At 40.0% G+C, this 144,179-nt stretch overlaps 1 protein-coding gene and 1 pseudogene across 6 annotated transcripts; both read right to left on the bottom strand.

The window, feature by feature from the left end:
- Positions 1-29,174: 29,174 nt before the first annotated feature.
- ZNF608 (zinc finger protein 608) lies at positions 29,175-132,427 on the bottom strand. 6 transcript variants are annotated; one of them, XM_016165104.2, is made up of 10 exons: positions 132,136-132,427; positions 127,676-128,775; positions 87,122-87,377; positions 40,143-40,230; positions 37,160-39,614; positions 35,070-35,487; positions 34,310-34,482; positions 32,739-32,892; positions 30,749-30,830; positions 29,175-30,171 (listed from the first exon to the last, which is right to left on the bottom strand). In XM_016165104.2, the coding sequence occupies exons 2-10, from the start codon at positions 128,582-128,584 to the stop codon at positions 30,165-30,167; spliced, it is 4,542 nt and encodes a 1,513-aa protein (XP_016020590.2). In that variant the 5' UTR covers positions 128,585-128,775; positions 132,136-132,427; the 3' UTR covers positions 29,175-30,164. The 6 variants fall into 6 exon arrangements, with proteins under 6 accessions (XP_016020590.2, XP_016020591.2, XP_016020594.2 ...); XM_016165105.2 differs by lacking the exon at positions 132,136-132,427 and adding an exon at positions 129,794-131,177; XM_016165108.2 differs by lacking the exon at positions 127,676-128,775.
- On the bottom strand, positions 72,516-72,634 carry LOC118607114 (annotated as a pseudogene).
- Positions 132,428-144,179: the final 11,752 nt, after the last annotated feature.

Genomic DNA, 144,179 nt, shown 5'->3' with positions numbered 1-144,179 from the left:
ATCACTGGCTGAAATAAATTTTTTAAAGCAACAACAAAAGTTTGAATATGGTTCAGAGTTGGAAGAAATTAAGGCGCTTGAGAAGAGAAGCATTCCAGGAGTCAGGGAAGATTGTGGGAAGGCATGATGACTTTAAATATCTTAAAATCTGAGTATCATTTGAACAGGAAGGTGAACCATGGTAGTAGCAGGACAGAGTGTAAGCAAGAACAGTGAAGACTATTTGAGGAACAGCAAGTATCACTGACCGACTGGCATGTAGAGAACCTGTAGGAGGAAATAAGGATAGAAGGAACTTTGGGACCAGGAAGGGAAGGCCTTGAAATGTCAGGATAAAGAATTCAGAATTTATTTTGTAAGTAATGCAGTCTAGAGGGGTTTTTGAGCAGAGGATGATATAATCAGCTGAGTTGGAGTCTGACACAAGCTTCCACACTTGAATAACTTTCCTATAAAAATATGACTTTATCAAAATATCTTTATGAATAAAATAGCGCATACCCATAAAACATGAATAAGCAACAGAAATATAATAAAGACTAAGAATTTAAATAACATAACATCCAGGCGTAATGTGGTCTCCAATTTACCTTATCAGAGAAAGATGTCAATTTTCTCTGCTAATAATCACTTGAAGCCGATTCCTACAACCAGTATTCTTTTCTTCACAGAGCATAGAACAGACAGGTAATATCTGTCTGGTTCTTTCCTGAGGCTGCAGGTTAAGTAGACATAGAGTGTAAGCGAAACTGCACTGCAACTGAAATTTTCATCCATAATTGCTTCAGTGTAAATTGGCTCAGCCCTTTTGGGGAGCAATTTGGCATGTGTTTTAAGAGCTCTGGAATGTTCATAACCGTTGACCCAGTATACCCACTTCTGGGTCTCTAGTATAAGAACATTTCTAAAAATAAAGAGAAAGTGGTGTGAATGAATATGATTATTAGCATTACTTACACTTGAGAAAGAAAATAAACAGAAACTAAAATTTTAAAAAACAGGAGGCATTCTTAAATAAAAGATGGACCGTCTACTTCTTGAAATATTATTTAGCTCTTTTAAGTCAAATTATGAAGACTGTGTAGGAACATGCAACAATGTTTCTGTTAATTGTTTTAAAAAAAAAAAAAAGACCCCAAACATACACCATGATTACAACTACGTAAAAAAAGTTCATATAAAAAGACCGAGTGACAATAGATTAAAAAAAGAGAGAGAGAGAGAGAGAGAAACAATAACACTGTTCGTATTGGGATAATTTTATCAAAGGAGATAGGTTTTTCTTCTCTTTTGTTTTCCATAGTGCTCATTTGTTGTTATAATTATTAAATAGTAAAGGAAAAAAGGGATTAAGAACAGATCTCTAAAAGGAAGCTAGCATTCCCTTTAAAAGACAGCATGTGAAGAAAGAAGCAAGTGGGCCTGAATGGTTTCTTTCCTGACCGATTTCATGGGGCCTCAGTGTGCTGTGGAGGTTCCCAGAAGACCTTAAGCTGCCAGTCACATAGCATAGAATGAAAAATGAGTTCCATGATGATATTGTCCTTTTTGGTTCCTGTATGATGGTGTAATAAAAAGAGCATAGAGCAGGGAAAGAAGGATGTATGTGTGGCACATCACTGAGTACAGTTCTAATATATAGGTCATCAAACAACGATCTCCATGTTCTATCCTCAAATGCTTTTATAAAGTACAGATTTCTTCTTTCCCCTTCCTTGGGAATGAGAAATAGGAAGTTCAGTAATAAAATACTATGGCTAAAATTGCTGCTCACACAGCTGATATTAGCACCAGACATTTAGAAACAGAGCTCTTTCATTCTCTGTTTAAGTAAACCCATAAAAACGTTTTCAGATCACAACTGAGACCATGATAAAGACCTTCTTCAATGTCTTGTGAAGTAGCATAATAGAATGTGTATTTAAATGTTGGCTACAAATAGTCAAAGCACTAGCTCTACATTTCTCAGAATAATCTGATCTACAGCATTCTTCATAGTTCTAAGACATGTACAGCAACTAAAGAATAGAAAAATAAAGCATCACTATATAAAATGCAGCAAATTAAATGATCACTTTGCAAGGATTTAAATATGATTCAATAATTAATGTGCTGCTTGGATTAATAAATGGTGGGACTGATTCAAAGGCAATTAGTGCTATTAAATATAAGTTTGGCTTTGGAGACTTTTATTATTTACAAGGTATTTTTGCCATTAATTTAAATTAGACAATGTTTAACTAGGTTGCTACCATGAAAGTTGTATGAGACAGAAACCAGCGTTTTTCTCCAAACCCCTTTTTATGTCAACTTTTTCCTATTGGAGGTGGCTGTTCAGACCTTGTTCTGTGTGCTGGAGTTATTTTCTGGGTGTACAAACATCTTTAACCCTGCTCTCCTTGACTATTGTGAGGAAGATATACAGAAAGAATGCAGAGTCTTGGCAGTATTTCGCACTTCATTCCAAGGAGGAGGCAAAGGTTAAGAATGAGGAAAATTAAGCAGACAACCATGTGTGGCCGAAAGAAAGGCTTGCTATTCCGCAGAGGCGGATTCCCCTGACACAAATAGAAGAGAGGTCCGTGAATGAGATCATGTCAACTTCCTCCGCTTACATAGTAATGCCGGCCTTCTTTCCTTTTGGCAAAAACAAGTCACCCGTGCACCAGAGTTCAGGGCTGCATTGTAAAATGTTTCCGAAGTCCCAGTGACAGCACACTGACACAGGTCCAAGGGACAGGCGCACATCGGCTTTTCCAGGCCTGGTCTAAAGGCCTTGCAAGAACACACAGAGCCCACTTTCTGCATGTCAATGAAATCTGAACCTCTCATTATCCACTAGTCAATGAACCTCTGGAAACATGTGTTAAATGAGTGGGCTTGATTTTGGAAGGAGAACACTTTTTTTTAAGAATCTCAAGATGGTGTTGGGCTGGCTTTGAGCTTAAGTGATAAATTTTTAAATGTTAAAGGGAAGTGATTCTAATATTTGGCATAGAGGACAAAACTCAGAAATATCATTTCCCAGATGAACACTAAGTCAGAAAGAGTTTTCTAAATTATATTTTAATCCATGGGTTAGTACACTCGATTTCTTTTATGATTTTTTTTCTCACTAAATTATTTTTGCTCTCCAGGAGTGATTCTAGTTAAGTAATATGACATCAATTCCCAGAGGAGGCATTAACTCATGGTAGATTGAAAGGCTCAAGATCATAATATTTTATATACGAACAAGGTTCCTATAATCTAAATCTGAACACTACCCAATTGTTTTATGGGCCAATCGGCCTCTAAGTTACTGAACATTAAACAATGAGCAGTATGTTGCTATGGAAATTCTATATCAAAATCAGATGTGTATAAATGTCTTCATTTTGATTTTTTTTTTTTTTTGGTAGTTGTTTTTATAAAATATCTGTGGGGGGGGGGGGGGAAACTTTTAAAAGACCCTGTAGCTGGATGTGAGACTCGTAGCCGCCACTACCAAGGCAGAAGTTTTTGGTGTGGTGTGGCTCCAACAGCACTCCCTCCCCTCAAAGTGCAGTTCCCATGGGATCAGGTATCTCCACAGGTTGTTAGTGGTATTCTTTAGAATTTCAGAAACAAAGATATCTCACTCCAGGTAATTTGACAATACAGTAGATGCTCTGTTAACTGACCCCATAGAGTCGAATCCCCAGACTAGCTAATCTTTCCCAGCCCTGATTCTTGGCCGCCACACACAGGTGGCTCATCTTGTCACTGATGGGTTCCTCTCTAGACAGAATATTTGAGCCCCACTGCTCCCATCAGTTGTAATACACACACACACACACACACACACACACACACATATACACACATATGTGTATATATACACACATACACACACATATATATTCACTCTAGTTAGGTAACATGACATCAATTCTTACCAAGAGTAAATTATGTTTGCTCCTAAACCTGTTTATATAAATCGTCTTTGTTTTTATGCTTATATAATTCATTTACAATTTAAAATAAACTGACAAAAGTGGTGAAAGAAAAAGATTTGTGCTTTCTGAGAGTCTTTTTAATGTCATCAAATTAACTATGGGTGAGAAAATTGTGATTGGCGGGATACCATAATAAATTAGGGTTTACTGCTTAGATTGCTTCAAAAAATTCTTTAATTTGCGTTCCACTTAAAAAAAAAAAGAAATTATGCAATTCAGATGCTCATGTAAGAAAGATGATGCAGAATGTGAATCAATGGCCCAAAAGGTATTAAGATTAATGTATATTTGGCCTTTGAGCCACGCTTCTCTTGCTCAGGCCCACTTCCACATATGAAAGTGTACTTTCCCTTCTAATAAAGCTTTTCTTTTCTTTTCTGTAAAAAAAAAAAAAAAAAAAAAAAAAAGATTAATGTATATGTATGTGCTTTAAGTTAAAAGAAAATGTTTATGGTATGTGTCTATCATCACTCACAATTCCCTGTAGGAGGATTTCTACTGAGTATATAGAGAAATACACTGTGGTATATATCTACTATAGTTTATAGATTTCCACTGTAGTATACAGAGCACCCTAGAGCAAGAGATCTAGGAAGCAAATATATGAGTCAGTAAGATATTTTAATAAAAACAAGAAAAAATGAGAACCTGAATTACGCTGATGAAAAGAAAGTAAGAGGTGTATTTAAAGGAATCACAGAGTAGAAGAAATAAAGTCCTGAACATTCAGGAAGAATTAACGAGACTCCAGGATTTGAGTGTAAGCATCTTGTAGCACTTTGGAAAGAGCCAGGAGTCTATGAAAAGGAATTGACTTAGAGGAAGGAAACGGGATTTGGGTTTCTGATTTATTAAAACTGACAAAGATATCCAGGTGGAGATACCTGGATGTCATTAGGAGATACCTAGAAACATAAGAGAGGGGTCATCAATAGGAATACAGGTTTGGAGGTGGTAACAGACATCAGCAGTTGAAGTGCTAAGGATGGAAGGAACCGGAAAGAAAGCCAAAAGAGAGATGTAGCCTAAAGAAAAATCTGTATTCAAGGACAAAGAGGGTGAAAAAAGCCACAAAGGAGGTAGAAGAGTTCAAAAACCAAAGATGGGAATTACAATTGGGCCAGGTCTCAGAAGCCAAGGGAGGAGAGATTTGGGGATGTGGCAGATGGTCAAGAATTTATGCTTCAGGGAACTGCCATTTAACCTGTCAATCACAAGGCTCTAGTGAAGGACTGGAAAGATGAGGAATACACCAGATTCCAAAATGTTAAAATTTCCTCTGGTGAGGGAGGAAGAGGCGAAGGCAACAGAAAGCTCAGAAGTGTGAAAGTGAAGAGAAAAGGAGACAGCATTATGCCTTAGTGGGTAAAATGATGGAGTAATTGAGTTTTTTTGTTTTTTTTTTTTTAGAATAATGAAGTCTTTTTTTTTTCATTTTACTTTTATTTTCTTTATTTTTCAATTACAGTTGGCATTCAATATTATATTAGTTTCCAGTAGGATAATGGAGTCATGTGCTGACCATATTTATGTGAGAAGGGGAGGCAGCATTAAAGAAGATAAATTTGGCAATATATACCAAAAGAGGCAGGAAGTTGAAGAGCAAGAGAGCAAGAATGGGCAAACCCGGCAAAAAGGAAAAGGATGTTCTTTCTTAAAGACAGAAATGAGGGAAGAGAGAGGGTAAAAAGAAGAAGACCACTGAAAGCGTTCGCCTCCACTAGGCTCCATTCCCCTATCAAAGTCTTCCACATAACAGTCAGATCAGTGGTCAGTGACGAGAAGTGTCTAAAGTCATCTGTTAAGTGCAATCGTGAAGGATAGAGCCGGGAATTGGAATTGATGCTTGACATGTCAGAGGCAAACTTACCACATGAGACAACTTATCAGTAAGTATGTTCAGTGAAATGATGCTGCATAAAGAAAATATGACAAAGATATTTTATGGTTTTTTTTTTTCAACTTAGGTAAACATTACATAGACAATCCCAGCATCTGGTATAACCAAGAAAAGACTGAGCCAACACTTTCTGAATTTCTCATCATGTTCTCCAGTCATGGCTGGATAGAGCAGGAACCTAAAGGCCTGTGATGGGGAACTGGCTCAGCCTCTCTGAGAATCCACTTTTCTGAATAATTTGTCTTTCTCACAGCATCAGCTTGAACTCTTCTGCACACAGATTTTCTATAGCTGTGGTTGGTATTTCCAAATGAAGCCCCGTCACTCCAATTGGGTATTTGCGTCTCGAAAAGCAAAGCTGTGTGTTGAGTTTAGACCATTTGCTGCTCTTGCATTATACCACTTATTGTTCTGGACAGGCTGACGATTTTGATATGCCAATTTATAAAATGTTAACGGTTACCTCCTCTCTTAGGATTACTTTCATCTTAAAGGTGACTAATAAAACTACAGTGGTGTCATAGGCAGGAATGAAATCAGGCTATCTGGGAACTGGGCAACCTCATGGTGGAGATATCTTGGGATGGTGACAATCCCCAGGTCTCCTGGTCAGAGAGGTTCACCTGGCGGGCCTGCCCTACATGTTCGCAGCCACTTGAAAAGGTGCCAGATTTAAACATGAAGCTGTTGGACTGGCTTTTTCTTTTTAGAAATATTAAATGGCTGAGGCATGGAGAAGTTCATGTGATAGCAATCAGCCTTAACTGGGTTTTTTTCAATTTTATGCTTAAGCATTCCTATCGCATTGAGTAATAATGTAAATTGAAAGAGACATTCCCTGTTTCTGGTGCCCATGAACACTTGTCCACCCAATTTTACCAACAGGCAGAAGGTAAAAACATTGTATGATTTGTAGAGGGTGCCTCCCAATGCCTCGCCATCCCAAGATATCTCCACCATAAGGTTGCCCAGATCCCAGATAGCCCCAGATTTCATTCTTGCCTATGAGACCAGTAGTTTTTCTGGTCTCCTTTAGGATGAAAATAATCCCAAGAGAGGTGATAATCATTAACATTTTATAAATTGTCATGTGAAAATCATCAGCCTGTCCAGAATAATAAATGGAAGAAAGGCAAGAGAGGCAAATGGTCTAGACTCTTGACAAGCCAAGGAAGAGAGCATGCCTGGACAGGAAGCCTTCCTAAGGAAGGAGGCTGAGCAGCCAGCCTGGTCTCTTGGAGAAAGCATAGAAATAATTACATAGGAAGATCAGGGGAATGCTTCTGTAACGTACTAAGGGATGCTGAAGGCCTGTAGATAAGGCCCATTCCAGAAGAAACATATTTAATAAGGTCACCTGGATTGTAACCCACCATTCTGCTGCACAGATGAAATTCCAGTCCAGTGGCATCCCCATCCCTCCCCCAGCCATCTGTTGTTCTTGGCTTTTGTTCAGACAGGACCAGTTATAAGATAAAGGGGATTAGGAAACTTGGTGGACAATTAGACCAGATGATACTTTAAAATCTCTTCCAACATTGAGATTCTGTAAAACACAGCTGAAAGTGTGTGGACTGAGACTTAGGATTTCAAAGGTGTTTGGTCAGATAAGAACGCTCTTGCAATAAAGATTCTGACTTTCTAAGTAATGAAATTATCCTACCTCAATTTTCCGTTTATTTCTTGACCGATTTTGAGTACAGAAAAGTCAGAAATTTGTAAATATATTTGATTTAGCAGTTGAGGGATCTTGGCTACCTCATGTACTTCATGTTATTTTGAGACAAGAAAAGAAATGGAAAAGAAAGAATAATGATTATGAAACAACTATTATGTACTTTGCAATTCATTAACTTATTTAATTCTCTGTAATACCTAATTTTAATACCCAATAAGGTGTTATCCTCACCTGTGGATGAGAGAATTGATACTCGTTAAGGTTAAATAACTTGTCCAGAGTCATAAAATCAAAGGGGACAAGTTCAGGGTCTAACCAGAGTGTTTCTCATTCCAAATCTCATGCGGCTTCTGCTAAACATTATGGCCTGTCTCATACTTCGAGTTATATTGTAGTAGATACCTTTTGATGAATTCCATCAAATCGCTCCACATTCAATGGTGAAAGCCACATGAGTTTTAAATGTAGCTATAACCCAAGGACATTCATAATCCAAGTACAGCCCTTGCTAATTAATCTTTTATCAAATAAGGAAATTTTTTTGCCCATTAAAATATTTCAATTGATTGAAGTGTGGTACATCACTAAAGCATTTTAAATACCAAATACTGAAACACGGTACTGTGCGCTTTATAATATATGTTAAAGCAAAGATTCACAAGCAAAAATGAAATGGGGTCCTTTAGAAAAGAATCTGATACTCTAAAATATGCCCAACCAACCAAATAGGATATGTACAACCAACCAAATAGGATGCTTGAAAAAATAATAACTCTAGAATAGTTCAAATTCCTATTCATGTTGCAGATCTTCTTTCACTCTGGTGTTTAATTTAAATGTTTACTAGAGTAATAAATAAGTTCCCTGAAAATATGGGGACAGACTTTCTAGCAATTGTATGACATTTTTTAAAAATCACATTCTCTGATACAGAGCAAACTAAGCAGACCACACCTATCCTTAACTTAGAGTGAGAGAAAAATAAAAGTAGATTGTACCTCCACATAATTTGAAATTATTTCTAAAATAGCTACAAAAATAAAATTGATCTTCATGACGCTATTTGACTATATTCTCCATGAGGTTTGAATCCTACAAGCATGCTTCTCTAAATGTATGGTTCTTCCTGGAAGAAAAATCAAGCAGAGATAAATTATGAGTTATTTGAAGTTTTAACTACTTCTCTGTAGAAATTGCTACGAATAACAAGGTTCTGACCTTGCTTTAGTTCTTGGATTGTGTCCGGCTCTAGAATCTCACACACCATCAATTCCTTAGATTGTGGTTGTGGCACTCAGACTAGACCACCTAAAGTGCCATGCTTGGGTTGTTCAGCTCTATGTAGCCTTTTATTAATAAGTTTAATATAGTGAATTTTTAGATTAAGAAAATGATGAAGCACAGAATTCATTGAGTTTTCCATTATCTGCTCCAAAATGTAAGGAACTGTACTACTTTGCATGCTAGACTATATCACCATTAACAACATGCATTATTATAATGTGGGTCCTTGGACTTTGTAAACATTTAGACCAGAGGAGAAGGAGAGTTTAGTTCTAAGATTTGTTGATCCTTTTTAGTTATTAACTAATGTTTTCTGCAAAGATAGGTTACAGATGAATCTTAAAGATGGGAAAATCATGTTAAACACTTCAAAATTTGGAACACACTTCAAAGTAACTGCTGCTGTCCTCTAACAATTTTTGACTTAGTATCTTGGAAATTTCTTTTCCATGGATATATATCTGATTTTATAATAGACATCGATAGGAAAATGGGATTTGCTTTGCAGAAATTCACTTTATAGCCAAATTTGCTAACATGCATCTAGTTCATAAACTGAGAGATGAATTTATTTATGTTCATATACATCATCTCCATATCTGCCTACCTCTCTGGGGTTTCCTTCATGAAGAATCTGACAGCAGAAAATTGAGTCAGAGGAGAATGTGGTTAATTCAACAAATATAATAGAACTTGGGGAGAGCTCAACATTTATAACCATCTTGCAGAACACTTTCTAATAGAATATATTATTTAATTGCCTTCCCACTCCCAACTTTCTTTACCTAAAAAAATAATACTACCTAACGAAGAAAGTATTATTCTCACTGTGTTATTCCCAGTCTTATTATACAGAGTAGGAGCCAAGAGGTTCAGAAACGTTATTTGATTTCCCAATAATCACTGAGCTAATAAATGTGGCATTAATCTGAAGGCAAAGATTCATTCTGCCTTTTAACTCCAAAGTCCCATTTTTCCACTAAACCATATTGTCTTACTTGCTCAGTCTGACAATATAGAGACCATTTTTCTTTCCTTTCTTATGCTTCTATCTTCTGTTCTTCCTATTGAATTTCTTTTTTCCCCTATTTACCCAACTGAACAAAAATAGTTTAATAAATTCCAAATCTTCAAATTCTAGGTATCTTTTCTTTAATTGTCTTTAAATTCTCCAATTAGAAATAAGATGCTGACCGAGCTTTATTTCAAGTCAGAGCAGTCGGTAAGCCAAGTTGGAAGACTAAGACTGTGTGTGTTGTGGGGAGGCGAGTAAGATGGGAACTGTCCAAATATCCAGGTGGAATCTTGAAGCAGGACTCAGAGTAACACCTCCTTCAGAGAGGCAGGAAGGAGAAGCGAAGCAGAGTCATTTATTTGAGCTTCAGATTATTCACTTTCCTAACTAATCAATAATTGTTATAATTAAAATTGATAGCTGCAAATAACATGACAGAGGGCTGCTGCCAGAATACTGATTGTGTCTTTGGCTTGGAAAGATAGGCAGCAGTGTGTAACACTTATTTTCCAATTTGCTTTTAGCTGTGTGCAAATTGCTTTAGCTGTATCCAGCTGATTTAGACCTTGCCTGAAGGTGCACTAGATTAATTGGGAGCCACACATTCATTGCTTACAGAATGGACTCTATAATTGGTGAAATTTGTTAGTGCCAGTTATAAAATAACTAGATAGTTCTGCTTTTAGCTGTCCTTTCATTACTCTTTCTGTGAGAGGGGAGGGGTAACAATTAGAACCCATCTGACGATTAAAATGGGTGTTTTTACATAAAGACCAAAAGGAACATATCTACAGTCAATATTTTATTCAAGCAAACATTAGTGTGAATATGGTATTGATTTTTTTCAAAAGCTGAAAAAGTACTTGAGCATACATAAAAATTTTTCCCTTTTTGTTGTAACTGAACCATAGATAAGAGAACCCACTTTGTTAGAACTATGAGCAAATTTTTCAAAATGATTCTTTGTTCTCCTAACTTCACTGAGTCAAACAGAACAAACATTCTTTCTTATGAAAGAAATAAGAAAAATCCTGAGGCGAGAGTTGGGTATCCTTCAGTTTGTATCATGTTTCCTTTACTCTCCTCTTCGGGTCCCAGGGTACCATACGGGCACCCATGCTGCTTAGCTGAAATATAAGATGAAGCTCAACGAACATGAGAGTCATTTTGGGCAGGAAGGCTTTTTTTTTTTAGAAGAAAAAGTTAGTAGGCCAAGAACAAAATATAAGTTATATTACATGTTAGAATAGCAAAGAGTTATTTGTCTTCTTAGCTTATTATGATAGATGAATACTAGAACTAGTGGGGTGATCACACTGTAAGATATAAAACTGTTGAATCACTATGTCATTCACCTAACATAATTAATATAATATTATATACCAACAATACTTAAATTTTTTAAAAAATGTATTTTATGTCAACAGAGTTAAATATGCAAAATATTGAATTACTTTCCTTAAACAATTCTTGGTATATTGCTATGCACCCCAAATTGTACAAAGACTATTCCCAGACATATTCAAAAACAATGTGTGTACATAGAGTAGAGATGTTCGTCAGTCCAGACTCTGGCACTCAAGTTGCAAATCCCAACTCAAACTTATTTAAGTAAACAAACAAGCAAAAGAGTGAGGGAGGAAGTGTTTATTGGTTCAGATACCTGAAAAGTACAGAAAGAGGCTACTTCAAACACCATTAGATTCAGGGCTCAGAAAGGTATCATGACTATCACCCTCTGTCTCTTGGCTCAACTTTATTTTTTGTTAGCTTCACTTTCAGGAAAGCCCTCACCACATGCAGGCCCCATCAGACCCAGATTTACATCCTAACTCTTCAGCAACTCCACTGAAAAGAAGGTGCTTCTTTCCTAGTAGGTGCAGCGAAATCTCAGACCTAAATTTCACAAGCCTGTAGTGAGCTACCTGGCTACTCCTGAAGCCATCACCGAGGCCAGGAGAGCAGCACATGCTGATCAACCACCCCAAACCCCTGAGCTCCACCTGCACTGAGAGTGAGGGGAGAGCCCCTAAAGGAACACTGAGGTCCAGTTACCAAAGAAGGGGACATGGGTGCCAGACAGGAATAACGAGTGACCACAACACTAAGAAACAAAGTTGTACTAAACTATTTGCATTCTTAGTAATACTTCTTCAACTTCATTCACTTACATCTTTGGGATCCAGTTAAAACTAAAGATCTTTTTCTCCAGAAAATGTATATGTGACCATGTCATACAAAATGTTGCCTGCTATGTCAGAAGAATTCATGCATCTCCAGAGCCTAGCTGATAATGTGGAAACTAGGAAATATTTCTGAAGTAAAGAACACCTTTAGAAGCCTCTGCACTGTATGTCTAAGAGCAACAAATTTAAGCTTCCCTTTTCTTTCATGTTTTTCTTTGTCCCCCAAGCATTTCTTTTTGTGAAGAATTCCTCTTACATAGCTATTTGTTATCCTGGTTGTGGATGAATGAACTCTGAAAATCCAAACTGTGCCAAATGACTACTTTGTCCAAATGATAGATCATCAAGGACCAACCTTTCAATTGGATGACTAACATACTGGCCACAAAAGTGATGTCTGTCCTTCTTTTTTGGCACAAGAAAATGACTGTTCTGGGCTAAAGCTGTGTAGTGAGTCTAATTTAGAGACTCAGCATGAAGGCATAGACTGCCAAAAATAAGAACTTCAATTTTCTTATTTCATGAAAGATAATATGTGACTAAGAAGGAAAAATTATACATAATAAAGCAAACTTTTTCATGGTATGATCAGAAAGATAAATTGTTTAAACATTAAAGTGACTGCCCAAAACATTTCATAAAGTTTACCTCAGAAATGTGAATTTGAATATTTAAATTAAAATCATTCTCACAATTTAAAAAGTTAACTTCACCTCAGGAGAAAAAAGGCCCTCAGCAAAAAAAAAAAAAAAAAAAAAAAGTATTGCTCTAGAACAATCTTCCCCAAAGAGTTTTTGTCCTGTGTTTTCAAGACAGCATCTCAGAATCTTCTAGGAATAAAAAAGAAAGACAGGGAGAGAAAGAGGAAAGGAAGCATAACTTCAGTTCTTACTTTCAGACTTTGTTAAAAAAAAAGAGTTTAAATAAAACATGAGATAAAAGGAATGAAAAACTCACTACTGTCATAACGTTCAAATTTCATTGAGCATTTTGTTCTTGAAGACCGAAGAAATGGCTGTATTTCTAGATCAATAACTTTATAACAGTTTATCAATAATTCCTGTACCTATAAAATAAAAATAAAGTAAATAGTAGGATGGCATAAGAAAACTAAAAGCAGAAAGAAAAAAAAACCCTGAGTATTAACAAAGGACAAGATTAAAGGTATGAATTTGAAAACATAAATTTCATATATATACATAGAAAAACATCCAGAAGGATACATACTAACCAATAAAAAATGGTTATTTTTTTAAGAGTTGAGACAGGAAATAAGGAATTTCTATTTCCTTTATTCTTATGTTTTTGCTTAAAATAATTCTCAACATAATCATTTAGTTATATATGATGTGTGTAATGAAAATAATATGTATATAATAGAAATAAAAATGTTTAAAATGTGAGAACAAGGATTTCTGGAATAAACAAAGTGACATTGGTTCCGAATTTCTCTTCTTTTTCTGGAGACTGCATTGAGCAAACAGGACGATGAAAAAAAAATTTTTTTGTAAAACTTGAATAACAGAAATATTACAAACATTATTATTATTAATGCTGCCTCAAATAGCTGAGATCAAGCAGAACCCCCAGAAGAAGCTATCTGGAGAAACAGCAAAGAGCAGCCCAGAAAGGGTTGGCAAGTTGGCAGCAGATTTCAACAAGTATAAGCTCCAGTATACATAGAATGAAAGGGATCCATTTAGAAGTGAAAGGCGAAAGAATCTTTTGTTCAGAGATGGTTAAGATTTGATAGAGCTAAGAACATGCTACTAGGTTCAGAGAGGAAAAGGAAGGGTGACTGTACAATTCAAGAGATACCATCACATTGAAGCAAAATGTCTCTAAGGCAGCAAAGGAAAGAACCTTGTGTTATAAAGCCTAGAATTTCATCTTGCTATACTTCCCACCACTAACAAAATATCCTCCAGGAAACTTACCCAAGTAATACTGTAAAATATAATTAGCACAAATTTTTAAAAAAAAAAAAAAAAAAAAAAAAAGCATCAAATTTAGCAACAGATTTTAAAAAACACTCAAAAAAAAATATTGCCCATATAGTAAATGAAATTTGTCATTACAAATTTTACCATGATATTCTTTAAAAATAATAAAACGATTATTTCCATAAAGGAAGACTACAAAATAAAAATATTTAAGAATACAGAGCAGAGAAGACTAAACACCTAAAAGAGGGTAAAATATGTGCTGGCGGAAATTAAGAAAGAAAACCAAAATACAATTAGAGAAATTAATTTTTTAATGAAAGAACAAAGGGAAAAATAGAAACTGTAGAAGAAGCAAAATGGAACCTTAAAGGTAGAAATGAAATAAGCTAATAAAAAGAGAAATAAAGAATTGAAAAGACAATAATCCTAAAATTCTAAGAGATAAAAGTCAAAGGCTAGCCAACATATATAAAATTGGAATCCTCAAGAAGGAAAAATCAAACAGAGCAAGTGTTTTTAAACAATCACTAATAGAACCACCCTGAAAAAAAATGAAGGATGGTGTCTACATATTCAAAAGGCATATCTTATATTAGGGAAATTTAAACTGGAACAACCAACATTGAGACATACTCTAATAATGCTGTGCGGATTTTAAGATAAAAAATAGTAGTAATAACCATCTGGATTGCTAGGCAAAATGATCAAGTCATTTACAATTTTTATAAGTATGGAAAATATTTTTATATAACATGGTTTTTAAAAATAATAAAATAAAAATAGAAAGAGGAGGTAGAAGGAAAATAGGTGGGGACAAAAGAATGTTATTTACTACAGATAAAACAAGTGGTGGAAGTGAAAACATAATTAGCACTTCGAAGGCGACAAAAAGAATATTCAAGTTGAAGAAGGGAGAGTGTAGGGAGAAAGGAGGATCATAAGCAAATGTTACCTCTGAGAGTAATTTGGTTTGCGATATAAAGTAGCCTTTGCACAGGGAAGTCTTGGTTTGAAGTAGCCTTTGTATGATGAAGCTATACCTTTACGTAATACAAGAGTTACATAAAATATACAAAAATACAAAATATTTGAACAAAAACAAAAATCTTCCCAAATTTTACAAGAATTACAATGGTCAAGTAAGCAAAAAGAAAAGGTAACTTCAAATAATAGAACTGAATTGAAACAAATATATCTTTCATAGCCATAAATAAAAACGAGCTAAGCTTAACTATTAAAAGAAATAGATTTTTGGATTGAATTTCATAGAGAAACTAATCTCTTTTCTGCATAAAAAAGATACATCGAAAACAAATAATTCAGAAAGCTTGAAGTGAAAGGATGGACAAAAACATTACAGGCAAATGCAAAATAGTAAAAACGAAGGCTTGCCAATATTGACAAAGAAATATATAGGAGTATATGAGATTAAAACACAACATTATTGTTTTACTTTAGGAGCTATTACAAGTACGTTTATAGCCCTTGGTCTCGTTGGTTACTGCCTGTTCCTAGATGCTAAGCAGGAAAACAATTTTTTTAAAGGAAGCCTTTCTGTTATTCTGGCCTTAACTAACCTTAATTCTTCCACACTAAAGTCATTCCTTGCTAAATATCTACCCTGTATGTCCTCTCTCTCCAAGGGTTTTACACTCCCTTTTTAAAAGGGCAGCCATAATGCAGATGAGTCCACTCCTAACTCCTAACTGCCCATCAGAACTGGGTTTCTTAAAACGATGACACTATTTCAAAACAAGATAAAATCTCTATTAAAAGAACTTTGTATAGACTTCTTCACAATTGATATGTTCTATTTTTAACTCTGAGTATTAAGTATGGTAGGAGGGTACTTAACCTATTATTAACAAATGCATTTATTCGTTTGCTGTTGCCTTTGAGCACTTCCCTCATTAAGTTCGTATGAGTATGCATGTGATGTTATGATTAAATAAAATACTATCCACAAATGGCCAAAAAGAAACTTTGTATAACAAGTTTTAAAGCAGTTAACATTACTGTGAAAAAGTCAATAACTAGCTAATAAACAGTCTCCCTTAATCTAATATATGTATTAATTTCATATAATATATAAAAATGAATTAGAGATAAATTAAGTGGAGATAGCGAAGAGATAGAAAGCAAAATAGAGATAAGATATCATGCCACATATTCTTAGTGAGAGAAATACAATTTCTTTTTAAAGTGGTTTGAGTTCATTACTTTTTAAAAATCAAACAGTTCACAATTTCATTAATTAAAAAATGGAAGTCCTTTCTCCTCTACGCCTTTTCTCTCTACTTCTCAATTTTCATAGGTAACCACTGTTAACAATCCAAGAGGCTTTCCAGTTTTTCGCTCCAAATAAAAATAGACTGCAAAACACACGTACACACTCACAAGTACAACACACACAGACACACACCTTTGTATATAAATATGTACTCATTTAATTGCAGATATGAGATTGTACTCCTATACTCTATACATAATATCCAGCAAATTCATTTTCTTAACTATATGTTGTGGCAGCAACATATAGTTAAGAATAGAATGCAAATACGAAAAGACCAATTTCATTCTTTTGGAGGCAGCTTGTTGTGGCTCTACCATTACTAGACCACAATGATGGATGTTTTAGTAGTTTTCAGTTGTTTAAAATGATTCAGTGAACATTTCAGTATACAGTGCCTTTGTGCAAATAAGTGAGAATGGCTGTAAGCTAAATTCCTTAAGAAAAAATTACTTTGTACATTTATAGTTTTGGCCAACAGTGTCAAATTTGCCTCTTAACATATTTCTCACTAACAGTGCAGGAACTTTGATTTAAATCATCACCAACATTTAACCTTTGTTGAACTAATACGTAAAAATAATCCAATGTCCTTTTATTTACCATAGGACCACCTTTTCATATTTCTATCGGTCATTGTGCTCCTTTTCTGCTAACGAGTTTACGTCTTTCGTCCATCTTTTCTATGAAGGCTGGCTCAACGCTTTTTAAAGATCGTTTGAATGAAAATTGGCGCCTTGCCTAAGGTATATTTTGAAAATATTTCCTCCAGTTTCTTGTTTTTTGACTTTATTTATGATGTTATTCCCTAAATACAACTTCGAGATTTTTTTAATGTGATCAAATTATCTTTTCCTTTATGGCTTCTGAATTTGGTGCTATGTACAGAAGCATCACTCCCACTCCAAGAATATAAATAATCAAAGTTTCCTTCTAGCACTATGATACTTTCGCTAAGTGTTTGACTCTTCTGGAAATTATTGTTTTTAAAGATTTATGTTGTGTTCCAGGTTATTATTTTTTCCATATGGTGTGTCAAGCAATATTTAAGGTATTAAAATACCATGTTTGCCAGTCAAGCAATGTTTCATTACAAATAGAGATGAAACTATTTTCATGTTTTCATGTATTAATTTTACTTTTCAGGCATATTAATAGTACACTACAGTAATTTCATAAATTGTATATTTTTTAAAGAAATATTCTGAAATTTAAAAATTAATACTAAGCAATGGCGAGTTCTGTCTTATGGGAACATGAGAAAGGAATAACCCCCAAATTCCTTTTAACAAGAGACTCCTCAAAAAGTGAAACCAATTATATTCCACAAAAACATTTAAATGGCTTTTTCAGTAGAGCTTAAATTAAAACATGAACTCACACAAACATACAACACATACCCTTTTGCTTTATGAATAAACTATAAGACTTTTATCAAAATAGCAAATATGTTAATATTCTGCCCTGGCTACCCCAAATCACAGAGATGGGCTAATTAAAGTATATAATAGTGTATCATTCAAATTCATTCAAACAGACAAAAGGAAATATATAAGGAATGAGTGTAATGGGATATTATAGGGAAGCAAGTCAAGTTTATCATAAAGATTAAATGATTTGTTAAAAGTAGCCATGCTCTCAATCTTAAGGATACTGCTTCATCTCCTCCTACTTTGTAAACTTCTCCCACTAAACTTCCTTGAAGAGCTGGCTGTATCTGTTCTCTAGGCTGACTCCTGTCTACTCTGTGCCCAGCCTCCCTCCACATTTGGGGCAGCTGCCTCATCCTATATGTTCTTGTCCCCTGGCCACCATGACAAAATTGAAATAGCAGGTAGGCAAACAAATGAAATTAATATTTATTATTCCCCTAATAACTCACATTCTCAGCACCTTTTAAACTACATCTCTCTATAAAGAATCTGCTGGCACCTTCTCCTATAATTTTTCCTACCTCCTGCCTTTCCTAAAATCTTCCATACATATGATGAAGTTTTAGGCTCATCTAAACAGACAGGTTTTTCATCCCCTTCAGAGTAAAAAGAAAGACCTAACAACAGTTTATAAGACCTTAATAATATGCCACCTCTCTATCTAAAAACACGCGTCTGTCTCTTGAACCTCGTGCAAAGTGCATTTGACACGTTGGGAATATTCAGTTCTACTACAGGAGACAAGAAAACAAATGAAATTGATGCAAATCATTAAATGTATTAAGCACAGATAATTATTTACCTGGGAGATATGGTAGACAGATAAAGCAAGTAGAGCATATATGTGTGAACCTAGATAGAAAGGAATGGAAGAACCAAGTAAATACTAAATATTCATGATCACTAAATATACATGAGACACATGAAGCACTGAATATTCATTATATACTAAATATACATTAGGACATGAAGCACTCACTATCCATGAGGTCTTATTTCAGTTACTCATTAGTGACACTCCTGCGAAGCCCCAACTGCCTGGACATGTAAATAAAGCTCATAGCTGTTCATCAGGCTAACACTACAGCTCTTAGCCAAGATCTCCAGTAGAGCAAGTGTAAGCTGGCACCAGGCACCTTCCATCTTCCTCATCCTCATCTCTGGCCCTCGTAACCACACCATCAGTGGAGAAGGCTGATGCAGCACAGAGAGAAACAAGACAGATAAACATATGTAACAGAGTTTAAGCGGTGTGGCCTTTCCACTTGCTTATACCCCAGTGTACATGTGTCAATCTACTCCGTTTCTTTCCACTGGCTTCTAACTCTATGCTTTAGTTTAAATTGCTTCCTTAAACCGTGTGATTTGTGCCTCTTAAATCCGTGAGTTTTCTGTGGGACAGCTTGCCTGGCTTGGAGGCTACCAGCCACTCTGTGTCCACGCACACTCATGATCTACCAGTCTACTCTTCACTTGTGCTCCGGCCACCCCATTCCCCTTGCTCTTCTTTAAATGCTTCACGTACACTCACACCTCAGGACCTCTGCACTTGCTCTTCCTTCTGCCTGAAACACTATTCTTCTAGACATCTACATGACCTGCTCTTTCATTTCATTTGAGTGTCTCTTCCCTGAACCTCTTATATAAAGTTACATAATTTTCCAACAATGATTCTCCAATTCTCCAACACCCATTGGGTGTCCTACAATTCCATTCCATTCTGACACTACCAGGAGTTAGTGCAGACCTCACAGGTTAAGGGCTCAGTCCCATGAAACTGCTCCCAGTTCAGATACTAGTCACATATGGGGTCCTCAGGTTACCTGCACTTCTTCTCAGATGACTACAAATCTGGGGGGTCCCACAATCCCCCTCAGACTTGATAATCTGCTAGAATGACTCATAGAACTTAGAAAAGCATTATACTTATGATTCTATTTTTATCCTAAAGATACAATTCAGGAAAAACCAAATGGAAGAGATTCATAGGGCACAGTCTGGGAGAGGAGGCGGTCCAGAGGATCCATCCCCTCTCCAGTCATGCCACGCTCCCCCCGACATCGATGTATTCGTCAACCCAGAAACTCCCCGAATCTTGCTGTTCGAGAGTTTTTATCAAAATTTCATTAGTCACGATTTGTAAAATCATTGGCCACTGGTGATTGAACTCAATCTCCAGTCCTTCTCCCCCTAAAAATTCTAACCCTCTAATTACATGGTTGAGTCCTCTGGTGACCAGCCCTCATCTTGAAAGGGCCTTCTAAGAGTCACCTCATTTGTATAAATCGGGTTTGATCAAAAGGGGCTTGTTATGAATAATGAAAGACACTCTTACCACTTAAGCAATTCCGCAGGTTTTAGGGGTTCTGTAACAGAAACCTGGACAAAGACCAAATATATATACCACAAATACAGAAATTTCCCCTTCTCTCTAGGTACTCTCTGTCTTCTCTGCTGCACTTAACTTATCTCTATATTGCTTGGAATGTTATATATTTGCTTGTGTATTTGTTTATGGTTATCTCCTCCCAGGAGAATATAAATTCCGTGAGGACAGGGTTTGATCTCTCTTCTGTATTGTCCTATGTCCAGTATCCAAAACAACCTGTTTTAGCCTAAAACAGGCACCGGATAAATATTTGTCAAATCACTGAGTGAATGTCATGTCAGGATACAGAGAAGATACCATTGGCTCACCTATTTTCTTTAAGAATCTGCCTAATCCACATCTCTAGGAAGGACAGACCTGGGTTCTATCTATCTGATTCTGCCTCACCTCTCTCAAGTCTGGCCAGCCATGTTTGATTATTACAGAGACAGAAATCCAGCACCCATGACATAGGAGTCTCGAGTGGGAACCAAAAGTCCGAATCAGTTAAATGATGGTGAAAAATGGGCCAGAGTGAGTTCCATAACAATCGCAAGCCACATACAATAACAAAGCACAGGGAAGCCATGAAGACATATGAAAAAATCAGTCTGTCAACAGAAGCAGGAGAATGGGACAGTTGTACCAGAAGAAGCAGGGGTAAGAGAATACATGACACTCAAGAGAGATGTAGGGGTTTTCTAAACGCTATCGGAATGAGCTGTCAATTCCCTTCCTATCCTTGGATATGAGACTGACTTATAAGCTTTCAATAACCCCTCTTTGTAACGAAGCTGGTTTTAATAGGCATCTGTTTCTGGCCATAGAATTTCCTTGGACACAAAGCTCAGATGGCAGTGATGTAGGGCTGGCCAAAGGAAGCCAACGCTAGGAGGCGACTTAGCAGTCTGTTTCCAACTCCCAACTCCAAATTTATTCTACACTGCAGTACCCTCCTGTCTCACTGGGCCACTCTGAACCTCTCTCCTGAGAATCTGGAATTAGAAATGCCAGCCAGTACTGCCAGTCAAGGCAGTCCATGTGTTTGGAGAATTAGAGAGAACTAGTGAGAAGAGAGAGGGAGACTGAGGCAAAAGAGGAGAGAGAGCGAAAAAAAAGAGGCCATGATGTGAGAGCATGAGAGGGAGGGCAGGAGGAGGAGGAGGAGGAGGAGGAGGAGGAGGAGGAGGAGAAAAGGGAGGAGTGGGGAGGGGAGGGGAGAGGGGCAGGAGGGAGGCTGCCAAGGAGCGTGGGAACCCACAGGTCCCAGTGCCAGCCCCCTTGAAGTGGGGTCACACTTCCCACCCACCTTGCTCTCACAAAGTCCTCTCAGCCCTGCATAAAACCTGCCTATTTTGCTTAAGTTAGTTTGAATAAGTTTCTGTTTTTACAACTGAGAACTCCTTGACTAAGCAAGAAATATATAGCTGAGCTTGCTAAGCATTCAGAGGAAGCCTCAGAGGCCCTTGGAGAGACAAGGCCAAGATATTTGACCAACTGGGAGGATATCACATTCATATTCAGCACCAATTCATCAGTTTCTACCACCTGATGTAAAATGAAAGTCTCTTTAGCTGAACTTGGGAATCTGTGTGCTCTCAGCATGCCTTGCTCACCAGTAAGTCACAGGAACATTCCTGAGCCCCCTAGACTGTCACATGGGGTTTCCAGAAGCAGCATTGCTCAGCGTGAGGACTCCCAAAATAGGAACCACTTACAGGCTGGCCACTAAGAGACCAGGCCCTGGGGCTTCTCTTCGCTGGTTGCTTTTTTTTTTTTTTTTTTCTTTTTGCCTCTGACTCTGCCACTCACTGACTAAGACGCCTGACAGGATCCGGTCAAAGGGGTAGAAATGAGTCACTGAATCTTTCGACCTCCGAGCACATCTGGCACTCCCCAGTGGCCTGTCATAGCCGAGCTCACAATGCCATGGTCGGAGGGCCTCACGGAGTTGCCTGCTGGGGACCTCGCCATGACCCAACCTGCTTCAACCCCAGCCTGGAGCAGCCTTGACCAGGAGATAGTCTGATCACTAAACCGTTGTCATAAAATCCATCTTTTATTGTCCTTCCTGTGTATCTTATCACTGAGGGGATGGCAGGGGCTTGGGAGCAGCCAACGCAGGGTACCTGGGGATTTCTGAGGCTAAGCATGTCAGGCCTGAAGGTTTCTGAGTTTTGGTCACAGAGACCCTAGAGTGAGTAATCGTCTGCACATTAGACCTTGCCAGTCAGCAGCAGCTCTGCAGGGTTCCGCTTTGCTCAGCTCTCCAGAAACATCTGGCCAAGCCACAGAGAGGCGGACTGGCCCACTCTGTCTAGAAGGGCTGTGAGTGTAGGGTCTGGGCACTCCGTCCCCAGGAAGCAGCTGGCCCTTAGTAGGCACTCAAGAAGAGTTTCCTGAATGAATTCAGCCTCTTTCGAAATTTCTTCTTCGGAATGAATTTAATCCCACCCTAAGTGATTCGATCACTAGATCTGCTAGGTGGAGCACTAACCCACCCCTTTCCAGGGCAGGCCCACCACAGGGGACCACTGCATCCTCCAGGCTACTGAGGTGTCTGTCCCGTGCACGCTGCAACCCAGACACAGTTGACACTGGGGTGGGAAATTGGGGCCTTTCCTTTATTATCTTCCTTATGTACTGCTCTGCTCTCTTGAAGAGGAGAAGGGGACAAAAACAGAGAATTGTACCCCCCACACCTTCTACCCCTGAACTACCTGGGAAATACCCCTCTACTCTTCTCCTTCCAGCAACAGCAAGACTGTTTTCAGAACCAGTCAAGGCTCTTCCTCAACGTAAAGCCTTCCATAACTGGGCTAAAACCTGGGCTCTCTTTCTCCTCAAGCACAGTGCCTCCCCACCCTAATTCTGTCCAAACTCCAGATTCTCTAGGGGAGAATCAGTTACTTTTGAGGGTCTCTCTGAGTTCTGCATAAGTACAAACAACCACCTGCCTCCTACCCCACACCCCAACCTGGAAACACTTATTCCTCGGGAGAACTGGGGAGCACGCTGGGAGAGTTTACCAAGTCCCACTGGCCTCGAGAAAGGACTTTTTCTTAGACAATAAAGCATTCATCTCTCCTTTCTTCTTGCCTAAGAGAATAGCACTTATGACTCATTCTAAGCCATGATACATTCCTCCCATGCATGATCCAGAGGCATATTCTCACCTTCCTTAGCCTGCAAAAGTCATGGCAATCTCATCCTCTTATGCACAATGGTTTAGGAGTAGGATGTGACCTGGTTCTGGGGTAAGGGGCTGAGGGGATGTTTGCCAGAGGTGTCCAAGAAAGATTTCTTCCCTCCTGAGAGAGACATAGACAAAGACTCAGTCCTGTCTTTGCTACACTGGGGATTGCACCCTGCTTCCCCTCACCTGCCAATCATTACCTGAGAAATAGATCCTGGAAAAATTGGGATCTGATTTAGGAGGATGGGGTGGGTGGGTGGACCACTTTCTCTGGAGAATGATGGAGAAATGGGACTACCTTCTCTTTCCAACCTACAGTTCTTTAATGACTGCTTGGGGCCCAGGATGTCCAGACTACTCCCTGCCACTGATATTAGGAAGAATTTTTTAAATCGAATAGCACACTCTGCTCCCAGTACATACCATCTGGAACAAAATCCTTTCAGAGGCCAAGAAAAATCTAGGCCATTCTTTTTTTTTTTTTTTTTTTTTTTTTTTTTGAGGTATCTGCCATATTAAAATTAAAAAGCAATTCTAATACAAGGTTTTAGACATTCGAGTATAGTTTAAATGTTTACATTTTGGAACTAAATATTTCATATATCCCCTCCCTCCATATCAGAGCACACAAAATGCACTCGAAGAAAATCTGGTTATGGGAGATGAGTTTAAGGTTGTGGTTTGAATATCTTTCTTTTCTAATCTTCTTATAAGTTCTCTGGTACAGTAAGTATAACTATTTAGAGATAATTAAAAGTCCAAATTTGAGACCCTTTACCAGAACAGAGAATGATCCTTTGACCAACTCCATGATAGTTTCTTCTAGAATCACCAAAGTGTCCGCTTTCCTTGTCAGTCTCTGACACCCAAGCACCAGTTCTTATATTCTGAGTTTCTAGTTATCAGATGTATGTGATAGAGTATGGCAAGGATCTCCAAGACAAACAAAAAATGTAAATCTTCCAGCGATTTCTGCCAGCAATGCAATAGGACCCTCCATGTTCCCAGCATCCTAGGTCTGCATTGATGCGCAGCTCCTGGAGAGTCTGTACAGGGATCTGTCTCGTGGAAAACTGGAGGCACATTGTATTTCTCTCATTTGCCCCTCTGAAAATAATATCATTTAGCAAAGGAAAGATGGGTAGGTCTTCTTTAATTACCTAGAGTTTATGATCCCTTTTCTGAAGCAGGATAGAATAGTGGTTATGAAGCCTGTCCCCCATCACTTACACAGTGGCATGAACTAAGGAAAACTACTTTCCCTCTGTGCCTCAGTTTTCTCAACTCTAAAATGGGAATAGTAATTGGATTATGAGAATTAAATGAGCTGGGATATGTGAAGTGCTCAAGAGCAGTGTCTAATGCATAGCATAGTAAATAATAATACAGATATGCTAGCATCATTATTATTATTATTATTATTACCACCCAGGAAGAAAGGAAATTGTGTTGGGTGATATAGTAGGCAGAATAACAACCCCTCAAAGATGTCCACTTCCCAATCCCTAGAACCTGTGACTATGTTAGGTTATATGGAAAGGGGAAATTAAGATTATAGATGGAATTAAGATCGCTAATAAAATGACCTTGAAATGAGGAGATCATCCTGGATTATCTGGGTGGATCCAAGTTAATCAAGGATCTTGAGAGGAAGGAGGCAGGGAAGTAAAAGGGACTGTATGAGGAAATAAAAATAAGGAAAAAAGAAAGAGAACACCTTCATAGATCTGTAAAAAGATGAGTCAATAAGTAACAATTCTGGTTCCCCAACTTTTCTGACTAAAGGAATAACAGTTGCTTTAAAGTGCTAAAGGTAATAAAAATAACTTGCAAACCTTCTAATAGTGAGGGAAGTATAATGCCATATTAAATCTACTGGCTTGAAAATGAGGGGATTCTGATGCCCTCAATAAATATAAGGTCGTAATCCTGGTCCTCAAGAACTCACTTTCTCACAGGGACGCCAAAGAGGCTTCACTCTGCATGTCAACTTGGGTCTATTTTCAGTAGCTGCCTGAAGAGCTGGGCTGGGAAGGTTGTGAGGTCTCGCCCATGCTTAGCTGTTGAGAGCTGTGATGATTAACCATTCCTGTTACAGGCTCCGATCAGGAGTTTTATCCCATCTGCACCTACCTGCCACTCCACATAGAGCAGGACGACGGCAGGTAGGCCAGGGCCCGGCCACAGCCTGATCCAACCATAAGCCTGGGCTCTGAACGTGCATTGCATTGTCAGTGCCTTGGTTCCTGATGGCCCTGGAAATCTTTATGTGCTCTGAATCTCCAAATTTTTTGTTTCCTTTCGTTTTATTTCCAAATATCTATATGAAAAACATTATATATATCTGAGAAGCTCCCAAGTTATTCCTGTACAAGATTGAATGATACCCCCTGTGGCAAAGAAATTTGAGTTCAATCTCAGCAGGTCACTTAAAAATGACTCCTTTTTCCAGGTTTTCCAACTTGAAAAGGCTTCATTCCAGGGAAAAATAACATGTATTTTAAGGAGCTAGTGTGAGGATTTTAAAACAACAAATATAAAGTGTATCTTGCTAATTGATACACGGCAAACTAAATTTAGCTCTCAGATGTGGTTTTTAGATTGAATTCATTTTCAAATCTACAAAATGTTATGTTAAAATCTGGACCATCCAATTTTCTTTAAAAAACTGGAAGATCTGATCCAACTATACCATGTTAGTCAAATGAGTATCCCCATTGTATTTTAAGGGGATCACAGGGCACCACCAACAAAGAACAAGAGAACGCAGTTTTTCTGTGGGACAGGGGCTGGGCAGGAGATATGAATTTCATATAATCAGTTGGTTGTCACAACTTGGGGTGGTGGCGGCAGTCACAAGTTGCTATTTCTGGTGGGTAGAGTCCAGCTAGACAACCTAGAATGCACAGGGAAGCCCCTCTCCTCTACCTGCAACGAAGAAGTATCTGGTCCAAAATGTCAGTAGTGCTGAGGTTGGGAACCTCTGCTTTTAGCGAGTGATTTTGTTAGGGTTTTTTTTTTTTTTTTTTTTTAATCCATGACAGAAGCACTGCTCACAGTGGGCTTCACTTTGTTTTCTCTCCTAACGTTAACTGAAATCAAATGACATTTATGACTCAGGCTGCTGTAGTAAGCAGGGAATGGATGACTGTGGTTAGTGACAAAACAGTAATAAATGGCATTGCCTGTCTTGTCTCTTTTTCAGAGTCGGGGAGGGAATGAAATGACCAGTAATTATCATTTAAACTGCTGTTTTATCCTGCATCAATCAGAGCTATTCATCCTGGTTACTCTCAGACTCTTAGGCTGAAAACACACTAAATCTGGGGCATAGCCAGTGTGAATGCATAAGGCCAGGCTTTTCACCCTGCAACTGTTAATGACCTGGGCTGAACATCGACGGCCAATTTCCAAGAAAAAGCCATCAGAGATCCTAATCTAAGAACAAATGGTTCTATATGGCGCCTATTGCCTTGTTTTTTTAATATTCTGTGTTCAATAGGACCACAGCTGTAAACAACTCTCCAGTCTCGTTTCACTAGGAAGTTAATTTGCACTGTGTCAGCACTGCAGGCTCTTTGCATATGTTCAGGACAAGCTGATATGAGCAGGCCTGGAATGAATAATGTTTAGTAAAATCAATAAACCCTATTATTAGTCGCTAAGGGGACTGATTTTATGTCTATAAAAGTAAAACAATTAGAACCGTATTAATGGCAGATTCATCATAGTAATATAATGGAGCCAAGCATGCTTGTCTTTTGGGAATCTTTAATTTACCATTCAGTACTGACTATGTACTCAGCTAGAGAAATGGCACACATAATATAAACAAGCTCTGGCCTTTGGCAATTCATGTTGTCATCAGCAAAAACAACACTATAACAGTAAGGGGAAGAAACAAAACTCCATTTAGTGATTAATGTAAACCAGTCATGGATAACGTTCCAGTAAAAGCCTGGGGGGAAGACGGCATTGTACTTTTGGTCATATATATCTCTCTCTATTTATCAGCATCCCCGTTTATTACAGTAGCAGGGTTAAGCATGGTCTGATGCACCTATTTATACCCTCTCTCTATTTGGGCACCTAACTAGAAGTGATTACAAGCTTGGTATATAATAAGCATATATCCGGTTATTTTGCAGCTGAAAGGCAAAGTTGGCTTCCACAAGATTTTTTAAAATACCAAAAGCGGAAAAATCGAGAATCCACAGTACTGCCTAGCCACCAACAGGAACACGCTAATTCAGCTGGTGAAGGTGTAATTGGATCTCAGTTCTGCTCCTGTGTTTCGAAAATTGAATTGTTCGGTCAATTCTAAAACTGGCACAGCATGTAGAAAACCGACATACTTTAGTTTCAACCAAATTCTAAACAGAAGAAACCTATTTGTTTAACTGGTATAGGATCAATTACATCAAGTGTTCAAGGATACATCTGGATATGATCTAAGAACTGAAAAAAAACTGATGACTTAAAAAATGATGAAAGTCTGTGAAATACTCTAATGTGTAGCAATAAACACTATAAAGATTTATACACACACACACACACACATAAATGACACAACACGGATGAAATTTGAAAACAAACACACACACACACACACACACACACACACACACTTGGGAAAAAGATCCTCCTACTGAAATCTATTAAGAACATGAACTAGATCTAAACCGTAAGGCACACAGCAAAGAGAACAAACACTTCATGGTGGGTTTTCCAAAAGCAGAGGAAACATTTCTTCTTGGTTGCAAAATTCTCTTCATTTGTGAAACATAGGCCTCAAAGTAGGAGAACGAAGCAAATTATACCAAGACAAATTTTGCCAACTTAAAAGAACTTTTTAGAAAACCAAGTGATAAAACTGTCAATAGCAATTATAGTGAAATCATAAAAACTTACAGCTGGAATGAAGCATTGAAATCAACCAGTCCAAACACAGGAAGGCTTTTGTTCTTTAAGGCTTTTGCTCTTGCTTTCCATCTCACCCCAACGCTTTGCCCCCAGATGTGTGTACGTGGACTGCTTCCTCAGCTCCTTCTGTGAGGCCTCCCTGATCACTCTATTTACAGTTACAAAGTCCCAGACGTGTTACTTAGGCCCACTCTCATGCTTTATTTTTCTCCACAGCATTTACCAACCATCGGATATACAGTAAGTCCTCACTTAATGTCGTTGTCAATAGATTCAGTGACTCTTAAGCGAAACAGTGTATACAGAAACCAATTTTACCACAGGCAACTGATTCAGTAAGGCTTAAATTCCTACGGCATCGATGATACAATGAAAAGTTGAATGAAGACGTTACTCAAGGACCTCCTGTACTCCGCATACTATTTATTTTATTATGTTTGCCCCCACCTCCTAGAAAATGCAAACTCTATGAGGACAGGAATTTTTGTCTGCTTTGCTCACTGCTGTACCCCAGGACCTTACAATGCCTGAGATAAAGTAGGTGCTCAGCAAGTATTTGTTGGAAGGAAGGGAGGGAGGGAGGGAGAAAATGAGGCAGCAGTCAATTCTGTACATTTGGCATAAAATAGTATAATAAAATAATTTAAATAAAGGCCTAGCTGACGGTCTTTTTACAGGGTTTATCTACTGTCCACATGTCACAAGATTTACACTTTTGGAATATCATCTACATGAAAGAAACCTGTATCTATCTATTTGCAGTGATATTATGCTCCATGTTTAGAATAACTACTCAGTAAATATGCATATATCCAATGAATTAAATATACTATTTGGTTGTTATCCTGTGTATTAGGAAAGTTAATATCTATATACTGTATCTTATGCATTGGATGTCCATACTATTAGGAAACCTTTCTTTGAAAAGGAGAATCACTATCAGTCAGCTGGAAATAACATGAGACAGACAAGAAGCCATTATAAAAAAAAAAAAACTTTTTAATTCTGATTGCCAAATTATTTAAGGCAGGTATAAAAAAGGAAAGCATTCAATATACATTTTACATAAAATAAACTAGATTACAGCATAAAACAAGTAACCAGGCAATGGCGTTAAAGTCTCTCTCTTCTAAAACTGGATAATTGTAAACATTAAAAAAAGAAAAAAAAAAAAAGGACTGCAGGACTATTCAAGTAATAGAACAATCACAGATGTCTCTGGTATGCAGGCTATTGGGTTTTTTTGCCATTCAAGATTATCAAAAAATGACACCTCATTATTCACAGATGCTCATTATTTCCCCATTTTAATCTTTACATTATGTACAACACAGTTTTTGTGGTACTGGCAACCCTATGCCTTCCAAAAGTATTTTTTTTCCACAATACACAAGTACAAACAGTGACTACAGGAACATTTTACACTGATGCATCTTTAACAGGAGCCACCAAATAGACATCTAAATTGTACCAAGTGTCATCATCACAGTTAGCCTTTCTGAGGGGCTTATGGGAAATATATGAAGGATATGCAAGGTTCAGGCACAATGATACATAACATTATTTATTTACAATTTAAAAGGAAAAGAATAAGAAAGTAAGCAGCCTTTTGTGGCTAACACTTTTCAACATGACAAATACATTTTTTTTTTTTATTTCCTTTTCTGAGTGGTTTGCAACTTGGCAGCAGACCCTGTGTGTGCGAGCCTGGTTACTGATACAAAAAGTAAAGAATATATATATATATATATGTATATATACATATATGTATACGTATATATATATAAAACAGAAGTTTAATTACAGCAACATTTGTTACTCTGTGATAAAATCTGTAATTTACAAAAATGAAATGACTGGTTTTTGCCTGCCATTAAGGCATTTCAAATTAACACCATGGAACTGATGTCTGTATAAAGCGCTTCCCCATGTGAGCCAGTCACATGACAACATACATTTCCAATCTTGTTATTCTCTGAAAAAGAAAAGAAAACCTTAGTATAGGATTCTAGCCACACTTCACACTGAAAATATGAAGACCCTAAGATTGACAGGCTTACTTTAATTCTATTCAATTTATGGAATTCGACTCCTCAGAACGTGAATGAACACAAGGGTAAAGATACACGTTGTGAAAAATGAATTCTTTTCCTTTTAAAAACAACCGGAAGGATAATTAAAAATGACAAAGAACAAACAATACTTGATGAAAATAAATTTCTCCATTCGCGACTTTATTCTTAAACACAATAACTCAAAGGGAGTCAGTGACTATTTTAATGGGGCTATGAGCATAGCCTAAGAAACTTTTCAACTGTTTAAATAACGGATCAGTTAATTACTAATCTACATTACAGCTACAGAAATGAGATTCAGGGACTAGAAGCTGCATGGGAAACACAGTACCAAAAAAGCAAATTCGTTATAATAATAAAAAACCCTGAGGGCTCATGTTTTTGGTCTAAAATGCCTGTATGTGCTTCCTTCCACCCATTAAGGTGTTTCTATCTAAAAAAAAAAAAAATTAATTAAAAAATGTGGTGGGTATTTACCTTCTTTGTGCAGGAAACATTCCTGATGCAGATGCCTGGGCGGCCACCTGCTGAGAGGCAACGAGGGCAGCAGAGGTCAAGCCTAATGGGGAAAAAAAATGTAGGGTTTCTGTGACATTCAGAAAGGTAAGAGTAGACACAGGCCCAGTGGTGAAGGGCTGCAGACCCAACAGCAGCAATTTCTCCTTTCCTGATCACGCACATGAAATGTTTAATGCAGCAAGAACAGAGTACAAACCACGTGGTGTAACCAGTATCTATCCCTTTATCGAATACTCGGCTGTTTTCTTAATAGCTATTCTGAAAGAATTCGGCATTCCATCTCTCTGGCTCTGCATGGGGCTAAATGGTTTGCACGCATTCCTGAATAGGAAGCTCAGCAGAAATAATAGGTACCAGGTAACAACAGGAATCAAAAGTCACAGCAAATTATAGAAGCGACATGCTATTTGCTTAAAATGCAATATTTTCATAGTAACTTGTATCACTTTATCATTTTCCCCAGAGATCGAACACAATGCATCTCATAAGGTACAAGGAATCGGTGAACCAAACTTTGAAACAGTCTTAACTTTTACTGTGCAAGAGAAAGGTAACTGTCAGAGGACGTAATAATCCAGATGGCATGAAGTTGCTAAAAGAATATTCTCTTTAATTCTATAGAAAACAATCTTGGAAAAAAACAGAAGAAACAAACGCAGACCTAGGAAAGATTACTCTCTCCTTCTACATCCTTTATGTTCTCTTTTAACACCACTAGTTGACACCATGTACCATGAGTTGAATAAACAAAAATGGCCATTTCACATCTGTATGGCACTTCCCACTTTTGGAAGAACTTTCAAACATACATTGTATCCACATAGCAGAGTACAAGGTAAGTGGCAGCTTGGCAAGTGCTGTGCACTGAACTATGTCCTTTCAAAATTCCTGTGTGAAAGTCATAACCCCATAATGTGACTTGCATTTGGAGACGGGACCTATGAGGAAGCAATTAAGATTAAATGAGGTCATAAGGGTGGGGCCCTGATCCAACAGGATTTGTGTCCTTTTAAGAAGAGACATCAGAGTAATTCTCTCGTCCTCCTTCCCCCATGTGCACACACACGAGGTCAGATGAGCAGATAGCAAGATGAAGGCTGCCCACAAGCCAGAAAGAGAACTTTCAACAGAAACTGACCCTATTGTCACTCTGATCTCAGACTCTCAGCCTTTGAAATGATGAGAAAATCAATTACTGTTGTTTAAGGCCCTAGAGACTGTGACTTTTTTCTTTTTTTTTTTTTTTTATGGAAATCTGACTTAAGATAGCAAGATCCTAGCAAGTCATCTGTTGGTGGTGACAGTGCCTCTGCCTACCTGCTGTGAGGTGACAGAGCTAGGACAAATGGCACATCTGCGCAACTAAAACACATAAACCGAAGGCTCCCTCATGTCAATTCTATGGCTTTTCAAAAGATGTTTCTCCATCTTCAGTGAAAGAGTCACAGCAGTGAAGGTCTGTGAAGAGTCCTTGAATTAGGTTATGAAAAGTGCTGAGCCTGATCGCATTGCCCCTGTTACCCCACAGGCAAAGAGCAACTTAAAGGCCCTGCAGGGACGAGGACAGGTAATGTCACCAAAGCCTCTCACCATGCCTCCCTTTCTTCACAATTTTCCTGAAGTAGCTATCTGATCTTCTGATTATTATATTCAGTGACCTCGACCCTGGACGCCATCCTTAGTCTGCAAGATAACAGTAAGCCTCTGATAACATCAACAGGTGACAATTATTAAGTGGTAGCCATTTCGTGTTTCACTAGAATACAAAGACTAGGAACAGCCTTAGTTGTGACACCAAGAAATACTAGGAAGTAAGTGTTAAAAATCCAGCACCAGAGCTAATGTTAACTCAAAGCTCAATATTTTTACTTTAAGACATAAGAACAGTTTTGGCAACTGTCTTCCAAAGCAGAAGGAACAAAGGCACAAGAACGACATTGCTGCTGACCTTGGAAAGGGTCGTATTGACCAGGGATTAGTGGGTACCCCATGCCGACGTGGGTGTGGTGATGTGTATGCAGGTGCCGCTGGCCGAAGGGGGAGTGGCGATCCCGTTCCCTTTCCGCTTCCCGTTCCCGCTCAGCTGTAGCCTTCTCCACGGGCTGCAACGGAAGAGAGAGAGAGAGGTCCCCACTTAATTCCCTGAAAAAGAACTAGTAGGAGCACTAAACCACCTTTGTCCCTTCAGCTACATGTTAATGATTTTTTTAAAAAGTAAACATGTAGATACTTAAAAATTCCTTATTAGATGAACATCATTTCGAAAAAAACAAACAAAAAACTTAAGTTTCAGCTGCGATTAAGTCAACACTATAAGAACTGGTCCTCCCCAAAGGAACATCAAAGTTTTCCTCAAATGTCTGAAATAAGAGGCCCTTTCTCTCTATTCACTCATAACTGCAGGTTTAGAATCTATCCAGTTTCTTCCCAGAAACAACTTGTACTTACAAATCGAGGAAAAGAAGTCATTGTAATGAGATTTAAGGTCAAGTTTTCTGATCACCCTTTTATTTAGTCTACATTTTGTGGGGGAGAACCTAGCTCATAATTTTGAACACCTTTATCTATTCTGTTCCATTGAGAACATATCCTAATATCACATGCCAGTTTCAAGTACGGAATATCACTGCTCTATGTCTCCAAAAGCATTACGGAATCTCTCCATTTTTGAACACTCAGCGGAGCTCTAGCTCTCCCTAATCATAATTTTGTTAAGGATCGTGTGTTTTTGATACATTTCTACCTACTAGGACTTAACCACCCCTTCCCTAAAGTTCTTTTTCTCACTTGAAAAAGATATTTGCACTAAAAGGAGTACTCACAGAAAAAGATTCATAAATCATCTTTTCTACTTTCTTTATATAGAGTCTGTGGTGGACTCATCCACATTAAAGACCCCATATTTTAATTTGTTCCAAACTCCTCTTTCTTGCCAAGAACAACCACAATCTTTCTTTTCTCCCTCTTCACAACAGTGTCTAGAACTAGTAGTGTCTTTGGGGGCAGGGGGCAGGGGGCAGGGGGCAGGGCAGGGGTTGGTGAGCGGTGGTAGAGCCATCTTTCACAAAGACACACACTTGCATTACTTTGGCAGAGTTACAAGGGACATAACAATGAGTCAAAAACAAAAAAAAAGGAGATGCAGCCACCACTCCTTAGCCAAGTGACTCACTCTGACTTATGAGTGCATCAGACTATGTTACATCAAAAACATTTCACACCAAAAGTCGGTTCCTATAAATTTAAATGTCCACCTCACAAGCATCCTCCTGGGTAGGCGAGGTATAGATTTTGCAACAGAAAAGCTTGTGACCACCGTACACACTTTACCAATTTTTCCCCCCATGTAGGAAACCATCTTACTTTTGAACATTCCATTCTTTATGTAAAAGGATAAAACAGCATCCGGAAATCACAGCTGGGTTCCAAAACCATTCATGTTTCAAGACTGTTCTCTAGTGTGTTCCCTTTTCTCCCCCAAAACACAGTACTTTTAAATCACAACAAAGGGAGGCTTACAGCAGGAGACTTGCTGCGGTACTGGTTGGCATGCTGCTGGAGCAAATCCAGTGCTTTAGATTCAGTGGTTGTTTTCGTGTTGATGCTAGGGCTGGTATTGACTTTCTCTGCCTCTTCTCTCCCTGACATCTTCCCATAAACAGGATAATGAAATCCTGGAGAGAGATAGGCCCCTGCAGACAAACAACAAATGCCACATCAAGTTAAGGCCTACGTCTCAAAAAAAAAGAAAAGAAAAGAAAAAAAATCATTTAGATTACATGAATTTGGGATAAGAGTCATAGATCTTAAAATAGGGGATTACATCAAGAATTGGCTACATCATCGTTAAACTGTATCTAGGTTCTCCAATTTTCTTCTCCCAGTTAATTCATTCTGATGAACGGTGGTTATAAACAGAATCAAGCTTACAGCCATTTCATACATTTATGTGTCCGCTTAAGTGAAAGGAATAGTAACTATAATGATTATGACAGTAAGCGCTTAGAATATTTTCATAGGCAATAAAGTATCTGTCAGTCTTAACAGCTATAGCAGCCCATCAGAGACTATGGAAACAATAGCTGAGGACTCTTAACATTTCATCTTAAAAAAAAAAAAATCTTTTATTAAATCACTTTCATCTTTGGGACTTTAAGTAGCATAAAAACAAGCAAAACGAGCGTCACTCCTGAAGTGTCAAATTTATCCTGAGTTTTTAATAGCTAAGATATGAACACGGCCTCTTCCCTCTAACATAGTTAGAACCCATAACACGTACCAGGGTAACTGTGCATGAGGACGGGAGAAACGGCCCGGTATGCAGGGTGGCTGGGCTCGTACATCTGTGGGTAAGGATAAGCATGCAAATACTGTATGTAGGACTGGTGCTGACTCATGGGCGAGGAGACAGCCACTCTTGTTCCTCGGGAGTCCTTCCAGTTCACAGGAGTCTTTCGATCATCATTTTTCAGCTTGTTCTCCTCCATGGACTGAGAGTCAGGACGCTTGGCCTCTTTGGGCTCCTCTTTAATGCTGGTTAATGATACAGGAAGGCTGGACACTCCACTCTCTTTATTGGGAGTTTTCCTGGGACTATCCTCTTTTAGTTTCTTTTCTCTATCAAGGTCTTCTGACTTTTGCTGATCCAGGTATTTGGGCTGGTATACGTAATGATGCCATGTCCTTGAATCTGGATCCTGATTTAAAAAAAAAAAATTGTTTTAAAATTTCACTTTTTAAGAAAGACTCATTAATCATCATGACAGAACTATTACCATTACTTCTACTACTAAGTTAACGTTTATTCATGTGCTAGCACTGGGCAAAGGCCTCTTTACCATCTCTCACCAAATAATGTCTGAGGCAGGCGTTATTACTGATCACTTTTACAGAAGACAAAACCAGAGGTTTTGAAGCTCCAGGTAACATCCAGGTCACACTGCTGCCCAGGTGTGGAGCTGGGCTCTAAACAGGTAGGTGCGCTGGGCATTAACAGCTGGGCCCTTAATTTCTCAACATCACATACTTAATCTCTCATTTTCCTTTAATACCTTGCATAGGTACAAAGAATGTTTAAAACTCCAACTCAAGCTAATAATAGTAAATTTAAGTGATTATTATAACAAGTAACATCATTTAGGGTGGAAAAACTCTTGGTTTCCTAATATGTTTTCTTCACCCACAGCTGCGGCTTAACATCAGCTCACATCTCATTATGTGCTAACATCTTATCAAAACAAAATTTCAAATTAATAGTGCACATTATGGCTTTTCTACTAGAAAACAAAGCCATCTATAACCACGTGCCTCCAAATTGTAGAGTTATAATACCGCCCTGTGAAGTCAGAGCCTGATTCAGGCCTCCAGAGGGGGAAATTCGGGTCCTAAATGGTCTTTGTGACTCCCCTCCCATTCATGATATAAACCCACTGGGTACTTTGGTCCTCAGTGAACATTTGGAGTTGGGCCTGAGGTCCAACTTTTGGGCAGAAATGAACATGAAGAAAGGATTCTATTGCTCTGATTCACCAGGGATATCTAAACATGGGGGTGGGGGTGCTGGGAAACACCAGAATTAACTCTCATGGGACTGCAGTGAATCAGGGTGCCCGAAAACGTGAAAGTGCTAGCGCAAGTGTGTGGTTTCATGGGGACCGACTTCCAGGTGTTTGCACGCGCGACCTCAGGCTGGGCTCCAGGATGACAGCTGGAGGCACATCCACCCAGACCTCTTCTCTCTCCTCACATTTTAGAAGCGCACGACAACTCCTCACAAGGGATCATCAGCACTGAGCCCCACTTTGGGGCAGTTAACACAGAGAGTAAAAGAGAAATCCAGGCATCTCAGACACCATGCATGGGAAAGACATTTGGCTCCCAAATTGTATTAAAAAGATGAGTGGGAAACGCGAGTTTATGGACCTGGTCTTAACATTCCTAAAAAACATCAAAAGAAACTTGGAAACATAGCAGAACAAATATTTCAGAGATCAGACTCAGAATCTCAGCGTTAACTCGGCGGGAAACTCAGCAGCCATGTGGCAGAATTCTCTCGCCTTGGACTCGGTAAGAAACTAAGGGACCACGTCAGATTCACAGTTTGTTAATGGCATCAGGGAACATGAAAAGCACATGTCCACAGCTCTTTTTACTACACAACGTGACAAGGAAATCATGGGCAATGTACATTTTAGATGCGCACGACAACTCCTGAGGGAACCTTTTAAGATATTTTTCAAGAGAAGAGGAGCCAACCCTAATGAACCCTCCTTGGTTTACTTCCTGTGGAGAAGTCTAACCAGATAAGCCCAGACATGTACACGTCTCAGACTGCTCTCTCCCTGTGGGGGCCACGCTCCACAATCTTACTTGTTTAAATCTCGAGGTTGGGTCTACACCTGTCTGCTTCATAGAGTCCATGACAGATTTCATTTCTACAGCCTCCTTAATAAGTTGGTGGTTTTCCATCTGCTTAGCTTTGAAGCTGTCGGCCTGAAGCTGCTGCTGGTGATTGGAGAGAAGCTGCGATTTACCTGTCTCCTCAGTTTTATTAGGCACTGACGGCCCTAGTTTAGAATGGTTTTTGTTTGGCTCCGGGGTAGAGGGAGCTTTTGAGATTGTGGCCGACGGCATGTTTTTCTGTTTACTGTCCTCCTTGCCCAGCTCTTTCAAGGGGAGCTCAGTTTTCCTTTCACAGTCTCCTCTCCCAGTTTGGGCCATTTTCTGCTCTGCCAGCCTCTGGTCCTCATAGTACTTCTCATACTGCTGTCTGTAGGCAGGGCTGGTGGCCATCAGAGACTTCTGGTCCATATAGAGCCCGTAGGCATACTGGCCATAATAAAGTGACTGAGCCAGGGCAGGGTGTCTCTGTGTGATCACCGACTGGTGCTGAGGCTGTAAGGAGGCGGGAGCATGGTCCACTCTCTTGGCATCTAGCTGCTCTGCCTTGTCTTTCTTTTCTGCATCTTCCTCAGACTCCTTCTTGATCTTCAGTCCCTGCATGCTCCCACCATTCCCAGCGGCAGGGGCGCCGACCTGCCCGGGGTGCATGTAACTTGGAGAATAATAAGGATCGTAGCCATGGTAATAGGGAGAGTGGGACTCTTTCATTTGAGATGATTGTGCTGTAGCTGAAGAATGCCCTTTTACAACACCGTCCTTACCGGACATGATATCTGACGGGGAACTGGCTTTGGACCTCATGCCCTCTGACCTGCTATCAGAACCACCATCATCGGCGGCATCAGATATGTCCGAATAGGCGGGGCTGCTCGTCTTGGCCGCAGAGCTCTCCGCTCCGTTTTGTGTCAACACATGCAGTGGGGCCATTGGCGCCTGCCCGTTCACCAACGTGTTGCATTCCATTCTCGAGGCGCTCCCTATGGACGGGCTGGGAGCATTGTCCGTGAATGTGTAAACCTTATCAGCCTCGGCTTTGATACTGGCCATTCGGCTCTCTTGAGACTCCGACAGTCCATTAGCCAGCCCTTCCGTCTTGTTGAGATGGTCCTTTAAAAAATGCCCAGATAAATCTTTCCCAGCCCCCTTGGCGTCATCCAGTTTGCCCAGCTTTGCATCCATTTTAGGGCTTCCTGTCTCTTTGCCTTCTTTGTCCTTTAGCTTTCGCTTCTCCTTTTTCTTTTTGTCTTTGAGTGACACAAGAGCTGGGTTCACGGTGATGGGCTCCCCCATAATTGTAGGCTTTGGTTGAATGGGTTTTAACGGAGGACTCTTTGGCGTGGCCTGAACAACAGTCGTCGTGAGGGAGGGCAGGCCGGGTATTGTCCCCGTGGTGGTGCTTGTAAAGGTGGCGGTGGGGATAGCGATTAGTTGCGGGGGAGTGGGGGCTGGGGCAGGAGCAATGGGCCGGGCAGTTTTCAGTTTGGAGAGGTTTTTGTCCATTTTGCAATTGTTGGCTTTTTTGCCCTTTTCTTTATCTCCCAAGTTTTTCTTGTCAATTAACCCTTCTGCTTCCAGTTTGGGCATTTCAGCAGCCAAACTGCCGTCTGCTGCTGAGCAACCGTCTAACGTGGCCGTCATGTTGGAGATGACTGGGAGATTGCTCAGTTCACTGTTAAGGCCCTTCTTTTTGCCAGAATTCTTCCCGGCTTTCGTTCCGATAACAGAACCTGGGCCATTGCTCATCAGCTCCCTCTTTCCCTTGGGCGTCCCAGGGGGGTTCCCCGAGCCAGGGGATGCCGGCGCCTTCACCTGGTCATAAGCTGATACACTTGTGCTTGGCTCGCTGCATTCAAGCGCCACGTTACTCAGTGCCTCCTCGCAGTCCGAGATCTTGTCTTCACTGTCAGGTTCAAACTCCAGCTTGTTTTCTGGGTCTAAGTGTGCATGAGCCTGGTGGTACCTCAGGCCATTAATGTGCTTGTACTTTTTGTTGCAGTTTGGGTGGGGACAATCTATTAATACTGGAGAGGAGCAGCCTTGGTCCAAAAAAGTAGTCTCTGGTTTCCCTTGAGGGGTGGTGGGAGTGCTTCTAGAATTTGTGCGGACACGTTTCCCAGGCTTATTGTCTTCGGAGCTGGAGTTCAGGTCTAGCTCCATTGGAGGCTTGTTTTTCCTTTTGTTGGTGGAGGAGGGGCTGGCTTTGATGTCCTCAGCGGCACAATTTGGGGGTGTCCTTCTCCCGCTGGCATTGAGGCTGCCCCGCCTCCCTTTCCCATTGGCCCCCCCTCTGTTCTTGCTCTGCGGCCCTCTGGACTCTGTGAAGCTGGCCTCCGAGCCTGGGGCGGCTGCGGCAGACCTCGCTCTCTTCCCCCGGCCCCGGCCTCCTCTCATCTCCAGGTCACTTGTTGGTGACTCGCAGAACCTAGGGAAGCAAGTAACAAATATTAAAATGAGTAGGTTTCAAAGGAGCCAGGCGAAATCACAAGGCACACAATGCAGAAAGCTGCGGTCAACACCCCAGCAGCTTGAGGGCCGGGCCCAGATAAGGAAAAGACACCTCATTTTTCCACTGACAGTTTCAACACCTGCAAAATAACAGGCTACCAGCAGCTTATATTCTTCCTCAGAAAACCAAAGAAAAACGACTCAGGTAGCCAGCTTCAAATCCCGCTCCAATTCCCATTTTGAGAAAAGAAGAAAACAAAGAAGACAGAAAAGGGGCAGGGAGTAGAGATCTCCTGGCAAAAAAAGAAATCCGGCATCTGCATTTTACTGTGTTCAACCCTGAATTGCTCATTTCCCTTATGCTTGGTTTCAATTACAGGCAGACTTTTATGTATTATTCATTTCTCTATATAGTTTCCTTGCAAAGGGAGGATGGGGGAAGGAGAGGGGAAAGAGAGGAAGGAGGAGAGAAAACAGAGCCTGAAATAAAAGGCCCGGTGCATACCTGGGAGGGGCCCAGTCGTGCTTGGTGCAGTCCAGTAGGGTCCCTACGTAAGTTTTGTTCCTCCACGTGACATTGACCACTAGGACACCTGCAGGAGTAGGGAATGAAAGAGGACCATGGTTAGCACCAATTACTCTATTTACAGTCCCTTTGTTATTATTATTATTATTAATTATTATTATTATTATTATTACTATTACTACCACTACTCCTAGTAGTAGTACTACTACTACTCCTACTATTATTATTATTATTATTTTTACGAGCAAAGTTCTATTCTCATTTGCTTTCAAAAGCTGTGGTTTACATTCTTCCTCTTTCTGGTTTCAGTGACCTCAAAAGAAAACCCACAGGAAAGTGTGTGTGTGTGTGTGTGTGTGTGTGTGTGTGTGTGTGTATACTGATGTGTGTGCAGTACAAAAGGGTAAGGCTTTGTGTGAGAGTGTAATCAAGATACTGCTGACAGAAGGAAATGGTTTTTGCCATGTCCTGCTGTAAAATAGCAACACTCACCTCTTAATTTTTCTATTATTACACATAATTGCTTTCGTTTGGCAAGCAGCCAACAAAAACTAAGCGCCAGTTACCAGTGCTTAAACCAGAAGGTGACTTAAAGCAATTGGTTTTGTTTGCAATTCAACAACATAAAATAACGGTGCTTTTTATTTAGAAAAAAATTATGTGGGTGCACAAAATAGGTATAGAGCAGGAACCAGGGCTTGGAATCCAGATAGCAAACAGACAATCAGCTATGATTTCTCTTTCTTAATCCTGCCCTCTCTAGCTTTGTGAGACAAGAATCAGCCTTGGTATGGTATCTGTTTCACTGTTTGTTCTTGTTCCATATTAAGACCTCCTAAAATAGTCCTCTTAAGAAAATAAATGTGCACAATAGGTTTGCTCTTGGGGTTATCTTTAGAATCAACTTTAGTAAGCATTTGCCACAGAGGGTTAGGAAAAAAAAAAAAAAAAACTCGAACCAGCACACTTGTTTCCTGCAAGCCATTCTGCTTTTTCCCAACTGCTTTGCAGACAATTTAATTTAGCACTGCATCTGTGAATTACTAAACTTAAGTGCACTTAGTATACCAAATGTCACAGGGAAACAAAATATAACATTCTCTTTATTTCACTAGAAGACAAGTGCCATATATTTCTTAAAATCACTCCTTTAAAGCATATATACAAGAACCTAAAATATTACGGTAAAAAATGAAATATTCGAGCGAGACTTTGTTTTGTTTTCTGTGGTCCATCCCCTCCACCCCCTGCCCCCCTTCCGCCACACACTCTCTTTCTTGGAAACACCAAGGGACATTACTCGAAGTCTATTTCTAGCTGGTTTGGTCGCTTGCTCAGTGCCATTTTGAATTTTACTGTAAACCTATATTGAACCCTTTTATGGTAAGGGACACCCCACAAGGTAAGACACATTTCCTTGGAAGGTTTTAACATCAGGTAAAATATCTGAATGGCTGGCAATCAAGTAGTGGGGAAGAAAGGATTTCTTTCAGAAGTCTCAAAAAGAGATTTAAAAATTGTTTCCCATATGGTCTATGTTGCTATTACTTAGGTGACAGCTGAATTTACTCACTGTAGCAATAGTCTAGCAGGGAAAGGAAAAGCTAGCAGGATACAAAGCAAGCATTTCCTCAGATCTGATTCTCTCAGGAAAAAAAAAAAAAATTATACCGTGGAGTATAAGAAATTCATATTGGGATGAGAATCAATGGTAATTAGGCATTTGGTCAAAATCTCCACAAGACAAAACAATTGGAGGAAAGGATTCTTTATGAGCACATCCCTTCAGGAAAAGGGAGGGGGTGGGAGAAGAGGGGAAGGGGAAGACAGAGCCGGTTTTCTCATCATCTGCTCTCTGGGGCACTGTGTGTGGTGTCAAAGACCTTTGCAGCTGCTTAAAATTCTTTAGCATGTCAGCTATATTTACAGTGCAGGAATATATCTGTATTGCCAGAAGGTTACTGCATTTTAGCTTTAGATGCAATAAGCCGAATCACTACGTTCCAGAGTCCCTGATGTAGCACAAATGTATAATTAAAATTGCTTGAAAGGAAACATGAAAGAAACAACAAACCCTCCATTCTAGCAGTAATAAAATTAAAAACAGGAAAAGTCTGCACAGACACTTAACATTTGTCTGCAGTGAAAGGCTTTTGTTATTGCTTTTCCCCTAAGGGTTTCGCGTTTCCAGCAAACGCGGGCCGCGGATTGGCCGGCGCCTGCTGGGAATGCTCGCGTCTGATTGGCGGGGCCGGTGGCGGCCGCCGGGAGCAGCGAGGCAGCGGCCGCGGATAGAGGAGCTTGGCGGTGGGAGGAGGCAGCGCCCGGGCGGCGGCGGCGGCGGCGGGCGAGGCGGGGACGCGCGCCGGTCGCCAGTCCCGGGTTCCCGCGGCCGGAGTGGGCCGCCGGCGCTGCCCGGCCCGTGCGATGACAGCTACGCCCGCGTGACCGTGCCGCTTTGCCACGGCGACCCACGCGGCAAGGTCCGCTGCGAGCCCGCAGAACCGATTCGTGGTCCGCTAACGGGACAGAGGGAAACCGGGATGCCAGCAAGAAGGAAGGGACCCCAAACGAGCCGATCCTTGGCTCTGTGGGGCTACCGCTGGAACCTGTCACAAAGGCGGAAGTCCAGTTGCAACTTGCACACTGTAGAACTATTCACATTGTCTGACGCTATTTCTAGAAGCCACACGAGTAGACAAGTGTTATTATCATCATTATTCTTACCATTTGGTGGGGGTGGGGGGAAAGCCCTGTAAAGTCCCTTTTCAGCTTCAGAAGGCCTTAATAAGTCAGTTTATTTATATATTTAAAAATGCTCAAAATAAGTGCTCTACTATCGGGGAGATTTTGAACAGTCTCCACACAGTATTAATTAAATACATGTGCTTGTGTCTATTTTTCTTTATTTGTACAAGCCGCTTCACAATGCCACCGAGTATTTATATCTGCCCGGAACTCACGTGCGACTACACACACGCACATGTTTACGCTGCCAAATCTGCCGCTCTATGCTGGAATGAAGGAATGCTTCTCATAAACTACAAAGTGTATTGTTTCTTTGTTAAGGAAGTCTGTGTTTAGATAACATCCTATTGTGAGGGGCCAAGCATAAAGGTGGCGTTTCAGCTCTAAAAGCTGTACATGGTTTATCAAGATGTTGAAGCCTCAACATCTTGAATACTTTGAAACCCATAGTCGTATAAAGTGGACTCTACTTTTACAGGCATAAATAACTAAAATAAAAATTAGTCTTTTAAAAGTACAACTCTGAATGTTATAAATTTGGGCAGTTATGTTTGTCGCTTAATTTTTACATAAATTGGAAATAAATGTACATTTATTCCAAAAAGTTTAATATTTCTTTTAATGTACATTTATTCTTTCAAAATTCTAGCCTTTAAGCTAGGTGCTGGAGACACTCTACAAGTCTTTTTCATCTTTATGTTCTCAAGTATCGGACCAGGTTTACTATCCTCTCATGGACTGGGCACAGTCTTTCCAAAATGCTAGTTAACTGCTTGCCCTGTAACATTTTACATTTGCAAAATATCTGAAGATCATCACCAATAAAAGTAAGACTATAGCTGAAAAGAGCAATGGATAGGTTTGAGTGTGCTGACCACATAGGGTTTTCTTCTTTGTATTAAGGCTTTTTCTTAGATACTGATACAGGATCAAAGATGCAGCCCCCATAAAGAATATTGCCTATAGGACACTTAATAAGAATGTGGTCTGTGTTCTACACAACCTGAGCCCCTTACCTGAACAAGCCAAAACAGCCCTGAGCTCTCATAAGGATTCCACAGTCTCAGTGTTCTTTTATTTTCTCTTGTCAATACAGTCAAGTGTTCCCAAAGACACAGATGGTCGGGCCCATTAAGTATTTATTGTGCATCTATAGTTTACACACTAGGTATCTACTTGGTGCTACGAAATCAATCATGTTTTGGCTGGAACTTCAACCAAACTCTGTACTTCAAGGGTCTGCAAACTTGTAACAGAACCAACACAGGCATACCCTGTAATCCAGACGTATAAGAATAGTTTACATATTACCCATACTTGGGGAGTAGGCCCCTTGATCCATGACATTAAACTGGACCCCAGGTTTGACTTCACAGTGCCTGCCCCACCCAGAGCCCCTGCTCAGAGGCTAACCTTAAGGGACTAGGCTCCTAGACTAATAATCTTAATCCTGTCCCCATCTGACTATTCCAGTAATGGGCACCAGAAGCAGAGGCAACCCATACAGGTTTTTACTTTGGGAATCTGAATTAGTGATATGGAAAGGAAAGTAGTAATGAGAGTAGATACCTAAAGGTCACAAGATACAAAAGGCTGAGAGGACTACGGTGGGCCAAAGCCCCAAGGATGCAATAGCTATGAGATGAGGAAGCCAGTGGGTGGTACAAGGCCCTCAATACTTGTGTGTATTCTTTTACCCCAACCCTGATAGGAGCTCTCACCAGCACCCATATTGTTAAAAGGTTGTTCCTCGTTGTTTCGAACTAAGATCTTTGAATACTGTAACCTTCGCTGTGCCTTCTGATACCTTGGAAGGACAGTCTACCCATCATCCACTTGACGGCCTTTCACCCAGTCAAGGACAATGACCATGTTGACGTTCTCTTCACCTCCAGTTCATGCTCTGTTTTTCCTTTCAGCTTAAGCAAGTTTTTAAACATTCTTCATGTCACACTTTCAACTCCCTTGAAAAAAAAAAAAACCTTACAACCAACTGTTATAGTCCAACTCCCCAAGGAAAGTTAAGGTTCCTAACGAATCAGGACAAAACAGAGACAAAGTCAAACGTCATCGCTTCTCTGAAACCTCCAGCCACACACAAACCACACAAACCACCAAAAGATGACCACTCCCTCCTGGGACCCCAGTGCGCTCCATACATACACCAATGAATCCATGTTTTCCCTCGGCTAGCCACTTCTCAGCCTCCTTACCAATAAGATGTGGCCCTGTGCCTCAGTGCCAAAAAAGGAAAATGAATCAACTGATAACGTGCCAATTCCAGGCCTGGCCCATAAGAATCTCCTGTTCTTCTAATCTCTTCCCCTGGATGATGGCTGGGATGGAAACTACAGCAACCACAAAGGCCATAAGAAGAAGGCAGATCTCCATCTAGGACCCTGAATGATAAGGAGAGAACCCTCACCCAAAAGAAATACCGAACTAGTCCATTAGGTGAGCGGCAAATAAACTCTCACGCAATATTTAAACAATATTGAGACTACTTGTCTTACCCTAATACCGTCCCTTTAACATTTTACACCACATACATACACAGTATGCCCATCTCTGCCAACTAGACTACACTTCTTTGAAAATAGGAGCAGTGTCTGTTCTGTACCTATCCTACCTGTGAGCACAGTGCCCAGCACCCAGAGAGAGTTCATCCAACGCTTAAGAACTACTAGAAGGAGACAGAAGAGAATCTCCATTTGAATCCTACGCAGTGACTGCTATTCACTGTTCCCATACTTTTTCAATAAGCATAATCTTCCACTAGCTTATAGATGATAGAAATTCTCAGCGGAGAGATTTCGCTCCAAAGATGTTATAAATATGGTTTATGAATTACTGTTTCTGGTATTTGTGAAGATGTTTCTTCAAGAACTGGGCAAATGGCTGATTTCCCAGTGGATCAGCATAACTCTGTTTGTATTACAGCTTAGACTGTTTCAGAGTCTTTCAAGTGCCTCAGCCCTGGGACAGAAGTTCTTTGCCAAGCACTGCAAATGCCGAATTTGGAATCAGACATAGTTTTTTTGAACTCTTATTCAGACTACCACATCTGGATGGACTTGGTGTGCACTCATGCAGAAAACAGAAACCTCACTCTAATAACAACAAAATGTAACCCATTTGTGCCGCAATCCTTTTTTTTATTATTATTAAGTTTACACATTTCTTTCCATTTACATTTTTTTTTCTGGTAGAAATATTAATGACAATAAAAGTACCACAATATTCTGGTTTCATGAGTACAAGATAAAGTTTATATATTTAGGATATCATATTACCCTGTGTTTTTATACAATGTGACCACTGTACAAGGTATGATTTATCATCATTCCTTTGTACTGAACTCTCTCCTAATATTTTATTGTGGTTTAGCTGTATCCACTACTGGTACTTTTTAAAAAGCTGTCTTACATAGCACTCTTGTTCATTTTTCTGGCTTCAGATATCTTTCTTCAAAGGACACAGCTAAGTTTATAATTATTTGTGGACATTTTAAATTTACAACTGAGGTTGCCAATGAAATACCTGACAGTCAAAAAGCAGAGGGACTTTCCTAGTACCTATGCCAAGTATCTATGTAAGAAGAGTGCTGTCACATGACCAGAAAATGCAATATTTTTTTTAAAGAGCCTTACTGCTGGGCTGAATGTTTGAAGAGTCACTTTAACCACATCCTGTAATCAAACCATCTGGAACACAGTGCTGCGATTAGTCACCCTGAACATTGGGCTTTATCTGAACAAACAGTGTATGGCAATGGAGCTTGGGAGATAGGGCAGCACTAACAAAGGGAAGTGTAATGAAACACTTTATGCCCTAGTGTGCCGCCACCCTAGCCATAAACCCCAGAGACGCACTGCTCTGGTGTTAATGTATTACTTTATGAAAGCACAGTGAGCTTAAGGATTAAAGGACTGAAGGGCTAAAAATTGCTGGTTTGGGTAGACGTTCTCTGTCAGTAGTTAGAATACATTGGCAATGCACTACCTACGTTAATTATAACCTCTCAGATGACAGTCCAGCTTTCTTATTGGGGTCTGGTGTTATTTTGCAGGACATTAGGCACAAGGTTCCTTTATAGGAGGATAGTTATGATTATTTGCCAGAGGTTGATCTTAACACCGAGACCTTTCTTTTTGGTTCATCTAAACCATATCTGTCAATAACAACAACAACAACAACAACACCTTAATCCAAATAAACACAGTAAACCAATACCAAAAAGCAATGGCAAAATGCTATTCTAATATGCATTTTTAGAGATGGTATTCTTTCTTACTTGACTGTGCTTATCTCTTTCAAAAGTACATTTGATCATCGGATACAATCTATGGAAATCTTTTTTTTCTTAATCTGAAAGGATTTTCCCTCCTAAATACATTGAATAAGGCCTAAAAGAAAAAAAAAAAGAAGAAGAAGAAAAAAACATGGCTAAAGAAACCTTGTTTCCCCATGGGCCTTATGGTTTAATACACAAAAGAACACAGAGCCACTTCCATCACTGTCACCTCCCCTGCAGCCTTTGTTCTGAGGCCTGATGAGCTGTATTGATTTGGGAAAATCATTGAGCTTCTTGGAAAACTAGACTCTCGCTTATTCACTGCCATCCTTTTCTTTCCCATGAAGACAGGTGGTCAATATCCAGTTGACTGGTCAGCTAAAAGAAGCTCTTGCTGCTTTTCTTTTCTTGCTTCCCTAGTAACATTATCCTTTTCCCACTTTTAGAAAATACAATGGCCTGTTAAGAAGTCTTGCAGGCAAGAAGAGGGAGCAGAAATAAGGCTTTTGTAAGGCACCTCCGGAACACTGAAATGCTGTCCCATACATTTGCACGGGAGCCGGCACCACTTGTGTGGATAGTGACATTTTCACTGATCAAGTATTCTACAAGCTTAAGCATTAATAAAATCTTTGAGAGCCTACGATATAAGTTAAAAAAAATCAAAACGAGTCATTAGAGCCCAATTTATATTTACTGCAGAAAGGGACTCTTTACTTCTTTTAAATTATAGGTACATATATTTTAGCAATTTTCATAGTTTAAAGATGTCATAGCTGTCAGTATAGACATTTTGGAAAACAAAGAGCATAATGGAAAAAATAACAGAGATCTTTAAAAAATCATTTTAAACATGATTGGTAACAAAAAACATGCGCTTTTAAGTTAAGCAGATACACATATCCTAAAGCAACATTGTCCTTGATGGATTGAGGATAGTTTTGAAAAAAAAAAAAAAAAATGTTGTAACTATCCATACCACAATCTATATATAGACCTTATTGCTTAAGCAATTCTTCTAATAGTTTCTGCTAAGTTGCCCAGGGTCCCCATTCTGGGATAGGCAGGAGGACAGCTTTAAGGGGATAGTGTTGGGAGGGTGGTGGGGGGAAGAAGACAAGCCCCCGGAGCTTGATTCAACAAGGGCAGTAAGTCATAGACACTTAGCCAGGCTGCATCAAAGCTACCCCTGTACTTCCAAGGGGATGCTTTTCAAGGTTGTAGTCCATCAAGGCTCAGCCAACACAGCAGGATTAGGCAATACACTCAAGATAAAAGATAAAGGAGGGGAAGAGGCAAATGGAAAAAAAAAAAAAAAAAAAGACAGGGGAGATGGAACAGAAAAAAAAATACAAAGTCTTCTGAGACAGACATTTGGAGCAATTTAAATGCATGAACTGAACATGTATATGTATATAGTATATATATTTGTATAAAGAGGTTTCATTTCTTGTCTTTGATTAAACTTTCCTTGAGGCTTGGTGGCACAGAGACAAGCAACAGCAGCACTCTTGATTTCTGGTGCAAAGCTTTAAACCTAAATTTTCTCCAGCTCCTTTGCAGGCACACATTAGTTTATCTGAAATTTGATGAGTTTAGATGATTGATTTCTAGTGCCAACACATTCCTCAAGCTCTCCCCCTTCTTTTAAGGCACAATATACTCATCAAGGTAGCAGAATGATTTCCTATCCCCCTCCTCCCTTTCTTCATAGGAAGACCAGAGTTCAATGTCAGCTATTACAGAATTGACTCGCATCCCCCAATCCAGTCTCACAAGCTTTAATTATTAGCGCATTTGAAGATTATTTTTTTCTTCCTCTAAATAAAAGCATTCAAGAGTTTGGGAAAGGGCTCTGATAAGCACTCACTGAACCAGGCCTACTATGAGCCATGATAATGACATGGTTCTTATTTTATTTCTTCCTAACATGCCATTCCTTCAAGAGTGTTTTTTAGGAGATACCTATGTACCAGGGGCCCAGACATAAGCACTCAGCCAGGATCACCCAGAATGAGAGGGAAACAGCCTGTACACACTCCCATTTTCAGACTCACATGCCACTGAAGATAAGCGACTGAAAGAATGCAGGCCTTTCACATCACCGGGCCCTGTCATTTCCTGCACTTCATATTAATTACAGGATCTTTTCATCTAACAACTTCTATAGCCAGGATCTCTGCAATGCCATTATTTCAACTTGAAAAACAGGTAAAGAGAACAGCAAAACCAGAAAGAGAGAAAGAAAGAGAAAAAAAAAACTACCCTTAAAGCAAAAACTCCCCCTGTATGCCACTGCTCCTAAAAGAGTAGTTTAGGGCTCAAAGAGGAAAGAAGAGTATAAGACACTATAAATTTGTAAAGTCATGTAACAGGTATCTGCCACTTCCCTACTTTTTGGCACAGGTAGCAGTCTGTTTCTTGCCCAACGCTTCTCCTGTGGCAGGGGTCCCCAGCCCTGTTAGGAACTGGGCCACATAACAGGAGGTGATTGGTGGGTGAGCAAGTGAACCTTCATCTGTATTTGCAGCCGCTCCCCAGTGGTTCCCCAGCACTAGCATCACCACCTCAGCTCCACCTCAGATCATCAGGCATTAGATTCTCATAGGAGCACGGGGCCCTGGTGCCAAAAAGGTTGGGGACCATTGACCTATGGCAGAAGCAGGGGAGGGAGGAGTAGGCAGGAAGGCAAAGTAATTGTTGAGATGAATGAAAATGAGAGATACAAAGGAAATAAAATGCAAGAAGGAAAAGCCTCAGATACTTTGGGGAAGGGGGCGGTGGGCTTGGAAAAGGGAATATAAAACTATCAGTCCTCCCAACATTCCTATCACCTAGTCTTCCTCACGAACCTATTGTAGATCAATCTAGGTGAGAGATTAGCAGTTTCAGGTTACAAGGCTAGTGAACTGCTAGACAAAACATGTGTAATATAATACTAGATTATATGACTGTGTTTTAAAGCAATTTCTTATCATTTCCAGTCCTTGAGATACAAGGGAACAGGGGGAACCAACTGACAATTATGCTCACATCAAAAAGCTGCTACAGACGCATGCGTCTCCCTGGGACTGAAGAATCAGGATTCATATAAACTATGATGCTTTATCTAAAGTCAGAGCGCTTATTTGCTTTTGTCAGCTCTGGGCCCTTTTCATCTCTAGCTCTACCCGGCCCAGGAGAACACACATTCCTATAGCTCTGTTGGCCACCAGCTGTGTCCCCTGTAAATCATAAAACCTCTGAACAAGCCATTCTTTCAGGGCCCAACAGCATTTACTGGAGATGATCGCCCTGCTATTATCCCACTTGCTGAAATTTAAAATAGCAATTTACGACAGCAGCTGAACAACAGGGAACTGTCTCTCTCAACTTTCTCAACTCTCGTTCTGTATAATGAGTAAACAGGAAGGCTCTCCACGTCCACAGCACACAAAGCGGTACATTTTGTGTGTCACCTAAAAGTTGCCTCCGCAAATCTAAAAAGGAAACAAGGAATGTGTATGTCAGAGAACTCATTTGGTCAGTACCCGCACAATAAAAAGCGGCCGAGAGAGTAAAGTTTGTGTCTTGGGTAAACCACCCCCTTCGCACCTGGAGGAGGCCCTGCTCTACCCTGCCCAGCAGCGTGGAGGGTAGTTCACACTCTAGTAGTGAAGCCGCATAATCGTGGCCTGGTTCAGAATGTAATAAGGAATGCTGAAGGAATTGATTCTAATCAAGCTCAGCCTGCAGTCAATTTTACTTGGAGGAACAGGGAGGAAGGAAGAATAAAAGAGTGATTGGTGATCAAACGGAGCTCCCTAAGCACCTGAAAAGATGGCTCTGGAGACAAGACTTGCCTGGTTCAAATCCCGCTTTGGAGCTGCTTCATCTTGAACTAAATCTCTCTGATTTAGTTCCACATCTATATAACAGGGAGAGTATCAATATCAAGGTGTGATTTATGTAAAGCATTTAACATGGGCACTGGCACAGAAGAGTCACTGCACAAATGGACTTTGGCTTCCTCATCTTTGAAACGCCCCCATAAACCAGGTCACCAGCTGAGGAATGGCAGGAGGTGCCAAAATACCAAAAATTCCCCACTCACAAATACTGCCAGCAGCAAGGCCCCTGCATTCCTTCCAGGTAAAGCACCCTCAGATACGGGCATCGACACTGACCTGGCTTACTACGCATGTGACATATGTATCCTTTAGAATCTTAAGGGCTGCATATTCCGATATTAAGGACTTTTATTATTTATTTCTACATCCGCTACCAATTTTGACCGAGATAAAGTTATCCTTCCTAAAACATCCATGTTTAAAGCAAACCTTTCCTCATGTCACCACTCAATAAATAGCAAAGCCAACTGGGAAACACGGTTCTAAATCCTTGAAGCCGCCTCTCTGGACTGGGGTAAGGAAACCTCACGTCGAGTTTTCAGGAACAGCGAGCTGAACTGAACGCCTGACATCTGTCTAAATTACACAGGGCAAAATTAAAGGTCCCCAGAACCCGGACAACAAAAATGAAACCCTGCAGTGAGGCTCTGGGGATGCAGACAGAGGTTAAATGCAAACTCATCTTTCCAACTCCCATCTGAACCCACCAATCTTCTTGACAATGGTCAGAGGCTGCCTTCCCACCCTCCCCCAGCCCACATTCCAAAGTTCTTATCTTTGGGGGAAGAAAAAAGCCCAACAGAGTTACAAGTATTTCAATAACGGGCTTAGAGACCAGCTCTTTTCTGTAAACAAGCCTAATGAAGCGTGACTAATAGTGCTCTCCTCAGCAGAGTGAAGGGAAAAGGGCCTTTGTTAGCACTTACTGGAGCAAGTCCTGGTTTTGCTGGAGCAGAACAAAACTTAGCTGGTTATTGATTGACCAGCCTCGCCTGCTTGCTCAGTGTCACTGCTTGCTGTCTATTTCTGTACACTTTATATACGTATAAATACGTGTTTATGTAGACACAGAGATGTACACACACACACACACACACACACACACACAAATACAGTCGCACACGGACATCTAAGCTAACTCTTGGTTACCACATTTCTCTGCAAACTAGATAAAGTATTCAAGGCATCCAGGTGAAACTCAATTCCTCCTCTCTGATACTTGTATCTCTTCTAGTCCTTGATGTTACCTAACATTTCTTCTCCCCATGTTGTCAGTTCCGTGAACCTCCATTTCAGAGTCTGTGAACCAACTCTTCCCATGGACACTTAATAGTTTCCAAAGTAACTATGATTTCATCTGCTTATTATATTCAAGAGGCGATTTACTTTTCTTTTAATAAATTCAAAATCGCTGATGTTTCCTTTCCCCATTTCACCTATCGACTCTTAAACTCCTGAAATTTGGCTCCATGTGATAACTGCTAAATAAATATTCCACGATGACTTTCTCTTCAATTAAAATTCGTCCTAAGTGCTATGAATATACACAACAATGATCCTAGCAGGAAGATTAGAAGGTGACCCAGACTTCTTTTTCGGACGGACTAGAATTCGAGTCAAAACTTGCTTTCCTTGCAATTCTAAGCACAAATTTCAGTATAAATTATTGACTGCACTTTGGCCTCATCTGAAACATTAGCCCCGCAGGCTGATAAGTTCTGACCCCAGGTGGCACATCAACCCTCTCAGAAGAGGCTGGAACGTTAGTGCTTTGCACTGGGGACTAAGGCGTGAGAGCCAATCAATCAAACTCCCTGACAGCTTTTATGGCCTCTGAGCATTGGGCCCAAGTCAACCTCCGAGACTCCTATTGTTTTCATTATTCTCTTCTTCTCTGGTCTGATGAAGTTAGGGTTAAGTCCAAGGCTTCAGAGAGAGAGAAAGGATATTGTTAGTAACTCAGTCTTTATTGACTCTGACCTGCGGGGCAGCCAGCTTGAAGACTTTTCCAGAAAGTAATGCACTGTTAATTGCAGCTCCTCATCAGGGTGTGTTTTATACACCTCTTTTCACTGAAAGAAGACCTGACTCAACATTTCAACATCATTCCAGGCTTCCTGTAACACTCTTGTGTCACACACACACACACACACACACACACACACACAGACATTTGATTGTACCCACCAGTCTCTGAATCACTTCATCCAATATCAACACAAACATGGAATGTTTGGCTGGACAATACTAACACTGGGCAGTTGGCATTTGGGGCATTAAATAAATATTTTTTTTTTCATTGCAAATAGCTGTGAGAATTAGTACACGGGACAGGAAAATAACTTGATGGAGAAATGAGATCGAAACCTATTATTTCCTTTTGTTGTCCCTTTTCCTAAAATAACCAAAGATTTTTTTCAGCTGAAACTAGTGGCTATTATTTGTGAGCAGCCAGCAACAGCGTGGCTGGCACCAGGGCAAAGACTACAAAATTCCACTCAGGCTTTGTGTGAAGAATTCAGCATTCTAAAAGCAAAATTACTGGTCCAAAGGCTTTCTGGTTTTCTTTGAAAGAAAAACCAGGCAAACCATTATCCCTTCTTACCCAAAGAGGCCTCTCAGAGGGAGAGGGTGGGCAAAGGCAGTGTGGCCTGGGAAGAGGTAAGCACCAGAGCACCCAGGTCTGCTTTTCGTTGCAGTGGGTGTCCAGACCAGGCCAGCCACACAGCAAGGCACCCCCACTAAGGAAAAACTTGTTCAAAGTGTTGAGCAACAGGCTAGGATCTGAATGTTTCAAGAGAGAAGTCACATGTTGACATCTTAGAAACTGAATTTCTTGGCTATGGGAAAAAAGCTCAAAACACGAATAGCTCAGTGTTTTTTTTACTTAGCTTTTGACTTAGAAATATTGAGCCACAAAATTCTTTCAACATTTAGCCAAGAGATCACGCTATTTTATTTAGTACATCTCAATATATGAATTAATAGAGATATAAATTGGTGCATAAGCTTTCCATAAAGGTGGTAGTTAGGTCAGTCCTGATAAAAGTCTCTTGGTGCAACAGCTTACATTTTCTGGTGCCATTCAATCCAACTCAACTTTAATAATATTAAAGAAAATGAGAATTTTCTAATTCAATCAAGAATACGCTGTCAAAGCACATTAAGCTATCAATATCATGGGCTACCAGAGACACAAAATTTTTTGTAAAGTATTCAAAACTGAACATGTAGTCTGTTCTTACAAAGAAGAGCTTCCTTGGGCTATTTCTTACAGCATGGAAATAAATTAGGAAAAGATTCAAAGAAAATCAACTAAAATCTTCAGGTAGCTCCTTGTATAAAGACAGACTACAAATTACAAGTCTTGAATCAATAAACATGGAAGCTACAAAGGGACAAAACAGGTATCGCTAAAATGTTTAAGACGGTGGACAAAGTGAACTCAAGATTTGCTCACTGACTCTTGGTATAGTTGTTGAATTTGGGGTCTCCTCTGAAACTTCAAAATAGGCAATTCAAAACTAATAGGCATTATTTTACACAACAGGCAGCTAACATTTGTATTACTGTGCCCAAGGGGTATAGACAGAAAATAAATACAATGAACATTGACTGAGTGCTTTACTATGCATGGGTTACAAGAATAAGTGTTTTTACACAGGTTATTTCATTTCTCAGTGCCTACATGCCAGGCTCTTTTATTATTTCTATTTTACTGATGAGCAAACTAACTCTAAGAAAGCTTAACCGACTGACTTGCCCCAGGTTAGAAAGTCTGGGCTTTGAACACAGGCAGTCTGACTTCTGCTACCATGCTCCTAAACTCATTATGTAAGTTTACATAAACATAAGTTGATAAATAGCACAACTTCATGAAGGAGCCACACGTGCAAGGATGGGGAACCCCAGGGCTAACAGGCAAGGCCATCTAAGTGAGGCCCACTGGTGCGCACCTGGAGGCATTTGGAGGTGTGGACTGTATCCGGAGCGCGTCCCTTCCCAAGTCCACAGCCAGGAACACCACACTGGAAGCTTGAATTAACCTGGTGAGAATACTATATACACAGCACGGAGAACAGCAAACACTAGGAATCAGGGTTCCTATCCCCCCTGCCTCCGCGACTCGCACCCCAGAGCCAGGAGTTAACTTTACCAGCACAGAAACGGCTATCAACCTTCATTTGTTGATCTGCTGTTCTTTTCTCCTACAACGTGCCTTGTCAGAGAAGACAGTGATCTGGGGAAAGCATGAAACCTGGAAACCCTTCTATACTTATGCTTAACTGCTTAGAAGGATAGTATCCACAGTAGAAAACTGAGGGACGATGGTACAATTCACCAGATCACAGTTCTAATCTCTTATGATTTTAGCTGTTGTTTCAAAGGGACACGATTTGCAATTCCAGGCTTCTCCTGTCTAAGCATTCACCTCTAACTCACGCCTTTTTTGAGTCCCTACAAATTCCCAACTCTGTCCCCTCCTCTTCATCTACACCAATGTCCAAAGTCGGGCCTCGGTTATGTTTCCACTTACTTCTCACCTGCCTCACAACTCCAAGTGCCTGGCAAAAAAGCAGGTGCTAAATAAATGGTTATTTTTTAAAGGCGAACGAAATAGTAAATGACTACATCTATGAAGAAGCCCGGTATTATAATTATGTATACAAATCAAAATAGAAAAGTGCACACCGTGGAGCTGAGAATTCCCTCTCACTTGATTCTGATACCTCCTCAGTAAAGGGGCCTCTCTCAGTTGATTCTCCCCACCTATTCAGTAATTTGATGATAACAGAGATGTAAATGATTTGGTTTTCTGTAGCTTCCATGTTGTATTAGAAATTTTTGTGAAATAAGCACTCTTACCAGTTAGAGACACCAGGAACCTTCCTCTGGGATTTCAAAAGCCATCCACTTTTATGGAACTATTACAAAAGCAATTGATGAGGTACATTTGTCGCTCACCTGATGCAGAGGCTCTATAAACATGGACCATAACCCGCCCAGCCACAGCAGATCCAGACTGCTGGCCTCCCCAACTGCTCCTTGCAATTTAACGAACAGTCATATCCAACAAATCTCCTCCCGATCGCCTGCCAGTGGTTATTCTCCCGGACTCTGGGCCCCAAAGAGAGATTTGTCATTGCTTAAATAAATTTTACAGATGTAATAGATAAAGGCAATAAAGAAAACAGAGCTTTTGTAAAACAAAGCTGACAGAGCAGAAAGCTATCGCTCCATAATGGTTACGTCCGTTTGAGCATCCTAGACGGCCTGCGTGCACCAAAGGGAAATAGACGATGAAGGTTAGGAAGCATGAAATGACAGCGTTCTCTGCCTTTCAGGAAACATAAATTTTATTTGCTGAATGTCAATTTTAAAGCCATGGTTTTCAATCTGCACGTGGATAACCAGAAATTGATTTCAAGGAGATACAGAGTTATTTAACTTAGCGCTCAGCAATGCAAATCGCAGGTGACACATTTGTGATCCTTGTTGGCACAGACTATCTCGCCAGCCTTTTGGTTTATGACCAGTGTATGTGACATGTGTATGTGACATGCCACTGGAAGGGGTGCTGGAACTAAAAGTGGTACCGGTTAGTGGTACACTAACTGCAAGTTAGCACCACTGGAAGTGACTATGTTCACCACCTGTCCTCGACACGTGGCCCGTGACTTCTCAGGGACTTTCTTGGCGCTAATTGAACTACAGATTTTCTTTCCCAGTATGCTTTAGAATAGCTCGTGCTCTTTCGATACAAGATAGATTATATTTTCAGGTCTCTACACTATTAAGGATCAGATATCTGGCTCCTAAGAAAGGGGAAGGAGATGGAAAGATACTACTACTTCAATATTCTTGCTTTCATAATACAGTAAAGGCACATTTTTATCCAGAAGATTGGTAACTCATTTTGACTAATCTTCACAACTCAAATGATCAAAATGCAAACTCGGTTTGCTGTGTGTGCGTGCCTTAACCTGTTTACCAAATTGTGGCATTCAATGTTTAATTCTGGCTAATGTAAGTAGCCTAATTTTATGTCATGGCATATTTTTAAATAGAAACTTGGTAAATATGTATAAATCACGGTGTGCATGCAAATATTCTACAATGTGTAACAAAGAAATTCTAAAAAAATTAATAAAAATTGCTATTCTAAAAAAATCACACCCATAATAGCAACAATGCAAATGCCAGAAATCAGCAGATGAGTAAATAAGGTCAACACCAAGACAGAAGGTGTCCTCTGGTGCAGGAGATTACAGACATGTAAATTTTCATTTACTTAAAATAAATTAGGAATTCAGTTGAAAGTAAAAATGGATTGCCTGATGCCTGAGTGCATGAGGAATTGAGGATCAATCTTTCAAGAAAATGCATTCACAACCCCGGTCTTTTGTAAAAGAAATAAAAGAAAGAAATTTACTGGTATGGGTTTGGGGATTGGAGAGGGGGTGAAGATAGGTAGGTAGGTAGGTAGGTAGATAGGTAGGTAGGTAGTTAGGTAGATAGATAGATCGATTGTTTTTTTTTTTTTTTTTTTTTTTTTTTTTTTACAAAGAACCACCGTTCACAAATACACCTCCTTCCTGCCATTTACGTTCCATGTGACCTCAGACGAAAGCTGCTTCTGACAAGGACTGAAACTGGGCTCCTGGGGCAGCCAGTCCATTCACTGCAGATCCTGCAATGCATTCATGCCCCCGTCCCTCGTGGTCACCTGTGTTGGAAAGACTCTCAATCTGCTAGCCTGGTGTGGCTGTCAGAAAGATCACACACAGCAACACTCACACTGCTGTTAACTCTGAAAGTGCCTACAAGTATGAGAGTCTTCCCATCTTCTAGGCTGGAATCCCAAATTACAGAGAATATGCTGGCAGCCTAATGAAAAGCACTCCTGTCTTTCTTTGCCTAGAACAAATACAACACTGGGAATTGTTTGTTTGTTTGTTAATTTAACAAGTGCATTTAGTGCTGATTATGTTTCAGGCACTATTAAAAATGTCTTACAAATATTAACTCATTCAATGCTCCTAACAACCCAATGAAGGGGTGGTACCACACTATTTCCATTTTACAAATGAAGGACTGAGTATAAAGCAGGCAGTAAGTTACCGCTGAAGGTCACATAAGCAGTAAGCAATGGAAATGGGAATTGGAACCCAGGGGGTGTGGCGCCGGTTTGTGACAATTACGGAGGAGTCCCACGCATGCTCACCAAAGAGGGTGAATATACACACCTGGTCCTCAATTCAAGGGGTCTGCCCCATGCCCTAATTTGTTATAGCACTAAATCTACATGCCAAGGTACATGATTTACACAATAAGCTTCATCATACGGTGTCCAGAATTCCCATTAAAAACACACTCAAAAACTCAAGTAATTTTCAGGCACAACAGAATCTTGGAGATCATTAATTCCAAACTTGCTCTCTTTATCGAGAAGGGAACTGAAGCCCAGAGAGGTTAAATGACTGGTGCCAGGTCCCAGGACTAAGGAGAACAGAGCCAAAACCTCACCTGGGTCTCCAACTTTCTTCTCATCTAATGACCTTTTGGGCAACAGGTGGGAGGCCTGACCAACAACAGTCAGGAGCCACAGTGGAATTCTGCCCCAGCGTGTGAGACTAACGCACATCCCAATGATTAAAAGTTGTTTTGGAGAAGAGAAAGGCTTCTTTGAGATCTGGGTAAAGAAAGAGCCAGAGCACTAAGCAACAACCAAAGGCCGGTGGTAGGTAACACAGGAACCAGAGACTCTCTTTTTTACTTAATCAATCCTAAATTTCTTGGCCCAATTTGTAAGGCAGCTCAAGGCAGCTAAACACAAATGTCTCAAATTTATGGCACATAAACGATTAAAAAGCAAGAACCAGACATAAGACTACCTGTGGCAAAGGGCATTCTGCTAAAACACAATCCAGTGCCACATTTACTGCAGTGAGAAGAAAAACAACAAAATGTCACATGAAGTAGCACCCCTGATTGCCTTCAGTGTATATGACCACAGACTTCCTGAGACAGCACCTGATAAGAGGGTTGCAGCCCACCCTCCCTCCCACCCCGACCTGCGCTCCCCGCAACGCACAGTGCCTGCCAATGGAAGATGTGCATCTCTGCACTGTCAGAAATCACACCACAAAACAGAGTTTATCTAAACTGGCACTGTGAGCCACTTGTTCTGCTTACTTTATTTTATCACAAGGCTCAAAAAGTTGCCAGTGATGGCTGAAAGGCAAGAGCAGCATTCCCAGGCATTCACGGTCTTTGCTTTGGAAGAGGAGGTCTCTCAGCATGGCAAGTCATCACACCCTCCTGGCCTAATGGACATGGTAGATGGCCAAGGGACCTGGCAAGGAGGGGTGAGCAACGCATGGTGCCCAAACCAAATGAAGTGATACTGACAGCGCGTCCATGGGCTTTGACGCTCTGGCTTGCTCTACATGTTAAGAATCAGGGTTCTAGCTCTGAAGGAAATATAGGGCAGGTTTCTGAACCTGGCTTCCTGGATGGACAACAGAGAAATCTGTGGGTTTCAAACCCAGGCCTAACCGACTCTAATGTTTTCCCGAAGTCATTGGAAGATAAAAAATTCCCTTGGGTGCATATTAAAAATACTGATTCTTAGCTCTATTCCAAGTATCTAAGGTGATTCTTGGAGCGACTAGGCGAACAGACTTTGAAGAAAAACATACATCTTGTGAAATAAGACATGCATAAACCATACTGAGTTTTTCCAGAAAAGAAATGGGGAATAAAGATTTTGATTAATTACTCTCAAATATTCTGGGGGACGGGGCTGTAGGTGGGGTAGGAGGTATCACGTGATTCCTTTGGGGAAAGTCACCAAGGAGCCTGGAATGAGGCTGAGAACTTTTTATCTGCCTGAGCCCTTTGACAGGCATATTAATACAACAGCTTAAGTTGGTTTAAAGAAAGAATTATTTCACCATCCGCACTAATCTCTTCTGGCAAGAGGCAGAACTCAGCTATGGCTACTCACAAAAGATGACGGAGCCCAGCAATCCTTTCTTCATAGAGGGGAATTTGGGGCTTTTCAAAATATTAATATAAGTCACTTATTAAGATAAAACGATGTGTTCAAAGCACTGGAAATTCTCACACTGGAGTAGCTATCTATTTTCTTTTTTTTAACAGAAAGGATCTATAAATGGAAGTGTCCATTTTCACATCATAGCCTAAAATATTAACATCTTGATATACTATGTAATTGTGTGCTCTTTTACCAGAAGTCAGATAACTGAACGGGTCACTGTGCGAGATAAAATAAATCGTAGCTTAGAGACAAGACCAACAGCAAGGCTAGCTTCTGCATTGCTACAGGCAGGAGTCCTCAGCCAGGCACAGGGGTAGGTGAGGGTGGGGTGTGCCTACGGGGAATCCTCCCCTACCTAACTAACCACCACTACAGAATCAGAGTTAATTTGGTACCCTTTTCATGAAGTTTACGGAAAGGCCTTTTCTTTCGAAAGAATAGGAAAGAGAAAGAAAGGAAGAGAGAAAGAGAGAAAGGAGAGAGAGGAAGAGGAGGGATGGAAAGAAGGAAGAAGGGGAGAGAAAAGCAAACAAGCTTGCCTTTTCAAAAGCACTGCCCCATCACAAAAACCTCTTGTGAGGTCTTCAAAAATGACAATTCGGCAAAAAGTGACAGCAGAGCGACCACTGAGTCAGCCCTTCTAAGTCCTTTTCAAAAGCTGCTTTCAGTGAATCAATTTTCAATGTTGTTTCAGTTATTCTCAGAAAACTTTCTACCCCCTCTCCTTCTCCTTTGGAAATTTGGTAACCATAGTTTCTGTATCCTGCTGAGTCTTGATATGTAGAGCTGTATTCTACCTGCTATTAGGCTGCTGATAGCAGTGTTTCTGTTGCAATTTATGAGCAATGTCAGTTGAAGGCAGAGAGTATTGTACACACTATATTTTCCCAGCTGGAGATCTCCGTGAATGGAAAGCAAAAACATGAATACACATGCACTGTGGGCTAGAGGGAAGAAAAAGGCGGGGGGGGGGGGGGGGAAAGTCAGCAGGCTAAAATCAGGTGGGTGGTCTTGATTATAAACCAAGAGATAATAAAATATTCAAAGGAAGCGCTAACTAAATGGTCAGGAAATAGAGAGAGACAATATAAAGAGAAGCCCAGAAAAGTCCTTCTCAGCCTGTTTGTCTCCCGCTTAATTCTTAGATCGGTGATGTGCCAAAGCTCACCTTTGCCACCTGGGTGTTTAAATAACTGCTGTAACCAAAAGGTCATTTGAAACCACAAAAACAAATCCCGTTCCACATTAAGCTCCTAATAATGACTACAGCACAGGTGAATACGACACACCCGATTTCCAACCTTCTCTTCCAAATGCCTCTACTCACACAGGACCGCAAGAGTCAAATTTATCGCTTTGCTCTTAACCAAAAGTATTTTATAAGAAAAAAGAAATTGGGCTTTATTCTTGTGGCTAAAAAGCAGTCACACAGTATTGCCCATTGGCTTTTTTATCACAGAGTGCACAGAAAAAGTAACAGTCCTCGTAGAAGTCCAATTCTACAGAGAAAGGATCAAATAATGAATCAAGAAACTACACGTCAAAATAATCAAAAAGCCAAAAGATTCTTTCCCTAAAAAATTTGAGAAATACAATGTAAAATATGAATAGGCACTTCGTTAAAGAAATTTTACTTAATTTTTCCTCCATAAGTAAAACACAGAATTGGTTTGTATTACTGGTTCCCAATACTGCTGCAAGTTAGGATTACAGGGGAAAGGTTTTTTTTTTTTTTTTTAATAACCATACCATGTCCTGACCCCTAAATGTTATCAGTCAGCTGATCCGGGTTCTAGGCCTAGCAGTTGTTTAAAAAAAAAAAAAAAAAAACATGATTCTAACAGTCTTCTTGAAAATAAGAAATCTCTAAAGAACAAATCAAACTATAATCCCGATTACATCAGTAGGCAATACTGGCTGGGAAAACGGGAAATCTGTCTCTAGGTACTAATGGAAAAATGTGTGCAAATGGATGATTACAAAAAGTAAAAGGATCGTTCACTTATTTTCACTGAAACATAGTTTAAGATTTTTCCCAAGTAGCATCTGGTACAGATCCTCAATCTAAAGTGTTCCACTGTCTTCCTCATCAGAATTTAGTGTTTTTGATTCAGACACTCATCTCATAGTACCAAGTATTAAATGATAACACTGAGCCTATTAAATTTACCAAGCCCGGATCTAAACCAGGAGGAAAGTAATTACCATCTAAATGGCAACATGAACTTCTTTGAAGGAACAGCCTTTTGATGTTGGCATCTCAAATGCTAAAAGGCAAAATCTCAGATCTTGACATTGTTCAGAGGAAACCCAGAGAAAACAAATATGTCTCCCAAAAGTTCTTTCATCAGAAAAAAGCATGAACTCAAGTCGTTTATCATAGGCTTTGTACTCAGTACATGGTGACAACAGTAAGGACCCACTAAATCAAGGTGACTGAGAAACAACTAGGAAGAAAGAGGAGAAGTACAATGGACTGGTTTCTCAAACTGTAAAAAAAAAAAATGCAAAAGTATAACATAAGAGACTGGGCACATGCAACTAGTAAACTTCTAGTGCCAGGGATATCCAAAGAAGGGGACCTGACTGTACTATCTAGATATCCTAACACACCCCATCCCCCACCATCAACGTGAGCATAGTTTGTCCATCTTTTCAAATGGATTCAGCATAAAGTTGGGAGTGCCTGTCATTATTAAACGAGGTCTCTTAACTCACAGTGCAGGGAGGAGATCTTTCTCCTACAAATGATTGGAAACCACTTACAGTATCATCAGACAGTGTGATACACATACACACACACACACACACATATGTATGTATGTATGTATGTATCTCCCACTCTCAATTTTCATGCAATTGATTAACCAGTTGGTAGATTAAATGAGTTGTCCATTATTCAGACTCTGCAATACATTCGTATTTATCCTCCAACTACAAGAGATGGTCTCATACTTTTAATTACACAGCACTAGGCACATAATAGACTCTGGTCGAGTCTACTGAATGCTCTTGGCCCTTCACCTTTGCTCATTCATTTGTTCTTAGTACTATATTTGATTAGCTCCACAAGACCAAAATCATGAAAATGAAATAGAGTGAATCGAACCAGACAATCGTCCCAAACTTTAAGAAGACTACATGGAGGGAGGGGAGCATGGAGGGAGGCAGGGAAAAGACCCTCAAGAACAACGAGACTTTTTCATTGTTTTTGGCTTTTAATTATTCCTGATATTCCTACTCATTATAATGAACAGTTGAGAATTTGCCATTTTCCTTTGATCAAAACATTTATCTCTGAATAGACTTTTTATTTCAAGGGTTTATGCAGCATGTAGTTTATGATTATTTAACTACAGAAAGAAAGCAATCATAATTATTCACGGAAATGACATAATTGAGACCTTCTGCAGTTTATATACATTTTCCTAAATCTGGAAGACTTTTTTGTTTTAATTATTCATAATACAGTGAGTACCTACAGAGCAGGTTCCTCTGCTCAGAGCCAGGCCAAGTACATACTGAGAAAATTCACCCACGACCATAATATAGTAAGACGTGGAGTATTTACTGGGCAAGGCCCATGTCCCCCAAACTTGCCTGATCATAAAAACCATCTGCAGAGCCTGTGGTTCCCCAGCCATTCCTCTGGAGATTCTGGAGCGGGATCTGTGTTTCAGTAAGCATTCCAGGTAAATCGTATCAGCAGGCAAAGTTGCACAGACCTTTCTGTGCCCGCACTGCATACAAGGTCTACAGTTGAGCTCAGTGCTTCAAAATGTGTTGCACGTTAGAGTCACCTGAGTGGTCTTTTCAAAAACCCCAAGGCCCACCCCACTTTAAATTAGAACCTCCGAGAGTGGCACCCAGGCATCAGTATGTTCTTATTCCCCCAGGTGATTCCAGTGCGCGACCATGTTTGTCAACTACCTGAACTATTCCAGTTTACTGGTTCTGAGCCGTGACTCTGATCAGAGTTTAAAAAAAAAAGGGGGGGGGGGTGGCCAAATACTGTTTAAAGGAGATAAGATGATTTTAATGTACAGTCTGGGCTGAGAAAAACAATTCTAGCAGATCATAAAGTTTAAAAAATATTGAAACAACTTAATAAGGTTTTATCCAAAAACTTTCTCTTCCAAGCACATGTCTCTTTCCAATAGAATAACAAATGAAAAAGCAAAACAGTCTCTCCTTTGAAGGAGACTACAACTCAACAGGTCAGATAAATAATAAATACAGCCAAATGAAAGAACAAGAGAATATTGCAAAGTATCAGCAGGGGTAAATTTATAGAACTCTGACTACTTGTGTTGAGGAGAAAGTTTCCAATTCACATCACCTAGGTATAATTATCATTCAAAAGTGTACAGATTTTTACCAAAGATTGCTGAGGCTGACTTGGAGTCATGGGTTTGAGAGAAACAAAGTCTTGTGGAGCCTTCTACACTCACTGGTACTCTTATCTTCGAAGACTATTTTCCTACAGGAAAATTCTAAACACTTTCAATCCAAGTTCCCTTCATCAACTTTAAGGGCTAGTCTAGCCAGTGGCAGTTTGTATAATGTCAACAATGCATATAATAACAATATACCTTTTCTCATTCTTTAAAAGAGCGATTTTGTATCTATTAGTGTTTTGATACTTACTACCTCTATGACCCCGTTTTATAGAAATAAGAAAAATAAGGCCAAAGGTATTTATTTGATGCCTTGCTTTTTAAAAGTCTCTTGTATATTACAAGATACATTCCATGCGACTACAGCCATCTTTTACTCAGAAATATCCTTAATCTATCTGTTATTTAAGAAAAATTCATATTCGAAAAATCCATTTTATGCCCCCCTTCCATGTGCCAGGCACTACTGGCTGCTTGGAATACAGTCATGAACAAGATAGAATCTAGTTCCACATGCCACGAGGAACAAGACAGATAATAACCAAGCAAGCAACTATAATTTTAGATACTAAGTCCTCGCAGAAGATAAAGCAGTATAAGGGTTTTTAGGAAGTGATAGGAGAGAAGCCAGTTTGGGTCTGGGAGTCAGGAGATTATATCTGAGCTGCGATGTGAGGCAGCTGGCCATGCAGAAGATCTGGGAGAAGAGGGCTTTGGGCAGAGGGACAAGTGAGGCAAGGGCCCGTGGACAACAAGATGAGGCTACAGGAGACGTGCGGAGTTCTACTTATTTCAACATGGCCTCTCTTAGAAGACACACTGCAAGACTGGTACATGTTTATCGAGAATCTGGTGTGTTCTTGACTTACATGAAGTCGAACGGATGCCATCGAAGCCCTTGAGGTGCATGCCACTGGAGAAACGAAACCGGAACACCCAGTGGCAAACGCGAACTCTAGCAGATGCGCTATGAACGCAGGAAGGAGAGGGAAAGGCAGCGAGTGCATAGCAAGAAGGGCGGCATTTCGTGCCGGAGGTTTTCTTTTCCTAACATTTACCTTTTTGATCTTAAAAATTCCACGTGACTCTTCAAGCTGTAGTTTTAACAAACACTGATGAAATACATTTTGCAGCAGCAGTGACTTTTATCTGGATCGCTATTAAAGGGCAGAGAAACTAAGCTACTGTTCCTTGATACTGTTGTGTAAATACGGGCCTTTCTTTGAAGTATATAATAAGTGGCCATTTTATAATCTATAATACCTGAAATATTTTGTGTCATACCCTCTTGGCAAAACAAATCTAAAAAGATTGGTTTGTTTAAAAACGGGCCTGGATACCGGGAGACACGTACAAGAATGTTCACAGGAACGACGTTGGAAATAGCAAAGAACTGGCCACAATCCAAAAGTCCGTGGGCACAAGGATGGATAAATAATAATGATGTACTCAAACAACCTGATACAGGAGTGAAAATTAACTGGAGCTTCGCGTTGAGTAAAAACAGCAGACTGAGAAAGTATGTGATTCCATTTATAAGAAGTCGAAAACTGGCAAAATAAACAATGTATTATTTACGAATTTGGAGAGATGCTGTAAAACATGGGAAGAAAAAACACAGAATTCAGGATATTGGTTTCAATAAAGAATAAGGAACAGAGTAGATAAAGGAAGGGCCACCAGATGTGTCCGATGATCTTGACACTGTCATTTTCTACTTCTTCATCTACGTGGTGGGAAATACACGTTTGCTTTCATGTTGTCCTTTATACCTTACACATATGTTTAAAACAGCATTTTGTATATACTTAATACTTAACAAAACAAGTCTTTGACTTAGGAAACACTCAGGTCTTCTCACACAAATGGTGTTCTGGCTCATTCCACATTTGTATATAAATGTTTTTTTTAAACGTTAAGTTTAACACCCTTTCGCTATTTATTCAATATGCTGGTGAACACGGCCTGAAGGAAAGAAAACCGCCTGAAAAGGCAAGGCGAATTACGAACGAAAACCGTTTTCCCTGGAAAGCCATAGGAAACTGGAGCTGGTACTCTCCTCTCTGGCAGAACGTGGAGTGTGCGGTACCCTGACCTGAGACAACACAGGGCCAGTGAGGCACACTGCAGCGACCTTCGCTCATGAGGGTGCCTTCAGCAGAAAACCAAGGAGTCATCTTCCCAAGGCTCTTAGGCAAGAACCTCTAAAAGAGGGAAAAATAAAACTATTACATATCCGTGCAAATCAAAATTCATAGAACAGTGGCAGGCAGCCAACCCAACTATTTCAGGTCTGCTCGCCCATCTGCTTGGCCTGTTAAATGCCGGAAAATACAAGCAAATCGCTTCTTCTGCAACTAATTCTCAATAGGGCTCCTAAAATTCAGACTCCATGATGCAACTTTAATAAGACAGAACAGCTTATTATGATCAATAAAGCAAAGGCTTCCAGCAGTTTCTGGGCCAAAAGCTGGCTCAAATGTCTCTTCGATGGACAGGGAGCATGAACACCATCCTTCTCCAGCACTGCGGAAGGCCCCGGGGCCAGGAAACGTGCAGATCCCAGGAAGCAGCTCTGTCCTGACTCCCCTCTCCGGAGGAACCAAAGGCGTTCTCATCCTGCTAGATTTTATTAGCCCCAATATATGGTAATTAATTTACTGCAGGCCCTTAATTCATAAATGGATCAAATAAAGCTTTACATGGCTCTTGGCAGCTAACCCTTACTAAATTATGGTGACTAGAAGTTTGTTCAAATGCTGCCCATAAGTCAGCCCCTTCAGCTTGTAAAGTTCAATTAGAGTTCTTGGCTTATTGTGTGCCTTAAAGCTTCAAAGGAGGCATTATTCATGCAGTTACCATTGCCAAAAAGGGGGAAACTGGCCACGAAGCAATTCCTAGAACGTAGATCCAGGAATTGCCAGGAAATTTTAAAACTTCAACTCTCGGTACCCAAATGCCTCCACTTTAGGACAAATCTTGGTGAACTGCAAGCAACTAAGGAACTACGGAAATCTACATAATAATGAAAGTTCTGACCAAATGTGCATACACATAACACCTACTAAAGTTTCTTTTTCTATATTCCCCGTATTCGTGCCATTGGTAGGTTCCTGTAAATGTAGTCTAAACAGGCTGGGAGCTTAACCAGAGGCCAAAATCACCATCCCCACACCACAGTGGTCTGTCATCTCAGTTCTCACGCTCACATCTCGAACTGGCAGGAAAGTCAGGGGTACAATCCACCAAAGGTCTGAATCTGACTAGCATTTTCTGGGGTTGCACTTGAGCTGCCGAGCACGTTTTCTTTGTATGCTATCTACTTCAGCCAGGGCTAATGACAGCTCTGCCCAGGAGAGCAAGGCAAGAACTTTCGCTCTGACGCTTCCCTTCCTGGCAGGTAAGTGACTGGACTCTAGTTCTCTTTCCCATGGGAGGTTCTGTGGTTGCCCTCAGATATGAAAAAGAATTGGTGTGTTTTCCCAAGAGCACACCATTAAGTCAGAAAAAGTCCCTGGCAACAAATCTCCATGTCTGTCTGCAGAAGAAGAATCTGGTGCTGCCAGTTCTGTAAACATCCAGCCTTCCCTATTGCCTGGCCAGGAGACTTAGATGAAGGAACAGGAAAACAATTCCACTGTGAGCTTCTGCCCGGGAGGCCAAGGCACTAAATCTCCTTGAAGCTGAAAACAAATTAGCAGCTTTGCCTGCATCAAGCTGGCCATCTGCAAGGAGGCTTCTTTCCACTCTAGCATTACAAACTGTGCTCCTTGTAGATAACACTTTTAAGGGTAAAAAAATGTTCCCTTCAGCTTACTGCCTGTCACCTTATTGACTCTACTGACAGAACTGCGTGAAACCTGCACAACAGGCTTCCTCTGGGCGCCAAGTGGATTTGAGCCACATGGAGGGAGGCAGATGGGAGGAGGGAGGGTGGTTTTTAAAGTCATGGGCTACCGACCTCCTTTGTCTTCACTATTCATTCATTCATTCAACATTTCTTTATTGGTAGCTGCCATGTGCTTGGCACTGAGGATACACGTGTGAACCAGACAGACAAGAATGCTTAAGAATAAGATATCAATGTGATATTTATGACCGATTTTTTTATAGTCTTTGTACTCAATAAGGGAGGCAAGTACCCTTTATTGTACAAAAGTTGGTGAACTAAAGGAAGAAGCACCTTTCTAGACTGTGAAGAAAAACTTGAAAATATAAGTACATTTGACCCTTGAACGATATGGGTTTGAACCACGTGGGTCCACTTACACAAAGATTTTTTCAACAAAAATATAGTTGGCCCTCTGTATCTGTAGGTTTTGCATTCATGGATTTAACCAACTTCAGACCAAAAACAGTATTTTAGATCCTTGGTTGGGGATCCCTGTACGTCGAGGGCTTACTTAAGTAAGGCGTGGGGGTCAGTGTCCCTAACCCTGGCATTGTTCAAGGGTCAACTGTAATTGCATGAGCTTTGGTTGAGTGAGCAGAGTGTTTCCAGATACATCCTGCTCTGGAGCCTGGTTCTACCCAAAACAAGGTCAAGGGATGCTGGCTTCCATGAGGTATCTTCAGTGCATCTGTCCTTAGTAGAAGGAAGTGCCTACGAGACCTGTCTCAACTTCAGTGTCTCAGAGGTCCCAGTGTTAAGGGGTTAGCCCACAACCAAGGAGATGAGAGTTTTTGCTACAAACACTGAAAGGAATTTGTGAAAACCCAGCCTGATGAACAACTCATGTTGCTAAGTAAGGACAGAAAGAACAGAGCTCAAACCCAAAACAATGACCTGGCCAGGACCCATAAGGAAGGCAGGCAGGCCTGGGATAGGGTAGTCTGTGCATTCTAAAAGCTACTAAATTTCTTTTGTTTAGATAACCAATAGCCAAACAAACAGCAACAAAAAGGTAGTTTTCTATTTCATTTTTATGCCACATTTTTAAATTCCCAAACTGTCTGAAAACCAAGCATAACTAAAACCACATTGGGGGGGGGGGAGCTGGCAGGCCATGTAAGCTATGACAATAATAAATTGAATGACTTGATCTCTCCATAGAAATAAAGTGATGATGATGATGGCAAACTCCAAACTGACTGAAATTATCTCAATTTCAGGTCATAGAATAAATGGTAGCTATAAGGAAAACAAAGGAACTTAGGCCTCTTTTTAAGAGTTTTCTCATCTGTATAATAGGGGATAATATTACAGTTAATGAAAGAACGACAAGATTAAGTATGTTTATACAATGAAGGGTGAAACCTTCACCCATTTTTTTCTAAAACTAGTGCCAAAAATGTTGGTGGCCAGGAAATTGGAGAAAACTTTTCTGGGGAAACTGATCAAAAGAAGAGAAAAAGCATATGGAAACCCCTAGCTGGGGACCTTCGAGAGCAATAATCCACCCAGGTCTGTACCGTCAAAAGGTCCACCCAAGTATGTGGGCCTTCAAACCAGTTTCTTAGCACATCTCTCTTAGCACACAGACAGCCAAGGATCATCAGGCATTTGAGTCTCCAATACCAAAGACAGAGGACAAAACAAACACTCAAACAAAAAAAGGAACTCAGAGAACTTAGAAACAATGCTAAGAAAAAAAGAAAAAGAAAAAGCGAGAGGGAGGGAAAGAGGAAGGCGAGGAGGAGGAAAGAATGAGATAATTAGTATCCTTAGGGAAATAAGGAAACACTGCATTCATGAAACTAAAATAGGTTTGTAAGGAAATGATTCCAATAACAAAAAGAAAACTGTATGACAACAGGTTTTTTAATGAAAAAAAAAAAAAAAAAAGATAGACTTGGGAAACTATTGCCAAATCAAAAAATATACATATAAAGTATAAGCCAGAGATTTGAAAAAGGAAAGAAAAGATCAGAAGAGTATAAGATTGATATGGGAGGTTCAACTTCTAAATAAAAGGGGCTCCAAAGAAATACATCTACAAAATTTCCAACTCTACAGTGCCTGAGTTTCTCATGAGAGGACCAAGCTCAACACAAATGATTAAAAAAGTCTCATGCCAAAGGATGTTACTGAGAAATGACTGAATGCTGGGGACAAAGAAAAAATGAAGGCTTGGGGGATGGGGAAAACAAATAGGTATCAAACACAGGACCTCCAATCAGGATGGTGCTGGACTTGTCAAAGACCACACTGTGGAGATTAGAGCAATGGAGCAATGCCTTCAGGAGTTTGAGAGAAAATTATTTTAACCAATTCTTGTATCTAGCCACTTTATCAATCAAGTTTGAGGGTAGAAGCAAAACATGTTCAAACATCCAGATTTCAAATTTTTACTTCCCATGAACCGTTACTTAGGACACCATTGGAAGAGCTGCTTTACCAAAATAAAGGGACAGAAACGAGGGAGAAGAGTACAAAATTCCAGGAAATAGGGTATTTAACATAAGCGGGAAATGGAATTTTTAGGATGGTGTATGAGAGAGAGCTAAGATTTTTATGCCTGACCTATCAGTCTGGATTAGAACAGATCAAAAGACTCCAGAGAGATGACTCCATAAAATAAAATCTATAGATTGCTTGGTGTATTTCAAGAAACTGAGAAGCAATTTGTAATTCTGGCATAATAGTTTAGGGTCAATTAGTGATGGTCACATAGAATACTAAACAAACAAAAAGGAAGGTGATTATTAACTCCAGGGAGAAAGTTGAGTGTTAAAGAAAAGGTATGTGGCTGTGCCGTGAATAATATACACAGTCATATAATATATACACTGAATCCCAACCGAACTAAAAAGTACTTCTGGTACTCTAAGCTGGCCCTAACGACACTGCTTCTTGGTAGCCACACGAGTGATGCCTTCTCCACCTCAAGTTTGGGCTTTGGGCAGGACTTACTTCTAATTAATAGAATAAATGGCAGAAGTAATGGATTGTTGTTTCTAACATTAAGTTATATAGGCTCTGGAGTTCATCCTGGACTCTCTCTCTCTCTAGAGTCTTGCAGGGGAAGCAAACTGCCAGATCACAAGCAGCCCCATGGAGAAGCTCATTTGTCACAGCAAGGAATTAGGTAAGGTACTCAGGTCAATAAATAGCCTGTGAGGAACCAAAGCCTGTCAACAACCATGAGGTTAGAGGTGCAGACTTCCGCCCCAGGCAAGTACTCCGCTGACTGTGGGGCCCAGCCCACAGACTGACCACAACCTCATAGACAACTCGTGCCAGAAGCACCTAGTTAAGTTGTTCTCAGATTCTTGACCCACAGAAACTGTGAGATAGCAAGTTGTTTTTGTTTGTTTGTTTTTTTAAGGTACTGTTTTGGAGTAATTTGTTACACATCAACAGGCAACTCCTAACTACACAGGGAGAATGGGAGACAATAAAATAGATATATATTGGGAGAGGGGAGTGAGAAAGCTAAATCATCATCTTCCATAATAAGAAGTTAATGTAAAATACCTAAAACTGAAAAAATACATCAAGAAATAGCCACATAGACATGTGTTTGCAAAACATAGAGAAAAATACCAGCTAAAATTGTTTCGAGTAGTTAGTGGCCTCTGGAGAATAGGAACTGGGCTAAGGAGAAGGTGGAATAAGAAACTTTTTTTTATGAGAACTTGTAACATTCTGTAGCTTTTTAAACTATATAGCTGTGTACCTGAATAAAAGTTAAAAAGGCAAATTAAACCACACTTGTGTGTGAACTCTCATGCATCCAATATATTCTCTATTTTACGGCTGTCTTTTGGGCATTTTAAGGAATTGTAATGAGTCCTTCTATATATTAAATTTATTGGGGTGACATTGGTTACTCACATTATATACATTATGAGTCTTGATAAAAGGTAGAGACAGTAGCACTAGAAGTAGCTGGGACTTGTGCAGGCATTTGTATTTTATTTTTATTTTTTTTAGGCGAGGCAACCCTTGATTGACCTTACAGATAGATTGCAAGGACCTTGGTGAGCTTACAATGCTTCACATTTTTTACTTTTGAATGCCTACAGCACCTGGTCTTCCTAGGTGGTCTCCCATCCAAGTACTAACCAGGCTCGACCCTGCTTAGCTTCCAAGATCAGACAGGATTGGGCTCGTTCGGGGTGGCATGGCCATAGACTTGCACAAGCATTTTAGACCAAGGGTTTGAAAACCTGCTAATGAAAGTGTTACGAGTCTACCTCCTAGGAATCTTACCAGATAATGTCTTCAATGTGCTCCTTCTTCCTTGGAATGTATCAGAGATTAAAATAAATGTCAGCCTGCTCGGACCAGACTCCGCTTTACCTGCGCAACCGCTAGGAGTTCAGCAGAGATTTGAGTAAACAAAGAGTTCAAGAAATAGAGAGTTCAGGACTGGAGACTCAAGTCATGCCTACTGGCTGTCCTGCAGGACCTGGCGCTAACCGGGAGGGTGAAGAGAGGGTGACGCCATCCAGGCTGTTTGCTAAGAAGTTTGTTCAAAATCTTTTTAAGTCCAAAATGATTCTGGCAAGAACACTCAAGATCTTCACACTCCCTTGCTCCTCAAAATTCAGGTACCTTCAAGAGATTATGTACTCCACATACCCCACACCCCGCATTTTACACGGGAGGAAAGTGAGGCCCAGAGCCAAGAAAACACAGCTCGATGGTGAGAAAAGCGAGATGACAACCTGGTTCTGTTGACACCTCGTCTAGTGCTTTTTTCTAGGTTCTTGTTTTCCCTTGAAATTTATCAAAGTTCCCCACAGTCCGAAGGCATTTGTGAACTACATCATATCACTCGGCTTATGTAAAATACGTTAGCTTTCACAGTGAATAAGGGATCTCAGCAAAAGCAGAGGAAGCAAACAGAATACTCTAAAACAACTTCATTAACTCATTACAGACACATACATTTTTTATAACAAATGAGTATAACAAGTGAGAGTTCCCAGCAGAACTTTAATAGTCACATAGTTTTCCTTTTTCTTTCAACCAGTCTCCCTTTTCTCTTAAGACTAATACTACAGTAACTGCAAAGTTATAGCGATCACATCACTTTGGTTTAGCCACAAGTCTTTTCTCAAAAATAGTTTTTGTAGTAACAGTCACAAGTGCAATACCAAGAACTCTCGAGGATTCTGTAACAATACACTAAAATAAAATCTGCTTGATGGATCAATATTAGAACATTGCAGCCAAAAAAAATAAAGGAGAATTTTTAACAAAAAATATTACAGGTACACACAAACCAACGGAACAGAACTGAGAACTCAGAAATAAGACCACGTATATGTGAGCAAATAATTTTCGACAAAGGAGCCAAAAACATACAATGGAGAAAAGAAAGTGTTTTCAATAAATGGTGTTGGGAAAGTTGAAAAGCCACAGCAAAAGGAAACTAGACTGTTATTTGTCACTATATACAAAAACTAACTCAGGGTGGATCAAAACCCTAAATAAATATAAGACCTGAAACAATAAGACGCAAAGAAGAAAACATAGGTACTAAACTCATAGACCTTGGTCATAGAGAGGATTTTATGAATTTCACCTCCAAGGGAAGTAAAAACAAAAATAAATGAATAGACCTATTTCAAACTAAAAAAGCTTCTGCACAGCAAAAGAAACCATCAACAAATCAAAGAGGCAACCAACTGAGTGGAAGAAGATATTTGCAAACAACACCTCCAATAAGGGGCTAATATCCAAAATATACACAGAACTCATAAGACTCAACAACAAAAAAACAAACCAATTAAAAAAATGGACGGAGGACCTGAACAGACATTTCTTCAAAGAAGAAATACAAACAGCTACTGGATATAGGAAAAGATGCTCAACTTCACTATTAGGGAAATGCAAACCAAAACCATAATGAGATACCACCTCACACCTGTAAGAATGGTTATTATCGACAAGACAAGTAATAACGAATGTTGGAGAGGTTGTGGGAAAAAAGGAACCCTCATACACTGCTGGTGGGAATATAAATTGGTGCAGCCTCTATGGAAAAGAATACGAAGGTTCCTCACAAAGTTAACAATGGAATTACCATATGACCCAGTGATCCCTCTTTCGTGTATCTACCCGAAAAATTTGAAGACATTGATCCATAAAGATATACGTGCCCCTATGTTCACTGCAGCATTATTTATGGTAGGCAAGACATGGAAACCACCAAAATGTCCTTCAGTCAATAACTGGATAAAGAAGATGTGGTACATATATGCAACAGAATACTACTCAGTCTTAAGGAAAGGTGAAATACTGACATTTATAACGACATGGATGGATCTTAAGATTGTCATGCTAAGTGAAATAAGTCAGACAGAAAAAGTTGAGAACATATGATTTCACTCACATGTAGGATATAAAACTGAAAGCCAACAAATGAACAAGACAAACAACAAACAAAACCTCAGACACAGACAGCAGTTTAGGGGTCACCAGAGGGAACAGTGGGGGGGGGAGGCAGACAAGGATAAAGGGGGTGAAATAAATGGTGACGGTGACAGGAGGAGATTTGACTCTGGGTGGCGAACACACAATGCAATACACAGATGGTGGATTACAGAACTGTATACTCGAAACCTATATCATTTTATTAACTGACGTCGTCCCCAATAAAAGTGATTAAAATAAATAAATAAATAATAAAAAGACAAAAAAAAATCAAGGTGTTTCTTGATTTATGCAATTGTACCCTTCTGGAAGATCTTGATAAACACAATATTTTGTATGAAACATAAAACGCTCCTTTTGTTTAGTTATCATGGGAGATTACAAAGGCACATAGCTTCTCATGAGCTTTTTTAAGTCAGGTACTGTCGGTTGAGATACGTTTCACTATTCAAGTAACCAAACACCAAGAAGCTCATGTGCAGTGGAAGGCAGGCCGAGGCTGCCTTCGACTGATCTTCACGTTTTCACTTTGAGTTCTGATCAATCGTGTTTTGCTTACCAACTGACCTGGCACCCTTGCTATCTCTTCTCCCTTTTCAATAATAATCAGAGAGAAATAAATGGGGCGATGACACCAAATACTGAACCATTAACAAGTTGAAGCTGCCGGAATTTACGGAGCGAAAAGAACAACACGATGCGGGCTCCCCCACGATTCCATAGCAGTCCTCTGTGAACACCAGACTCCTACTTCTACTTTCCAAAATGCGCACGCCATTTGCACTGAGTAAATGTACATAATTACGGGTGCATACACCCCTTGGCAGAGCATCTGCATCTCCCTTGGGTAAAGTGCAGTTTTGTAAAGCTTGACTCTACAGATCAGGAGGGTCAGGGTGAGAGTCAAATCTGGAAAAAACAAACGTTATCAACGGTATCAAGGAGCCAGTACCCAGACCCCGGGGGATTTGGGTTAGCTGCCAGGCCTGAATGACTCCTCAGAGGAGGAGCCCAGTAAGGTCAGCCCACCTTCTTCTGAAACCTTGAGGTGAACCTATGGGGACAAGACAGCTAGATCCCTCCCGCAAGCCATCACTGAAGCTACCAGAACTCTATGACATTTGATTCTCCTTCGGACCCTGCCTTGATTTTCACCCTAGTCATAAATTCCCCATACTTCATTTTCCTCACTTTGAGAAAATGAGGATGGTGATGCTAACCACAGCCCCAAATACTTAACAGTCACACTCGACATGTGTCATGCTTTGCTGAAATTCCATACTTGGAAATGTGCTACTGCAAGAAACTGCAAGTTCAAGAGGACTGGCATGAATGATGATGTTTATTTTAAGAAGATATTTAATTCAAAAGCCAGATATGAAGTGAGATGTCTTAAAGGATGTACACTTCAGAGATTCTCTAGTAACTGAGGATTTTGTGGTTAATGCTCTTCTTCTGAATCACTTAAGATTAACGTGCAGTCAACACGGAGCTCACTGCATCCTGCTTCTCTGAAAATTGACCTGCCGTTCCCCTGCTCCCACTGGGTCATTTTGTCCCACTATCAACCTAGAATTTAACTTTTTTTTTTTTTTGGAACTCCCTGTGAACGTGATAATGCCTTTCGGTCACCCTACCAAGCGGAGATCTTATGAAAGAGACAAGTTCACTATGGCTCTAGTGCTTTGCAAAGAAGACTCTTCCAGTCTATGGCCTCGTAACTTGTCTACCCTCGAGTATTCAAAGACTTACTGAACTCAAAGCGCCTCTCACACACTCGCTCACCACAAGCCAGCTCAGTTCCAGGTTCAGAGAGTGCCAAGCCAATGCCCCCAATCCCAATTATGGTTTCTCTCTGTTTCCAGTATCCACCCCCTATATGTTTGTTTGGACAAGAAATAATTTTATACGTGTATGCTCAAGGTGCTGGAAAGAAGCAGCTCACTGTGAGTACTGTCTGGAACTGGCTGGCTTTTCATGCTCTGAAAAGCTCCTGGGTCTTCTCATGAAGCCGAGGAGAGCAGTGGAAAGCAGTCTTTGTTGGTTCTCTTTAAACAAGTTGGCCTGCGCTGCTGCTACTCGAGCGAAATAAGACACACTCGATGTTCTCAGTCGGCTCTTTCAACTTGACTTACTTCAAGAGTTGTCTGTCAATGCAGACATCAAGAAGACATCTACATGACAGCATACAAAACTGTGCAGATGTACATGTGGGGCCCTGAAGGGCTGGCGGGACACCAGCTGCCCGCCGAGCCAGGAGAACATGTGGCGCTGCCTCTGAAGCCCGGGAAGCGGTTGGCCACTTTTCTTCTTGTTATGAAATACGCAATCGAAAACGACATTTTGGGTATTTTTGTAAAAATATTTGGTGAATATTAAATTTAAAAAAAACATTTCACTCTAGAAGCCGAATTAATTCCCCACATTTCAGTCAAAACCTCAAACTGACAGGCAAATGTTTATTTGCCTTTTAGCATATTTTTTAAATAATTGCTTATATTCATACATACACATACATGAAAACAAACACAGACGTAAAACTAGGACAAGCTGATCACTTTAGGTAGAAACTAGAAATCCGGAAAGGACACACAGTCGTCTTGTTTAGATTGCCTGTATCTCAAGTTTCTCCACCACAGTGACAGGGCTAGCTGTAGGAATGTTCCACATAAGTGAAAAGGTGCTATTCAGATGGTGTTGGCAGAGCTACCTAAAGTTTCCCAAAGTGTTTAATTGTTCTGATTCCCCAAGTGTTTCATTCCCCAAGTGTGACTGTAAAGGAAAGTCACATTTCTAACGCTCAAGGATTGAAATATACTATGAAAGCATCTCAGATCCATATTTGAGTCAGAAGCCTTAATTATGAAATGAAAATATATGGGTGTGGTGTGTATATTATCGCTCAATTTACTATTCGGTTATAAACAACTATCGAATGAGCAATAAGGGTCTTGCCTACCTCACACATCACTTTTTACCTGACTGTGTTACAACAGACTTTGCTAGATACTTTGCAATTGTGCCCATGAGCCTAATTCCTCCAACTTTCTTTGCTGAGAGTGGCTTTTTTGCAACCTATGATACGCCTTCTCTCATTTTATAGCTTATTTTCCTTCTGCCAGGGAAATATTAGCCAATCTTATTTGGGAACAGAAGGGCTGGGGAAGGGTACATATGGGAATGCTTTGGTACATATTACTTTTAAAAACTACCTGGACAGTTCCTCCTGTTGCAGCTATACACAGAAGAAGCCTAGGGAAGAGGCTATGGGGATGACATAAATATTGGGGGTGTAGGGGTCAAGGCGGGGCTGGATGTGCCAGGGAAGAAGCTGCAAACTGAGTAAGTCAAGTGACAAATTCTATACATCAACAAATCATGAGGCACAAAGGTTTTCTATAAGGATCCTGTCCGTTCATCTTTATTCTGAAGAACCCAAAGGAAAGATGTTTTCAGAAACCTGAGCGGCTTAGATTCCTCCCAGTTCAGAATGGATGCTTGACAAATTTCCTCCCCTGGGTGTTTAAATTCCTCACATCTAAAAGTCTCTTTTAACTTCTTTCGCTTGGGGGAGGGGGGGGTGGGAAGCTGTAAAATGTCATTCTAGACACAAGAAGAAATGAAATCTAAACCTCTCCATCATCCAAAGCTAAGTCCCCACCAGGGCAGAGCCCCAGCCTCATTCTCCCTCAGGAACCTCGCTTGCACACTTACTTTCTCTGGCTATAGCCATTCTGATTTTTACAAGGGGGACTCTCATTCCCTTTTCTATCTAGGTTAGGATCCCAGCTCCAAGCATTGCAAACTGTGCATTTGATTTACCAACCTCGTTCGTCCCTTTTGTCATCAAAATGTCAGTGAGTCCTAAGTTGGGAAGGGTGAGAGAGAAGGGGATTCTCAACCAGGGCAGGGTAAACTGGCACAGCCTTTGGGGAAAGCGGTTAATCGGTACGGGCTCCCGAGTGTTAAAAATGTTTGTTTCCTTTGACTCAGCAATTCTGTTTCTTGAAACAGATCTTAGCATAATAATTACGCATTCCTGAAACGCTACGGAAAAATTCATGCACAAAGATATGCTACGTATTGCTTATATTTATTTAAGAAGTTGAAGGCAATGAAAAATATCCATCATTTGAGGAATTTAAATTTTACGTGTCCTCTCCATGGAATATTTATTATCAATGAAAAATGCTTTTTAAAAAGTGTGTTTAACATCAGAAATGCTTGTTTTAATGTAAAGATTAAAAGAGAAAGCAATATTCAAAAGTGTAACTCCAGAAGTGATCACGACTACATTTTAAAAAATGTATATGGAAAAAACTAAGAAGTAAACTAACAAATTAAAGTGGCTGTCTGATTATTGAGACTATCGATGATTTTTTTTTTCCTACTTTTTTTGGGTCCCCCTCCCACACACACACACACACAAAAAGTACTAAAAATGACCATGTATTCTTTTTATAATCAGCAAATAAAAACCACATTAAGGATATGACTAAAGGGGAAAGGCACACAAAATATTTTGTTTCTGCTTTTTTTGCGGAGGTTGGTCTAATAATAGCAAAGTTGGAAGCTGAAATGCAATAAAGTATAATCAGATTTTGTAACGGCTTTTTAAAAACCAGTGACAAAGTAGATATTTCAGACCATTTCTTCCATATTGTCTAGGCCAAACTTAATTTAAAAGTAATATATTCCTGACTAGAAAGCTACACTACTTAAACTTAAACAGGTATAAGGACCCTATCACTTTGTTCCACGAATTTATTCAACATTCAGCAAATATGCATGGCACCCTTACTCTGTGCCAGGCGCTGGGAATCCCACAGTGAACCAAACAGATGGGATTTGTGCACTTAAGCAGCTTACAGCAGAGTGAGCTGAAAGGGAGGGTTTGTATACATCAACCCAGCTGAAGCTGATTCAATTACGCCTGCCAAAATCAGATGCTAGAACTGTAAAGAATTTTCTATCGTTCCAGACTTAAAAATAAAAATCTCAGTTATCACGTCACATCTTACTCCCTCTTTCCAAAGAGCATTTTTTTGTGAAATATACGAGAACTTTTGAGCAGTGGTAGACAGAAATCCAGAATGCCGGTTCAAATTCGCTCACCAGGTGTGCTGCCTTGCGTAGGTGAATGAATCCCTTTCTAAGTCTCCTTTATTAAAATATAGATAATAACAGCTGACATTGGATTTTGTTCTGAGGATTAAGGAAATCATTACCTGGCAAGCAAGCCCAGCACAATGCCTGACACAGAGTAAGTGCTCAACAAATCGATCCTCTCATCCATAAAATATACATGTTTACACATAAAAATAATGAAGAATTGAGTAAGGACAAAGATGTAAAAGTCAATGAAATAGGGGGTTCGGGGCGAGTGGCAGTGATGGCTCATGGGTACAGGGTTTCTTCTGGGCTAATGAAAGTATTATAAAATTAATTGTGATGATGGCTGCAAACTCTGAATGTTTTAAACACCACTGAATTGTACACTTTAAATGAATGGTTTATACGGTATATAAATTATATCTCAATAAAACTGCTATAAAAAATATTTTTAAACCTTCAGTGAACTACTTTAATCAATGTGCCTGAGTGAGCCAACAGCTATTCTTTGCAACCAACGAGACAGACTATCTGCATTGGGTAATCAGGAAATACATCTTCAGTTCCAAGTCAAAACATATTAAGACTCTTTCAAGATTTTCTTATCAATTCCTTTACAGGAAAAAAAGATAAACAAGCAGACAGGACATTACGACACACACAAATCTCCTTAGATGACTTCTTAAATCTTTTACTATACCTAAGTCCGAAGAAAAGGTTAGTTTGAAGTGCCTTACATTCTGTATTCACATATAAGTTTAGCTACAACGTCAAGCAACCAAAAGGGGTAACGAAACGCCTTTACATCGTGAGTTCAAAACTTACTGCTTCATTACTTAACACTTAATGTCACCACCAAAATATACACACCAATGACACAAAAGAACAAACGCTCGGTCTAAAAACATTAAGCTGAATCCTACCTAATAGCAGCTTATTTTTCACACTGACAAGAGGTGAAGTGACTATGTTCTTGCTTTTCAGCAAAACACACAATCACTCATCACGTCCAAATGTCAGCCACATGACCTCACCAAGAAAGCATAATACAGGTAGGTCCAAGAGTAAAACAAAACCCGAGACAACGGCACGAACGATCCTTCCCCTCCCTTCTTCCTTACTCTCGCCTTCATCCAACAAATCCTTTCTGATTATTCACTAAGTGAATATCCATCCTCCCTTTTTACTTTCTGATTTTTCTGTGAAGCTAGTAACATTAGTTTCAGTCACCTTAAAAAGGAAAGTACTTACATGATGAGTTTTACAGTTATTTATAATATGTACATATATATATCCTGAGCCAATTTTGTTTTTATTAAAAAAAAATTTTTTTGCCACTATACACAAAATAATCAGAGGCAACTAAGACAGTGTATGGTCCAGCAAATACACGAATTCGATTTTCTGTGCGGGTTGCCTTTTGCACGTGAAAATAGGCGGCACCCGGTGCAGTTTGGAAGGGTGCACCCTTTGGGCTGCTCTGCCCGAGGAACCATCCACACTTTCACTGGCAACCAACACTGCAAGATGGCCCAAGACACCGATGATACGTTTCACGACCAATACTCAAGAGTGGCACCAACTACTAGTTCTTTCAGCCCCTCGAAATCTCTGTGGAGTTCATGTAGAGGATCCGGGTTGGACTCTTTCTCTCACTGACACAGTGATTAAACAACTGTGCTCACCTGCCGCACCCCCGTCCCGGGCTGACTCATCCCCACGCGGCCCAGCGCCGACAGGGAGCGCGTGCCCACCCTCCACCTTAAAGTTCCCCATCACTGAGCAGTTATCATCGCTGCTGTGGCAGCTAATGAAACGCCAGGCAAAAGTGGGCAGCTGACTCTCCTTTTGTGAGTCGAAGCTGAATGTATAAAATCACTGAGAAATACCTCAACAAGTAGTAATATTTCACTTATTTAAAGTAGTGCACTGACTCCATGCTCGGTTACTGAAAATATCGATATTAAGCCTGGATTAATATTTAATCTCTCTTCAAATCAAAATCTGAAAAGGAGAGTTCTATTCTCAGTGATTCAGTTGGTAAGTAAATAGTGCAGAAATAGGAATAACAATATCTTGTGTCAATTATGTAGAATCATTTGCTTTTCAATGAATTAGCTTTAACCCCCCTAAACTGCACATTTAAATTGAAACACTATCCTCTCTATGACTTTGGAGACGCAGAAGAAGCAAAAGAATTTACGAATATCTCTGGTGGTTTAAGGAGCATCATTCAGTTCCCCAATTAATCGCCTGTAACACATTAATTCTCAAGATCACTTTTCTTTCTTTGGAAAATACACAGACTATCAGGTGAAGGGCCTCATGTAAACAAGCATTCATCCTCTCACACCAGGTGTTACGTCTTCTTTAAAAAACCATACTTACCGTCATAAGATGCCACTTGTTTTTCCATTGTCCCCTCTGAAAAGCCCCAGTGATTCTCTGAATACCATCCTTCATTTGCTACTTCACTAACTTTCCTTACTACTTTGGGTTTCTGAACTATTTCAAAAATAATTCAGCAGAGGCCACGCAGAAGCAAAGCTACTGCGTCTGGCTCACCGGAGAAACAAACAGCAAGGTCCACCTGGCCACAGTGGTAAATCAGAGAGAGTGGGACCCAGTAGTTGTTCATTAAGTTCCCCCCTAAACCTCTGTGGAGCGCATGTTCGGAATCAAAGCTGGACCCTCTTTTTTCATTAGCACTGTGATTAAACAGCTTTGCTCACCTGCCACACCACAGCATCTTGCCAGGCACTATCTACGCTGTTGAGGCAGGTAGGACAGGTGCCTCTGTCCATCTGATACTTGAGAAAATGAGACAATAACGCATGTAACTTCCTTAAAGAGAAAAGGTCAAGCAGTTTGCAAGTGACCAGGACATCCCCTCTTTCCCCTGAGACAGTGGTTCTCAAATTTGTTTGTGCATTAGAATCCCCTGGGAAGCTTCGAAAAAAAAACACCAATGTCAGGTGGCCAAACCAGACCACATTGCCTACCCAGACCCAGTAAATGCCTAGAGCAGTGCCTGGGCACCAGCATGTTTGAAAAGCTCACCAGGTGATACAAAGGCACAGAGTTAAGAACCACTGTCCTGTGACCTATAGACGTTTAAAAGGTTGTCACTGGCAAATACCAGGATTCTTTCTCATTTCTTTTTCTTAACCAAAGTGGCTCTGCTTAACCTATAGGAGAATGGAGAGGACAGAGACGACAGACTGACTGGCAGAGCAGCGGAAAATGACAGCCATGACAATAACCATGGACACCGCTGAACCAAGTATGTTCTCCAGTAGGGAGGAAAAAAGAAAAAGAAAAAAGGCCCAAGAAGAAACATGGTTAAACATGGTTCAATAAAAATCAAAAGGAAAATACATTCAGAAGAGCTAAAAACCCGAGTTCAACACATGTGTATTTATACACATTGCTGTATGTATACACGTTTTGTCTGTTTTATTTCTCCCCTCCCCCAAAAGGGCAAATTTTCAAACAAATGACTCTACATAGGCATGTGTGTCCCAAATGTCAGGAATGAAATTTTTCCCAACATCTGAGAGTAATTTTGTACAATATATCATTGCTCCTATGCATTCACCTTAAAGTAGAAAGATCAGAGTAGAATAACTAAACATCCAAATGCAGTAATAGTTTTTCTCTCCTATTAAGCATGATCTGAAACCCAATAATTATTTCCAGAGGGAACTCCTCTCATAGCACTTTTATTCCTGAGCACAGTTCGGTTCCTTAGGCAACAAGGACTTCCTGTCCTGGCAGGACCGCTAAGGGGAAAGTCTGTAGCTAAAAGTATCCTCCTCAGATGAGGAACTCCAAGCCCAAGAAACAATTAGGAATTAGTGGGGATTTCATATTCCAGTCTTGCTGGTCCCCACCACCACCCAAAGGAATCACAAGAATACTCAGTATTCCCCAAGGACTGCGGATATGAGCTCTTAAAATTTCTAGGATCTTGAAACGCATACATATATACAACCTTCACACATGTGAATGAACGTAACAAATGAGTTTTGTGGAAAACACTACCAGTTACACCATGCCTTCAAAATGAAAATACTAGGAAAGAGATTTTGTACAACTCAGTCTACAGGACATTAGTCAAAGGCAACTGACAGTTTTATAACTGCTTGACTTGAAGTTCTTTGTTATGAAACCTCAGACTAGAAAACTACTGTGGCTTATTTTCTCCTCCCCTTCTCCCCAGTTCCATCCCTTTTAGCTCTCCAAATGTGTTTGCTCTGTTTCCTTCTTTGTTTTTCCCGAAAGGGTAAAAATTAACGGTCAAGTAGGTTTAATTTTTAAATTGGTACAAGAGCCTTAAACAGACTGTACTAAGAAAAAATGCAAATGGAATGCTCTTGAAAATGGTTGCACATTAAACACACCTCTTATGACCCAGGTCTTTACTAAGACGAGTTCTTAAAATTCTATGGAGGTCAGAAGTTTAGTTTATTCAGCAAGAATAACTCTATTAACAGTTCCAGCTCCTCATCACCACAGTAAACATCCACACATTCCAAATCCTGGAAAATGTGAGGCAGTTAAAAGAAGGTTGGAGCTGCCCAAGGGCTGCATTACTTGGCCTGGACACTTTCACAGCTATCAGTCTACCGTAGAAAGGTATGGAAGGTGTCCACGGGGATGGATGTGTCACAGTACACAAAAGCAGGTACGTCGGACTCAGAAGATTGATTTTTCAGAGAAGCGGGTACAAACGGAGAGGCTTCATATATATATCACTACCAAATAACAACAAAACAACAACAAAATAATACTGCCAGAAAGCCCTTTAAGCATATGCCCAGAGCATCAGAATTCTATATCGACTAAGTTTTTAAACATAGAATTTTCTTTTTTCCTAAATGGTCCCATCTTCTAGAAGCTAATGTTAAAAGTCAAAACCCATCGATTTCTAAGCAAAGTGAAAAATAACCCAAGCCTTACAGCGATTCGAGCAAGTTTGTGGCTAATTTTACAACATCCACCACCAGTGAGGTCACACTGCAGGACCTCGATCCTATTCCACACTGGAATAAATGATGACAAGCAATAAACTGAGGGACACTAAGTCACAGCTAAGAAATGGAAGATAGTGTCTCACCGTAATGAGTACATTATCCAAGCGCAAGAAAAATCTTAATTTTCATTTAAAGAAATAATCCTCCTTTCCAAATCTTTTTCTGTTCCTGAAAATTGGCACCTAACTAATTAACTGTCTCAAGTCCTCTTATTATTATGTCTTGAGTCCTTTTCTATACTTTTCACACTGAGATACCAACCTGAAGCCCTGATCCATCACTTCCGCTCTAGGAGAAAATCAAAGGAAAGAAGAACTGTGCACACCCCAAAGAGAGGCAATGAGAGAGAGGCTTGCGCCCCACCTGGGACCCGTTTGCACTGGGTGGTGTGTGAACAGGCAAGCCAGATGGGAAAATTTTTAATCCCAGTTCCTCTTATATCGATCCCTCCCGACGTGGTTGCATAGTACTGTTTTCAATGGCTTCCCAGTTAAAAGTACAAAGGGGGAGGTGGCCCCAACGCCCAAAATTTCTAAGGCCAAAAGTAAACTCTGACCGTCACTTCCATTTGAGCAAACAAGAGAGCTCCCCGTGTCTGCGGCTTTCAGTCCCTTTCTCTGGCTCCTTCTTATGTAATTTATTTTTCCTTACTGAGGCTGTCAAAATTTTTCTTATCTAATTATGAAATACATCCCATAAGAATATATTCGATGTAATATGTAGAATTCGAAGATTTTTCTAAGAGTTTTTGTTTTTCTATCTTAAAACAGCTTGTTTTCTGCCTTCGGGTAATTACGTTTACACCGGTCACCTGATTTTCATTCTTCACTTTTACTCTCCTTCCATTCCCCATAATTGGTCACTATTCTTAACTATTTTCTCTCAACTACTTCTTTCTCAATAGTTTCTCCCCATATAGCCCACTTTCCCATTCACTCAGCCTCTTTTGCACGTATTTTACTTTCTTCCCTTTAAGTGTCAGCCCTCAAAATTTTCCCCTTGTTACAGAGGAACCTAACAATGATTTTGAGTCTCCGACCCTTCTCCCTACCTCATTCTTGCCCTTTTCTCCTCTCCCAAAAGACTGTGATATTGACAACTGCATCTCCTTTATCCTTGACCAGTTTGGCTTAGAGAAAAAAAGTGCCACCACGCCCCCCCCCGCCCCGCCCCCTGCCGCTGCCTCCACCCTCCGCCCTTTATTCTTCATTTGCTTTTGTTCCCTTGCTGTACCCTTGGGCATGCTTCTCCCTTAGCTGTTCTACTCTACTCATTCCCCAATGGAGCAATGCAGCTCTCTCCTTGGTATTTAGTTTTTCATTATCTACTGGCCTCTATCAATGACACCGGCCACCTGAAACCGCTGTTCTTAATGATCTTATTATGCTATAGATGTGGCCGACCATGGTCTGTGATCCACTATCGGTATAGCACATGCCTGATTTATATTTCCAATAGCAATGACAGGTTAATCCTGATCTATTTCTCTTGTACCTTGCTTCTGTTGTGACTAATGGGTTGCACTTGTCAGATGGACTGCTGAGTTAAGGGGCAGGGAAGGTGCTGTGGTCTCCCGCAGGTCACAGAAGAGACGTGACTGGATCAACTGGAGCTTAAGCCTTTGACCTTGGCTTCATTAGCTCTGAACCAACCAGCCACAGCCACATCGTGATGATGGCCCTCGCTGAATGTAAGAACCCTGGCTCAGTTCAGAGGGTAGTAGTGAAGGGCTCAGCAACACAAAAACGTCATGTCAGAGAGAGTGATCAGTTGAGAGCTACGTCTCTTTCTGATTTTCATGATCCCTCTCAGGGGAAAGGGTGACCCTCACCCTGCTTCTCACGGTCCTCCCTGTTAGCACTTAAAGTGGGGAGCCACTTTTACGGACACCTGATTCATTCTGAAAGTAAAAGCAGCCATGAACAAAAACACAAACATAGTTCTTATTTCAACAAAAATCCAAAGAGCATAAAAACCACTTTTCTTTCCTCTCTAAATACCTACCATAAAGCAAATTTCCCTTACAGGTGACATAAATACATCATGGGGAAGAGGGCACGGGGAAATAAATAAAAATAAATTGTATTTACCTTCTTCTGTTTCATGCCACACGATCCCTTCCAAATTCACACTGGTCCCAGGTTCACAGGGCCCGAGACACTCTGGCTCTGTCACTACTCCAACTTCACAGGTATTGACACCCACGGAACGAGTCCGAACCAAAAGCTGCTCAACCGGCGCTGCAATATTGGATGAAGATGGGGAAAAGTAGGAGGGTAGAATCTGAGGCGTGAGACTGCTGGAAATCGGCGGTGGCGGTGCTGGCACTGTAAACAGGGGGTCAACCTGAAAGACAGACAGGCTTACTGCAGTGGTGCTGCGCGCCGTGAGTTCTTTTTAATGCAATCTGTTTACATCACTTCTAGAATACATCACCATTCCAAATTCCATTTGCAATTATAATATGCTTTGAGAGTTTTAATGGTGCCAAAATACAAAGTAGAATAGAAATGAGCATTTTATTTTTTCATGCCAAACGAGGCAAATATTGGAGCTCTAGCTTCCTGAATTATAGGCAAGCCTCTTCAATGTCCTCCTAAATCCACCAACAGACAACCCTTAGCCCTCAGTACATGTGAATAAAATGTGCTTTGCAAAATTAAGACTATTTCCCACTTGTAATGAAATCTGATTTTCAAAATTAGTTATTTTCCAAAGGAAAAACTCCAGTAAACACCACATATGCATCATTGGACATCTAAGCACAGGAGATGGACTAAAATCATTTCCAAAGTGCTTTATATAAACCACAATGAATTAAAATCACTACTAAAATATATTAACTCACTCTGCTGAATATATGAAATACATAAACTTGGATTACACACACTGAAACACATAAACTGAATATTATTAGCACCAACTTCTAATTAAGTGTTCTACTACAAAATTTAGCAGAATTCACATAAATGGAGAAATAAATGGGTGTGCCCAACATCAACAGAATTTGAGTTTCTCCAGTGCACGAGTCCTTTAGTGGTTGAACTTGTAAAGATCCCTGATGAGTCTGACCATGACTCTGCACCCCTCTCTCTCTAAATCCAGGAAACAGAACTGACAGCCAACACAAGACTTGTGGTACAGTAACTGCTTTGCACCCCTACCCTGAGAAGAGCAGCAAAGGAGTTCTTCGCAAAAAGTTTAGGAGTCTGGCCATAATGAAACCAAAGGCTATGCATGTACTAAACAGGTAGATCACCAACCGACTCGTTCATTCAACCCATTTTAACAACTGTCATGGCCGCCATTGAATAGCTGTGGTCCTGATGACACGCTATCAACTGTGGAAGAGCCAAACGCAAAAGCAGGTCTGTCCCAGGGCTCCAGGTCCCTACCAGGTCCTCGTGTTGCATGTGGACACCACCACAGGAGGAAAGACACCTTGCGCATTTGATCAGTTGAGCTAGCAAACCATATGTGTAAAAAAGGACATGTAGAAGGCCATTCTGGTAAAAGGCCATCTTAGTCTGATGTACATCTATGTCCCCGGGTAACCTTTGTAAGAAATCAACACTTGGCTACAGACGTACTATTACATAGTCTTTTCTGTTAAAAATAAAAACACGCACATACACACAAAAAGAGTGCATTTCAAGATAAGTCGCACGAGGAAGTGTGCTCCCAGTTAAACAGCTGAAGCAGTCATCTGTGTGGGCTCCTTGTTCACATAACTGTAGGAACTATTTCTACAGTTTGCTTTTCACCGAAATGATAAACTGACGTTCACTTTCCTGAGTGATCCAAGATGCAATAGAACAGCCCTCCATCCAACTGCATGTAAAAGAAACTTAATTTCCTGCTCTCAAAGCTGCCATAAAACTTCTTGTGCCGCATGCTTTTTATTGTTCCTCATTCTTGATCACAGAGCCCAAGAAAGAAAAGCATTTAAAAGCCCCAAACCCCAGGTTTAGTGATTAATGCTTTCGTGTAAATGCAGCTTAATGTGGATCAAAGTTCACACGGATAGTTCCTATTTTAAAACTGGGCTGACAAATGAAGAAAGGGGTTCTGAGGAAGGAAATTTAAGGGGGTGGGGAGAATCCAATGCTGCCTTGTAGTCTTTATCACAACTAAAAAGACTGCGTGAGATTGGACTTGCGTTCCAGAATTAAAAAATAAACAAACAAGATAAATTATAACCCAGCTACTGTACTTCCTTTATGCATGTCTCTCAACAACCTCTTACTTTGTACAGTTAGTTGTAAACTGACCGCCATTTGATGCTATACATATAAACTGAAAAAAAAAAACGAAGTAGAAACGATATTCTCAAACTGCTCTTTCTATCGATTGATTGGCAGCCTATATTAATTCCAAGAGAAACAAATTTTGCTTCAATTGGATAAACAAGAGAATGAAAGAAAACAAAAGAGGTGAGGAGACTCACAGAGCACCAACTCTCTGATTTTGAAGATCAGGACACCGTAGGGGCGATGTGTGCAACAGAAGTGATAGGGACAGGACGTGCTGACACGATGATTTTGGCCCCAACTCTGACGCACTAATTAAGCTTGTGACTTTGGAGAGTCATTTAACCTCACTGAGGCCCGTTTTCCTCAACCGGAAAATGTATTCCTTGGCCTGCTAATATTGACGACAAATCATATTACGACAGAATTGCAGACTAAATCCTTACTTCAGTATGACTCTGCTTATGAATATATTTGCATACATGTACACACACACTCACATACTATTTGATCCCAAAGAGTCTGGATGGCTTGAGAAGAGAGGCCACTGGTATCCTGAGCCTATTAGCAAGCTGTGTTTATTTCCATTAACACAATCAATCCGAATGCAATGAAAAAGTTTAGGTGATGACATTTACAGAAGGGACATCGGAGCCCTGTCCCCAAATATTTTAAAATGAGAAAGCTAAGGTTCAGAGAGTTTGACTATAAATTGAACTTAATCATAAACAGTCCCCCCAATGGGATAATAGTCTAAAGCCCTTAAGTTTGATAACAAAACTCAATAGGTAATACAGTTTTAAAGGCTACTCTTTGGCTTACACAAGCAAATTTCTCTTTTAGTTTTTCTACTGCACAGGCTTTCCCACAGTCACCCCAAACTGCCATTCCCATAGGCACAGGATCATCATGACCAGGGAGAGGAGAAAGGGGAACTTTACTCCATTGGGACTTCAGGATTTAGAATGGAGAATAAAGACCACCCACGTGGTCGACTAGGGGCCCTTCTTCCCCAGAAGTCACCAATGACAGAGGAGGTGAGGAAGAATTACAGCCACTCCCACAGGTGTTTTATTTAGCAGGTACGATACTTTAAAAATTATTATTATTATTATTATTATTATTATTATTATTTTTTCCCAACACAAAAAATTAGGGAAATTCTGAATTTCCAGTATCTCCTAATATAATAATTGAAAAAGTGTGCTATGCTGGGCCCACACCCTGGCATCAACTAATAGGGCTGAGCCTGTGGTAACCTGCCCAGGCACAGGTAGCTGAGTTTGTGGCCCCAGCTTTTCCCTGAGACAATCACAGAATGTTTTAGCTATAAGGTCATCTAGCCCACATTACTCATTCTAGAGGAAAATGTGGTCCATATTTGTGCAAGGGCAATAAGTTATCTCTAGTGGCAGCCCAGGTAAGCACGAACGAGCAGCATCCTCTAAGCGGAAACTTTACAGTAGGGGGTTCAACAGACATTAGGAGACAAAATAGGGGTGGATGTGAATTCATACAGAATGTGGCCAATTCCTTCTGCCTGTGAATGCCCCCAGTGGGAGGTGTTCCCCCCCAAAAAAAGGTTTCAGTTCTCTTGTGTACCTCAGGGTGTCTAACACAAAGCCACACATACCATATGTAAAGCAGGATTTTAGAGGGTGATTTCAAGAGTTATTTTTGCCTTATACAAAAGATCACCTCCACTACGCCCTGATTTCTCAGGTCACTGATCCCCTACACTGAACCATAATTTCTTCCACCAATGAAACTCATTAACACAGAGGGAAGTACCAATTTTCACAGACTCTCTGTGGTGAGGAGGCAGCATATGCTTGGACTTGGGAGCAGTGGGCCTTGGGTTGTGTTGGGTCCAGACCCTGACCCTGTTGGTACTTGCTGTGTGGGACCCTGAGCAAGTCACCTGGCTACTCTAAGGCTCAGTGTCTGGGTCTAAGAAATGGGAGTCAGAATAACAAGTACCTGCATAGGGCCCAGGTAATGACTCAGTGAGATAATGCATGCAAAGCGAGGGCTGGGCATAATGCTTACCTTAGTAAACGATGACTTAGGAAGAAAAAAAAATTTCCCAGGTCTGATGTTACAGTTCCCTAACCCTTCACACAACCTGACAAAGCTGCTTTTTATATCCTACTATGTTTAACATAAATCTATAATCTCCTCCAAATGCATGGTTAAGTGCAGTTAAAATGTGTTAAAAGTATAAGAAAAAGGGCTTAACCCTGAGAGGTTCAGCCTGGGGAAATACTGTTCCTTTCCTACACTGGCATCTGGCAGCGTAATCCACCCCATTTGATAGTAGATCCTGATGAGTCCTCCACGTCCACAGAATCTCCATCGCTAGTCTCTCGTTACACCTCTTTTTTCATACACTGCTCCCCCAAAAGTCTCCATTTACCCACCTAAATTCGGTCAATCATCTGGCCAACCAATAAATAGTTCCTACACACCAGCTGTGTGCCAGGCACTGTGCATCTCGCTGGCAAAACTGGAGTGGGCAAGACTGTGACACTAGTCAAATAACTGTATGAATACAGCACAATCACAACTGTAACTGCAGAACCCAACCAAGGAGCTGTCCGTGGGAGCCCGAGTACAAACAGCACCAGGGAGCGGGAGACTGTGTAGTCCAGCGGAGGGGGCTCTGGACCGGGAATCCAGCTCTACCTTTAGCTACAAAACCTTAGGTGAGTCTCTTGATCCCTGTGGGACTCAGTGGCTTCATCTGTAAGACAGAAGTAACACATGGCTAACGTGACTATTATGGGAGACCATACAAACGTTAGTTCAGGGCCCGATACAGAGTAGCACTCAATAAATAAAAGATATTGCCATTGGCAATATTCCTATCATTATTACAAATATTCTTGAGACCCAAACTAAAAAGAAATCAATAGGTGGTTTGGTCCTATAAGGCCAAATGCTAGGATTTGCTACATTCAAAGGCAATTCAAGAGAACTAATTATGAATATCTTTCTGGGGGGAAGTACCTTAAATTGGTAATAATCAGATACTCTATTTTAAAATCATCTAAAATATTAGCAGTCTAATAATATTAATAACTGGGGAGAAAATAAGAATAGAGAACTGGCTGGTTTTAGTAATAGTTCCTTTGTCAAAGCTCTTTTCTATCATCTTGATGGGACACTGATGTAACCTATTACAGCCCAAAAGAGGAAAGTAGGAAAGCAGCCGTCTCCAGTGGGGAAAAAAAAAAGGCCCATAAGTCTAACAGCTGGTGGTGGCAGCCTGTCAAACTGAGGAAAGTTAATGTCAAGAACAGACGCGCGGCAGTCTCTCACTGTTATTTTTGCATGATTATTCCCAGGTGTTGGTGCACGCTGAGCAGTAGCCTGGCTATTTATCACTGGAGAGAGCCTAAGAGCATGGGAGTGGGGGATCAGGGAGAGTAGGGAGAGGCGGGGAAGGAAAGGTTATTTACACAGATAGAGGCACTTAGTGTGTGTGTAATCAGAGGACTGGGGGCGGGTGGGGGGGGCTCTGCAGAGAGGTTGTGGCAATATTTTCTCTGTTCACCTCACTTCAAGGGCTTCCTCAGTGCTGATGAGCAAAGAAGGATCCAAAGCTGGAGTGCTGGTGGCGGCTGCTTCGCATCACTCCAACAGTGACAGTATCAGCCAGGGATGGTTTCTAGTACCTGGAAGCCGACAGCAAATGAGGAAGGGTCGCCAGGACAAGGCTGTGGGTGCTGCAGCAGGCACTCCTGCTCTGCTCAGATCCATCTAAGAGACAGTCAGGTGGCTCAGCTGTGTGGACAGCTAGTGCCGCCAGGCCGAGAAAAAAGGGGGAAACTAAGGGCCAGGGAAGCAAACAAGCCTCAATGAAAGATTCCCTCCCACAACCCAGGGCAGGGGAGCCTGCCCTGGGTTTCTTCCATCTGTTGCCACAAATCTCCAAGTTCATCTTGCTATTAACCCCTTAATCCTGGGGCTCTCAGATCACCAACAACCAGAGGGGAAATGGTGTTTTATTTTGCTCAATATTTTTACATTCTATGAGTGCGGTGGGGCACGGTAACTTCATGCTCACTTTTCTCCATATATCCTGGCATTCGGCTGTTTTATGAGATTGCCCACAGTCACCTCTTTAATTTAAAAGGCATTAGACAGAGACTGCACTTTGTGAAGGGGAAGTCACAGCTCTTTAAAGGTGACCACGGCCCCGCAGTCTCCCACTTTCCATTTTAACCGCCCTTTCTGCCTGACATCACCGCTTCATTAGCAAAGCACAGGGAAGCTTAAAGCTGTTTACTTAAGCACTGATCTTTTCTCCATCCCTGACGGACAAATCTGGAACAACTGCCCTTCGGTCATTCCTGATTCTGTCTTTCCTAACCGTAGACCAGACTTTTCCTTTTAGAACAACGATCAAAGCAATTCGCGCTTTATAGCTTTCGGCGAAAACGACAGGAACAAATTCTTGCTAAGGGCCTGCTGGGTACCAGGCACCACCACACATTTCCTATGTTTTTTATTTAACTCTCACAACATCCCCATTTCATAGAGGCAGAAACTGAAGATCTCAGCGGATGGACAAGTTATCTGAGCTGAAACTGAAGGCCTCTGATTTCAAAATCTATGGACTTTCTTATAAAAAATGGAAACGGCAGCAGCTACTATTCAACGGATGTAAGACAGGAGGGCTTAGGTCACACTGTGCATCCTCTCGTTCCGTCTTCACAACCAGACTGTGGGGAAAGCACTTTACAAATGAGAAATAAGAAACTTGGGGAAAGGAACTTGAAAAGGTTGCTGAGGGTCAGTGGCTGAGCCAGAATTTGAACTCGCATTGATCTAACAGCAAAGCAAACTCTTCTAAATGTAAAATAGAACTCAGGTTGGAAAGAAACCTTCCTCCCAAGGTCATTTTTTGACCCTTTTCTGTATGTTAGAAGCCATGCACACCTGTGTCACCTTCTATTTATTACATAGTTCAGAACGGTGTATCTCGAGCGTCCAAGCGAATGCTGCAAACCCTTCTGAAGAAGCCTCTCTTAGAAACCTCACTGAAAACAAAGCTCACGTTTGTTTTGCTGTGGTTATTTTAAATCATCTAATTCCAAAAGCTACGACTACGTACAATGACTGGGAACTAAAGCATTATTTTCATTTTTTCATTCCCAGGTGTGAAGGCCAGAGACTGCCCTAAATAAAAAGCCAAAGGCTTAGCTGCTAGCCTGACAGGTCTCGCTGGGGATGGAGCAGGGCTCTGCCCCAAGGCCAGTGGGGCCAAGACAAATGCTTTCATTTCCAGCCAGGACTCCAGCCATCCTGAATCTGAAGAAGGCCAATCCAGGGTCTCTGTGGTGGGGGGCGGAGGGGGCGGCCAAGGCGAAGCCACTGACTGTTAGTGTATCACTCTAAAAGTGGCCCTATGTGCAGGTCACAAAGCAGAGGCACATGTGTAAAATATAAACGAGTGACTATTTTAAACTTCATTCTCTAATGTTGACAGTTTTTCAAAGCAGAAGACAAGGTACTGCGTATGTAAGAGTACAATTAAACTACTCAACTCAATGTCTCAATTTTTTGTTTTGTTTTGAAGCCAAACCAAATTCAACTGTGTAGAGGACCACGGGCAAGCGGCACTGGGGGAGGTGGAGGGGACGCAGGGACTCTGGCCTTGAGCACGCTTCCCACCAGACCACATCAGTTGTCACGTACTCAGCCTCATTTGCGTTCTTTAAAAAAACATGTCCTGTGGCTGAGCCACAGACTCTCCATCTGTTCTAAAAGTGCCGCTGACATCTTCCACTGCCCGGACTGCTGCTTTAAATAGTAGCAGAGTAAATGATCAGTGTCTTAATACCTGATTCCTAAGGGTTGTCTGATTTCCTCTCATCCTATTTCTAAAGACACTTAAAAAATAAAAATTAAAATTAAAAAATAAGCCACAAAGAAAGGAGACAGTTCCAAACGTACTAAAAAAGTCCATCTTCTTGGATTAATCCTTTTCTCAAGTTTTTTTTTTTTTTTGCACAAAAGTGAATCCCTGAAAAGTCCCACACAAATCCCATTTCTATCAATTAGAGCTGGTCTCCAACCCTTAAGAGTGAAACTTTTAAAAAATGAAGCTCAGTGGTAAAACTCTGGATTTTTAATTATGGGTTTAGCTTTAACATAGATGTATTGATATTAAGGAACAAATCCATTTCAAAACCTCTAAATATTGAGGATCTTAATAGATCCTGGCCGTCGATACAGTGCCTGTTGTTGCATGACCCTGATTTCTCCTTGAAATGAGGTTGACATTAGGGAAAGGTCGGAGGCCTCGCACCCTCATTCTTCTGGACACATACATGATTTTAAGGGGGAGTGGGGGAAGGCTGTTTAAGAGGAGGGAAAAATCACCTTATTCCTAATCTTCTCTACTAACAGCACCCCTTTACACTAACTAGGGAATCTCACAACCACCTGAAAAGAGTATTTTCAACTAAAATTTTAGACATTTTAATCATCAACACAATACATGCTGATCATAACAAATTAAATAACAAGGAAGTACCTGAGTCACACCATTTGGGAACTAAGATGGTGCTTCAGAAAGAGGCAAAAATCCGCCTTTCCAAGGCATGGTGGGTTGGCCACAGAAGGGAGCAATTCTGACCCCCTCCCCAGGCACACTCTCTTGGTACCATTCACTTCCTTCCCTGTGAAATCTAAACATTGCTCCTGTAAACACATGTCTCAGAGGCTCAGCGTGACGTCTCACCCTTCTTCCTCTCATACCTCCCAAATTGTGACTCTAAATACAGATCAATCTCAAGAAATTAATGAAAGCTTTGAAATTTTAACTTCATATCAAATCAAACAAGTCAGTAAAATAAAGCTCTAATAGATTATCACAGAGCTAGAAGGTCAGAGAGAGGGAAAGCTAAAATCACAAAGAGGCCCTATGGCCACCTACATACCTATTTTCAAAGATCCCTTGGAGATACTCACATTCACTCCCCTTACAGCTCTACAGAAAGGTGAGCATAGGTTTTCTCATCCGATTTTACAAACTGAGGAAACTGAGGTCTTAAGAGTTAAGTCACCTCTCTGTCTCAGAAGCAAAATGAGATGCCATGGGATACCCCAGCAGGGACTACCATGACCTCTACTAAGTTTGGTGCCGTAACTCAAATTGTTAAAAGATTCTTCTCATAAACACCCACCCCACCCACCCACCCAAAGAAAAACCTGCTCACAGATCCAGAATCCCATTTTCCCTCCTGAGAACATAGCAAACTGTAAAAACCAACAGATCATTCTCCAGAGGGAATCTCTCTTCTAACAGTTTTTTATACATTCTTCCAGAGATTTTTTTTTCCATTTAAAAATATATAAGGGGGGCCAGTTTTCACTTTATAGTCTTCTGTGTTGCATGAGTCTTAACATGAACATGTACTACTTTCATAATTAAAAAAAAAAAACACAAATTTTTAATAAAAAGATGCTAAGCCATTCCATTTTAGAATAAAAATAAACAAATGCTAACATAGAAGGGAGAAGGCAGATGATTTAAGACTATTAATTATTTCAACTCCTTATGCAGAGGTCCTGAAACCAACAAGCCAAGGGTAGTATAAGGACCTAGTTTGTGTGATGGGGGGCAGTGTATTGATCCATGCCCTCCCCTTTATAAAGGCCGCTATTTAAAGCTGTCTCACCTTGAGAAGTCGTTTCATCATCTAGCAAATTTTTTCCAGGTGTGCCACTATGTGCCAAGCATTGCTGCAGGAGTCCTAGAAGGGCTCCAAGGTGACAGAGGGGGATAAGCTGTGGCCAAAGAGTAGTGTATGGTCAGGGCTGAGATAGTCAGTTAGGCCCAAGGCATTATGGGAGCACCAAGGGTGGGGCAGGGAGTGTGCAAGGTGGGCCGTAAGCAGTACAGGGCGGAGCCTGGGGAAGGGACTGGAGGCACAGGCTGGGCTGAGCCATTCTGGACAACACAGTCAGTTGAGGAGTTCGACATGTAGGGAATCAAGAATAAGAGAGAGAGCTGAGGCTGGAGAATCAGGCACTCACAAGGAGCCCAGGCCAGGCTAAGAATCTGGTGGGGGCTTAGGGGATTTTACAAAGTTAGAAGAGAACACTGAGGATTTTAAAACAGGGGCATGCGAGGACTGGATGTTCATTTGGTAAAAAGCACACAGGAGGCTGTGGGGAGAACAGATGAGAGGGGGTTGAACTGGAGGAAGGAAGGAGGACAGCTCGCAGGCCATTACAGTAGAGTCCATGGATGGCAGCTGTGGTGGGGATGGGGAGAGGGGCGGGGGGAAGAAGGTAAACTCAAAGAGGAGTCCCGGGGTTCTGTTTCAGTTGGCCAGGGCATCTTTCCCTGTGATGCGGAGGATGGGTGGAGGATGGCCTATGGAGTGATGTCTGTCAGGCAGGTGGGTAGAGCTCTTTGGGACTCAAGAGGATTACCCAGACTAGAGGGGAGTCGCTGGCATAAAGTGGTAAAGCCAGCAGAGTGGACATGATGGCTTGGGGAAAATGTAAAGAGCATGAAGAAAAGGGGCACAGGCCCCAACGAGGATGGGGCAGAAAGGGAGGAGTGGCTGTCGAGATCACAGCAAACCAGGAGAGCTGAGTCACCAAAACCAGAGGAGAGAGTCTCTAAGATCAGAGTGATCCGAGATGTCTGGTGTCACCACCGGAGAAGTCCAGAGGAGACAGTGCCTAGGAGAGCCCCACCCTTGACCAGCTGGCCTGGGGCCCCTTTCCTATCCTCTACCAACTGGATACACAAGCTTTCAAAGGCTAGTAACTCCTAGTAGTCCTTACCTTCACCCTGACAGCCACTGGCAGCCCCACAGTGGGGCCTCTACATCTCCCTAGAATCTTCTGTTTCAATCTGGGTAAAAAAAATAACTACTCGGCAGCATGGCTGCAGCTACTTCTTTTCTATTAACAGACTTGATCTTTGAGAACCCAGATGCCGCCCCAAATGCCAGCTCTCTCCTTCTTTTTGTGTCATTGGCAATCACGAGGAACATGAGGCCTTCACTTCAGGAGGCTGTATCACAAAACCAACCACGAGGTATCCTGAAAGTGCTTTTCCAAACTAACCCCACCTGGTCCCGCCACCTCTCAGAGTGACGCCCTGCAGTGCCGAAGGCACCTCCCCTGGAGAATTCACAGCTGGCGCTGGACAGAGATAAAGTCTCTCTCCTTCCCTCTTCCTTCCTATTTTTGTACCTTTAAAAATATGTCCCCCCATTCTTTATGTTCCTGCTCTGAGACTACATATCCCACTTCCTCCAGCATGAACAGCTTCCCTTTCTGGTCTGGGAGCAATAAGCCTTTACAGAAGAAGGGTAGTTTACCCTGCTTGGGATGTCTCTTAGTCCACAATCGAGTTCAAGGTTGGCAAACGATTCCCCATGGGCCAAACCCAGCCCAGTACCAATTTTGTGTATAGTCCACAAGCTACAAATGTTTTTTACAAATGAATTTTTACAATCAAATTAATGGTAGCAAATGACTAATTCTGAACCTATACTAAGTGAAGTGTTATCAACACCCCCTCCTAAAAAGAGAATTCTATTCCTCTTATTAGAAAATCTGTATTATAAAGTGTACTCAATTATTATCATTAGGTTTTCATTTTGATCAACTTTAAAAAATCTGTGGAAAACGGTTTTCTCTCCCTCATTATGGAAGTTCCTACATGATATCCTTGTTGCATCTGGGCCAACAAAGCTTAATATATTTACTATGAGCTCTTTACAGGAAAAGCTAATTAAATGGCAAATGCCCACACAGTCGACCCTTGAATTCACAACACAGGTTTGAGCTGTGAAGGTCCACTTCTATGCAGACTTTTTTTTTCAATAAATATTGTAAATGTATTTTCTCATGATTTTCTCAATAACTTTCTTTCTCTAGCTTAGTTTATTATAAGAATACAGTATACACTATATATAACGTATGAAATATGTATTAATCCACTGTTTATGTTATTGGCAAGGCTTCTGATCAACAGTCGATAAGGAGTTAAGTTTTGGGGAAGTCAAATTTATGTAGATTTTTGTCTGCACAGTGGGGTTGGTGACCCTAACCCTAGTATTGCTCAAGGGTCAACTACTGTACTTTCAACAGCTGCCTTAGGGCCACCCCTGGACTCTAATGTAATGGGGGAGGATGTTGGAAGAGAGCAGGAAGTAAAGGCAAAAAGGAAGTAGGCAGTAAGGAGAAGTATGGGAAATAAGAAGCAAGCGTACATATCCATTTCTGAATGAAGAAAAAAGAAAAAGAACTTAATGTACTACTTCTTAGCTTTCCCAATAAAACCCAGGAGTGGTTACACAGAAAAGAGGCACAAGAAGGTATATTTCAAATCTCTCTTAAAACATTCAATAAATATTTATCGAACATCTCTTTATAATGCTAGCCACAGTGCTCGCCACTAATATAACCAAGACAGACAAGACCCTCTGCCTGCACAGAGTTTACAAGTGAATTTAAAAAAAAAAAAAAAAATATATATATATATATATATAGAGAGAGAGAGAGAGAGAGAGAGAGAGAGAGAGAGTGTCAATAATTTATACCTCTCTACTCTTATAAGAACAGACAAAATTTAAGCATCCTATATAATTGCAACGTGTTTTTGGAACATTTTAAATCTTGAAAACCAGGATATTTTACCTTAATTCCCTCATAAAGTAAATGAATTAGATGAAATGATTAACGTTCTCAAACATATTTTGTTGGAGACTAGAAATGAATGAAGCAATCCCAGAAAACCTCAAGTGCTTTCATTAAGTAGTCCAACTCATCGATGGGACAACTAAACAGTCACTCCCAGAAGCTCCTTCTCACCAAGAGCGACAGAGAGGTCAATGTCTCATGCCAAGTGTCCCAGTAATGCTTTTGAACTGGGTAATGGAGCATAATAAATACGAGTGCAGTCTCTGTGTTTGACTCTCAGATAGTTTGCTTTCTAGCTGTATAATCTTCAAATTTTACTTAACTTTTCTAAGCCTGCTTCCTTACCTAAAGTGGGGAATACTGACTTGTATTTAATGTAAGACGTCAAATGTAATGTCTGTATTCTCCCCATCCCATAACGTGTTCAACAAATGTTAGCTATGACTGTCATCCTCCACACACACTGTGTCTAACGACCCCAACGCACATGTTTACAGGCCTTGTTTAACTTGTCATGTGGCTAAACCAAGACATTAAAAACATGTTACTATGGTCTCTGAAAACCAAAGGATGGTTGTCAAATGAAATGGAAACTTCAAAATATCTGGGGATGGATCTGTAATTGAGCATTTACAGTTATTTAGAATCAGGTATAGAACAATATTTCATCTGGGAGACACAATGATTCTTTTCCCTCTTCCACAAGCTGGTGTCCTGAGAGGAATCCTAGCCTATGAACGAGATCAGGATTTCCATAGAGGGCATTAAAGATGCTAGTCTTAGCTATTTCACAGGGGTACTTCAAGAATCAAAATGAACTCCATGAAAATTGTCTCAAGAGAATGCACAAGTGTAAATAAAAACTAATATGATTATCTATTTACATTGGACTATACAGGCCTTAATCCATTTTAGTTATTTATTCTTTAGAGTAGAGAGGTAATGAGGGCTCAGTGGGAGGTAGGAGATATGGTCACACTACCTTAGAGCCCTGTTCTGAAATAAGACACAGGGCTTATTTCAGAACAGATTTTAGATGGTTATAACAAATTACTAAGACTAATTTTAGGGACAATTCACCCAATCCCATACTTATCAAATAATACCTGCTCTAAATCTTGGTCACATAGAACCATAAGAGATCAGCTCTTTAAAGTAAATAACTATAATCGGTTCAAGATTTCTTAGCCAAAGAATAAGAAATTTTATATAATGTAGCCCTCCCACCACACACACAAAAAAAGAGAACACGTTCTATATACTAACATCAAATTATAAGCACCTTGTGGGCAATAGAATTTCCACATTTCTATTAAAATGTATATTTCTATTATACTCTCCCTTAATATTGCAGTTATTTCCAGTTAGTCCATTAACACCTGCAAACAGTATTAGCATTAGAGTAAGCTAAACTTAAATTAATTTGAATCATGATTTAAATCACCAGTCAAGAAGAACTGGTGCTTTTTTTAAATTAAAGAATACACTTATTTTTGCCATGATGATAATACACTTCATAAAACTATATATATATATATACACACATACATACTTGTATACACATATATATAACTTTTTTAAAAGAAAACATTTAAAGATGAAAAAAGATCTTAAACTATTCCAACTTTTTTTATTTTTAAGAGTACCATCCAGCTGTTACATATGCACATATATTTTATATAATCAAAAACATACTCAATCTCTTAATAGATTTTTTCATATTTTATAGCTACATTGAAACGCTAATACAGTTGCTTTATGTATCAAAACTATATGAAGAATCCATTTTACCTCACTGAAAGACCATCTTCTCTAAGTTAATCATGAATATTTTTTCACGGTACATTAAAATCCAATAACCATAACCAAAACAACTTACATTTAAATGGTTTTGTTTAACACAAAACGGGAGGGGGGGGAGTGCGGCATGTTTCCTTCAACCACAAATCATCTTAAGATAAGCAGCTTAGTTGAGTGAGTACCTTTGGTCTTCAACGCTGATGCTTATCGATAAACATTTATTCCTGGACTTATTTTAATTACAGCCCTAAAATTTACAAGAGGAGAAGGAGTGCTCATGTCAAAGCTACTCTCAGGTAGTTAAGGAATACATCTGGCACCTAGAAGTGAGGACACAAGTAAGATGCTAGATTGGAGAAAATAGTTTCCTGTAAGTGACATACCACGTATTATACAAAAGGTACATCAATCAAGCACTTGTTTTACCTAAGAATTTTAAGTCTTTAATAATAACTCTGAAGCATTCTGAGACCTTATGTAACTTGTTTTGTTCTGTTCTGTTCTGTTTTGTCTTGGTGGGGTGGGGTAAATTTGTTTCAGATACCTTTGCTGTTAAGTGCATTCTCTGGCATTCTGATATTCTAGAGCTCCAGTAACTCTTTAAACTGTAACGGTTTGTGAACAAAACCCCTACTCCCAATTTTTGCCCCATCCTTTTATTCTAAAATAAAAGTTGTACATTTCGATAAACTATTTAACCTCTGACACACCTTGAAATGAATGTCTCTTAAAAGCAATGTGATTTTTGTAAACCCACTAAATGAATTCCCTTTCTTAAAATCACAAATAATTATGATATAATCACTTCTTTAAGATCCAGTATTCGCTCTCATAAGGTCAATGAAGATTAATTAACTAACATTAGCAAAAAGACTTTGAGGGGTTCTGGAACAACACAGCCCAAGGACGTGTAAAGATACGGAAAGAGAGCAGCAAAATAATCTTAGAAATGATTTCGTCTTTGTTTGCTCGCTTGCTTGATCGGTGAGGGAAGTTAGCGCAAGTGCACAGGAGTTTACAGTAGAATAAAGGCCCAAGACTCAGCAGAGGTTCCCAGTCAAAGCCCACTGTGTCTGCACAACATACACCCAACCTGGTTTCACCTCTGCAGGGCCCAGAGTTGTGGGCAGAAGGATGTGTCTGTAGCCAGCAGTGTCCCCCATATAAGCAGTGAAGGAGAACAAAGACAATTCCTGGGGCTGTTACCTTCTCCTTTTGTAAAATCTTCTTGCTTCCCCTTGCCATTCTATAGAGCGGAGTCATACCCTGACGCGTGGGTTCAGCACACACTATGACTGAACAGTGAGTGCAATCTCACAGTTCTAGATGGCCTGTCCCAGCCATGTCACAATCTGAGCACAGGCTCACATTCTGAGAACTTCCTCCTTGGTAGCCTCTTCTCTTCCTCTTTCTGAGGGGCATGGCCCCAAGTGGCCTGACCCCACTCCCTTCACCTCAGCATGAGTAGCAAAGGCCGAAATACGACCTGCCACCCCAACCTGTACACCTTCCCATGGAGAGCAGGTAATCTTTATCTGCCTATCATTCTCCAAGTGCCTTGTTAGAGGAACAAAAAAAATTCTTCGCAAGCGCTAGAAAGTCTAATATTTTGTCAAACAGAAATGAAAAATAAACCTAATCTAAGCTGTCATAGAATCATGAAATGCCTCTGGCAGTTCTATCAAAGTATGTAGACATGTACAGACTCTTTGAAGAAATGAAACTGCAGTTTATCAAGTGTGATTTATAAGCAACACTGATGTAGCTGGTAGATAACACTGCTGTCTAATCATTAGTAGTCAGACAACGGCCATGTGAACACATCAATTATGGGCCACTGCCAAAAGCCCTTGAGATCTTGGAGATTAACAGCCAATCCTCTGTTTTACAAGCTCACATCAAAAAGAATATTAATAAGAGGAGGGGCAACGTGAAAGCTTGTCAGAGTAATTCAGCCATTAAAACAACGCATTTTTCCCCCGCTCCTCTCTGTCGAATTGGCCCAAGGAAGAAGCTGGCATCAGCTACAAAGTGCGTTGCTGCCAATTTCTTGGAAAATGTTTTTTCACTAACATATGGGAACTTGTAAGGGTCTGCAAAACTGCTATTTGGTGAAGAAAGACAGGCAAGCCTTCTTCGTGTCCCTTTTTTAATGCTGGAATGAAACAAATGGAGTCATTATTGAATTATTTTTAAATTACTATGCATTTTAGTTGAAATACCCATAGGCTCTTTTCTACTCTCAAATTCAGAAAACCTCACCTATCTTTTATGCTTCCACCATCCTCCAAAATTTAATTAGCTGAAGGAAACGACTAGTACTAAGCTGCACATTAATGAATTTCTTTAAATTAACACGGTTTTTTCCAGTGTCAAATGAAAATCAAAATGTGATCTCTAACTTGAAGCACTTGCATTCCTTCTTCCAAACACCTCAGGAAGACAGATATAAATCCCACTGATATTTCTGCAATTAGAATTGAGCACGGCCCATATACAGAAAGCATTTGCAAAAATATATGCCACAGGCACAGCATTTATTTCAGTTATATCAGTATTTAACATACGCACCAGTGAAGACTGCTATATTTTTGTAAATGATCAGATTAAACCAAACAGCTGGCACTAATGGTTTAGTGGGGTTCCAGCAGGCTCCCTAATATATGAACATAAGCCACACTCCAAAATGCATGGCCTGGGTTTCCCCTGCTAACACTTAGAGATCTGTTTGCATTTTTATTTGTAGAACACTGTATTTACTGAGTGTTTTCCTAATATTTCATTTGTTGTTCGTCATTTCAAAATCAGCAGAGGGTAGTGAGAAAAACATTAGGGGAGGGAAAAGAAGCTCAGGGTGCCTGTGGCTTCTCAGTAGTCAAGCTGTTTGGCCCCTAAGTTAGTCACTTAATTCAAGGGCTTGCTGACAAGTGATCGTTAAATCAAAGATTCTATACCTGGGGTTCAAAGTCTTTGTGGAGTCTCAGAAACCCAGTAATTATACAACCAAAGGTTTATGCGGTTGAAATAGGTCCACTTTCATTTATTTTTTTCTTCCGAGAGAAAGAGTGCATAATGCTCAATAAAATCCTACCCTAAAATAGAATTCTGAAGCAGGGGCCTGGTGGAAATAATCAAGGGCAAGTTCGGTGCTGTTTCTTCATTACAGTGAATGCTCTATACACGTTTGCTAGGAAGAGTACTGCGTTAGTTCTAAACCTCGGTTTCTTTGCCCGTAAAAGCAGAACAATAAATAACATGTTCCCTGATAACCTTCGAAGGCTGTCCTGAAAATCAACGGGATATGACTTTAGAAGTACTTAACTTACAGTGTTACTGAATTCAACAAACATTCCCTCAGATCTAAATGCCAAGCCTTGTACAGAGATTAATAATTATTGGTTGTATTTTTGATATTCAAAGGAAATAGCCTTCTGAATAAATAAGTTACCTAGGAAAATTACTTGAGGGGAGGGGAATCCCACAAGGAAAAGATCCCCGGGCTTCGTCGATGCTGTACCAGAAGCCTGCTCTGAAAGATGTTGAGATTTCTCATTAATGGGCACCATCATCACCATTATCTTTTATAATACATCTGATTTGGAGGTTTCTTTTCTCTACCACCCTTTTGGCAAAAGCTTCTGAATGTCAGAAAAGCATATTGACTTACTAGACTCCAGAAGACCCACAATTGTGCCCTGGCCATTAAACACAACAACCACTCGTTCAGGTGAAAAAGACTTTCACAAATAAACACATATAATTTCAATCTATTAAATGTATATTGGCAAGTGTACTTTTTAAAATGTATTTTAATAGCATGTTGGGTTTAATGGGCCACTTCAAGGTAAAAATCAAACCACTGTTCTATTTAACAACAGTTATGACTATTAATGACATACGATTGTAATCAATGATTATAGACTGAAGCTCTCAGAAAAGGCTGTGCTCCAAATTCTTAATACAAATTTTGCCAAAGATGAAGGGGCCAAATTCCATTCCTGAGTTCCCAAGATCTTATTACACTCCAAACTCCTGAGCTGACATTTTTTTTCCTTTTGCAAATTAGATTGTTAACTTGATTTAAACAATTTTCCCAAGGTCACGCCTAAGCTATAAGTTATAATAGGCACCTCTCTTTTACTTGGATAATGACCCTCCCTTTTTTTAAGAGTAGCCTTCCATTTAAGACCTGAGGGTTTTCTGGGTAACAAAGAAATCCTGAGACAAAAATATGCCAGCAAACAGGATGCCATTATAATCTGTTATTCTGACACAGTTTAATTCTTCTGAGTAAAGCATCTTTATTCTTAAAAATTTAACAGACACGCACTACCAGACCCAGGAAAGCAGGTGTGGTATAACAGATTACACAGATACTTTAAAGAATTAAAAATGCCAAATAAAGGCTAGATATGTGAAAATCCAGATAATTCTCAGCAGTGTGTTTGCCTTTGGCCTCTACAGGGAAGAAAGACAAAAGATGTGGACCCGGAGCAGCCAGCCTTGAGGCCTTCCCTTCCCTGCAACACAGCACATATTTACTGAGCATCTCCTAGAATTAGGCACAGTGCTAGGTGCTAGGGAGAGAAAAATAAAGAAGATGACATCCATGCTCCGAATGGTCTCTTGCTGACAAAGGAAAAGCGCGTTCACAGATAACAGCAACAAAACTGGAGAGATGTAGACACAACACACCTGTCTCCAGTGCAGTAAGTAAGTAGATGCAGGGGAAATTACAACTCTTTTTGGAACTCTGAGAAAACGCAGTCCAAAAAGAAATCGAGGCCGAGGGACAGTGGCTTTTGCCCAGGGTCATAAAGGAAGTCAAAGCCAAAAATATCAGGTGGGACCCAGTCTCTCAATTCCCAGTTCCAGAGCTTCTTCCCCTGGACCATGACCCAGACAGCAATCAAAGTAAAGAGTCTAATACAGGGAACAATCTACCCGAAAGCCACATGTGGCCAACTTCAGCAGGACTTACTGGCTATGCTCTGCTGACTAAGAAGGCATGATAGCAAACTGGCAATTTTCTGAAGCTCAGCTGACCTCCACAGATGAGACCCAAAGCAGTAATACTACGAACTGCACGCTTTATACACAACCAAACATTTCCTCCTGCCTCCACGGCAATTATCTACATGCTACTAAACCAAATGGCTCACTAAGCAAAGTAGTGGCTCATCTTTATTACTCAAGCAGTTTGCTGTGCAGAGATGGCTCTGCTCTAGGATTCTAGGAAACACTAGTAAGAGTATTTACCTGGCTATAAATACGCCTAGGGCTGGAGCTGCAAATCATTAGTCCTTCCTGCTCTACCTCCCATTTGACCAAGTATACTCATTAACTACCTATAAAATACTTAATGAAGTCATATTTAAAGCAATACTGTGATTTCTCAATAAAGAACCTTAAAAAGGGGGGAGGGGGAATTCTAATAACCATTCCTAACATCTGCCTTTGAAAGAAAAAAAAGAAATCTTCAAATGAGCTATCTAAAGCTTCTTCTAAGGGACTTCCTTGTAAAGTAGAGAATCAGAAAACGGGTGGGAGGCCTGGCATTGACTATTTGGAGACAGGAAAAGCGCTCTTCAGGTGGTTCAGATGCATAGCTCTGATTAAGAAACAATGCTTTAAATTAAGGGTTCCAGGATTTTGGATATTGAGTCAAATTTATTTATAGTGAAATACAACCCCAAAAGCCAGTAAGAGGAAAATGAAAATCATGCCACTCACCTTCGAGCTAAAAATTATAAAGATAATCAACTACCATCAAAGTAATACCAAAAAACAATTTATTTTAATAATCTTGGAGAAAAGCCATTCTGCACCAATATAAAACCCAGAAGCCATAAAAATAAATGAATTATAAATTTGACTACACAATTTTAAGATATTCACACAGGGTACTAAAAAAAAAAAAAAAACCTAGCATAAACAGAATCAAAAGACAAATAAAGAAAAAGAAAAATCTGCAAGCACATAAAAAAGTATACTTAATTAACATACACTGAAATACTTTAAAATCAATAAGAAATGGCCAACAACTTACTAGAAAATTAGTTAAGAGGTCATAAAACTATCAACACGTAGGAAAACAAAGAGATACAGTAGCTTGTAAACATGAAAAGGGTCAATTAAAATAATAGGCGACTATCAGGTTAGCACAGATTAAAGCCAAACAATTATCATTCACAGTTATTAGATTGTAGACATACAGGTATTCCACGTTCCATTGTTGGTGGGAATGCAACTGATAAAATCAAGTTGGGAGACAATTACCTTTTGAAATGCATTCAAAATGAAATTCACCAGAGCGTTCTGTAACTGAAAAAGACTGGAAAACACCTAAATGCTATTAGTAAAGGATTAGTAAAATAAATTATGGAATCAAAGGTAGAAAGGGAACACATGATATCCAAGACACACAGTTATGGGAAAAGAACAAAGTGCAGATCTGTTGAATATGCCCTAATCTGTATAAGGAGACAAGAAATATAAATGTATATGCTTGAACATATGGAGCCTATTTCAAGAAAGACATATAAAAATGTTAAAAGTAGTTGGCTCTAGGGAGCAGGTATAAGGGGGAAGTAAAACCTACTTTCCATTATATAATATTTTAGTACAGTTTAAATTTTTATCGATTTATGTACTGCTTTTAAATTTTTTTAAGTCAAATAAAAAGTATTTTAATAAATGCGACTAGTTTCTCAGAGCTCTAGACCGGTCTCCGAAGTAGTAGGCATGTTAAATTCCCAGGGAGACTACAAGAGCTCCAACAAGGTGCAAAAAAAAAAAAAGAAAAAGAAAAGAAAAGAAAAAGGTTTTATTTATACTACTACCTCATCGTTTTAAATTTCCGTTGTTCATAATTTTAGTAATAATCAACTATATTAATACAATAGCACGTGTGTGTACTCAAAATTAGAGACACCTGGAAAACATTCACTCTGGGAGAGTAAACAGCCTCTTTTCAATGTGTTCTGAGGAAGCTACCATTTTGTCTTTGAGAAAAACTTAATATTTATAACCTTGTACCTGAAATCAGTTGATATAATTCACACAAGATAATACCTCCCTCTCCCTTGACCACTTAGAGACTATCAGGAAATCAAAAGAGCTGAGGAATGGAACCAGAAGTAAAGCTTAGGGCAGGTTCTCACACACTGAGACAGGTCTACAACATAAGTCTCGGCCTGGCCTCCTCTGCTCAACACCCCTGCCCCACCCCCTGCCCGATCCCTCCCATCTCTTGAGTCTCACTTGGTTCTTCAGGGCTTCCTGTAATCTGGCCACATGCTCCTTCTTGAACTCTATCTGCTCGCCCTCTCCCCTCTCCGTCTTTCAGTTTCAGCCACCCGGGTGCCTCCTCAAACACACCAAACACACTCCCTCCTCCAGGGTTTGTACACAGGCTGTTCCCTCGGTCAAGAAATCTCTCTCCCCAGAGGGTCAAATGGCTCCTCTTCACTGTACGGCTATGCACCACATAACAACATTTTGGTCAACGGCAGACCGCTGATATGACGGTGGTCCCCTAAGATTATAATGGAGCTAAAAAATTCCTATCTAGTAACTTTGCAACCATCCATCATAATGTCCTAGCACAACACATTTCTCGCATGTTTGTGGTGATGTTGGTGTAAACGAGACTACTGCACTGCCAGTTGTATAAAAGCATAACACGTACCATCACAGCAGTGGACTACACCATCTAGGTTTGTGTAAGTGTACCCTATGATGCTTGCTCAACAATGAAATCGCCTGATGATGCATTTCTCAGAACATATCCCCACCATTAAAGGGCACAGGACTATATCTCTCGGGTCTCTACAAACAAATATAAACTTTCCTTTCCCATCATCCCTCTCTACCCACCTCCTTCTGCTTGATTCTCCCTTATAGCACCGAACACAAACCAAAACATATTTGTCCACAATAAACTAGAATATAAGCATCAGAAGAACAGAGACTTTACTACTGTAGCTCCAGGACTCAGACTGTGTTTGGCATATAATCGGCATCCAACAAATATATGCCGACTGAAGGAATGAATAAAGGACTGAATGAAAGACTAAATTGAGATCTGCATTGACACCTCCCCCCCTTTCTAATATGTCTACTGTTGGAACACAAAATAAACAGTCAAAGCTCTCTAAATTGTAAGAAGAGGCAGGAAATAAATAAATGAAGAAATAAATATTTAATTGTTGTTCACATCTGTATTACAAAGGATCCCTTAACATAGCAACAACATCCTACACAAATGATAAAAATGAAAACTCAATTTTTCCACCACAAAACCTACCCACCCCTCTGCATCTGGTCATATTTTCTGACTCCCCCCTCCCCCCTTCGTTATAGTGGAGAACCTACCCCAGCTCCAGAGGCCACAGATGCACTCATGCCTACTCCAGGTCACCCTAGCCCCTCTCTCTCTGATATGAGTAGCTTGTCTCCCTTTCCTGTATCAGCTACAGGAAGGATATTTATGCTAGTGTCCTACTTTAAAAATGATACAGACATTCCCTCACCACATGTTGCCCTTTACAGAAAAGTGTGCTGTACTCATCATGTACTTCCTTCTCTCCCACGCAAAATTCAAGCACCCTAATTAGAGTTTATTAACCACCATCCCCGCCCCTCGCCCAGGACCATTTTCGTTAAGTCACCAACAACAGTCATCCCTCCAAAGTCGGCAGTCGATACTGAGTCTCATCTTTACCTGACTTCCTGGCAACATTTGACACATCTGATCACAACTTTCTTGCTAGAACGTTGTCTTTTGCTTTCCAGACACATCAGATTGGCTGAGTTTTCTCCTTCCTCAGTGGACTCGGTGCTGGTTCCCTCTAATGTTCCATGGCTTAGCCCTGAGTCCTCATCTTTTCCAAGTGCACTCTCTTAGTGACCTCTGCCAGCACAAAAACTTTAAAGCCCACCTATATGCCCACTTCCCCCAATCTGTGTCTCCAGCACTGGTTGTCCAATTGGACATCATCTCCTGGCATCTCCTGGCAATCACAGGGTACATCAAAAGTACATCCCAACTTTTGATGCACCTTCAAAATTCTAGACATTATCCTTAATTCACATCTTTTCACGACTTTCTATCCAAGTCCTGTCCTCCTTACCTTAGACATGTGAGCACGTCTCACCAAACCCGTGAGAACTGTAGACAACTGAAAAAGTCTTGCAACTCATTTCCCCATTTCTGTTCTTGCCTCTCAACAGTCAATTCTCCATGTGGCCGTCAAGAGTAAGTTTTCAGAAACAAACCAAATCACATCACTCTCATGGCTAAAAATTCTATATAGGTCTTGCATCATATTCGAGCTAAAACCCAAACTCTTTACCACGGCCTACAAGGCTCTACATGATCTGGCCTGCGCCCAACTCCCAATCCAACCTGGCTAGGCATGGTCCGATCAGAACTCAGGCCACGTGTGTTATCTGGATGGCTTTGACAGCACATGCCATCAGCCGAGAGAGCAACTAGGAAGCATGTCCAGAAAAATGGTGCAAAGATCCAGGCAATCAGGAGTCCAGGCTTTGGTCCCCCCCAAGTCAGCACAGATTGCTGGATCTGTTTTCTCTCTCTCATCTCAAGTGTATGCTTGAGACAGCGCTATGCACTGTAGTCAGGCCTCAAAGCCAGGGGTGCATCAGACTCTGCTTCGGCCTGTCTCTTACACCCAGTTCCCAGCACCAAAGGTCTTAAAAGGGAGTTCTCAACAAGTAGGCGAATCTACTGTTTTTCCAATGAACTTCCTTTCCACTGTGTTCTAAGATGTGCCAAGATCTCCAACAGAAAGAATCTACAACCATGTGCTCTGTCAGCTCTAAAACCCTCTTCCTGTGCACAAGTCAACGTATGAGAGAAAATAAAAAGTACCACTGCTTGCACATACTATGGGGAACTCTGGCATGTGGTGAACTGAAAATGGGTGAGAGGTACACTGGTGAGTTCGTCACATCCATTCTCATTCCGACTTGTGTCCCTGGAAATCCAGTGGCATTCTGTACGAGTGCCCTCACAGAATCTTTTTCAGTTATACACATTATTTCTAATTATTTCTATTCCTCGAATCAAATTATTCAGGTATATTAGAAATGTTCAGTAAAAAAAAACCACAACTTATATATGTAATATATGGCATATGTTATACGATATATTTTAACAAATAAGGAAAGCAGAAATACACGACAATGATACTATTCTCAAGTCTGACTTACTACATAACTTAATGGCAGTATCAATCCTCAGGATCTCATTTGCCTAATAAGTCCTTATTTGAATAAACCTCACTGCTTACATTAGTTATAAAAGTCTCTTAAAATAGCCACTCTAAAATCAGAAAAAGAAAAAAATAAAGCCATTTCAGAACCTGCTTCAATTTCATCACTTACACCTTGTTGCTGGCTTCAAAAGTCTTAAGAAACTTTTCTCCAGAAAAAAATTCTCTCCAAACCGGCTTTACAAAGAAACAGCTTTTGGGACAGAAAAGATGAGTGCTGAGGTGTGATTTAAAACAGCGGGAAAGCCATCCTGTCTCTGCTCCTACCAGAAAGTTCCTACATTTGAGCTCCATTCTTTGGGCCTTTAAAAGTCTACCCGCAATGAAGTACTGGCATCATCTTAAAATCACCTTAAGGGTCACTCGGTGGATTGCTAATGGAGTGCAAAGCTCTTGACAAATGGAGAAAAACAGGCTCTAAGCAGATAGGGACGTATAAAAAGGTAAAAGATGTTTTTAAAAAGGAATTTAGCCAAGGAGATCAAAGCAAAGATCAACTCTGCTTAGGAGCAGCTGACCTTTTTGTTTATCTCGCTCTCCCATGCTACCCACAATAACAGCCTCAAAGACCTACACTTAAACCTCCTCAAGAAGCACCTTCTCTTGGTCTTAATATAGGTAATATCCCAGGTTTTCCATAATCTGAAAATCTCTAGCCCAACACAGCTGGCTTGCTGCTTATCTTCCTTAATGTAGAAGACAATCTCCAGCTCGTTCCTTGTACCATTTTTAAATGCCGCGGGTTCAATAATCAAATATTAAAGACTCTATGATAAACGTAACATATATAAATTTAAACCATTTCTCTACATTTTCTGAATATTATGAAATGGGCATTTTTCTATCCTGTGAAAGAAATGCGTCCATCTGCTTGCCTCGTGGATCACTGTGAAACCCAAGCGTCCTGCTCCAACAAAGCAGATGTTACCAACAGCCCCGTAGTCTAACCTCGTCCTGTCCATGACATATTACTCTTCTTCCCTCTCTCTCTCCTTATAATTCCAGGTAATACAAATAAAGTTCACTATAGAGCCTTATTTCCCTATCAACTTCAAAGCTAATTTATTGGCCCAAGATTTAGTTCATCAGTGTCCCGTCTGAAATAGAGGAGGGGACAATTTCTATCCTTTTACCCTCTGACTTGCATAGGAGGCAACCAGAAGGTCCTGGGTAGTTTCAAAAGCATCAGCTCAGATCTTTGTACTCATTCTAGCATGGCTACCAAATGCAAGAACTGTGAAGGAAAAAAAAAGGATGCTGAAAAGTGGGCTGGTCCTTGAATAGCACTAATCACCATCTAACCACCTCTCTCTGCAAGCTTGTTCCCTCTTTGAGCTACACAGCTGCAGTGTCGAACAGCAGGCTGGCCAGGCCTCAGAGCACCACAGTGAAGGGACACGTGCCAAGGGCTGGGCAAGGGTGGTATTCCCTGAGGTTTGATGAGGTAATTGCCAATGCTCTTCAACCAAGGATAGCGGGTGACAGGAAAGTGGTATCTTCTTAACACACTCGAGAGGAAACCTATTTTGAGCCCAGGAAAGACCAAACACACTTTAAACAGCATATACTAAATCTTTAAACATTAAAAATCACTGTTCTCCATGATCCTATCTGTTCAAGCTCACGGATTGAATAAATTCTTCATGCTATTCCTTGACTACTGTATGCTTGTGTGTGTGTGTGTGTATACGCACATACACATACACACATATATATATTTAAGTATATGTGTCTATGTGTGTGTATAAATATATAATATACAAATATGCTATATTTAGTGACTTGTAGTTACTTTTCATTCTTTTTTGTTGTTTAGTTGTTGTTTCCCGCACTTCCCCAAAGGGTACTTTGAAATCTTTCCAGTTTTTACAATTAAACCTAACCATCTGGACTAAAATCTTCACATTCACTAAATTAGTCACAGATTTTGTGGGTAAGCTGAGAAAGTAAATGCTATGCTCAGTCCTAGGATTTAAACCACATCTACCACAGCAAAACACTCTCTCCAATAATCTTTCCAATTATGTACGCACATTCAGGCTCGAATAACATGGAGACAACTACACCTCACTGCACAGAATGTTGGTACGGTTAGTATCACTCTTTAGCTCCTGAAGTACGTTGCAACAGATCCAAAATGAAATTCTTCAAAAACCCTTCAGAATTTATTTACAGACAAAAAATAAAACAGTACCTATTTTTCCACCACCATTTAACTTCCTCCTCCTACCAGTGTGTGCTGAAAAGCTGCTCACCAAATTCAGAGGTGATTTGAACACCAGGAAAAATGTAATTGGAATACATTGGGCATTTTCTAGATTTTTCGACTATGGAAGACTTTGAAACTTCAGATTTCACTATGTCAGAAAAGGAAATTCAATGTGTTTAAGATTCGATAAGCTTAGAGAGTTGAAATCAACAAGGACAAGTGATTTCATGTTGTCATCCAATCACCAGCAAATAGCTATAGATAATACTGAACTGCCATCAGTCTAAAACTGGACAGGATTATCTGCTGGAAGTAATTCCACAGCTGTACCAACTTCAGGTAAGTGAAAAACACTGGTTCTTACAAGGAAATAATATGAATTTACAGCAGGCTTATGAATTCATATGCTACAGCCTTTCAAAGCAGACTTTGACTAAGCCTTTAATATGAGCTAAGATAGAAGGTACTGGACTTTGGTGTAACCAGGTTCATAAAAATCATTTTCAGAGCATCTTAAAAAAGGTTAAATTTTTCCTTTCACATTTTACATGGGCAACAAAAAGCATCCACTTAAATTAAGGTACACGTAGAGAGGTTAGGGAGTGGGAACCAAGCACAAGGGGGAACCCTCATTAACATGCAGGAAGTTCAACACCCATTCCCCAGTTCTTTATGTACATGTGAACAAAAACCAAACTATTGAAATACATGGTGTGTTTGCGTGTTTTTTAAAAACCCTCAGAAGCATTCCCATTGTGGAAACATTGACAATTTGGTGTGTGTGACCGGGGGTGGGGGGGGGGGTGGGGGGGTGTGACTTCCTTTCCAGGAGGGATTAAAACTGTAAAGAGATTTAAAGCCTCTAGGCTGTCCTCAATAGTAACATGAGCTATGTTTTTTGTTTGTTTGTTTTTTTAATCTTGCCACTTTTGTTTTGATTTACTAAGTAAGCTTAGGTTGAGCACATATTAAGAATCAAACAATATCCCCCAAAAATCAAATTTATGTGAACATTTGCAGGGATATACCTCTTTGGTAAAACATGATTTTTTATTGCATGATCTTTAAAAAATGTATTTACATGAATTTAGTCACACAACAATGATAAGTTTTATAAGATTTAAAAGTTTGTAGTTTTTAAAATTATGTTGTATGCTCGCAGAAGTAAAATCCAGTCTCTCTGTTCATTAATAGAAAATATTAATAGAAAAGCATTTGGAATGAACAATAACACATTAAAAAGTCACTGGTTTGAAAGGCTGAATCTATTTAGACCTAAATCTTTACACCCTTTTTCCTCCCCCTTGCTTTCTGCCCCTGTTGCTCAGCACCTCCCCCTAAAAGTAGATCTGCAAAATGAAGATACCAGCCATGATTTAGACTCAAAAATCAAGCCATTTCAAAAGGATCATGATATCAAAATAACAGTACCAGAATTTACTAAGAAGAAAAACAAAACAAGATCATGTTAAGCCAAATTAACATATTTAAACATTCAATTTATCTAACATACATCAAGAAACAAACAATTTTAATGCTGCAGAAGGAATGGGCTTTACATGGCCAAATGCAATACAAAGACATCATGTAGAAAGGATTCTTGGAAGCATCTTGAGTTATCATTCGGGTGACAGCTTATACACAAAAGAACACTTAGAAATAAAGGGTTTCACTTCCAAGATTAATATAAAAATAAAAACTAAATTGGAGAGTGTTCAAAATGATACTTCCGGAAAACAACACTTTACTGGTGATTTCCTTAAGCCTATTATTCATAAGAGGATTAGAGGAATAGACAACTACAAAGAGAACAAATGCCATGATTTCTTGTCTTCTACTGTTAGATACAATCCAGTCCTTAAATTAAAATAATAATAATAATAATAATAAAAGACATCGTGAAATTCTGGCTGCCAGGCAAGAGCTCTTCCCCCGCCCCACCCCCATTTGCTATACTACTTCACTGGCCTTGCTCGAGAGGTCCTCTCTATTCAGTACCATGGCCCCTAAACTAATGAAATAGGGAATTTTCTGTAAATGGTCCCAATTATTCAAGAGAATGCATTGTCTACAGCCGTTTTAACAAAGACTCTCCACCAAACACCCCCTTTCCCACACACCTTCTTTCCACTTTTTACTCCCTAACGTCCACCACCATCGCCACACCACCACCAACCCCCCTCATTTGAACAAACAGGAAAATTCAGCAAATGCCATTGTCCCTCCCTCTTAGTTAAAAGAACCTTAAATTTTTAGCTTCCTGACCAAGCAGCAAATAAATGCCACCTGCCTCCACCTTCCTCCCCTCTCTCTCTGAAGCTTAAGAAGTACATTTTGCCAGGCAGTTCTCACCCATTAAACTATTCATTCATTCTTCTTTTGTGAAAAATGGCAAAACACCGGAGCATGATCACAAAACATAACACTGGGCATTCAATTCCTATACCTTGCGGCCTAATTCTTTCACCTCCTGGTCCATAGGATTTGATGACTGAATAAATCTTAATCTGTAAACAAATGATCTGCTCTACAATTAAACTATTCATTCTTTTTTTTTTTTTTTTTTTTTAACTGCTTGGCGGCTACCCAACCCAGAGACTTTTAGGTTCTTCCATTATTCAGTGCTCCCAATGGTTAAAAGGCAATAAGCTCACTTGGAGTTTATAAAACTATGCACCATCAACAAAAGCATGTAATGCTTCCAAGATGCACACTAGCTTCCACTTGCACAATGGGGACCTGTGTGTAGTCTCCCCCAAAACAAAAATGCCCAGCCCCAATTAAGCGCCCTGTGGGTCTTCAAAGCAGTTATGCTAAGTTGCAAATACACCAAGATCCACTTGAACTCCAACTGTCTTGTGTGCTTTTACTCCCAAGGTAGGGAAAAGCCTGAGCAGACTGACCTCATTAAAGGGTAATTAGTGAACCCCAGGACTTGAGAGGCTAGCACAATTGTGCCCTTTGTGAGCATTTCACTATGGGGCCACTATTCCCCCCCCCATTTTTTTTTTAACCTAGGCGGTCTCTACAATCTTAAAGACCCACATTTAAAATTTTTAAGGATTTCGATCTACTTTTTCTACTACCAGTAATAGAGTAGAAAGAAAGGAAGCCATACAAAGAATACTCCTACGTCTTTTGTGGAGTTCTGGCACAACTAGAAGTTTTCAAATAAAATAATTAAATTTATATTCTATATATAATACATAATTTAAAATAGGTTTTGTTTTAAACGAAGTGAAATAAATGCTCCACCTCTTGGTTACAGAGATTGAAAAAAGCACATTAAAAAAAAGGACTTATAAATCAATCTTTATAGGGCTTTTATGATTATATGTGACAATGACGTTGAAAAAACAATTGATCTACTTATATGTGAAAGTGTTATTTAGACACTAATACAAAGTAATGTGATCAACATAACCATTTTACCATCAATAAAATTCTTCACACCTCTTTAAAGCCCATTATTATCATTGATGTCAATCTGCCAAGATACTGAGGACCAAACACTGCTATAAAATATACAGTAAGTTTGGCTCTTTGCATCCTTTAACTTAAGAGTACCACTCTTCCCAAATACTAAGCCAGCAACCTGAGAAAGTGGTTTTTAAGGCAAGTAATAAATAGAACTAAGTTTGACCTCTGCAACAAAACTAATATGTACATATAATCAAGTAGATGGGTATCTTTGTAAAAAAAAAAAAAAGAAGAAGAAGAAGAAAAAAAAATCACTGTTTAGGAGGAAATAGAGTTGGCGTAATGATCTCTCTCAAAGTTGAACCACCCCAAAACCCAGAGTCAACTCATTCTCCTAACAGTGGGTTATGTAGAGGGGGACACAGGTTACTGAAGTCATAGGAAGCCCCTGACTATGCCGACTTCAGCCCAGAAGTTCCAACAGCTTCTAGAGGACTGACTGCTCAGGAGGCTGTGCTCAGGATCTAGGCACACACCTGAAGGATAAGGTTAAAGCCCTTTGTGACATCTTCAAAGGTAACCTTATATTTGTTAAGCCAATTAATCACCCAATTCTTTCTTTGGGTGTATACCTTTTGAATATCAAACGAAAGAATTTAAAAGTGTGTAACAAGTCTTCTGTGCTTTAGCCAAATATACTTTAGCTGTATTTAGAAGTAAATCTGTGTGTATTTGTGTAAAACACTGCACCAGGACCCCTCTATTAAACTTGGGCAAACATCCTCGTTTTATTTTAGAAATGTTACGTAAGTTATATGTTTAACCTAAACATGTGTAATACATTTTGAGAAATCTTGAAAAGAAAGAAAAGGCTTAATTATTAAGAGATGGGCCCCCCAAGCTGTCGTTTCTTTTTAAATATATATATATATATATATATATATATATATATATATATATCCAGTATTCGAAGCTTTGAGGGAAAAAAATGCAAATCCTGGAAGTCATTTCAAATAGTTGGAAACCCTTCCTCTTAAAGTAAATCCAAGGGCTCAAAAAATAAATATTCAAGAGCATTAATTTGTTTCTAGATGTGTGCGTGCAAGTAAAACAGCAGTCATAATGTGGAAATTTCAGTCACATTTTGCAACTAATTGGAAGCAGATTAGAATTCCGCCTCAGGGGAACGTTGTCAAACTAGAAGCTGGAGCAAATGAAGAAAGAGGTGAGCGCGTCTTGAAGAGCTGACACATTTACAGCGCTTAGGGCTATAAACGGGTCCTGGGAGGAAAGGAGGGCGCGTCCCCGGCTGCTCGCCCCGCAGTCCCCCAGGGAGCGCGCGCCCGGCCCGCGGGCACGAGCGGGCCACACCCCCTGGCCCCAGGACTCCGGCCGCTCCTGCCGCGGAACAATAAACTAGGCCTCCCGAAGGAACCAGTGGTCCTGGTAAGATAAAACCTGCAGCCTGATAAACTGGAGCAAGCAAAAGTCAGAAGGAGAAGGTTTCTTTATTTTAAAAGCCAGAGGGTGGGGGGGGGGGGGATAGGATGAGGAGGGGAGGGGGGAGGGAAAGGAGGAGGCAAGGATGGGGAAGGGGAGAGAAAAAAGAATGCAGATTGCAGAGGATAATACAGCACTGGGGTAATGGAAACAGCTGCTTGCTTTCTACTTCAGTGTCTGGCATCTGCTGCGGCATCATGGGAAAGGCTGGTGAAGGATTTGAGCGAGGAATGTAAATGTAGACAATTGGCCAAATGGAGTTTGATGCGGAAAAGCTCAATTGCTCTGTTTTAAAATCATGTTGTTCCCTTTGGGGAGCAGAAGCAAACAATATCACTTACTCAAATTCCACCTTCAAAGCAGTTTCAAGGTTTGAGAATGTGAATCGCTTTTCAATCAGTTACTTAAAATGTGAAACAGTATAAAGGGATATAAAGCCTAGTTGTTGGAACAGCCTCCATTTGTCAAAGGGTAAGACTCATCTTCCACCAATCATCCTGGAAAAGTTAAGTGGAAGTATGTTTCACTTACTTCGAAAAGAGAAATTTTTCTTAAATCACCTCTGCTTACTTCTGAACTGGCTCAAGGGACAATTTCTATTTGTTGTGCCTATTTTCCCCTTGGCTGCAAAGATTCAGTTCTAATTTCATTTCCATCACAAAAGAATTGGCGAAGAACTAAAACGCAGAAACATGTAACTGAAGTGCTGCAGTGCTAGTCATAAGCCTATAATAAAGCACAGATTTGATAGCATTATCCATGTACTGTGGTGAACCACACACAAATAAACAGTTCTTCATGAAGAATATAGACCCGGGGCTTCAACCCTTCCAATTCAAACATTATTGTTGCTTTTAACATGAGCCATCCATAAAATCAGCCAAGGAGGTGACAGGAAATCCAAAAGTAATCTGGTCTGGCTATGTACTCTTTGCAAAAAAAAGTTCGGAGATGCTTCCAACTCATCCTGATGATGTTCTTCTAAGTGAAGAATGAGTAAAACTGTAAAATGTAGGCATAGAAACAAATGGTACTTTTATACCAGGTGAATTCAAACACATGATAGGTGTAGCCACCCAAAAAAGTACAGCTCTCTAGTATTGGGAAAGCTTGCTTGCCAACCTAACTAGGAAGAACTTAGACACGACCTTTGAACCTTCAGTGACTAATTCGAGAGACAAAAAGGTATACCTAAAGCAACCAGAGAGCCAGATGTGCTTTCCCAAGAAACTAACCAGGAGTTTTCTTTAATCAAAAGGACGAACAGTGACTTCTAGGAGTTTATGAAAGTGTGACCAATTGGAACTTTGTCGTCTGTTGCTAATTGAAGCATATAAAAGAGTCCATTTCTTAAAACATACTACAAACACTTTTTTTCCTTTTAATTCACTGCCACATGACAAAAACCAGAATCAAGTTGACTGGTAGAAGATCAGGGCAACCAAAGACCAAGCTATTATTTCAAACTGTCAGGGGAAGGCAGTAAAATTGCTACCAGGTCTCCTTAAGTTACCCTTCAATAAAAAGAAGCCATCAGGGAAATAAGAGGAAAAGAAAACACATCAAAACCTTAAAAGTCCCTTTAAGTAAAATTATACGTCTGTGGCACCATGCCATCTGCTCTCCGGTTAACATAATAAGCCAATTCCACAACCTAAATATCTGCTTTCTAAAATCATTATGTACAATACAAAATATAATCAATATATTTTTAAACTGTAAAAGCTACATTCAAATGGCATTATTGGAATATACCTAAAAGTCCCTGTAGGCACAATTTTCTTAAGGTGCTAGCTGACAATGAGGATTCCCAGGAGGCAAAAAAGCTCAGTGGTTGAGCTAGAATGTCACAGTGAATAATCATCAAACTGGGGAAAGGGGGTGGAGAGGAGAAAGAAGAGAGTAGCTTTGAAAAATCAGTAGTATTTATTCATCACTTCAAACCCATTTGTTCTAACCAAAACATCCTTCCCTTTGAGTTCTCCTGAATACCAGATGTGATCTACATATTTCAAGACCTAATGCCCTATCAAAATATAAGAAGTATTTGCTTTGTGATCACTTCAGTTCTTCAGGCAAAACCTATCATCTCTTTTAATACATTCCCCAAAATAGTTGTTACCCAAATTTAGCAGATACACAGATCTCAGCTTTCAGAGCAATGTGCCAATCTCACCCTCTTGAATAACCTTAGAGCTCTCAAAATAACATTACAAACAGCCCAACTGCTGGTCAATTGACTATGAATAGTTTAACAACCTTTCATTCATTTGCAGACTTTGTTCCAACAGACCAAACCTGTAGCTTAAAAAGAACTTGCAGCCGAGAGCATGGTAGTCTCTAGTGAAACTTCAGCTGGGAGAGAGAATTGGATAGCCATGGGCCCATTTACTCTGCTGCAGAGTGGAACGTAATATCAACGGTGACACTTTTAAAATAAATAAATAAAGCCTATACTAACTAACTACTCCAAATCCACTGCCAACCCAACATCTATATATGCAATTATAACATTTACATACACACACACCTATGCAATACCAGAGTTAAGAGGCACCAGTATGATCCCTATATTAGGCTATAATGATGACCTAAGTCATTCCTGATGCAGAGATTTCACCTGCTCTCTTTTCCTATCGACAGCCTTACATGTACAGATTAAGAGGGTTATTATTCATCAACAACAATCCTAGTGAAGACGGATTATTTCTACTATGTTGTTGCTAAAGGACAGCCCCATATTTCCTTAGTTCTGGCTTCCATGTTCTCCAAGAATGCTACACTTAGGAATAAGTAATTTACAAATAAACTGTTTAGTATTCAAGCAAAACCCTTGATGTTCAGATCACTGGCAAGTTCAGAGTGCTGGCAATCAAAAACCTATGTTGTGCTAAAGTAATTACTATGAAAAACTTCCAGTGCTTAATATTAAAGAATAGAATAACATGATCCTTCCACCTCTTCTACACCTCTAGAGTGTGTTCAACGTGGCAATTATCTCCATTCAAGAAGCAGAGAGTTTAAACTGCACTGAAACTCAATTATACCCATGACTTTTTAAACATGCACTTCAAATGGCAGGTTTCATCACATTTAAATCATTGAGCAAAATCTTTTCCCCCACTTATAAAAAAATAGATTTTTATCCCTCTCCCATGAGACATCTTCACGTATAAAAATCATTTCTTTTTAGCTTTTGGACCCACTCTCTTTATCAAGGCAGAGGGATGACTGAGCAATGATGAAAGACAAAGAGAGATCCCATCTGATAAAGACAGTTCCAGGCACAGCTCTCCCAAACGTCACTGCCACCCAGCCTAGAGGTGCCACCATTTTAAAAGACCAGATCACAAACTAGTTAACAAAAAAAACACATTACTTTGCTACTTTTATGAATGCAAAGGAACTAGGAGTCCTAGATTTATGATTTAAGCGCTTGTGGCTAGAATAGCTTTCCAATTATCAAGGGCCTCTTAGGAAGAGCAAGAAAGCATTCTGTGTTAATGACCACAACCAGGGGTCCCTTCTCGGCTCTTTTGTCAGAACCCAAGCAGATCCTCCCCGCAGCTTCACCATTAACATGTCTGTTTCCTGTCAGCCCACTCAGAGATAATGTCATTTATCTCAGGGAGGCACAAGCCCAGTCATTAGCTTCTATAAGAGACCTCAAACAAAGGCGGATAATGTTTTACCCAGGGCTCTTACTAAAACCAGAACCAAGAAGCTTAGCATCTAAAAGTCAAGGACTCAAAAAAGTTATCATCGTTAAAAGAATATATTCCTTGTTATCAGCAATCCCAGACTACAGCTCAGGAGAGCAAGGTCTCTGAATAGTAAACACCAGAGTGCACAGGGCTATCACCTGCAATTAGATTAACCGATAAACGCTGGCCAGAGTTAGCCTGTGAGAGCCTTTGCCTACCCCCACTCCCCAACCTTGCCTCCAGGGGGAAAATTGACAGAATAATTCAGGTACTGACTAAATAGTTAGATCTTTGAAGAACTGACCCCTCATTGTAACTGCCTGCAGGAACTGAATAACCATTATAAAGTATTCAAAGGCTGGGCTTCTGGAAATATTTTAAATAAAAATGGAACTGGTTAAAATAAATGTAGAAACATGTGTTTTCACAGTGTTGCTCATATTACTGCAATTTCAAGTTTCTATGAAGTACCAGGTGAATTTTTTTTAATTTAAAAAAACACACAGACGCAGTCAAAATTGGAGCAAATCTCAGCCATTCAATCCTTGTTTTTCATGCTGAAAACGAAGAACAGATGGTACTTTCCATGTTGTTTGAATCTGGTTATTGAACACCTCTGTGGTTAGGGAGATTTCTGCTTAGCACTTTCGGCATACATTTCATTTACTAACTATAAAATGCTGCTTAGGAAAAATAAGTCTTTATAACACTCTAATTAAAACCATTTTGCAGCCAAGCAATTTCACTTGAAGAGCATTCTTAACCTCATGACATTTGGACAATCAGTCTCCTTCCCCCCCCCCTTCTTTTTTTACAGACCATTTGCAAAGTTATTAAAAGTTGCTAAACATTATTTATCTCCTTTTAGCACAATCTTGATCAGTTGTGCGTTGTTTTTTTAAATCTCTCCAGCAAACCCAGCACATATCAAATACTGTGCCCAGAACCCAGTGATGTGCCCAAGTCATATAAATACTTCAATCTGCATGATTTCTCTCAGAAAACTTCCTTGGAGAAAGGGCAGCCCCCCTGCACCCACCTCAATAGCCCTGTCACCCTCCAAGGAGGCCTATAGAAAAGTAAGGGGCTGGATCAATGATTGGGAGCCACCCTTAGTTACCAACGTTTTTAACAGCTAAATCTCTTGTGTAGCTTTCAAAACAGTTTGCTGTCCAACAACAATGGACTTTGTTCTTTAATTATAGCAAGTGACCTTTCTGCCCTTTTATTTTGCAGTAGATAAACTGCACTCTCTATGCAGAATTTGTAGAGGGCACTATATGGGGGGGGGCATATTGCATATTGTTCACAAAATTCATTAATCAAAATATGTTCTTAAAGTGCTCACATTCACTTAGAAAATGTGCCAGAATTCCCTTGTGTAGTGTAAAAAAGGCTTCTATGAGAGGATAAAATACAATGAATGATATCCTTTATAGATAGGTCCATTTGTAGACACCACCCTTTAGGCCGTTTGTTAAGAACCAGTTTAGTGAGAGCAGTATGATACTGGAGAAATAATTATCTTTTCTGAATATGTACTGAGTAATCGGAACTCCAAGACACAACTATGCGATCTCCTGCACCTTTCACGTCTATCAGCTGTTTTTAAGAAATCTTCTGTGTATTTTTGAATGTTCCAATGATCTCATAAATCTATGTAACTAACCATTTAGCCCAGCCTAATGCCTGTGGCTGATAAGTCAAAACTGCAAGACAGCTAAGGAGGATACATACAGAAGAGCCTCAGCAGAAGCTAATATGCTTCAAAAGAAAGGAAGGGGGAGGTGGAGAAGCAGATTTTACCAACCAAAAGCCAACCCGTCAAATCTATTTATTCAGACATGTCACTGGTGGCTTAACCACAAAATGGGCTATAGAAATATAGCTCAAACATCTTAGAATTATGGCATGTTTTGATTTTGTTCACGTATTAAGGGAGTGGCGACTTTTACAACATACTTGTGGTTTCCACATAAAGGAGTAGAACACTCATTGATTTAATTAGGTTTCATAAGATCCAATTTATCATGTTTTACATGACTTTGTGTAGTGAAGAAAAAGAATAAACACACCAAAAATAGACATTTAAGCATGCTGTGAAAATTAACCAGTGACAGTCAGCCTTATGAATCTCCTGTGAACCTTCCAACCAGGAAGAAAAAAAAAAAGCACACACACGTCCCCCCTTTGGTTTTCACATTTGGCCCATCCTGAGCCACATCTGATTGCTGAAAATTAATCGTCTTCACTTTTCAGTAACTTGCTCCCATAAACCCAGGTAATCAAGCAAGGCCGAAATTAAAAGATGTACAAAACGTCAAAAAACCTTTCTCAAGATGCCTCAGTGTTGAAATATTTTTGTCAAGTGAAGCTTGTCCTACTAAACCTTTACCTCTTAAGTAGGCATCCTCCTATCTTAAAGAAGTATTTTCTAAATTGAAGTCTAATTTATAAAACCATTAGTGGAATTAGAGCTACTTCCCTGGGTGGCATCTGTGCAAGGGAGTGCCACCTCTGTGCGCCAAAGATGAAAGCATTCTTCAGAGGAGTCCTGGGGTGGGGTGGGGGTGGGGTAGGCAAGCCTAAAGGAACAGTATTCCTGAGCCAACACCCCAACTTGACAGCGAGTGGCCTACACTGCAGGATTCAAGCCCCTTGGAGCCATCCCTTTGGTGCCTCTGTGCGCCCAACACCAGGGCTACCGTTGGCAGTGGAGTGAATCTAAATGCACTACGCTCTCTCCCCTCCCCCACCCCAGGCCCATCATGACTTGTTTGCTCTTCATTTATGTAATTCATATTATCACATTTATATTGCTCTGCCTGAAGATGAGTTGCATGGATATGAATAATTTAATTCTTCCATTCTTCATCCAGCTTCCTCTGTGACTAGAAAGTGAAAAGAACACAAAAACTGGAGAACCGACACCACGCTCTAATCTCAGTTGCCATGACAGCAGCCTTTGAGATACTGAAATGTTCAGATTGCCAGCTAAACAAAATTGTTGAATGTGAACATTTGGCTGGAAGATTAAAAGGCTAAGGGGAATGCAAAAGGGCAGTACCTCCCACATTCCAGGCAGCAGTGAATCCAATCAAATGGCTCTGACTCCTTAACCACAGCCATTGTGAGCACTGGATTAGGGCAATTCATCTAGATAGTTAGAGCAGATTAGAACTGCAATTTGAAGACTATTGGCAACAAAAGTAAATGCCCTACTGTACTAAGTAATAAGAAGATCTCAGAATGCCTTTTAGCAGAAATTATGTGCAACTACACATTTAAACATAAGAATTAAAACCTGGGACTTAAAAAATCCATTTAAATTCACCAATGTAAAATACTGTCTGACCAAGGAGACGGGAATAAAAGAAGTGCTCAGAGGCTTTGTTGCAATTTTGGCATTATCTACACCTTAATGTACCTTTATCAACTTCTAAAATCATCAAATAAAAACTTTATTCCTGTACTCCAACTTAAATCTTGAACATACAAACACAGAAATACAAATGTTTAAAATAGAGAGCAGTGAATAATCATACATAAAAATAATTACCCAAAGACATCTTATAATTCTGAGCAAGTTAGAAATAGCAAAAATCAAATTAGTTAATAAGCGTATTTCCAAACAACCATGCCACAAACCACATGCTATGAATTTTGCTTCTGCAAGGCACAACTTGTAGAATTAACCTAAAAATTAATTTCATAGAAACATCACCCCCAGCTCACGCCCAACCTGCCTGGTGGACAGAGCATCTTCGGTCCTAGGACACTACTCAGTGCACAACAATCACCAGACCAGCAAGTCACAGGCCTCCAGCATCAAGCGGTAGAACACTAGGGGCAGTTTTTCAACTGCAGTGTCTAACTAGGAAGACAATGACAGGTGAGAGGAAGGGTCCAAATTGCCTAAATCAACATCCCCACTTCTCAAAGGCAATGGGTAATTCTAGTATCAGTTGGCTCTGTTTGCATACTTCAGGAACGCCAATTTGCCAAGACTATTTCACTTTTCTTACCAACCTATCAGCTCCCTAGTCAAGCTAGAAATCCAAGTGATAATACTCTTAAATCTCCAGCTAAGAACTGGGCGAGAGAACAAGGTTAGAGTCCTACCTAGCAGCCACCAAAGCCATTCCAGTCTTTCCACACAGTTATGAAACCAATGACCCAAGACACCAAGGTCAGGGTTTAATTCAGGACCAATAAGAGGAACCCATCCAAGGATGATATCCTTTGACAGAACTATTTTGGAGACAGTAACGAAAAAATAAATGGATTAAAGGTGGAGTGTAAATTAGAATCCTCGATATACCTCTCCAGGGAAGAAGCGTAAACCCTGCACCTAAGGACACACACCAGAAATACTAGGACATGTAAATTAAAACAGAAGACAGCTCTCCTTAGGGGAGAAACCAGGACAAGAGTCAAGTGGGTACATGCACAGGTTTTCTATTACAGGCACACCACAGCGGGCTGACTGGCCAGGAGCCTTTCTGGAGGGCAAAAGGTACTTAAGAACATCCAGGCCCTCCCACCTGGGGACCCAAACAGCACCACAAGCGGCAGCGGCAGAAGCCAAAAGCTTAACAGTGCACTCAAGTAAGCTACCCCATCCCAAATTTTCATGGAAAGGATGCATATCATAGAAATCTCACAAGGAACCAGAAAGCACGAGTAAGAAGTGTAAGGCACACAGAAGCACACCTCCACACACACCCACACAAATGCACACAAAGAGGAAAGTGGGAGATCTAGAGAGGCGACTTTATCCTACCTTCTCCGTTTTCAGTTTCTTGATTCGCCTGTGGCTCTCCTCCTCCTCCTCTTCCTTCTTTACCAACATACAGTTTCCCATGAGCCCTGAATCCGGGGCACTTTTGCTAACTTCCCCTGCAGCCGCGACGCTGCCACTCCCAGTGCCCCCGCAGTGGAAGGGGCTCGCGCCACCTCCATTGCTCTTGGCCCCAAAGCCATAGAGGTGCCCCCCGGAAGGGGCCTGGCTGCCACTGCCATTCTGGTGGCCCTGAAGCAGGTCGTGCTTGTCCTTCCTGGATTTCCCCGCATCCTTATCCCGCTTGGCGCCTCGGCTGCTCTGGCTTTTACCTGGCTTCTCCTCTTTGCTTTTCCCACAGGAGGCCGCCCCCGCGGTGGCAGCGGAGGTGCCGGTGCTGGTACTATTGCTGTTTGGGTTGCCGCCGCCGCTGCCGCTGCTCACACTTTGACCCAGCGCTGAATTCATGCCAGTTGCCTCTCCAGGGCGCCCTTGGACTTCCTGCCTCTTGCCAGTGCTGCTGATCTCGGGAATCCCATACAAGGCAGCAGAAGGCAGAGATTTATTAGCATCCTTAGAAGTTTTACTCCTTTTCACTTTTGATTTGCTGGTCTCTTTGTGTGAATTCCCCTGGGGAGCAGAGGTCTGAACAGAAGCAAATTTTAGGCCATCGGCTAAGGCTGCGGTAGCACCGGCCCCACTGGAGGCCAGACCTCCACAATCCTTAGAGTTGCTGCTGCTAGTGGTATTGGTGGAATTATTCATCTCAAATTTCTGTCTGTCCTTCTCCAAATCAGCGTCCAAATCAATTATTAAATTTCCAACCCCGATTTCCCAATCATCGCCACTGTCATAAGTATCAACCGTATTTGGATCCACACCTTTTCCTGCAGTAGAAATGTTCACTGACATCCTGAAGATGAGCTCTCTAGAATAAAAATCCGATGAACTTTCCTTTGGAGATGAGGGGACATTCGTTTAGCTCCGCTGGGCTTTCTCTTAGGAAAAAAAAAAAAAAAAAATCTTCTAATCTTCTTCTCCTTTTTCCTGCCCCAGGAATGTGTCCAGGGATTTTACACCCTTCAGTCCAGGTCCACCTTTTCCTGTGAAGGGGGGAAAAGTCGAATATTTCTTGTCTGGGTGTTACCAGAATAAAAAAAAAAAGGTTAATATTGGGGAGTCAGTAAGGGGTACAGGGAAGGCTGGAGAGTAAAGTGGCTCGTGTATTGTCTCCACAGTACAATATCAGGTATAAAGAAAAATAACCAAGCCTCCAAAACATACCCATGACAGAAAGCATCTTACAGTAGCAAAAAAAGAAAGTCCCTTTAGTAACAACACAAGGATAATCACTTTTTAAAAGGCATTAAAATATCTTAAGGATCTGAGTCAAGTCCAGAAAGGTTTAAACAAAAAGAAAGAGTTTTAAGATTTTTTTCTAGCACATAACATGTGATAGATAGCTGAACCCCAGATACACAGCCTGAATACTCAGACAAGAGGGAGGAACACAGCTTTAAACATCCCTAAACGTGCCCTAGATCTTGCAATTTAAATGACCAGACCCTGGAAGTTCTCTGAGGTTAGTTTCAGAATGATGTCGCTAAATTCTCCTTATTTCTAATTTTATTACTTCTTTTTACAAATTGTCTGGGAAATCTGGGTTTTGTTCCCAGTAAGGAACAGAAAAAACAACCAATAATCCCCCCACCACCACCACCATACACATACTCCCCTCCTATCCTCTCTTCCCCAACAGTTTATACAATTCTATTTTTTAAAATATACACGTCTTTAAGAGTATTTCTCTATAGAAAAGACAGTGTTAAATAAAAAGCTAAATACCTGCCTTTTGAGGAAAAAAATTACATCCAAACAATTCTACCATATTCCTAGGTCACAGACTTGCTCAATCTGTTAAATATGGTGCTACTGACTGTACAGGGAAACTGATTAAGACATACACTTTAAGTGATCCGAGCCAAGGTGGCCTCAATGACCGCAAATGAGTGTGTGTTTGACAAAGATCAGTTAAAACGGTTTTTAAAGGGATCAGCCCCCTTTTAACAGTTGATTGTCAAGAAAAATAAATAAATATACATACACACAGACATTGCTTACCTTTAATCCTTTATCATTTTTTAATTAGGCCAGCAAATCAAAATGCCTTTCCCACTCCACTCGGCAAACAAGCCTGTGCCTCATTTTACTTAAACACCAAATGATCAAGAAGGAAGAAACCAAATAACACATCTCAGCCAGAATAATCACTCGATAACATTATTCCACCTCCCCACCCCCCTTTTGGCAAACGGATCAGGAGTCCTTTTCTCCTTAAAAAAATGTGTCACTGTACAGCTGGAAGATAATGTTTCACATTCACAACAGAAGCACCAAACGTTTTTTTTCCTCTTAACAAGCATCGAGAATAATAGTTTTTTAAAAAGAGAGAGCTTAGAGAAAAAAGTTTTCCCAACTTCTCATTCCGCCTTCAGTTCCAGACTTCAGAGTCACCGTGATCAGTAAGTAATGATCCCATGTAGCAAACCTACAGGCGTCCGCTAGTAACAAGACAGAATGTGCTAACATCGGGATAAATTAGTGAAAGGGAAGAAAGAATAAGAAGAAAGGACTGAAAATCTGGGCTGGATTCCGCCTGTTAGTCGGGAAGTGGCATTTTTCCGCCCGTCCTGACAGATTTGATTTCTTGAACTAACTTAAGAGGAAAGGAGGGGGGAGAAAGCGGCGGGTGGAAGGGGGTGGGGGGGAGAAAGGGTGGGATGAGAAGCGGAGCCAGAGGAGAAAAAGAAAGGTGTGGAGGGGAGGAGAGCAAATGATTCAGTGAGCTGATAAACCAGTTATAACAGCGTTCGCTGGGGGCGGGGGACGGTGGGCGGTGGGGTGGAGAAGGGAAAATAACGGCGATTAAAATTGGTTCTGTCTTCGAAACCTAAAAGGATGTGATGTTTTCCTGTTTTATGTTGTTTTAAGAAAAAGGAACCGAGTTCCTAGTATAGTCCCCGAGGGGGGAAAAAAATCCGCTGTCACTCAAGCCAATCAGTCAGGCGGTAATTCGATAATTAGAGTCAAAAAAAGATTTTTTTTTTTAAGGCGACCTTTTCCAGGACAGTTTTCCCCATTTATAGTCGCGGCAAACGGTGCGTCTCCCTTTTATTTATTTTTCTCTCCTCCTCCTCTCTCGCCCACCCCCTCCTGTGTTTAGTCAGATGGCCCCGGAGCCTGGCTTAGTATTTTTAATTAGCTGGCGTTTGGAAGCTAAAAGCAGTAATGAATTGTTGATGGATTGGAAGTGGAGAGTCGCTTTGCTGGAAATGTCGGGGCTGAGAGAGGGGGATGGGCAAGTTAGCAACAACCAACCATCTAAAAGGAGCGATTTTGTTACAGTGCAAGCCTTTCACATCACGTGAGGATCAAGGGCTCAATTGGTTGTCGTGAGAACAAAAATGGTGACAAGCGTATCAAGAAAATACTGATCTGGTCTTTAAAAAAAAAGCTGAAGGTCTCTCCCCTCCCCCTGCCATACTCTCCCCACCGCCGCCTACCACCACCACCCCCTGCAGTGGGCGCAGCTACAAGTTATGAATGTGAAACATTTCTCGCAGATCTAGGCTCTCGGAAGTTCGGAAGGAGTGAAATGCAATGAGCACAAGAGCAAAGCAGATGTTTTAAAGAAACACCTTATAAACCTTTCCTCAACTTATCTCCAATTTGTAGGCTTTCCCAAGGGGCCAGGGATAGGGACGCCGAGGCGAGGGAGGAGGGCACCTCTAAACAACTTGGGTTTTAGAGACCCCCCCTCATGTCTTAAACAAAGAAAAATATTTTGCTAGCTCCCAAGCCAGGTCCTGTAATAAACACACCATTGTTACTATTTGTGGGTTTGTTTGGGTTGGGTGGGGCTTTTTTTTTTTTTCTTAATGGTGTTTTGCTGCTTGCTTTTTTAAGGAGGTGGAAAATGGTAATTATAACCATTACATGTAATGGGTGACTATTCCCTTATTTAATATTAAGTTATTGGGCACTAGGATGTGACAAGAGACAGAAATCGGCTTGTTCTGCCCTTGCCCCCATTTCCCTGGCACGGTTTGGAAGAGGGTCTTGCCCAGCTAGGAGAGAAGAGGGAGGGGGTGAGGTGAGCCAGAGAATGGACACTGCAGATCAGGATATGTAACTGTGTCACTTTTATTCTCCTTGGGTTAGAGCCCAAAAGGTAATTTACTCTTAAGTTACCCCGAGTGCCCAGTCAAGCTTAATTTGTGTGAAGAAGTTACAAATGCTTCACCCTCCACTGACTAAAATTCACCCTTCTTGGGTTGTTGTTCTCAATGCAAAAGCCAAACCCTGTAACTAGTTCCTCATTTCAATGCATAAAACTCGCACATTCCCCTGCATGAAGTCCCCGCTAAGTGCTATATAGAGACACACCACGCAACCGTACTTACGGTCTGTATTGGATCGAGTTGACCTTTTCCTTCTAACTGCATTGAATGTGTTTGGTTGAAGCCGCTTTATTTTGGAAATTATAATCTCTTCAACAAATTTATTATTAAAGAAGATGGACCATCAAATGTCACAGACTGTCCTGTGTATTTTTTATAAAAGCAAAAATTAAAATAAAAAAAAAGAAAACAAAAATCCCCCTGGTGCACACACACAACAAGCTTGTTCTGCAACACTGAAATCAGGACTGAAACACAACACACACACAGGGGGAGTGGAGCAAAAGGAGCTCTCAGCCTCTATACCTGAAAGGGACTTTTCTTTGTTCCCATTGCCCTTTCGGATCGGGCCAATCAGAGAACAGCTTTTATGAAACTGGGCTCTCTCATTGGCTAGCTGCTTTCTCTTGGCTACTGTAGGGGGTTGAGAAATACACACGTATAAAACACACACTGAGAGCGGGTGGGGGTGCGGCGGGGGGTGGTTGTGGAGACAAAGCGTTTTATTTTCCAACCAGATTGGGGTAGAGGAACCTCCTGCAGTAAGAAGGGGGAAAAATGGTGCTCGCGTTTCAATTACTGCATCATTCACATAAAACACTTATTTATTAAAACAAATCTCAAACAGGCTGCAAGGAGCGGATGTCGGTAAATACGAGTTTGATTGTGTTATCTTGGGGAAAATAATGTATGTGATCGCTCGGTGGCAGAAGGAAGCCAAATGAGCCACTAGCGCGTAGCGAGGAGAAAAGGGAGGCTGGCTGTGTGGAAATGACTCCGAACGTTTTGTTGGCTTCCCTTCGTTGTCGCAAGGACTCGGGAGCGCGAACTCCCAAAGCTGATTTTTCTGTATGGCAGCTTCTGGCTTTCAATTCTCCTCCACCACTTTGCCTTTCTTCCATTCCCCCCGCTGCCCCCCCCCCCCGTGTCTCTCTTTTTACTCGCTGATTAAATAAGAAAAATCGATCAGGGGGTAAAGGCGGTGGTGGGGAAACAAGTAACCCTTTTGTTTCCAGTCTTCTGGTCTACAAGCACTGAAGTGCTAACGTTGGCAACCATTTAACCACCACTACGTGAACTGTTCTTCCCTGGAATTAGTAACACATCCTTCCCACCGGGTCTTAGGCGGCTCCAAAAAAACAAAAAACAAAATAAATTAAGGTCCCAGCCAACCATATTAACACCTCAGGCCAGCCTCATTTAAAAAAAAAAAATCGATTTGTGGGAGATAAATATACTAGGAAGGTTAACCCATTAAACAGTCCCAGTCCACATTTTTTAAACCAATGGATTGTCAGAGTTCCCCATCCCCCAAATTTTTAACCCTACCATGAGGATTGGGGGTGGGGGCGGGGGCGGGGGAGGGTCAAATCCTTTGCTACACCGAACAATCTGCCAAAAATACAGAAATATTTTAGAATTTATTGTAGGACAAAGGCTAGGTTAATAGGACTCTGAGGTGACAGGGTAAGAGAGGTTAATGAAATAAATTCAGTATGGTACTCTAACAGCTAATATACTTAAACTAATATATTTGTATAAAGCCTTTAGAGCACTTTTTTTTCAATTTTTCATTGTTATTTTCCAGTACTTTTAGAAGCTATAACATGGAAATTCTAAAGGCAAAAGGTGCTCTAAATTTAATTGAAAGCATCATGATTCCAAGTTTTAAAGATCCAGCACTACTGAGATTATAATTTCCACATGACAATTGCAATTTAAGACTCTTAACTGAGTCAGATGGACATATAAAGTGAATTAGTGCTACAGAAGTTAGCTTATGATGTAAATATTCAGTGATAAGTGTGTGGAGCAATAAAAATGTGTCACGTTTTAAGTAATGTGTATTGACTCATGTTTGAGCTTTCAGTATATTTAGTTCACCAAAAAAAAAAAAAAAAATGCCAGTTGTTTCACAACCCAAGATGAACTAGATCTGGCTGAAAACAGTATAAAAGAGCCGTTTCCACCCTTTTCTGAGGTATAAAACTAGATGAATGCAATCTACAATAGTCCTTAGATTTCTCTTCAAATCAAAGCTGTATGTTAATAAATAAAATGGAGCAAAATAGATATCTAATATCCATTTATCCTCCATTTTAGCTTTGATGGTTGTTTTATATTTTTGAATGTACAAATTTTACAATTTGTGTATGTCTCATTGATAATAACACAGCACCATATGGTGATTTTTAACTCTTCTTCTTTTAAAAGAGTGGCTCCTCAAAGGACTTCCTGTGTCCCTGAAGTATCATCTGCATTTCAGTCTTTGGAAGCCCGTAGCTACCCCATATGTTTTATCAGTTTGGAAAAATCAATAGTTAGTTTTTAAAACTACTGGATTTCAAAAGGCATAGAAAATAAGACCTGGTAAAGTTGGAAAGGGTCACTTCTCCAACACACTCCCTTGGGAAAAGCAAATCTGCAACATAGATTTGGTATAACTAAAACCAAAGCATACACTTCCTAATACTCAAATACTCTGGCCCAACTCCAACTTCAACACCTAGCCCTAAATCTTCAGTCTTCTTGATAAACCCCACTGGTCAAAGACAAAGACTTATCCCTAACTCAATCACAATCATTTTTGGTAAGTTAAAGCATTTTCCTTCCATTCCAACATCTCCACACTCTATTTGTACCCACCCACCCCCATCCCCTGCCCTCCAAGTTTTTCCCTGAGACTTGAATAAACCAGAGTTACTATGCTGGCTTTGTATGTGTTTGTTTTGTGTTGTTTGACAAAGGGCCCAATCAAGAGACATCAGAGGGCTCTCAGCTAATTGATGACTGACACTAAGATAATTACTAGCTTAGAAATTCAGAGCTACTCCCCTCACAAAATTGGGAAGTTCAACTATATTTTAGAGAAGACAATTTTATCTTTCTCTCTTATCAAGATAACAGAACACACTACTTCTCTACTAATATCCACAAGCATACATTTGATAATAGCGGTACATTGTTGTATAATGTGTGCACTTTGTAATTTTACATTTTAGTGTGTGTCTGACCAGAGATGTGGTCGAGGGGAGGAGCTGTCTGGAAATGAGTCTAGGAGGACTGGAGGGTGGGAGGAGAATGAGGATAGTGTAGGAGCAGTTAAATAGTGTTATCCCATTTCCAATAACCACTACTGCCAGCTCTGCCCCTGCACTTGCTGCATTGATCACAAGGTGATCGGAAGGGCCTGGCACAGGACTTTTTCTTCACTTTAGGGGCAGAATTGCACAATGCTAAGGAGGCCAGGGGCTTCAAGCAGTTATAGAGGAAAACTCAGTGGCCTTTCTTTGATACCTATTTCCTCTGATTTGCAGTATATTATTAAGAATCAGAAATTATTTCTTGGGTTTTTATTTATTTGGAAGGATGTCTATAACTGGGCCTACCTTTTCTAAATCTATGCCAACATTGACCCTTGAGATTTACTCAAGACCAAGGGGAAAAAGTAGAAAGCAAAGTTATAAAAAAATAAAACCTATCTGGAACTGGGCTCAGTTTATGGCAAAAGGAACTTAATTTAGATGTAATGAGAAACTTTCTAGCTGCCCAAGAAGATTGTGCAGAAAAATTCTCATCTGTCTAGGGCTGTTTATGAATAGACTTGCCTCAAGGAAGTGGGCAGGTGACCTGCTCTTGTCTCTAGGGAATGTAGAATTGGTGATTTATTAAACACCTACACAAACGTTAGAAGGTCTTCACTCTTTTCACCCACAGGTAGCATCCTAACTTCCTACCTCTGAAAGTTCTGTTAGAGAAAGCTCTTCTCTCTGTCTTTTCACGCATGCTTACTAACTCCAGTTCAAATTTCTGTGAAATATTTTTAACAATATACATCTCTAGACAATTGTCACTAGAAAGAGGTGAGCAGTATTCTTGATCAAACATTTGATGTTTTTGCAGTATCCTGACTATCACTGAACCAAAATAAAGTGCCAAGAAGCAGGTGTTAAGTGGAGAGAGAGGACCCTGTACTGGGAAACGTTTCAGATCCTTCCCCAGGGGGTTTTAGAGAAGAAAGACACCGGAGGGTGTTCACCCTGCCATGGAAGCCTGGCAGACATTCTGATATACGGACATTTACACACATTGTATAACCCAGCTGTGTTAACTTTTCAGGTCATTTCTATGCCCTATTAGCTCACCTTCAATTTAAATTCCATAGAATATAACAAAGGGACCGTACATCCAAGGGAAGGAGAATAATGACTGTCTTCACAAATCTTTATAACACACTTTTGCTTAAACGAATTGAAATGACATAAAGCAACTTTTCCATGCTCTGATTTAAGATTACAGTGAATTTTCATAGTAAAGAACTATAAAGTGAAAGAAGGAGGTTTTTCTCCCTCTAGGTGTATGTAGTTGTCCCATTCCTCAACCTTAAAATAACCTAGAAGGAAAAGCAGCACATCTTGTCCCTTTTATGCCCTACAGTTCTAGAGAACCTAGCAAAATATTACAAAATAGCACATTCTTCTAAAGGGAAACATTTGTATACTGCTCACATTGAGAGAGCTGCAATGTAGGTCAGTGTTAAGTGTCTGAAACCTTACCTCTGCCTGGCCGAGGCCCTTGTGGTGTGGTGTGTGCTACTATGTCTGAATGGGTGCCCAGGCAAGGTCTGCAAATTGGTTAGCAAAGTAAGGTAATTTACATCACATGTAATGAAAGCATTTCTGGAAAAGGATTTTTCTTTTATGCCCGTGGAGACTGGATACATAAAGAAGATCAAAACACAAGCTACATTTTTTTTTTAAAACTACTTATTGGAGATTGCTGTTGCTGGTTTTATTACAATATGTATTTTACAGATTTAGGTAATAGCCCTGATTTTTCAAATCGACCTCTGTTTAGACACGTTTCACTTTGGGCTGTTTCTTGTCTGCAAAATTACAGTCATTTGCACGTTATTACAGTGAGTAGGAGACAGATTGTATTTAGCATTGGGTGGGGGAAGGGTTATTATGGGAAGTGATCTGCTACGGTCAGCACATAATTTCAGCCTGAAGAAAATTGCTTCTGAATGGCTGGTCTGTTAGCTAGCCAAGGAATGGTCACTGGGAGAGACTGAAAAATACTTCTGCTTAATCTGCATTATAGAATTATTCTTATTTCCAGAAAGATGATCTGTGGAAAGAATGATTGTAAAACTAAATTTAAAAACTTGTAAGTGAAATGTTGTCACTGCTCTAAACGTCTCTAAAGCGACAACTACAATAAAATACAACCACCAAGCAGGAGAGGACCAAGAGGCAGCAGGATACAGCTGTTATGTTCTACTCCTTCTTTCTTCCTTGCTTTCCTTTCTTTACTCCCTCTTTTGTCATTTTTTTAAAAATCTCTATGATTTAATTATAGTAGACTTTTATATATGTGTTGAAATTTGTGATAGTGATACCAAATGCCTTGGGAAATGTATCTCTCTAGCTTTTACACATAAATAACTGCAAGAAAAAAAATTTCTTAATATAGATTCTGTGGGGAGAGTAGCAGAACCCCCTTAGTTGTGAAGGCACTTCAATGCTAGAATTTAAGGATTTTCCCACACTTAACAAGCAACCTTCAATTTGTGCATATTTCACAAAGCCAACAGATTAATAAAGCAAAGGTGCTTCAGACATGTTAACCCCTGTCTAATTTATACTTTCAATCAAACCTTTATGCATCTCCTAGGAAGTCTTAATATATTTGCTTGGGAAAAAATCAGGGGACTAAAGTTTATCTTACAGAAAAATAAAAGAGTACCATTATACTCAGCTCCTTTGGCTGCTGAATATCACTTTTGTTGTGAACAACTGTGCTGCTTTTATTTTCAAAACAAGCTTTCCTAAAGGATGAATCACTACAATCATTTGGAGAATATGCAGTAAACAACAGAAAGTTGTTTTGCTATTTTCTCAGCCGAACATTTCCTCCCCATCCTCTCAGCTCAGCTGAGCCTCCCGTCCACCAGCCAATCATCATTATGGAAATGTGGTTCTCAGCATCCTGATTGGCTGACTCCTGGACCAGAATGTTAAGGTTTCTACAGCTCAATGTACATTCCATGGAAGCCTGCTCTGTGACCCTTTTCTTCCAAAATTATTTTAATCATTTTTCTTTTTCTTTTGCTCTTGTTTTCCTTCTCCTTTCCCTTCCTTTCATTTCTCTTCCTTTCTTTCCTCTGTCTTCTCTTTTTAAGATTTTAAAAAAACAGCCAGGGAAACACCTTGTATTTTTTAAGACATCTTTAAATGTAATGATTATGTTGGAGATCTGCTAAGAATAGAATTTAATACATGGGGACATTTCTTCTAACCATATTTTAACAGTTTCTGTTTATTTGAGTTCTCATCGTGTTTCCTTGGGTTTTAGAGGAATTCCACAAAAATTAAATGAACAAATTATGCTTTAATTTTTATATTCTAAACATTATCTGTCCCAACTAGAATTTTTTTCTCTGAGATTTTTAAAATTTAAAACATACAGTTAGAACACTTTTAATAATACTGAAAAGTAGTCAGACCATTTTTAGGAGCGAAGGAGACAATATATTTTTTCTTTATAATTAAGATGTTGCATCTTATTTCTAATTTTAAAAAGTGTTTTAAAATGTTATACCATCATCCTTAAAGACCAACACCTGTCTTAAGAACACATAACTCTTTCAAACTTAAAAGAGGTTTGTAATTTAAGAAAATCGATAATAATATGAAATATATGTGTGACTTACCATGTTTCAGGAGCTCTTCTTAATTACATGTATGTATTCATTTAATCTTCATAGCAGCCCCATGAGATAAGTACTGTTATCATAGGCGGAGGAAACTGAGCTGCAGAAAAGTAAGTAGCTTTTTTCAAGTATCACATTCAAATCTTGGTGGAACCAATATTTAACATAGGAAGGGTAGCCTGTGCTTAGATGCTTAACCATGACACTAGACTGCCACTAAAACGTGGCTCCAGATAACAATTCCACCCGTTTTGTTGAGCGTAGAAACATTAGCAGGTGACTGATGGCTTCTCTTCCTGAAAGAATAATGACTTTAACTACTTTTCAATCAAAGAAGAGCCATGCAGTCATTTCCCACCAGAGATCAATACTATGCTAAAAGAGAGAAGTGGTATCTAAGATTCAGAATTTAAAAATATATATATATGTATATATGCATATATATACATATATATCAGTTTTTGTTATTATTCAATTGAAATTTTTTAAATATTAAAAAAATTACCATAAAGGGTGGCAGAATGAGGTTAAAATGACATGATTGGTCATTTTTGACACTGGTGGTATGGTATATTGGGATCATAATATTATTCTTTATGTAACACACACATATATATTTGGAAATTTCTATATTAAAAATTGAAAGAGAAAAGCTACTAGGTCTTAGAAAAAGAAAGAGCTATTCAGAAACACAATTTATCCCTTGGCTTTGGAACATTTCTGGCATTAACCCAACAGGGTAAAATTTGTCTCAAATGACATTGCTGTGTATACAAACAAGCAGCAGATTATACTTGCTTCCTACCATTTGTTTACTCCGGTTTTCAATTATTTGTTTTGCTTTAGTTCAAATTCTCTCACTAGGCCATATATGATAAAAATCTGTAATGTTCTATTTACATTTTCAACATGTACTTAGGAGATGCAATTGAACTCTGTATAACTTTCTTATATAAACTATATTTTAATCAAGAAGGAAAAAAATTAATCCCATGTAGAAATATATTCAATAGAAATTAAGGAATGAAGGTTCGGTATTTCATTACAGGTATATTATACATTGTAAAAAAGAAAAAATTATTTGGTGATTTAGATTTTTCAGTACATGTTAAAAGAAAGAGTTGTAGAAATGAAACTAACATTTTAGACATAGAATTAAAATTTTATATAAAATAGCAACATACAGTGAAATACAGAAGCAACATTGAACTGTATTAGACTGAGAAAAATGTTTAATCTTTTCACAAAGAAGGCTATGACATTGAGATTAAAAAGAGCATTAAAGAAGATGAAATCATGGTAACAGTTACTATTCTTAACAAATAGGATATAATTTTGTGAAATAATGAGATTATAACACAAGGAGTCGCTGATAAAATTGTTACTGCAAAAAATGGATAAATCATTAAATATAATGAGATTTAACTATCACTGTGAGATAAATGATATGTAATTAGAAAAAGGAATAGAATATAAAAAGAAAGCAATGATTCTATCCATGGTTCCACATTACTAAAAGTCTAATAATAAAAGAGGAAAGTATTTCTGAGTCTATTAATAAATTACAGACATAATTACCTTTCATTATCATAACAATAGTCCTCTCAAATCCAAAATCATGTCCTATCGACATTTGGTTTTATTTAACAAGCACCTGCATAGCACTTACTCTGTGAAAGGTACCACGCTAAGCATTTTACAAATATTAAATCATTTCCTGTGATTAAATTTGAAATATTCATTCCATAAACTTCTATTATGTTTACATGTTCATAGAAGATATGAAAAGGAATAAGACATCATCTCTGCTCTTGAGATGCCTCAAATTTTGTAGTTGAGATAAGACACTTGCCAAGCTCAAGAAGGATTTGATTTATGATAATAAGTACAAAAAGTATCACTTTGGAAAAGAAGAAAAACTAACTTTATTTAAGGAATCAGTATAGGCTCTAGGGAAGAAGTAGGTTAAATTGTTGTGCCACATTAGGATGGACAGAGAAGGGAGGTCATGCCAAGCAGAAGAAACACAATGAACACAGGTATAAAGGCAAAAAAAAAAAAAAAAAAAGGACAGTAGTATCGGTCCAGCTTAGCTAGCTCATAGGGACCCTGAAAGGAAGCATGGTGGTCAGGCTGTAAGTTGAAGTTTTATTGTAGATAGGGCCATTGTGAACCCTCACAAAGGTATTCTGGTGATGGAACAATAGAAGCTGATATCCAGATGTGCTCTGCTCACCAAACTAAGTGCCCTGGCTCTACGCTGCATTAGCCTAAGAAAAGGTAGCCTTTTATAATGTATAAAAGGGTGGTCTCAGCCAGACTAGATAGGAGGGCTCTCTTTATCCCCTGTGAAGAGTTTGAGTTTATCACAAGGCAATGAATGGACTAGCTCTGGTAGGACTATGGAAGATTCTTAATTCTCTCATAAGTTAATTTATGGTCATATATCAGAAAATGTCCAGGAGGTAGTAAATGCATTATATCATTTATGCCTGGCTGAGTTCTTAGAAATCAAAATGGTCAAAAATGTTCGTTAAATTAATGAACTTATATTGAACCTCCATATGCAAGAATAGTAGAAAGAATTTTCGTAAAACGTAGGGGATAATAATGGTTAATGAGCAGTTCAAGGTGTATTGAGATAATATTCAAGCCAATAAGTATATTGAGAGGACAAACAATAACAATAAACATGTAATAAGCCAACTCTGAACTTGGTAACCCTCAACTTAGAAAGCACAAATTCTACAAGAAATATTCTACAGCCAAATTAAATTAACTAACCAGAACAGGGAGAGGTCTTAATGAATGAAAATCTGTTGACAGATAGGTCTTTATGAACAAAAACATGTTGATTGAAGCAAAAGTTAATGTCAACAAACAAAATATAGGGTCAAAAATGGGATTCACAAAGAACACCAACATCTAAATTTGGAGCAGAAAATACAACTGCTTGAATGATGGATGAATGCGCAGAGAGATTATAAAACAAACAATCAAACAAACAAACAAACAAACAAACAAACAAACAAAAACCCCAGCTAGGTAAGGGATATCTCTGAGAAGAAGAGAGTGATCAACAGTTCCAGCTGCATCAGGGCAATCGAGTAAGTTTAGTACTGAAAAGCCTCCTTTGGTTTTTACATGGGGAAGGACTTGGAGATTAGTGAGGGAGCAACTAAGCTAAAGGATAACGAAAACCAAACAGAGGGGAGCAAATGAGGAGATGGAATGACACTTATTCTTTTTAAAAACTTGTTGAAAATGACTAAAGAAGAGCAGTTTGAAGAAAGAGGCTGGGAGGAGAATTTTGTTGTTCTTTTGTGTTTTTCCAATATAAAACAATCTTCAACATACATTTTGAGAGAAGAGTCAGTAGAGAGAGTAGTTAAGTTTTAGAGGTTAACTGATGAACAAAGATCCTAGCTGAGAAAGGTGGAAAAGGGAAAGAGACCATTCAATTGTGTCTACAGTAAGACCATTCAGTTATGAATTCGTATTTCTAGCATAGGAAGCCCCAAATGGAGGGACTAAGTGAAAACTTAGGGAGCTGCTTCAACATGACTACACCTCATCCAGTGGCAGTGTAAGGACAGCAGTGAAACCCAGAAGAATCTCAGCAGGCAGTAGAAGTGAGACCCCTGGTATGAATGGAGATCAAGATAATTAGCATTTTTTTATTCGGACACCTAAAGCTCCTAATAATTCAATATATCTAGTAACGTTCTGAGAAGCTGATGAGTTAAGGGGAAAGAAACAACTTGGGATATTAGAACAGATTTATCTTATCAAAGTATAAAAAATTTGATGAGTGTATTGTTCTAAATTAGTCTCCATTTCTTAACATGGTTTAAATGGCAAAAATACGGAGTAACTTTAGGGCTTTTCTTTACATTCTAACTTTATATTCCACTGGGTCATATTTATCTAAGGAAAAAGGTTTCTGTTTTACTCAAATGGCTATGTGTAAACCAAAAGTGAGTATTTGTCATTGATCCACATTTGAGGCACTTGACTCAATGCAAAGTAGAGCTGCTCACATTAAAATCACACTATTTTATATCATTACTTTATTCATTCACTTAAATATCATTTATTAAACACTAACTATATTCTAGACACTATGCTAGACCTTATGATAGGGAAAAAAAATCTTTATTGTTCAATTCTTGAAAACGACTCACTTTTCATATTTCATTTTTGAACATATATATATATATTTTTTTTAAGTTAGATAGATAGTCACTTAGGGATAAATGTAATTCTACAAAGTCATTAACCTTTCACTCCAGAAACAAGAAACTAACTGATGAACTTCCTGCATTTCTTAGCTGTGGGATAGGTCAGTTTCAAGAAACAGGTCTAGTCCCAGGATCCAGGTTGTCAAAACCTCAGGTAACCCCAGGTCACAAACAAAACTTCCAAGATAAGACTATTCCAAGAAGAAAACAAGACAAAGATATCTGCAACCTTGGCAGCCACCTCAGAAAATTTACTTAAGTTCAATAAAATAAACAGTAAGAAAGAGCAAAATTCCTATGATGATAAATATCATTTTGCTGTCAAAAGAATCAAACTATACACTAAAAATTATACAAATATTCTAAAAAATTTTCCAAAACATTTATATATTTCAATGGAAAAAATAATTGAGAGTGGTATATTATTCTCAGGAGGAATCAGAAAAGATTTAGTAGTGGAAAAATGGGTTACCTAGCATTTTCAGGTCTTTTAATGTATATATACATTTTCCCATTTTAAAAGTTTGACATATAATTAGTGTTTGATTTTATGAAAAATTTTATCAGGATATAATTTGTGTACCATAAAGTTTACCCATTTTAAATGTACAATTTAATGAATTTTAGTATATTTACAGAATTTCACAACCATCACATCTAATTTTAGAATATTTCTATCACCCTGAAAAGTAAAAGCTAGCCTTGTGCTTATTTAAAGTCACTAATGGGGTTTCTAATAATAATTTTAGAAGCAACATTTAATGATTTGGTACTCTACATAATGGTATTCACATAAAAGTTATGTTTGGAAAACGAGTTTGATATTTTAACATATGACCATTACCATCTAAAATAGTCACCTTTTAGAAACATCTGGATAACTCTTTATAGAACTTGACGTTAGAAGTTCAAAATATGGTAAAGTAGAATCCTGATGTATACTGAATTGACAGTTATCTTTTTTTTAAGCTTTGCCACTCAGCTCTGAATTAACTCTTTTTGCCTGCATTGTAAAAGTGGATCTGATACTTTTACTTTTCCTTGCCAGCTGGCACAATATTAAACTTTGTTAGCAGAGAGCACTGAAGAGA

The sequence above is a fragment of the Rousettus aegyptiacus genome, unplaced genomic scaffold, assembly GCF_014176215.1.
Source record: "Rousettus aegyptiacus isolate mRouAeg1 unplaced genomic scaffold, mRouAeg1.p scaffold_m13_p_8, whole genome shotgun sequence".
In the NCBI taxonomy this organism is placed as follows: Eukaryota; Metazoa; Chordata; class Mammalia; order Chiroptera; family Pteropodidae; genus Rousettus; species Rousettus aegyptiacus.
Note: the sequence above shows the minus strand (reverse complement) of the source record. Positions and strands in the feature narration are given on the sequence as shown.

What these genes read in the sequence shown, in the direction of transcription:
- ZNF608 (XM_016165104.2), bottom strand. Translation starts at nt 128,584, where the DNA reads ATGTCAGTGAACATTTCTACTGCAGGAAAAGGTGTGGATCCAAATACG. An exon ending in AGAAACTGAAAACGGAGAAG is followed by an intron (nt 87,378 to 127,675) that starts GTAGGATAAAGT and finishes TCTGTCTTTCAG; the next exon opens with GTTGACCCCCTGTTTACAGT. An exon ending in CACGACTGGGCCCCTCCCAG is followed by an intron (nt 39,615 to 40,142) that starts GTATGCACCGGG and finishes TTGCTTCCCTAG; the next exon opens with GTTCTGCGAGTCACCAACAA.